A 144,179-nucleotide genomic window follows, 5' to 3' on the forward strand; every position below is an offset into this window, starting at 1 on the left:
CAATCCTAAATCTAACTTTCACTTTTTAATACTTTTTTTGCAAATCCTTTGCAGGCAATTACAGCCTGAAGTCTGGAATGCATAGACATCACCAGATTCTGGGTTTCATCCCTGGTGATGCTCTGCCAGGCCTCTACTGCACATGTCTTCAGTTCCTGCTTGTTCTTGGGGCATTTTCCCTTCAGTTTTGTCTTCATCAAGTGAAATGCATGCTCAATTGGATTCAGGTCAGGGGATTGACTTGGCCATTGCATAACATTCCACTTTTTAGCCTTAAAAAACTCTCTGGTTGCTTTTGCAGTATGCTTTGGGTCATTGTCCATCTGCACTGTGAAGCGGCGTCCAATAAGTTCTGAAGCATTTGACTGAATATGAGCATATAATATTGCCCGAAACACTTCAGAATTCATTCTGCTGCTTTTGTCAGCAGTCACATCATCAATAAATACAAGGGAACCAGTTCCATTGGCAGCCATACATGCCCACGCCATGACACTACCACCACCATGCTTCACTGATGAGGTGGTATGTTTTGGATCATGAGCAGTTACTTTCCTACTCCATACTCTTCTCTTCCCATTACTCTGTTACAAGTTGATATTTGTCTCATCTGTCCATAGGATGTTGTTCCAGAACTGTAATGGCTTTTTTAGATGTTGTTTGACAAACTCTAACCTGGTCTTCCTGTGTTTGAGGCTCACCAATGGTTTACATCTTGTGGTGAACCCTCTATATTCACTCTTGTGAAGTCTTCTCTTGATTGTTGACTCTGACACATATACACCTACCTCCTGGAGAGTGTTCTTGATTTGGTCAACTGTTGTGAAAGGGTTTTCCTTCACCAGGGAAATAATTCTTCTGTCATCCACCACAGTTGTTTTCCGGGTCTTTTGGTGTTGCTGAGCTCTCCGATGCGTTCTTTCTTTTTAAGAATGTTCCAAACAGCTGATTTGGCCACACCTAATGTTTTTGTTATCTCTATGATGGGTTTGTTTTGATTTTTCAGCCTAATGATGGCTTGCTTCACTTATAGTGACAGCTCTTTGGATCTCATATTGAGAGTCGACAGCAACTGATTCCAAATGCAAATGTCACACCTAGAATCAACTCCAGACCTTTTATCTGCTTAATTGATAATTAAATAACAAGGGAATAGCCCACACCTGTCCATGAAATAGCTTTTGAGTTGATAGTCCCATTACTTTTGGCCCCTTAAAAAGTGGGAGGCACATATAGAAACCGTTGTAATTCCTACACCGTTCACCTGATTTGGATGTAATTACCCTCAAATTAAATCTGAAAGTCTGCAGTTATAGCACATCTTGTTTGTTTCATTTCAAAGCCATTGTGATGGGGAATAGAGGCCAAAATATGAAAATTCTGTCAATGTCCCAATATTTATGCACCTGACTGTATATACTGTATATTGATTTACTGAAAGATTAAACATACTTTGTTAATTTTTGATGTAGACATTCTGCTGTTTTAATAGTAGTCACAAAACACATATGAAAGCAAACTACATTTTTGTAAACCTTGAGGGGCCTTGTATTGTTTACAGAGTGAGTTGTTAATAGAACATTTCCTGTGTTACATGTCAGAAATGTATAAAATAAGATATCTCTAGGCAATATATATCAGATTTCTAAGTAGTGGTTATTTATAGTATATGTTTGTTGCAGTGTTCTGTAGGCAAGTTACACCTGATACTTCATTGTTTGAATTTATTTTCTCAAAGAAGTATTTCATCCGGCTCAGGTTTTGCAATTGGAAAGTTCAGTAAGTGAGAAAAGGAGTGAATGACTCCCACCTTAGTGAGTGGCCCTACCCTTGTACCTCTAATCTGTCCTACCCAATCTGCGGCATGATGTTAGTGTTTGGTACTTATGGTATGTACTTATGATATGGTATGCCGTTTACACCTTATGGTGCTGCATACACTTTATGGTGCCTTATAAATAAATGTTCAGAATATTAATGATCGGAATAATAATGTTAATATGAAGAATAACATTGGCCAAGACATTCGTTCCAGATTTGGCCATATACAGTATAGGCACTTTTACAAATTCAGAACCATTATTGAAACAGTTAATTATGTGCAAATTAAAAGAAAAATACAAGATAAAAATACATCTCATTGAGTTGTAGTGTTTGTCCAAGGATCTGTCAGAGTGAAGTGAATATTATTCTCAGAGCCATAGCTAGACTTTTTGGTGCCCTGTGACAGAAAGAGCATTGGCGCCCCTCCTCATTTTTCAAAGGGACATGATGCACCCAAAAAAGGGGAATTGCCTCATGCGAAGGGGCCAGGGAAGAGATAGGAGAGGCCAGGAGATGCTGGGGAGGAAATAAGAGGAAGCTACAAGTGAGAATGATAATAAACGCCATTCTGAGATGGTGTTATATAAATTAAATATTTATTGAGTGATTTAACACTTTTTGCTTTGCTGAATAGCAAAAAGCGTTAAAGCACTGTAGAGGTCAATGGCCAGATCCCTACAGTGCGGTACTCAGCGAGATGGGAATTAGTGGATAAGATAATTGCGTTGTCTTCTCCATTAACCCATTGATGAATATGGGATTTACATAACAAAATACAGAAATCATAGTTTCCGTATTTTTTATGTAAAAAAAATCAATGCTGAATAAACCCCAATGTATGAGTATTTTCTGACTTGTATGCAGAGACTCTCTAGCACCCTGTGGTCCTCGATAAGATTTAAAATAGCAGTTGTGTATATGTCCTTTTACTTGTAATGATCCAATTGTAGTTTTAGCCTATCTTGTTTCCTGGGCGGTTCACGAGCTGTACAATACATCCAGCAGCTATAAACTTCTACACCTGCACTTCGCTGTGCCACTGTCACATCCTACATCACCTGGATCACACAGCAGCAGGTAAAGACTCGTCAGGCAGATAATCCTGCTAGAAACGTGCAGGATTAAACGACCATACTCTGACAATCATAGTAACTAAATCCAACTGACTCCCTGATGCAGTCACTAGGGCCTGTCTCTGCTTTCTCTCTAATGGGCTGCCACAACATAATCTTGCACGCAATAGCTGGCCTGGCCAGCTAGGTACCCCATGCAGCAGGCTTAGGCAACCGGCTGGTTTGCAGAGATGTCTCTAGGCACCGGGCTGCAATGCAAAATATTCCTTTTAATAATCCACCAATGAAATTATTTATTTTTCTTACTAAATTGTATAGCTGTTGATTTCAGGTGCTGAATATCCATACGACATGTACTATTGTTAAGCCATCAATAGATTCCTATCAGGAAGATATATTTGTTTTACGCCTCTGCTCCACCCGTCAGCTTCCTAAGCAAATGCTGAAGCATTTCATTTTATCTTGCAAGTGTATTATTCACAAAACAGTCATTTAAGGAAGGATTTGGGATGCTGTAATTAGATTGGTATATATTTTCTCTCACAACAGCTTCCTCGCATGGTGAATGGTAAAAGCTTCGCTGCTGACGTCTAGCAAAACTATTTAACAGGGATCCTGATTTGCAGTTACACAGGAGACTTAAACCAGATCTACTTCATCAGGATTTTTTGTGAGAAATTCTACAGTATTTATTCTCGGTAAGATTAATGGTGCGTCTTGTATTGTGCTGTGCTTTGTTGTTATTACCTAATAGTACAGTGTATATATTATTGACGGATTGTGATTATTACTGACTGTGTACTTGCCATTCAGGATGACGGACCTCTTTTTTTTTTTGCTGACTTTATAAAATGTGCTGATACTAAGATTTTACTGGCGCACTAATATTTTGGATTTGGATGTCCAGAACGGAATATACACACAGAATTAACTTTATATAAGTATAGTAATAGAGTAGACCAGTGGTTCTCAAACTCGGTCCTCGGGACCCCACACAGTTCACTTTTTGCAGGTCACCCAGTAGGTGCACAGGTGTATTCATTACTCACTGACACATTTTAAAAGATCTACAGGTGCAGCTCACTATTTCACCAGTAATTATGTGCAAAACATGCACTGTCTTGGGTCCTGAGGACCGAGCTTGAGAACCTGCGGAATAGACAGATAATGGCAGAAATCTGCACTGTCTCAAAAACTATTTCTTTAACATTTTTGGGGCCGATGAAAAAGTTGAATGCCAGTTATTTTGTCAAATGTGTTTTGCTCGTTTTTACACTGCGCACATTCCGGAGTTGACTGTAAGCACCTACTGGCGATGCAGAGTAGTACACAACTCAGCCGTACCGCAACTGTGTGAGGATGTGAGGATACGGGGTTCTCTCAACCACCCAGACACCGAGCAGATGAAACCAAAGTGATGGTTTATTTTTCCACAGCACACAGCAACAGATAAAAAGTACGGACAAGCGGTTATTACAGTGAACAGGCAATAAACAGGTAGCAGTCCAGATTGGGCCAGTCTCAGCAGTGTATAACGTCCCAGAACAATTCCACGAAATAGCTTGAGAATCACAGTCCCACAGGAGAAACTATCACTGATCACATAGCAGTGAGTAGCGTATATGTCCTTGCAGAATTTCCAAAGTATAACTCCACCCAGAACCATCCATCCATAGATTGTAAGCTCCTAGGAGCAGGGTCCTCCTCCCCACTGTCTCACAGCCTTCTTCTCTAGCACTTCTATGACAGCTTTCACCTTCAGAGCTGTATTGTGTATGGAGAATTGTGTTGCTATTTGTTACTTGTGTACTGTTTATATTTTGGTTACTGTATTGTAATGTAATGTTCTGTGTACACTTTACTGTATGTACGGCGCTACGGACCACTTGTGGTGCCGTATAAATAAAATGTAATAATAATAACTGAAGGGGCATAATCGGGTTATAATGGGGCGTTTGCACTCAGGCAAATTGCAGTGAGGATGTGTCGGCAGCGGGCTATGTGCAGTTGTGTGTGTAAACATAAATATGCATGTGTTCAGGTGCATCTTTAGCACCAAGGATAGCGATGGTGCAAATAAGCAAGGATAATGATGACAGCAATGAAACCAAGTGCATGGATAGGTAATGCTGTGGCTGCAAAGATGCGCACAACTCTGCATACAGTATGGGCAAAAATTGTTTTTTTTAGTTTTGCGCACGCTATCGGGAATTCATTGAGGCCGACGCTCATAGAATTCTTCATTTGCCACTTTGTGTATTATATTTAGTGTTAGGAGAGGGTCTGATTTTTATTGACCTCTACTTAGTTTTTTTTATGGGTAAAATAACTGACGGCAAAGAACATATTTTCTGTACAATCTTCAAGCAGCTCTGGTACGGTGTTGCAATTTGAAATGTGCAGCTTATGTTCACTGGAGCTCATTCAGACCCTCTCACTATGATGCCAACGCTCGTAGCTGACCGATAGTTGCAATCTGCGCATGCGTATGCTTCACAATGCGCATGCGCGAACCACAGCGAGAGATCGGGAAGCGTACGCTCGCCCAGCATAGACAGCCCAGCTGAATGAGTGAAAGGTCAAGCCGTATGTGGGGTGTGACAGGGGAAGGCCCCTAGAAACGGGGGAGTGGAGGTGCGAACGCAGGTGTGTCTGAGTGTCCCAACACCGTTACAGAGGCGTGCATAATTAACAGGCAGCATCATTGTACATGTCACCTGGTTGAAATACACACTGAAGTCATCGCAGTGCTTGCTGCAGGGTATGGCCAACCTTAAGCACTGCGATCGCATCCGATGGTGCTCGATGTACCAATGGTTTCAAGCACTTCCAGGAGATGACGTGCGCAAGTGGGCGTCTTATGAATGGCTGGTGGGCGTCTGCATACACATAGTAATCTCACGCCAAGACATAGTGGGTGTGCTAATGCCTTGCCGTGCGATCGCCTGCCTTGCTGGGCCTGCGCTGAATTTGCATATGCATCGAGTGAGCGTACGCATCTAGCGAGAGGGTCTGAAGAGCTCCACTGTTCCTTTATGTTAAAATTAAATGTATTTTTAAATATTTCTATTATTAAACCCTTCAAATAATATATTTCAGTGATAAAAAAAAGTAAATTTTTTATTTAAAATTTAAACAGCAAACATGAAAGTGGGCAGGATGTATACAGTTTTTGCAAAAAATATTTGGATGCGTCCCGTCCCTATGTACCTGCATAATAGCATTTTTTATCGCTGTTATGCAGGAATACATACCGTATGTGACAACTCCAATTAGAGCTGCTCTGGAGATTAGAAGACATCTGGGTACGATCCTGGATACTCACTTAAACAATGGATCCACCATCCAAGCGGCCGATTTGTAAGCTATACACACTTACTAATCGACTGCTCAATATGTCTGGATTGGCAACACTGCTGGGCAGGCATTTAAATTTGCCCGCCTAGTTGTGATATCAGTGTTGGCGGTCCCTGCAGCCCTTCTACAGGAGGGCAGTAGGTCGTCTGTACACACAGTCACATGTGCCGATATATTTGCAATATATATTGGCATCGGCTTTGCTGCAGGAACCACATAATTCACAGACATATTGGGTATACACACCCAGCGATGCACTCGTAATAAAGTATATCATTCATCGAACAAATGAACGATACTGTATATAAGCTTAAGACCCAGGAGTCTCTATTGCAGATCCTTCTCTGGGATCTTTTGCAAAATGGAGCCTATAGGATTCTATAGGCTACGCCATCTGTAGATGGCATTGCCTATTGCATTGATTCCCAACCTCAGTCCTCAAGGCACACTAACAGTCCTGGTTTTAGTGATATCCATGCTAAAGCACAGATAGTTCAATCAGAATAACTGAGGTACTAATTAAGGGCCTGATTCAGACCCACTTGCAAGCGGCTGTCCGCTCGCAAGTGGGTCGATGTTGTGCACTTCGCATGCGCACGACGGCGGGAGCTCCGTCGTGCGCATGCGCCAGACGCGACGAGCGAAGGACTTTCCTTCGCTCGTTGTGTCTGATCAAAGGGGGCGTGCTGTCGATGTTGATTGACAGCACGCCCCCTTTGGTGGGCGTGCCGGGGGCGTGCCTCCCTGACGGGGGCGTTCCCAAGGGAACGCCTACCGTCAGAAGCCGGCCCACTGACATCACTAGTGATGTCAGTGGGAGTGATTTTGGCTCTGATAGAGCCAAAATCACTACGGGCCTTGCGGTTGAAAAACTCAACCGCAGGCTCCGGCTCGCAGTGGCGATGGTCAAGACCATCGCGGCCATCAAACTGCACGCTCATATAGGCTGTGGGTGGTGACCCACAGCTATACGAGCGTCCAGGAGGACGCTCCATAATTATGGAGGGCGGCCTTCATTCAGAGCGTGCGCTCTGCTCAGAGCGTACGGCTCTGAATGAGGGCCTAAGTCACCTGTGCTCAAGTATGGCAAAACTTAAAACCTGGACTGTTAGTGTGCCTTGAGGACCGTGGTTGGGAACCCCTGGCCTATTGGGTGCAAGCTTTGGAAAGTAACACTTTACTACATACATGCACATCGCAGGCGGCAGCCCTATAGAATCCTATGGGGACTGGTGTGCCGTGGGTCCGCAGCTGATATCTGAGATATATGCTGCAGACCATTTTTGTTTCATAGGGAATCCATATATATTGCTGTAAAAATCCAGAAAATGTAAGCTTTCAGAGGTTGTACTGCAATTTTTACATTGATACATCCCAAACCAGTGTTCCAAGTTCAAGTTTCGCCATTCATGGTTGATGTTCACTGACATTCACCAATGGAAAAAAGTTTAAACAATTTGCGACCGGCTCGACCATTTCTTTTAGTGAAAATCTCTGTCGGTGAGAAAGGCACAGTAATAAAATACTTTCACAAGTATGAATGCAATAAATCGATTTATGAATGTAGTTATTTGCATATTAGTTATTTTGAGCTTTGATTGAATATATGTCAGATTAATATATCCTAATTTGGTGTGTTACAGGAATTGTCTTTAATTAAGGTGAATAATTTCACACAAAGAATATCCTCATAGAGCAGACATGGTAATCCATTATCATCATGAGACTGTGGACTCACAACTGAGCAATATACCTGAGGAAACACAGTATGTAACAGACCCTTATCCTAATTATATACTAGATAATACATTTTTTCCTCCCCCGTTTGTGGATGACCTCATCGTTGAAGCAGACGCACCAGCTAAACCTGTACAAAGCAAGCCGTGTAAAACTAGTGAAATTGCAAGCGTCCAATATGGAATAAATGTTTTTGTTGTTGGACTCTTCCTGATGCTCGCCACCTACCTGAATGTTATCGGATTGACTGAAAGTGATAGACTGACATTTTTGATCATCTTAATGCTAATACAAGTGGTGTGGATGATCTTTTATATTTCTATAAATGATAGAAAGAAATGGGCCTCTACAGAGAAGGACATGCATGCCGGGGCTCGGTGGCTGACATGTAAGTAACTATGTATTTCTTACTTATGGTACTTCGGTTACCTACAGTGGGAATAGCCATGTTGTTTGCTGCCGTCATACTCAGAAGAACGCAGCCAAATCAGAATTCTTTGTGAATATTCATTCTGCCTGTAAAATGACTTTTAATTAAAGATAGATAGATAGATAGATAGATAGATATGATAAGGATAGATAGATAGATAGATATGAGAAGGATGGATAGAAAGATAGATATGATAAGGATAGATAGATAGATACGAGACAGGTAGCTCAGGCTTGCCGACTTACTGGCTGCCCCTTCCGGGAGAAAGCAGCCAGATCTGCATTACAGGGGGGCGTGGCCATCATGAGGAGGTGGGGCCGGCCAGGTGATGCACGTTTGTGGGCGTGGCCACACGATCACGTCATTTTTGCCCCGCCCCCGCTACACAATGCCGATATTACCGGCATTGTGAAGCAGGGGGCGGAGCCAAAATGACGCGATTCGGTGTGAATCGCGTAACATCCCCCCTCGTTGCTGGAGTTTCTAATGTAAGTGCGGGGGGGGGGGGTTAAGAGGGGTGGGCGGCAGCCGGGGTGATTGCCTGCCTTCCCGGGAGGTCGGGAGTGGCACCCGATTTTCTGGAGGCTCCCGACCAAATCGGGAGGGTAGGCAAGTATGAGGTAGCTAGATATGATAAAGATACACTATGTAGACAAAAGTGATTGGACACTGACAGCAAATAGATCAATGAGATTTTATTGACGTCAGTGCTTTGTAGGTCCACCATTGTAGGTGCAGTGATTGTCACGCTGAGGACATACCCAGCACACACACACGCAACATAATTGGACAATGCTGATGTTTTTCATTGTCCAAGTTATGCTTACTGTTGGTAAAAGGAACCTATTATATGAACCAGGTATTTAGGTTTTGCAAACTGTGTGCAGTTGTCGGAAAACAGCCATGGTAAAAACACTACCATCGTAAGAAAAACAATGATGGTCAGCAAACATCGACCATCGATGTCTATCCCTAAGGGAGATACCAACTCTTTCGGGGAGTCTCCCTGACATTCAGTGAGAGTTGGCAAGTACAGTTAGTTATGTACCAATATTATTATTTATGCAGGCTTATCTTTATCCTCTCTCTTATTTCTTCTGGAAATCTTCTTGTGACCAGGGGAAACATGTAAAGCTATAAAATGCCACTACATAAACAACCTAAAGTAGAATTAGGGCTTTTTTTTCTATGGAAAAAAGTTGCCAGTTCTCACAGAAGCAAATAGAAAATCTTATCTTGTTGTAAACTCAAACAGAACTCTGGGCCTGATTCAGAGCCGGACGCTATTTGCGCTCGCTGGTTCAGACAAAGGGGCTGGCTATTTAAATTGAGCGCTCGCTCTTTGCGGTCTGTTGACGCCTCTATGTCTGAGCGAGCATCCGAAACATGCGCTCGCTATTTTGTAAAGACGCCCCTTGGCCGCTCGCATCATACGTCATCTCCGCTATTTATTTGATTAATCGAGTACATCGAAATGCGTCTGAACTGCTCGCTATTCTTGTGGTAGCATTTTCCTACCGCAATCATGCGAGCAGTTCAGGCTAAAAGACAACCAAGTGACGTGGTCGATGACGCTGCTTTGTTAATTATGCATACCCTTAAAACGCCCGTTTTGACCATTTGGCACGCCTGCGTTCGGATCTCCACTCCCCGTTTTCAAGCACCTTCCCCTGTTACCACCCACAAACGCCTCATCCTGTCACTGAAATTAGCAGGCACTCGCTATTTTGCTAGCACACGATTTCCGACCGCACTGACTGGTTGGTGCATGCGCATTACGACGCATGCGCAGATGTGCGAACATCGCTCGGAGCGAACGAGCGGCCGCTTACGAGCGGCTCTGAATCAGGCCCTCTGTCCATACAGCCATTATTATGACATTCAATGTCAATTCACATCTACCACAAGTATTTAATACATTAAAAGTATCCTGCAACCGGCAGTCACCGGCCCTTAGCTGCCTACTTACCGGGTGAAGAAGGTGGTCCGGCACGATACGTGTCACTGTAGCCACGCCCCCCGCTGTACAGTGTCGGAAATCTATGCATTGTATAGCGGGTGGCATGGAAATGATGATGCAACAGCGCCACCACGCCCTCCTCAGTCCATGCTATGCTGCACTACCTCCCCATACCACCCCCTAAGTAGCGCCACCCGCCAGCCTGTGCCACCCTTACGCTTTGTGCAGTGGCACCGGTCTCACACCCCTAGATACGACCCCGGTTCATCGGCTGTATGAACGTTGTATCGTTCAGTGTGTGCACCCAGCATTAGACATTTTATTAGACATCAAGGGAATCACCTCACACAAGAATTGCAACAAATAAATGAAAGGAAGATCAACATGTGGGGGGTGGATAGATCTCACCTTTTTTTTTAAATCTATTCTCCTTTTGTACCTGTTACCATCATCGGTACTTTGCAATTTTAGCACTTAAAGGTGGGTAATAAATTAGATTTTAGCTACAGTACTGTATATCTCCTATTCCTGTAGGACTAGTGTAAATCTACTGTGGAATGACGTTGATTTCTGTGCTTTCTATTTCATACTGTGAATACGTATATTGTTTTATTTTGTGTCTAGGGGGAATGGTCCTGTTCGCAGCGACAACATTGGCTATGCATGCTCTGAAGTTAGGCTACTACATTGGATACTCACAATGTATGTCAGTAATTGAAGGAATTTACCCAGTCACCCATATTGTTCACACGTGTTTCCAGGTATGAAACAAGAAAACAATCGTTGTGTTTTATATTTTCTGTTTTACTACTTAAATGGCAGTTGTGCTCCAGTGGGGGCCATGTATACGTTTCTACTGATACTTTGCAGTCTATACTAACTTTAAGCCAGTATAATTCATAAGGAAATCAGTAGACATTAGAATTAACCACATAAACAGACCAACAGACACCCTGGCGCCAGGGGCGTAACTAGGTATTTGAAGGCCCGATAGCAAAAGTTTGTAAGGGCCCCTATGTACCACCCAATGGTGAAAAATGTATATAACGTACGTAACTTTGAGAAGAAAGATGGACCCCTCTCAGCTCTGGACCCCATAGCAGCTGCACCCCTTGTACATATGGTAGTTACGCTCATGCCTGGTGCATTAGCGCAGTGGTTCTCAAACTCGGTCCTCAGGACCCCACACAGTTCACGTTTTCCAGGTCACCCAGCAGGTGCACAGGTGTATTCAGTACTCACTGACACATTTTAAAAGATTCACAGCTGGAGATAATTACTTCACTTGTGATTCTGTGAGGACACCTGGAAAACATGCACTGTTTGGGTTCCCGAGGACCGAGTTTGAGAACCTGTGCATTATCGGTTATTGAAAAAGAAAAACAACACTAAATAGACCTCAGTGAAACCGCAATGGGATATAACTACTTGAGGAACACAATTTGGGGGTGGTCTACATCCGTGAATCCTAAATGGATGTATTACAGTCAGTGAGTGCATAACCTTAAATTGGACAACCCCTCTTAATATATTTTTCATAAACCATCCATGTAGCAGATAGGACCACAAGGAATCAGGCCTGGATGGCTCCTCAGATCAAAGAGCTGAAGGACTTGAAATGTACAGTTTTATTCTATAGAGCTATACAGAGTTCAACAGCAACACGTGTGACCAATATTTAGTGGAAGAAATATTTATTAACAGTTGTTTATCTAGCGCACACATATTGTAGCACTTTATAGAGAATATTTATTCATTCACATCAGTGCATGCCCTGGTAGGGCTTACAATCTATATTCCTTACCACAGATACACACAAAGGTATTTTTTTTTATCTGTCAAAAACAGTATGTATTTAGAGTGGGGCAGGAAACCCATGCAAACATGGGGAGAACATACAAACTCTGCACAGATATTGAATTGGTTGGAATTGAACTCATTCCCATAGTACTGTGAACCAGCAATGCTAGTCATTGTGCCACTGTGCTGTTGTGATAACACATATCCAGTCATTCAGCTGTAAATCCTAAACGTAATACAGCCTTATATATTTTTGGGTCCGATGATGAGATCATCACCAGATTGGGACAGATTTTGATTGTACAGAATGCTATTTTTTTATTATCCATATTGATTTTGTTGGACAGCTTGGTATAGTTCCATCAAATTGGTAGAAATGACGTCAGGCAATCCAAATTCCAAATGTTTCTGAATGAAAATACATTTGACCATTGCTTAATGGGTTCAGTTACACTACAGGGGGCTTTAAAAACAAGCAACCAAGATCACCAACTACTATTGCCCCTTAATGTTTAAGACAGTAACATAGAAAAAGACAGTATCTAACTATTTATACAAGTGTCAAAGTACAAAATCCAAAAACTATAAGCCTGGTACTGGATATGAGTAAAACTGCATACACACACAACGATTTTTTGAACGATTATATCGTTTAACGATAATCGTTTGAAAAAATCGTTCAGTTTCTGAGTCAAACGATGAACGATTATCTTTCATGCGCGTTCACGTTTGTAGTTCAGTCAGATTTGTCAACTCAACGATTTTCATTAAGTTAATATGCAAAAATTGTTTGTAGTTCAAAAAAAATCGTTCATTACACTTTAAAAAAGACCCCTTCTTTGGGCTAGCACTCTTCCTGCCTGCCCCAGGTGATTTTAACTGGTATGGGTCCTTGCATTGTAGTACACACATCTAATGGGCTCTATGATAGGTAAGTCCTAGATAAATTAATTAGTGTGTCAGTATTAGAGATGTTAGGGACCCACCTGTATAAGGTTCACCGTGACGTGGTAGGTGGGCAAACATCTTTGGCCAAACATGTACTAAGAAACCTTACATTTAAAACCATGTTAATTATTGCAGTCTATTATAGATATTTTGATCATTTGTATTCTTAGTGCTTATAGTGTGCACCTGCTCCCCCCCCCCCTTTCTTTTTACGTTAAAAAATCTGACAGATTATCTGACAGAAAATCGTTCAGAAAATCGTTGGTAACAAAATCGTTGTGTGTGTATGCAGCTTTAACCATATCCAACAAAGTCAAATAAAAAGGTTATAGCTTAATTAAACAGTATATAAGATGTGTATCTACAATTTCACATGTTTGTACAGACCACATAGGCGCATGGCTAGGGTAATGGAATTGGTGTGTCAGTCTGTCCCTTGTTTCCTTATCTTAATTCATTTTCTCAGGGGTTTGGGTATGTTGAGGGTTTGTTTCAAACTACACATGGTATTATGCAGAATAAACCACCTTCAATCTATATTTGGCTCCACCATGCTTAGCCATACAACATAGGCTTGTTCCACCTTATACATGGTTTGTCCAGGGAAGCAATGTCTCTCATTACAAACAGAATGCAACGCAAGTAAGCTGCCGACAAAATAGCACCAATATGGTATAAATCCGAATGGCAGGAATGAAATTGGAGAAAAACACTACAGGAGGCCAGCAATTTGGCTGAATATTTTAGTGTTTGGATGATAAATGCTAGAAAACTGCAGCTGTTCCCAGTATACATAGAAATGATAAATGTAGAATTCTGATCATCGGACTACTAAATAAGGCCCATAATACTGAATATTTACCTTTTTTTTTTTAGGGCAATAATTTTTTTATTTTAATACCTCTTCTTGTTGAGTAAAATACGATTGCTTCCATACCGGCAGTTATTGCTTCCATACCGGCAGTTATTGCTTCCATACCGGCAGTTATTGCTCCCATACCGGCAGTTATTGCTCCCATACCGGCAGTTATTGCTCCCATACTGCAGTTATTGCTCCCATACCGGCAGTTATTGCTCCCATACCGGCAGTTATTGCTTCCATACCGGCTCCATACCGGCAGTTATTGCTCCCATACAGCAGTTATTGCTCCCATACCGGCAGTTATTGCTTCCATACCGGCAGTTATTGCTCCCATACCAGCAGTCAGTTATTGCTCCCATACAGCAGTTATTGCTCCCATACCATCAGTTATTGCTCCCATACCAGCAGTTATTGCTCCCATACAGCAGTTATTGCTCCCATACCAGCAGTTATTGCTCCCATACAGCAGTTATTGCTCCCATACCAGCAGTTATTGCTCCCATACCAGCAGTTATTGCTCCCATACCAGCAGTTATTGCTCCCATACCAGCAGTTATTGCTCCCATACCAGCAGTTATTGCTCCCATACCAGCAGTTATTGCTCCCATACAGCAGTTATTGCTCCCATACCAGCAGTTATTGCTCCCATACAGAAGTTATTTCTCCCATACCAGCAGTTATTGCTCCCATACAGCAGTTATTGCTCCCATACAGCAGTTATTGCTCCCATACCAGCAGTTATTGCTCCCATACCAGCAGTTATTGCTCCCATACAGCAGTTATTGCTCCCATACCAGCAGTTATTGCTCCCATACAGAAGTTATTTCTCCCATACCAGCAGTTATTGCTCCCATACAGCAGTTATTGCTCCCATACAGCAGTTATTGCTCCCATACAGCAGTTATTGCTCCCATACAGCAGTTATTGCTTCCATACCGGCAGTTATTGCTTCCATACCGGCAGTTATTGCTCCCATACCGGCAGTTATTGCTCCCATACCATCGGTTATTGCTCCCATACCATCGGTTATTGCTCCCATACCAGCGGTTATTGCTCCCATACAGCAGTTATTGCTCCCATACCGGCAGTTATTGCTCCCATACCGGCAGTCAGTTATTGCTCCCATACAGCAGTTATTGCTCCCATACCAGCAGTTATTGCTCCCATACAGCAGTTATTGCTCCCATACCAGCAGTTATTGCTCCCATACCAGCAGTTATTGCTCCCATACCAGCAGTTATTGCTCCCATACAGCAGTTATTGCTCCCATACAGCAGTTATTGCTCCCATACAGCAGTTATTGCTCCCATACCAGCAGTTATTGCTCCCATACAGCAGTTATTGCTCCCATACCATCGGTTATTGCTTCCATACCGGCAGTTATTGCTTCCATACCGGCAGTTATTGCTTACATACCGGCAGTTATTGCTCCCATACAGCAGTTAGTGCTCCCATACAGCAGTTATTGCTCCCATACCGGCAGTTATTGCTCCCATACCGGCAGTTATTGCTTCCATAACGGCAGTTATTGCTCTCATACCGGCAGTTATTGCTCCCATACCAGCAGTTATTGCTCCCATACAGCAGTTATTGCTCCCATACCATCGGTTATTGCTTCCATACCAGCAGTTATTGCTTCCATACCGGCAGTTATTGCTTCCATACCGGCAGTTATTGCTCCCATACAGCAGTTATTGCTCCCATGCAGCAGTTAGTGCTCCCATACAGCAGTTATTGCTCCCATACCGGCAGTTATTGCTCCCATACCGGCAGTTATTGCTTCCATAACGGCAGTTATTGCTCTCATACCGGCAGTTATTGCTCCCATACCGGCAGTTATTGCTCCCATACCATCAGTTATTGCTTAGTTCTGCTATGTAAGGGTTTCACCTGTTTTCCCATTACACCTCACCCCACCTGGGCAGTGCTTATGGCAGTGTATAGCTAAAGAATGCATTTAAATTTAGCTTTACAGGACAAAGGACAAATCTCACAATGAATGACATGCCCATGTGTCATGGAATATTTATTGTAAAAGAATTACAATATGCCCTATTCATACACTGGGGGTGATAGATCACTTTATGTTGTCTGTACATGATGGCTAAAACCATAAATCTGTATGAATACATATACAATATAAAAGTTTGCATCCTACGTGCCCCATTCCTGCTTACATTTATAGGCTTATATTGTCCATGCACAGGCAAATTTACTAAAGCTTCTAAAACAGACAAGTGGTGGTGTTGCCCATAGCAACCAATCAGATTCTAGCTAGAATTTCTCTATTGCATTCTATAAAATGATACACAGAATGGGGTAAAACCATGGGCGTTCCTGGGTGGTGACTGGGAGGTGGCCTGAAGTGAACGCAAAAAAAATGGTCACATTTGCGAGTTATGGGAGTGTAGCAGGTGGGTCAGCGAGAGTTGCCGCTGTTCAGACAGAGACACTGCACCTGCCATAGTAGATTGTTCAGGACTAACGGCAGTGTTGCAGCATGCACTGAAAGTGGGCGTCTCAGGGCTTGCACATTCCGGCACATGCTAGTACACAAGGGGGAGGCTGATACTAGCATCTGCATATTATTGCCTCAACGGTTCCACAAAAAGATTTTTAGCAACTGCGCATGTGTTGGCGCCATGCGTATGCAAATTTGAGCAACTATTGGTAATTCAGTGACCAGTTGCAGCTCAGTGGGTGTTGCTGGGTGCCAGGGCCGCCATCAGGGGGGGACTGCCGGGACTCTAGTCCCGGGCCCGGAGAGAGAGGGGGCCCGGCTGACAGCGACAAGGAATGCACCGGGCAGTGGCAGGCAGGGAGAAAGATCATCAGCGCTGTGACATTTCAACTATTGACTGGAGCCGGCCGTGAGCTGTGATTGGTTCGCGGAACGGCAGCCAATCAGGAGCAGCAGCTCCTGATCAGCCAATCAGGAGCGGCCGATCCTGATTGGCTGCCATTCCGTGAGCTGTGATTGGCTGACGGAACGGCAGCCAATGAGGGACAGCAGCTCCTGATCAGCCAATCGAATCCATAGTCGAATGCCACAGTGCTGTTGATCTTTCCTTCTCCCTGCCTGCCGCCCGGTGCATTCCTTGCCGCTGCCAGCCGGGCCCCCTTCTCTCAGGACAGGAGAACAGGTAAGCAGGTATGCTGACCCTGCCCTGTGCCCCCCCCCCCCGCTCTTGTCCAGCCAGGCTTCCCTGCACTGTTCCCCCCAGTTCAGCCAGCCTGCCTTCCCTGCCCTCCCCAGTCCAGCCAACCTTCCCTACGCCGCCCCCCAAGTCCAGCCAGTCTGCCTTCCCTGCCTTGCCACTCCCTCAGTCCAGTCAGTCTTCCCTGCGTCCCCCCTCATAGTCCAGCCAGCCAGTCTGTCTTCCCTGCCCCAGTCCAGCCAGCCTTCCCTTGGCCCCCCCATGTCCAGCCAGCCTGCCTGTCTTCTCTGCCCCTCCCCTACTGCCCTTTGCCCCTTCCTAGTCCAACCAACCTTCTCTGCCCTTTGCCACCCCAGTCCAGTCTTCCCTGCCCTGTGCCACCCCCCACCACCATGCCTAGCCATCCCTGGTTTATGCACCAATTAGGCAACACCCCTGATATAGCTCCACCCACATTATCCACAACTCCCACCAACTCTGCCCTATACCCAGGGGGGGGGCCCTGCCTATTTTGTTAGTACCGGGCCCCAGATTTCTGATGGCAGCCCTGCTGGGTGCAACGCATGTAGGATAAGTTTTCCATGGGCATATCGTGAGCATGTAGACGGAATTACGGGCTCTTCAGAGGTGAGCATATGCAGAGATCTTGCTGATTCCAGGTCTGGGTACACGTAAAGATTTTCTGTCCAACTATCCAACTAGTTGATTGGTTGGAATGAAAATCTGGTAACGTATGGGAGTAACTGATGATCAGCAATTTGCTCCTAATTGCCAGAAAACAGATGAAAATGGTCGTCAGACAAGTTTGTTAAATGTTTGATCTAAACAATTTGTTCAAACAACAGTTTTTGTAAATTTTCCGGCGTTTGGGAGCAAATTGCCGATTGTCATTAGCTGTCATACCTTACCAGATTTTCATTCCAACCAATCAACTAGTTGAATGGTTGGACAGCAAATCTTTACGTGTGTACCCAGCTTAACACCAAGGCTAGGGTTGGGGCAAATACTTGCTGATTGTGGTGACGGCTACTTACACAAACAGATGTAGGAGGGTAAGGTGGCCAACTCTCAATACAGGCGAAGATCACACTTACAGATGTGTCCTCATACATCTAGGCTCCTTGCATGTTAAATAGCCCTTCTTGTCGTGCCATGCCGTGGTGTGACTCTGTAGCACCGAGCGTCTTTTTGTGCGACTTTTTCTAGGTCACAGCCGCTGACCCTGCCGCATGCAGATACACCCACAGTCGCACACAGAATATAGGCATGCAGCATAAACTTTTAATCAGCAGGAGCTGCTTGTGCATCCTGTCCGCATCGCTGTGCGAATAAGGCATTTGAAATGAAAAAGTCGCACAATAGAGACTCTCACAGCTACCGTGTCACATGGCGCTCACGAGTTGTGTGTAACGCGACTTGTAGCGTATGGAGAATACTGTAGATGTATGTGGACACATCTGTTCCGAGCACCCAGTGAGGTCGCAGATGTGGCTGAATTGTGCGCTGCACTGAATCAGCCTCTAAATCTTCAGACTGTTAATCAGATCCTGCAGGATGTGTCCAGATTCGTGCTGTTGCACAATAGCAGATTGGGGTCATGACGGATTGTCCAACATTCCCAGCTATACCAGAATGATCCTGATCTTATATTATTGAGATTGTGCCTTGTTTACAGCCCACACACATACAGACTGTCCATCCGTAATGCTGCGCCTGTGGACAACTTTAGCCCTGAATTGAAAAGCACGATAGCACTGAGGGCCGTATTCAATTAGGTGCGAAAAGCCGTTTTCGGAGATAACGTTTCGCGAGTGATGTCATTTCGCCATGCGAAAAGTTTCCTCCATATTCAATTCTGGTGAATTTTCTCAATGGAACCGGCGAAAAACTTTCGCCTATGAATAGGTGTCGGAAAAAAGTGCAGAATTGGGGTTTTGTGGTGCAAACTTTGGTAAACCCCCCTGCACCCTTGGGACAATCCCCCAAAGGTAAACTGCATAGAAAAAAACAAAACACTTTAAATCAACCCCAAAAAAGTACTTTAATTTTGGGGGCGAAAAAGTCCAAAGTTGGGGGACAAATTTAAAAACTAGCGAAATAGACTCCAGGGGGGTCCCCAAGTATACCCCAGGTGTTTTTAAGGTGGTTGCGGCAGGTGGATTTTTAAAGTTTATTAAAACTTCACTTTAGCAACTTTAAAATAGTCTAGCACCCATTTTTATGTACCCCAAATTTGCTGGGACTATTCTCACAAAAAAACCTGCTAAATGCTGTTCTTCACCACTTATGCAAAGACACTAAATAGCAGCTATTGAGAGCATTTAAGTACCCGAAATACTTTCAGCAGGGCTATTCGGGGAGTATCTATAGTGATTCCCAATGTCAGTGCATCTTTTGGGGGGTGTCAGGCTGATTTCTCCAAATCTGACAGTACTTTTTCGCATGTTAGAGTTTCGCCGGGTCCCGTTTTTGCTGATTTCTAATTGAATACAGGGATAAGCGGGGACGAGCGCGATACTCTTTCGCATTGAAAACCAGCGATGTTGGCGAAAAGTCCAGCATGCGAAAAGTACGGGACTTTTCGCACCTAATTGAATATGGCCCTGAATAGGTTAAAGTCACTTAGGTCCAAGTAACACATGCAAAGGTATAGCTGACAGCACAGAGGTCCCAGACAGGCTGACATTATGGACAATGAAATGTAATTTCTCCCATATCAGACCTAACATATCTACGTCAGTAGCGTTAGACAAATAAATGGATTCTTTGAACACCTATAAAAGTAACATGTTACATTGTGCTGGGAGTGTAGGGCGGGCTGGTTTTGTGAAAGATACTTCGCTGACAAAAGAGATCTTTTATATGTGATTGTATTTCCCTTGAAACATAATTACAGTAGATTGGCCTAACAATGATGTTATGCCCCTTTCAATGCCTGCTCTATTATTAGATTCAGCTCTGCAACGGGAAGATGCCCGCAGCAAAGAGGTGTAACGCTAAGCCGTTGCAAAGGAAGGAATACGATGGACAAATGTATGTATATATATATATATATATATATATATGTGTATATATACACACATACTAGCTGTTGCCTGTGGCTTCAACCATGGTGAAATCACTTCTGACATATTTTTATTTGAGGTGTTCTAGTTGTATTGCTTTGTATAGGAGCCCTATTGCGGGAGCAGCCCATGTGACCAGCAGCACTATACACCTTCACCCACCACTCACACCAATGTCACTGTGTGCCCTGTGCACAGACTGCTATGTAGCCTATTCTATTCACCCAGCACTCGCACCAATGTCACTGTGTGCCCTGTGCACAGGCTGCTATGTAGCCTATTCTATTCACCCAGCACTCGCACCAATGTCACTGTGTGCCCTGTGCACAGGCTGCTATGTAGCCTATCCTATTCACCTACTACTCACACCAATGTCACTGTGTGACCTGTGCACAGACTGCTATGTAGCCTATCCTATTCACCCATCTCTCACACCAATGTCACTGTGTGCCCTGTGCACAGACTGCTATGTAGCCTATCCTATTCACCCACCACTCACACCAATGTCACTGTGTGCCCTGTGCACAGGCTGCTATGTAGCCTATCCTATTCACCCACCACTCACACCAATGTCACTGTGTGCCCTGTGCACAGGCTGCTATGTAGCCTATCCTATTCACCCACCACTCACACCAATGTCACTGTGTGCCCTGTGCACAGACTGCTATGTAGCCTATCCTATTCACCCACCACTCACACCAATGTCACTGTGTGCCCTGTGCACAGACTGCTATGTAGCCTATCCTATTCACCCACCACTCACACCAATGTCACTGTGTGCCCTGTGCACAGACTGCTATGTAGCCTATCCTATTCACCCACCACTCACACCAATGTCACTGTGTGCCCTGTGCACAGACTGCTATGTAGCCTATCCTATTCACCCACCACTCACACCAATGTCACTGTGTGCCCTGTGCACAAACTGCTATGTAGCCTATCCTATTCACCCACCACTCACACCAATGTCACTGTGTGCCCTGTGCACAGACTGCTATGTAGCCTATCCTATTCACCCACCACTCACACCAATGTCACTGTGTGCCCTGTGCACAGACTGCTATGTAGCCTATCCTATTCACCCACCACTCACACCAATGTCACTGTGTGCCCTGTGCACAGACTGCTATGTAGCCTATCCTATTCACCCACCACTCACACCAATGTCACTGTGTGCCCTGTGCACAGACTGCTATGTAGCCTATCCTATTCACCCACCGGTCACACCTATGTCACTGCGTGCCCTGTGCACAGACTGCTATGTAGCCTATCCTATTCACCCACCACTCACACCAATGTCACTGTGTGCCCTGTGCACAGACTGCTATGTAGCCTATCCTATTCACCCACCACTCACACCAATGTCACTGTGTGCCCTGTGCACAGACTGCTATGTAGCCTATCCTATTCACCCACCACTCACACCAATGTCACTGTGTGCCCTGTGCACAGACTGCTATGTAGCCTCTCCTATTCACCCACCACTCACACCAATGTCACTGTGTGCCCTGTGCACAGACTGCTATGTAGCCTATCCTATTCACCCAACACTCACACCAATGTCACTGTGTGCCCTGTGCACAGACTGCTATGTAGCCTATCCTATTCACCCACCACTCACACCAATGTCACTGTGTGCCCTGTGCACAGACTGCTATGTAGCCTTTCCTATTCAAGTGAACGTGGGCCCAAAGCACCTTTTCTCCCACCATCCCTTAGCAGCCGCATGCATGGTGTCACTCCTATCTCTTACATTGATGATGTCAATACAGTTTGTAATTTGCTCAACTTTAACTTGACGGATCGAGATGAAACAAAGTGCAGGTTATTTGTAGGAGTTTCCACAAAATGAGTCAGTTTTTGGTTCAGTAGTTTATGCGCTAACTTGGAACAAACAGACAGACACAACTTTCTTTTAATATTAATATATCTAGCAGATCTAAAAAACAGAAATTCCCCTTGTCCCAGATGCCTAATTCACTAAAAGTTTCTTCATATAAGGCTTACAGCAGCAAGAATATCTGCACACTAATACCATCATTCACCCAGTTGTTCTTTGGGAATGGCAGATTGTGGAACAGTCTAAACTTACTGAGCCCTGTTTTAGAGACCAGAAACTCTGGGGAGACACCCAGATCTCTCTTTACCCTGCACAATGCTTGTTTGCATTATACCTTCACCTCTCAGAGGTCTTTTCTTGGTCAGAGTTCTTACTTTGCAGCAGGGCCGGATTAACAATGGGGCGGGTGGAGCTACAGCTCCAGGCCTCCCATTGAAAATAGGCCCACAGCATACACAGGCTGCAGTGCAGACAGGAAAAATACTTTTTTTCTGTCATCACCAGCCCAGCGCTCCCTCACCCTCCCACAGCCACTTGTAGTAAAAGCTCTCCTAAGCTTAGCCCATTCAACCCCTTTGGCCACCTCCCCTCCCTTCCCCTCGGCGGGTGGACCGGCCGACCGAAGCCCCGCCCACATCAGAAGCTCCGCTCTGCCACATTCGAAGCTCCGCCCCCTGACCGTCCTGCTGTGCTCTAAAGACGTGACCAGTGTTCACCATCCTGTCGCTTTGCTCAGGAATCAGGAGGGAAGGCAGCCCAGCAGGTCCAGATTAACTTCCCAGAGGTCAGTGTGGCCCCTGAGTATTTATGTATGTGTATATATATATATATATTTGTCTAAGTATATGTATGTGTGTATATACATGTATATATGTGTGTGTGTATATATATATATGTGTGTATATATACACATGTATATATGTGTGTGTGTGTATATTTGTCTAAGTATATGTATGTGTGTATGTATACATGTATATATGTGTGTGTATATATATATATATATATATATATATATATGCAGCACTGGCTTGGCACTCTTCCACTTTCCTGTTATGATGGGTGCCCTCCGCAAATGACAGGTACAAAGCAATAGCGGTGGCAGCGGCACTCCCCCAATAAAAGATACTACAATCGTTACAAAGAGCCTTTTATGTTTACTTCAAAAGTAAATGTAAAAGGTTCTTTGTAACCTGATTGCAGTATCTTTTATTGGGGGAGTGCCGCTGCCACCGCTATTGCTTTGTGTATATATATATATATATATATATATATATATATAGATGCAGAGGACTTGCACTCACACCACTCTTAGCAAGTCAACAAAGGGGTGCCACAAGGATTTTTTAGGATCCAAAAATAGAAAAACGATTGTCATAGACAAGGGCACTCTCCATAAGAAAATTGTTGTGTATTAAGGCTATGTATAGCCGTGATACAAAAGAATGTCAATCTTCCAAAATATGAGTCTAAATAATTGTCGTCAACGTTTCGGTCCCTGACGGACCTTCCTCAGGACAATACATCATACATGATTCAAAAGATTATTGAGACATCAATCACAATAGTATCAACAAGGAACAAAGAAGGAACCTGCAACTGCTCAGTACACCTAAAACGCCTGCTTCCATGAGACGCTAGTGTGCACATTCTTTTGTATCACGGCTATACATAGCCTTAATAAACAACGATTTTCTTATGGAGAGTGCCCTTGTCTATGACAATCGTTTATATATATATATATATATATATTAAATACATATATCACTGCACTCCGCTGCTGAACTGCAAATCTTGCATCCGGTGCCCTCCTATTTACCCCCCAGGCAAGGATGATAAAATCAATATAACTGTGGCAGGTGGCACTCAGGACACCTAGTAATAATGATGCAAACGCAGCAATGGCTAGAAATCAACGTTTCAATGCTCACAGCATTTTCTTCAGAATAAAATGCTGTGAGCATTGAAATGTCGATTTCTAGCCATTGCGGCGTTTGCGTCATTATTACTAGGCGTCCTGAGTGCCACCTGCCACAGTTATATATATATATATACAGTATATATATATATATACATATATATATCTATCCGGCACTCAAAAGATGAAAAATAGGCAGCCTGCTCCGGTGCCTTTCCCATAGATAGATATATGAGAGTGAAAATATGGATGGCACTCGGAGTCTCCACAGCAGAAATAATGCACCAACGCAGTCTAATATAAAGACAACGTTTCAGGGGAATTAGCCCTTTTATCAAGACATAACAATACATAGAATACAAACAGATATATATACCTGAGTGATACACCTGACGTGCACAAAATGATCCACGCAGTCCCGACTGAGACCCGAGGATGTCATTGGCGTGTAAGGCGCCTGTGGTCTGGATCTCTCTGGGGGTGTGGTCTAGTGACATGAGCATAACCATGGTGATGAGGACGCTGTCTGACAATGTGAGCCTGTAACATAACAAATGTCAGCGAGATAATGTATAAGGAGCTGCCCCCAGAGAGATCCCGAAACTGCCGGCGTCTTGCACGCCAATGACATCATTGGGTCTCAGCCGGGACTGTGTGGATCATTTTGTGCATGTTGGGTGTATCACTCAGGTATATATATATCTGTTGTTTGTATTCTATATGTTGTTATGTCTTGATAAAAGGGCTAAGGGCCTCATTCAGAGGCGGTCGGAGGATGCAAGCGGTCGCTCAGAAACTGGGCGGCCGCTTGCATCCTGACCGCCCGCCTCTGTTTAGGTCGTTAGGCTGTGGGTTAACACCCACAGCTCTAACGACCGCTCGGGTGATGGTCGCGATGGTCGTAGACCATCGGGGCTTACGACGAGACCCTAGGGTAGGGTCTCACTTGTCGTAAGCCCCGGAGAGCTTCTGGCTCTGTCAGAGCCGGAAGCTCTCCACTGACATCACTAGTGATGTCAGTGGGGCCTCCTCCAAACGGTAGGCGTTCCCATGGGAACGCCTCAGTTTGGGCTGCCACCCCCCCGGCCCGCCTTCCAAACGGGGCGAGCTGTCAATCAACATCGACAGCTCGCCCCCTTTGGAAAGAGACCCGCTACGACCGGCGCTGTCGGTCGTAGCGGGTCTCACGCATGCGCACAAGGGAGCCGGCTCCCTCGTGCGCATGCGCACTGGACAAACATCGAGGCAGTCGTGCGGTCGTAGACCGTACGGCCGCCTCTGAATTAAGCCCAAATTCCCCTGAAACGTTGGATTTATTTTAGACTGCGTTGGTGCATTATTTCTGCTGTGGAGACTCCGAGTGCCATCCATATTTTCACGCTCATATATATTTTGAGGGTGGTGTTTTAAGGGAAGGACAGAGACTGGCGGATTTCCAGGTTGAAGGTAGGCGCCAGCAACACCTTCCATGGTACTAAACACACCCACAGCACAGGGCACACCCCTATGTAAACATCACCTACACAACACTGGTCACGAGCCTACATCACCAGTCACACTGCTACTGCACTTGTCACATCCCCAACAGCGACACACAATAGGCCCTTCATGAATTTCAGCTCCAGGCCCATGTGGACATTAATCTGGCACTGCTTTGCAGACATGTGTCATGTATCTGAATTAATTACAAAGAAGTCATACAACATATGTATTTCACGTGTGGATTAATGGCTGACCTATAAAACTTAAGATAGATGCACACTATAAGATTAGGAGGAGAGATGTACTAAGCTCTGGAAAGCTCCTAACTGTCATGTTACAGGCTGTGTTTGCAAAATGACAGGAGCTGATTGGTTGGTAGTTTATCACTCAGCAATTTCCAGATCTTAGTACATCTGCTCTGTTAAATCTGGCTGGATGGAAAAAAAAATCTGGTAATGTATGGGAGCAAATGACAATCGACCATTTGTTCCCAAACACTGGAAAACAAGACAAAAAATGGTCATTCAAACAAATTGGTTAAATCCGTTGGATTTAACAGATTTGTCTGTACTACCTTCGTTGTCAGTTTTCTGACGTTTGGGAGCAAATGGTTAATTGTCATTTGCTCCCATACAGTACAAGATTTTCCAACCAGCCAGATTGGACAGATAATCTTATAGTGTGTACCTACAGTAGCTTTAACTGCAATTTGCCAAAAATGTGTCGGTGGTGACAGGGGGTACTCTATCAGTTGGAGTCTATCTATCTATCTATCTATCTATCTATCTATCTATCTATCTATCTATCTGTCTGTCTGTCTGTCTGTCTATCTATCTATCTATGTGATATCTATCTATCTATCTATCTATCTATCTATCTATCTATCTATCTATCTATCTATCTGATATTATCTATCTATCTATCTATCTATCTATCTATCTATGTGATATCTATCTATCTATCTATCTATCTATCTATCTATCTATCTGTCTATCTATCTATGTGATTTATATCTATCTATATATGTGATATCTATCTATCTGTCTGTCTGTCTGTCTGTCTGTCTATCTATCTATGTGATATCTATCTATCTATCTATCTATCTATCTATCTATCTATCCATATATGTGATATTATCTATCTATCTATCTATCTATCTATCTATCTATCTATCTATCTATCTATCTATCTATCTATCTATCTATGTGATATCTATCTATCTATGTGATTTATATCTATCTATCTATATATGTGATATCTATCTATCTATCTATCTATCTATCTATCTATCTATCTATCGCTTTCAGTTCTACACACAGGTGCTGGATCCTCATGTAGAGTGGGATCCCCAGAGCAATAAATGCTTCTTGCTTTCAATAGTTTTTACCTTAATAACAAAGAGCTACTTAGCTGCCATGACAATCTTTTTACCCCATAGGAGCCATATTTTAAAATAGATTGGTGGATTCTCTCATTACCCCTCCCTACTACTGTATATGACTGAAACATCCTGTAGTTATTCGCAGTGGATGTGTAAATATGGGGGGTGCAGCAGGACACACAGAATGTTATTGGTACTGTATCTGGAGGAAAGAGGTTACTGCAATATGAGGCAATGTGATACATTTCTGCCTTATTGATAACATGTTTCATACTTTCTTTGGACCAAAGACCTTATAGTCACAGAAACTCAACGTTTGTTACTGTAATAAACTGCAGAGACTGTTCACAGATGTACTCCTTGTAGACTGTACTTCAAACACTAGCGACGTCCAGCTCTATCTGCTGAGTTGCAGTACTACCAACGCTAGAGATCTCCGTCTATACAGTTTTAATTTAATTAAGAGGTAAAGAAACATCCAATTTATTTTCAAGAAAAATGATTGCATGTCTGTTTCTATTCACATGCAAATTGAAGTTCTAGAACAAACGCTTACACATGCCTCTATATTACAGGTGTATTTTCTCAGTTATCATTCAAAAGATGTTATCAAGTCCTTTAAAATACTAGAAAGGTAAGAATGTTTTATTTTTTTATGTATTTTTTAAAATGTTTCACTCCTGCAAGACCAGAAGTGATTACTGTATAACTGTTTTGTGCTACATACATACATACTGTATTTGTTTTGCTGGGAATTATGTTTTTAGATTCTAAGAGGCTTACTGTATGTACATATCAAGCTAATTATTAAATAAAATTATGCAGAAACTGCTGTTGCCGCATAATATTATGTATTGCAGCTATGTACTAATAGTACAATGCAGACGATTTCTCAAAAATCTCCGACAAAGTGCTAATTAGTACTTCAGATCGCAGTCCCCTTATTGTCAATGGGGACTATGATCTGACCCCTACGTACTACATTCCAAAAAGCAAAGCTTTTCGGAGTTTAGCCCTGGTAGTTTACACCATCTTCAGATAAACTATTGTAAGCCTATGGGGGCTCCAGGTGTAGGAAAGAGATCTTTCGATCTCTCCCCCCGCAGCCCCCGGCCAGCCCCGGAAGCTGACGCTGTGCGCATTCGCAGCGTCGGCTTACCCCGGAGAAGTCTGTGAAAGACTTCTTCTAAATGCCGGGGTATAACTTTCAGGGACAGTGGTTACAGCAGCCGCTGTCCATGCGAGTTCCCCTTGGTACATAGCTGGGATATTTTCATTAAAAATGAGAATATTCCCAGCGAGGTGTATACATAATAATCGCGGCAGTGCCGTGATTATTAGTACATAGATCCCTTAATCTACCCAAGCATTTTTGATTATTTCCAGTCATCACAGGTCCATTTAATTTGGAATACATCCAATGCTAAACTATTTATTATTAGATGAACCCCAGCATGGATCTAGTAGACATGTTGATTGGTAACCATGCAAACTCACTAGAGCCTTTTAATTACAACGTCAATAACACTAGTGTTTCAGGGCTGCCTGATTATGTCTTATCTCTCTGATTATGACAACCCCACAGGGTTCATTAGAATTATACTCAGTATGAATACATTGCAGCATTTCATAACACGCGGCGTACATAATTTTAATGGTGGTGAATAATTGTTCTGTCTGATCTATACCGACTGTTTGTATTTTCCTGAGGTGTCATAACACTTTACCATTATCCACATTTGTTTTTACGACAGTTAATTGCAATTAATGCATCATTTGAAAATTGAAGGTTTCACAGAAGGTGGGTTGTGAAATCTCTGTACACAAGGAACAAGGAGAGTAAGGTGTTTTGTGTTTGTGACCAGATAATTGCAATTGAATTAACGAGTATAATCTCAAATTGAAGGTTCCTCGAATGACTGCATATTGTGAAATCTCTGGGTAGCTTGAATAAGGAGAATAGGGACAGGGAGGAGACCGAAACATGAAACTTTCACATAACATTTAGAATTGGACAAGCGACTATGCCAATGTAACTTGATATAATGCTCTATAGAGTGTGACATGAAAAACATTCTCCAGAAATAAGAAAATAATAGTAAATGAATTCTTTTGCGATTAAGTTTATTCCATGTTATCAGGTCCTGCTTTGAAAAGCTGGTATAGTCATTGTAAATGTCACAGTAAAATAGAATAAGCTGACTTATCAGGAAAGAATGCAGTGCTTAAACATAAACCCTAAGGGCGAGTATTTCATTTGCTTGGTTTAGCCTTATTTAATAACGATCGTGAGGGGACATTGTGACATGTGACATTTTTTGGGTGTTTGAAGCTTTATGTCATTATTGGGTCTATGGCCCTGATTCAGAGCTGAACGCTCTGAGCAGAACGCTCGCTCTGAATCAGGGCCCTCCTACATGAAAATGGAGCGGCCTCTTGGACGCTCGCATAGCTGTGGATGACCACCCACAGCTATAGCGAGCGTCCATGATGATGGTCGCGATGGTCAAAGACCATCGCGACCATCGGGCTTGCGACGAGACCCTGCGGTAGGGTCTCGCTTCCGCAAGCCCAGGAGTGATTTTGGCTCTATTAGAGCCAAAGTCACTCCCACTGACATCATTACTCATGTCAGTGGGGCCGGACTCAGACGGTAGGCGTTCCCATGGGAACGCCTCCGTCTGGCCGCCACGCCCCCGGCACGCCCACCAAAGGGGGCGTGCTGTCAGTCACCATCGACAGCACGCCCCCTTTGGTGCGAGACCCCGAGCGAAGTATTTCTCGTCGCTCGCCGGGTCTCGCGCATGCGCACGACGGAGCTCCCTCCGTCGTGCGCATGCGCAGTCTCAAAACATCGACCCGCTTGCGAGCTAACTTTGCTCGCGAGCGGGTCTGAATGAGCCCCTATGTACTAAGAGCCTGATTCAGAGCCGCTCGTAAGCGGACGCTCGTTCACACTGAGCGATGTTCGCACAACTGCGCATGCATACGGATTGTAATACGCATGCGCGAACCAGTCTGTGCGGCCGAAAATCGTTTGTTCGCTATATAGTGAATGCCTGCTACTTTGAGTGACAGGAGGAGGCGTATGTGGGTGGTAACAGGGGAAGGTGCTTGAAAACGGGGAGTGGAGATCAGAACGCAGGCGTGCTTAAAGGTCAAAACGGGCGTTTTAAGGGAGTGCATAATTAATACAGCAGCGTCATTGACCACGTCACTTGGTTATTTGATAGTCAGAACTGCTCGCAATATAGTGGTAGGAAAAACCAACCACAAGAATAGCGAGCAGTTCATACGCTGTTTGATGTACTCGATTAATCACATAAATAGCGGACATGACGTATGGTGCGAGCGGCCAGGGGGCGTATTTTTCAAAATTACAACCGCAAGTTTTGCTCGCTCGTTCAGACTTGGAGGAGTGAACAGACCGCAAAGTGCGAACGGTTCATTTGAATAGCCACCCCTTGATTTTGAACGAACGACCGCAAATAGCGAGCGGCTCTGAATCAGGCCCTAAGCCTTGGGGAGAGATAAAGTGGAGAGAGAGATAAAGTACCAACCAATCATCTCCTACCTGTCATTTTTCAAACACAACCTGTGAATTGACAGGAGCTGATTGGTTGGTACTTTACCTCTCTCTCCACTTTATCTCTCCCCAAGGCTTAGTACATCCAGTGTTGGACTGGGACACGAAGGGCCCACCAGGTAATGCAGTAATGCAGTGGTAGGGGCCCAAGCTTAAGGGGTGTGGCCATCCACCAGAGGGGGTGTGGCCAGTCACCACAGAGGGACTTGGCCAACCATTAGAGAGGACACGCAAACAACAGGGCCCCTTTATAAAGGAGAGGATAGGGGTGTGTCAGGACCACCCACATTGAAACACACCAAGCACCTAATTCAATCATGATCCTGATTTACCAAGTTACTCTACCCTAGAGGAGGGAGTGGGAGCATCGAGCAGCAGGGCCTAGGTGGCCCACAGGGATTTCCCCTGTACACCTGTGGGCCAGTCCGACCCTGAGTACATCTCCCTTTATCTCATTTCAATAATTTTGCTGTGCAAATTGAAATCTATTTTTGTTTCTCCACTCAGCAAAACCAGCCTGTACTCTCCCTCACTGTGCCCAACTCTACCCATCATTGGGTACCAAGATCTTCTGCTCCATAAATGATTGCCTTTGTCAAGTTAAACCAAAGAACTACTTGTAATCTAGGTGCACTTCACTAAAAATGACAGATTTGCGGTTTGGTTTTACTTATGTTCGGATAGCAAAAACGGCATCATATTGTCTATCCGGCTCTCACGTGTTTAGGAAAGCCAATAAGATAGACCCGAACTAATCTGACCATGCGCTAATTTGACGAAAATAACTGAGTCAAAACCGAACAGCTCATCTCTACTAAATTTGGGGACTTTGCACTGTGCCATATCCGTTTCACATTTTGCAAATAACTTCTGCTGCCTGTAGGAAATATGTGCTCTTTTAGGGAAATCTTGAAAAAAAGAATTCTTGGTTGTATACAGGGCCTGATTAAGGGTCCAAGTACCCCCCCCCCTTCCCCCTCCCCTTCCCCCTCCACAGATATTTTATCTGCCCGGACAAGAACATTTTTAGTTGAAGACTCTTAAGATGACCACATGCATCCCCCTAGCTGACCCAGGTGGTGCTGTAGCACTAAGGGGTAGATGTATGAAGTGGAGAAGTTGCCCATGGCAACCAATCAGCTTTGAGGGCAGTCAGATAACAAGCTGTGCTATAGCCAGCACTTTGGAATCTATTTTAATTATGCTCTGTGGCCACCACCAGTATGGATTTATTAAATAGGTCTCGTTTTTATTCCATAGCTGCTTCCTCAGTGTAACCCCACCCCAACAAACACCCCAAGTCCTGGTGCCCCCACTGCTTGTCAGTATTGTTTATTATATGGTAAGAGATCATTTTCTACTTCCAATTCAGATAAGCTCCATCTATTGGTGTTGTCACACCTTTTTGCCTGTGACATTCCAAACTGATGGAAAACTGTACTAATTCTGGCAGACTGAGTAGAAAACTTCCATCTTCTCGTATGGGGATTCCAAGGACATGTGTCAAATCTCGTGTTAAAGTGTGATTTTAGTGATTTCTACTTTTTCTTGCTGAACAATAATTAAATCAGTGTAATACCCCGCTATGCGATGTATTATGTCTGAAACTGTGCATCACTTCTACACCGCATGTGCATGTCATGTCATGCCATCAGCCTCTGCACCGCATGTGCATGTCATGCCATGCCATGCCATGCCATCAGCCTCTGCAATTGCTCATGAGGTCAGGAGCTGGTCACATGGGCAGTGTCAGGCGGTAGTGACAGTCAAAAGCGAGTGGCAGTTGGTTGGAGAAGAGAGTGATGCTGTAAGGTGGAGGACTGAGGACAACTCGGTCCAGAGCTACCTGAGGAGGAGGCACCTGTGTGCAGACGGCGCTCCTGTCACAGTGTCTTGTTGTGCTGTTCTAGAAAAAGAGTGACAGCAGGACCGGAGGCGGGGCCGCCAGCCGTAGAGACCAGGCTGGAGCTAACCAGACAGAGCAGCTGAGCTTAGAGCGCAAAGCTTGGTCCGTTGAATGAGACCAGCTGTGGAGAGTCTAACAGAGAGCATCAGGAGCCCTGAGGTATGAAACACACACACCCCAGGTAGCTCAACTAGTCTGTCAGCTGATTGCTTGCCCCACTACCACAGCCCTGACATCCAGTAAGCTAGTAGCAGGGAAGGGGTGCAACTGTCAAGGCCCCTACACACTAGATGTTTTTTTGAACTATATGGCCGATCCCAATGCATCAGAACGACAAATCGTCAAGTGTGTACGCACTGTGGGCCTGATTCAGACCCGCTCGTGAGCGCTATGCGCTCGCAAGCGGGTCGATGGTGGCCCAGTGCACATGTGCACGACGGAGCCGGCTCCATCGTGCGCATGTGCGAGACCCGGATAGCGACGGGCATTCTGTTGCACCGGGTTTTGTACCAAAGGGGGCGTGCTGTCGATGTTGAGTGACAGCACGCCCCCTTTGGTGGGCGGGCTGGGGGCGTGGCTGCCCAGACGGAGTTGTTCCCATGGGAACGCCTACCGTCTGGGGCCGGCCCCACTGACATCACAAGTGATATCAGTGGGAGTGCTTTCGGCTCTGTTAGAGCCGAAAGCACTCTGGGGCTTGCGGCAACGAGACCTTACCACAAGGGTCTCGTCGCCAGCCCGATGGTCGCGATGGTCTTGACCATCGCGACCATCTTCCTGGCCGCTCGCTATAGCTGTGGGTGGTCACCCACAGCTATGCGAGCGGCCAGGAGGCCGCTCTGAAAAGCAAGAAGGACGGCCCTGATTCAGAGCGAGAGCTCTGTCAGAGCATCCGGCTCTGAATCAGGGCCTATGCGCGCTCCCACGTCGTCGTCGTCTATTGCACCTTTCCTGCATGCAGTTCAATCTGTCAATCTCATTAACGATTCCCCTCAGATCGTGCAGGGTGTGTGCACTACCAGATGACTAGGCAACATTATATACAGTAGTTAACAATCTAACCACCAAACACTGCAAGATATATATCGTTTGGTCATTTGTTAGATTGCAGAGTCTGTATGCACTAGATCATTTGTCCGGGAGTTCAAGGGAAATCTAGACGACCATCGTATTGTTTGCAAGTTGTCTAGTGCACACTGCACAGGTTCTCAAACTCGGTCCTCAGGACCCCAAACAGTGCATGTTTTCCAGCTCTCCTCACAGAATCACAAGTGAAATAATTAGCTCTACCTGTGTATCTTTTAAAATGTGTCAGTGAGTAATGACTACGCCTGTGCACCTGCTGGGTGACCTGGAAAACGTGACCTGTGTGGGGTCCTGAGGGCCGAGTTTGAGAACCACTGGTCTACTGTATACCCAGCTTTACACAGTAGCTCTGGAGCATGCCCCACCATATACAGCCATAAACTAAGCAAATGACAAAGATTGATCTATGCTATTATAGAAATAAAGAAGTGAAAGAGAGGGAAATACTTCCTACCTGCTAATACAAGTTCTAGGACAGCAGCACCACTCACATCAGCCATACCAAATGTTAACACCACAGTACTCCTGAGAAAGTGACTTAAAAAAAAAATAGGAGTGTTACAAAAATTCAGCTTGTTTACTATTGATGCAGTCAGTCAGCAACCCAGTCAGGATTCATTGCAGACAACTCATAAGAGGAGCCTGTGCACCAATGTGGTTAACCCACACTTTTGCCCTTGAAAGACTGCTTATATACCAATAGAGTTCTATACTATAAATATACTATAAATAAGAGAAATTAGGTTATTCTGTTCTTGTTGAAGCATGTAATAAGTGTTATAATAGTATAAGTTGTGTTATTTATTCTTGAAATGAAATGTTAGTACTTTGCCATTAGTGATATCCAGAAGGAAACCGTTGTGTTCCTGAAAAATAAAGTTATTTACTATTTATGTCATTGGTGTTCAATGTACAGATGTGTCCTGCTACATCTTTGCTCCATACGCCAAATAGCGTGCCCTGCTATTCTCGCTGTGCCATGGTGTATTGAGTCGCATCGTAACATACTGAAGCCCTGGAAAAGCCAGAGAGTGTAATACAACTTTCTGTCCACAAGATGTCGCTTTTCATAAACTGCACTGCACATGCATAAAAAAATACAATGCAATGTCTGTAGTATCGCCGCTGATTGACTGACTGAACCTGTAAGTAGGTATGGTATAGTTGTCATCGATCGAGAACTGTAATTGAGTGTGTAATAAAGGATTAAATCATTCGGTGTGAGAGTCCTGAGTACACTTTTGAAAAACAATTTATAAATGTGTACAGATACAGTATCAGCAAGATACAGTAATACCTTATTTTAGAAAAGTCAGTGCCAGTCCATGCGACATTGTTCTGCAGTGATGTGCAGCACTCACACAGTGATAACATGCCTTAGAAATGAACAGTTAGGTTTGAAGGACACTGTATAAAACCATCACTGAACTACAAGTCTCAGCCCAGAAAGAGGTGTTGCTGGATTACAAGTCACTGTACGTTTTATGCCGCACACTTGCGGCAACATCAGCAATGCTGTACCGGTAGGAGCTTGACGCTAATCGTTACAAATCAGTAAGTGCCGGTCACTGCAGAAAGTGGTGTGCAGTGCTCACATAGTGATGGAATGTGATCTCAGAAAGAGGTGTCTCTGGATTACAAACTGTGCGTTTCATGCTGCACAGTTGCGGCAATGTCGGCACTGCTGTGTCACTAAGAGCTTGTACAACATGTCGCTACTTGACACATAGCCGTGAGTGCCGTTAATGAAAGGCTCTTGCTTGCTTTGGGGGAATAGACCTACAGTAGATGGCACACCAAGTTTGTAATGTGATCACAGCACCCACTCCAAAGATTTCAAAGTGCCGCAGTGACCGGCACTTACTGATGTGTACCGATTAGCAACATGTTGTACAAACTCCAAGTGACACAGCAGTGCCGACTTTTCAGCAAGTGTGCGGCTTAAAACGCACAGTCAGTTTGCAATCTAAAGACACCTCTTTCTGGCCTGAGATTTGTGGTTCATTGATAACTTAATAAAGTGCTGCTAAAACTCCATGACTAATTTCTAAGGCATGCCATCACTGTGTGAGTGCTGCACATCACTGGCGAAAATACAGCCTGCCGTGCAGAATTACTTCAGTACTATATACTGTATTAAAGACACTGATTACACTCTGCAATACTGTACAGTATGTGATTGGTCCACCTGTCAGGACTTACTGTTCTCTTGTATTCTGTAGTGCTATCCTGTATCCATCCACTGCTGTATTATTCATGGGATGTGGTTAATAGACCGGCGGACTACATACTGCCGGTCTATATCCTGACAACTAAAGCCCGACTGGGGACTTAAGATAGGCGTTGAAATATCGACGCGTATCTTAATCCGGCGGCCAGAGGTACTTACCAGCCCTAGTCAGAATCTTGTCCTGTCGGGCTTCTGTAGTGGAGATTTGAACTAAACAGCTGCCGGTATTTCATGCCCATTCCTTTATTCACCACTTATTCACATTTATTCAGTGGAGCACTGGCCACCCAGTGGTGAAGCTGTGTAATGCATGCTGTGGATATTGTCAAGTGCTCACTGCACCTTACCGCGTCATGCTGCTCTATTCTCATGCCTATGAGCAAAGATGTAGCCGGACACATCTGTATATGTGAAATGTGCTGAAAACTTTTATGTAGATAACAGTAATTTTCTATTGACAAAATTTAAGTTTAGCTTATCTAAATAAGACCTAAGCATAATAAACGCAGACAATAGGGTTTAGCTTAGGAGGGATACACATACACTTAAGGTTAACAGACACCTTTTCTTCATGAGAAGGAGTTGCAACAGCGGAACTTCCCACTCTGTCATGGGTAGAGAGCCGATGAGGAAGATATAAGTGATATAAAGAGGAGAGACGCAATAGTTCTACCACGTTCGGATAACTTGTTGCTACATCAGCCACATATAAAAGCTGAAACATCCATTTATCATTTTCAAACATTGAGTATAGGCACGGATCAGCTTTACTTTCACTGAACCTTTTTTTCAATAGAATTTATTTAATGTTACTATTCCATGCTCTTGCTGATTGTTCAGGACCATAGAGCGATTTTTGCAATTTGCAAACAAGTTTGTCTTTGTCCTTTTTTGACGTAACCTTCAGGCTTTGTCATGTACAATTCTTCTTCAGTATCACCATTAAGAAAAACAATTTTGATGTCATCGTGTCTCACTTACATATTTCTTAAGGCAGCGATTACGATCGAGGTTCTGCAGTGCTCTGTTTAGCAACTTGTGCAAAAGTGGAATCATAATCTTAACAATATTTTTGAAAATAGCCATTTTTTATTAATCTTGCCTTAAACCTGGACAGTTTACCTTCAAAGTCACATTTCTTTTTAGAACCTACTTGCATCCAATTGTATGTCTTACTGAAGGGAACGCTGTCTGGAGCGGTTTGAGAGATTCCATCTCTTCAGCAGCTTTAAAACACTTTTCCTTGTCATGTGTAGGCAGTTTCTGTATTTCTTTCCAGGATTCTGGCTCAGTTTGCGGTGCTGTCCGTGCAAGGTAAGATAACCGCTTAGGAGGGATATTCTTGTTCCACCTAGTAGATCTCCTTACTGAAGGCAACGGTTATCCTCTCTCTTCAGCAGCAACTGGATCATCCAAGGTCGTTTCAAGATCATTTTGATACACTGAGGTTGTGAGGTTCTGATTTTGTTCTCCCATGCCAACGGAACGGAAACACCGTCAGACCTCACCAGGCCTAGTGACAATGTGCCCACACAGAACCACGCGCAGCCAATGCCCCTCGCCAAACACCAGCACCGCTGCCAGAGACCCCCCCTCTACCATGCCAAAAAACCCTGGCTGTGACAGTACCCCCCCCCTTATGGGTGGCCTCAGGACACTCACCAGGCTTCTCCGGATGGGCACATTGGAACCTCTTGATGAGTGCAGGAGCATGGACATCTCTGGCATCGGTCCAACAATGTTCCTCTGGGACGTAGCCCCTCCAGTCCAGTAGGTACTGCAAATGCCCTCTGCGGAGATGGGAATCCAAGACCTTGGGGACCTAAAACTCCACGCCCATTTCAGTCTGGACACAGGGAGAAGCAGGCAGTACTCTGTCAAATTTGTTTAGCACCAGGGGTTTCAATAGGGAGACATGAAAAGAATTGGGAATTTTCAGATAAGGGGGTAGCTGAAGGCGATAAGCCACGGGGTTAATGATTTCTATAATGGAGAAGGGCCCAATGAAGCGTGGAGCAAATTTCATAGACAGTACTCTAAGTTGTAGGTTCCGGGTGGACAACCAGACCTGGTCTCCCACTTGCATACGTGGTACTTTCCTACGCTTATCAGCTTGAAAATTTGTAACGGGAGGATGCCTTCTCCAAGTCAGTACGAACTTGAGACCAGATTGATGCAAATTTCCGTACAGTGTCTTCTACAGCTGGGACATCAAAGACGGGCAGGCTTTGAAATTCAGGGACCCGAGGATGAAGGCCGTAGACCACTTGGACCACTTGGAATGGTGTTTGGTTCATGGAAGAGTGGTAGGAGGGGTTATGTGCAAATTCAGACCATGGCAGCAATACAGACCAATTGTCTTGGGAAGATGTCATAAAAATCCTCAGGAAGGTCTCAAGGTCTTGATTAACCCTCTCAGTGGAACCATTGCTTTGTGGGTGATAAGCCGTAGAACAATTTAGCTTTACTTGCAATACAGAACATAAGGCTCTCCAAAATTTTACTGTGAACTGAACACCACGGTCAGAGACTATCTCAGCAGGAAAATATGTTGAACGAACAAGTGAGCCAAGTCAAGAGCAGAAGGCAATTTCTTTAGTGGTATGTAATGGACCATTTTAGACAATCGGTCTACTACGACCCAGATGGTAGTAAACCCTTGAGAATTCGGCAGATCCGTGACGAAGTCCATGGAGAGATGTGTCCATGGACATGATGGAATAGGTAATGGCAACAACTCACCAGCAGGTGCCTGACGTGAAGATTTATGCTGGGCACATGAAGAACATGAAGAAATAAATTCTGACACGTCTGCTTTCATGGATGGCCACCAATAGCCTCTCTTTAAAAATTCCAAGGTCTTCCGGGTACTTGAGTGACCTGAAAAGCGAGAGGAATGAGCCCAGGTGAGGAGCTGCTTCCTTAACTTCGGGGCCACAAAGGACTTCCCAGTAGGGGGCTGTAACTGTAAGGTGGCAAAGACTCTTGACTCCAAAACAGGGGTATTTTGTTGATTCTCTGATTTGTCATCACAGCGGAAAGATCTGGACAGGGCATCTGCCTTTTGAGTAAGGGCTCCAGACTGGAAGGTCAGGGTGAACTGGAACTTGGCCCCTTCCAGCAGGTATCTCCATTCTTTTAATGCTAACTTTACTGCTAAAAGTTCTTGTTCACCAATGGCATAATTTATTTCGGCAGGAGTAAATTTCTTGGAGAAAAACCCACAGGGATGAACTTGATTATCGTCATAACGCTGGGAAAGAACTGCACCCACGGCCTCTGATGACGCATCCACTTCCACTAGAAACGGCCTAACCAGATCTGGTTGTCGTAAGACTAGAGCTGAAATAAATGCCTGTTTTAAAAGTTGGATGGCAGTCTCTGCCTCAGGTGACCATAGGGCAGGGTTAGTGTCTTTTCGGGTCAACGCGGTAATGGGAGCCAATAATGATGAAAATCCTTTAATAAAACGTCTATAGTAGTTGGCGAACCCAAGCAATCTCTGGATGGCTTTCAAAGTTTGAGGACGGGACCAATCCAAAATCGCCTGTACCTTCTTGGGGAACATTTCTAGACTGGAGCCAGAGATGGCGTAACCAAGGAATGGCACACTGGGAACCCCAAAGACACATTTCTCCAGTTTGCAGTAAAGGTGGTTCTTTCTCAGACGGTACAATACTTCCTTCACATGTTCATGATGTTTTGTTACAGAAGACGAAAAAAATCAATATATTGCCCAGGTAAACTACAACCGAGACGTACAACAGGTCACGGAAAATCTCATTAGCAAAGCCCTGAAACACGGTAGGGGCATTGCACAACCCAAAGGGCATCACAAGGTATTCAAAGTGTCCATCTCTAGTATTAAAGGCATGGCTTGTGTCTCAGGCACGGATAGAGGATAGGTGCGACCACGGGGTAGCATCTTGTCAGGCAGCAGCTCGATAGGACAGTCCCATTCTCTGTGGGGAGGTAAAACGTTCACCTGTTGCTCAGAAAAAAACATTAGAGAACATCTGGTACTCCTTGGGAATAGCTGGGGATGCTAACAAAGCTGTCTTTCTTATAGGTCGTATTTTGGGAAGACAGGATTTCTGACAGTCAGTTCCCCATGAAAGAATCTGCATGGAACACCAGTCTATCCTGGGATTATGCTGGCATAACCAGGGTAGTCCTAAAATGATTTCTTGAGAAGCCTCTGGTATCACTAAGAACTTTAAAGACTCGGAGTGGAGTGCCCAAACACGAACTAATACTGGTTGAGTCTCCTTGGTGACCACTCCTTTAGCTAGAGGACGTCCATCTACAGAAGTCAGGGAAATTGCTTGCTTGAGAGATGAACAAGGAATCTGTAGTTTATCGACTAGGCTGGAAGTCATGAAGTTTCCGGCTGCTCCACAGTCTAATAGAGCAGAGACGAAGACAGGGTTGGGCTTGAGATCCAAAGCTAAGGAAATCTTGAAATCTTTAGTATTTGGGGACGGGCACATAACCACTAACTTGATATCCCCAAGGTCAGTTAGGAACGGGCATTTCGCGACTTGCGGGAGCAGGAGGACACCAGGTGACCCGAATCTCCACAGTACAAACAGAGGTTTTTTAGCATCCTTCTCTGACGTTCCTCTTTGGAGAGATGGGTTTGGTTCACCTGCATAGGCTCCTCATCTATAGGAGGATGGGGTGGACGGTTAGGTAAGGGAGACGTAAATGACCTTTGCCGGTCAGTTCTGTGCTTTTCAGCCTAACGTTCTCTGAAGCGTAGGTCAATTTTGTTGCAGAGTGAGATCATATCATTTAAATTGGTGGGAAGCTCACGGGTAATCAGATCATCTTTTAATCGGTCGGAAAGGCCATGCCAAAAGGCTGAGGTGAGGGCCTCCTCATTCCACTTAAGCTCTGATGCTAAGATTTGAAACTGTATGGCATATTGGCTGACAGGACGGGTTCCTTGGTTCAGGGTCATGATGCTGGACGATGCTGACACTGTGCGTCCAGGTTAATCGAAAATCTTCCTGAATGAAGATACAAAGTCTGTATAGTTATCCAGCAGCGAGTCTGAACGCTCCCAGAGTGGGAAGGCCCAATCCAAAGCCGAGCCGGTCAACAACGACACGATATATGCCACTTTAGTTCTAGCGGTGGGGAAGTTATCAGGCTGTAATGTAAAGTGTATATCACACTGATTTAAAAAACCACGACAGAGTTTAAGATTGCCGTCAAATTAGCTTGGCATGGGAAGATGTAGACGAGTGGATACCCTGGTCCCTGTATTACCAGGCACAGGAGGAAGTGTAGTTGCTGATACCCCAGGGGTGATTAACGAGGTTTGCAGATAATCTTGGCATTTAGACATCTCCTGTAGGAACTGGGCCATCTGATGTTGCATAGCTTCCAGGTTTTCTAAACGACCAGCAATACAGCGAAATAAATCCACTCCAGACTCCTGTTCCATGGCCGGATCCATGGGGCCAGTGCAAACTGTGAGGTTCTGATTTTGTTGTGGACCCGTGGTGGTGATAGGAGCAGACACAGAAGCAGACTTAAATGAAAAAGTGGAGTTTTTAATAAGTGGCTTAGAATATAGGGGAATGGCAAATGACAAAGTCCAGGTATAGCACTAAAGTGCACTTGATAACTGTAGTGAGGGTTAATGGGAGAATGTCCAGGTAGTGACAGGCAGGAACAGTCCAGTATACAAGTATGGTGAGCTGTAACAGAATGCAGGTATGATGAGGTGTAACTGAATGCAGGTATGATGAGCTGTAACGAATGCAGGCAGAGGTAGTGAAGTCCAGCTGGGAGTGAATGGAGGCAAGGTGCAGGGAAACAACAGGTTCATGTACTCAGGCAGGTGGGAAGGTATATGGAGGGTGCAGGGTAAGTCCAGCAGGTTGGAGCAGGCAAGGTTCAGGCTAGGAGCATTTACAAGCAGGCAGGTAAGGCATAGGTACTCTCTCTCAGCCGCAGCTGAGAAACACGTTGCACTGGCAAAGGAAGGAAGGTTCTGGACCTTCCTAAATACTCAGTGCCGCGCTGTGACTGGCTGGAATGAGCACATGACCTACCAGGATTGGACAGCTGGAATCACATGGCCGCAGGCAAGATGGCGGCGCCCATGCCAACGGAACGGAAACACCGCCAGACCTCACCAGGCCTAGTGACAATGTGCCCGCACAGAACCACGTGCAGCCAATGCCCCTCGCCAAACACCAGCACTGCTGCCAGAGACCCCCCCGCCATAACGACCTCACAGGTAATACCCGGTGTCTACCATGCCGAGAAACCCTGGCCATGACAGAGGTTTCATCAGTCACAACACTTCTGCTTATTGTTACATGGTTGCACAGGTGCACTAGCCATCTGACAGTTCTGTCAAATGCCAGAAGGACCGATGGCCTGATGGGCTGGTCTGGCCATCTGGAGGCCTGGCCAAGCAGCCCCTCCTACCGTTGCTCTGCTCGATCGGTATGCTTAGCCTGGGCGAGACTCGTGGCCATGCCCTGTGGTATCTGCCAATTACCTGTGACGTATATGGCCAACACCCCCATTCTGTGGACGTGCACAAGTTTATGGCGCTCTAATGATAAGAATGCCAGGGTACATTTTTTGCCCTAGGTCATCCCATTCCGGTTGGTTTCTTTATAGAGAATTCTGTAACCGTTTTACAATTCAGTGTAGCCTGCAAGCACTCCATCCTTTGCACAAGCATCCCAAAACTTCTCCTAATTTGTCTCTATTAGGAGATCATCCCATTACTGTAAATCCTATACAGCTGAGTTTTGGGACATGTAAGCTGTATTTTGCAGCAGTAAATTTTATCATTTGGAAAAGCTCCTTAATATTAAATGGTTGTGACATGTTTCCCGGAATAGATATGTATACAGTACCCTTTTGTATACTAAAAGATTGATGGTTTTGGATGAAAGTGCTTAGAATTGTTACCCCAATTATTCATGACATTTGATTTATAGTACCATTAAAATAATTAATCTTAAAAAATTAGAAACACATTAATATTTTATAATATGTCATTGAATAACAGTGGGATGACCTTGTCTACATGATTGGATTGGATTGGAACACCCACTTCTCAGATTAATTATCAAAGTAATTTAGTCTGTAAGATCCAGTGGGGCAGTTACTGATGTGAATTACAAATATTCTCTGAATGGAGCTGTGTAATTGGTTGTGCTACATAAATAGAGATAAAGACTTTTGCTATTATTGTACAGCAACTCTGTGTGTATCTAGAAAATAAAGCATGGGGATTTTGTCCATATTTGATCAAAATATTTAGCCTATTGTCAAGGGATCCCTAATCTCTGCAAGTCCCTACAGTAGCATATATGCAGTGTTCTCCCCAGAATGTTTTTTCCAGCCGGGTGGGGGCCTTCGCAATAATAAAATGTTTTAAACCCTGACCTTATAATGATTTAAACTTGAAATAACATTTTATATATTAATTATCCTCCTCTTCTTAGAGGCCCAGTCATCTGCAGCTTTTTCATAAGCAAAGTGTGCAGGATCTGGTCCCTCAAGTGACATCAACATCACGTTATTTAGTGCTGGCACCACATAATTTTTTTTATACAGCTCCCAGATACAGGCCCCACTTGCTGGCACTACAGAATTTTTTTATACAGCTTCACAGATACTGTCCCCACTTGCAGGCTACTCAGATACTGTCCCCACTTGCAGGCTCACAGATACTGTCCCCACTTGCAGGCTACACAGATACTGTCCCCACTTGCAGGCTACACAGATACTGGCCCCACTTGCTGGCACTACAGAATTTTTATTATACAGCTTCACAGATACTGTCCCCACTTGCAGGCTACACAGATACTGTCCCCACTTGCAGGCTACACAGATACTGTCCCCATTTGTAGGCTACACAGATAATGTCCCCACTTGCAGGCTCACAGATATTGTCCCCACTTGCAGGCTACACAAATACTGTCCCACTTGCAGGCTACATAGATACTGTTCCCACTTGCAGGCTACACAGATACTGTCCCCACTTGCAGGCTACACAGATACTGTCCCCACTTGCAGGCTACACAGATACTGTCCCCATTTGTAGGTTACACAGATAATGTCCCCACTTGCAGGCTACACAGATACTGTCCCCACTTGCAGGCTACACAGATACTGTCCCCACTTCAGACTTGCCGACTTTCTGGCTGCCCCTTCCGGGAGGGAGCAGCCAGATCGGCATGACAGGGGTGTGTGGCCAGCACAAGGAGGCGGGGCTGGCCAGACTATGAACATTTGTGGGCAGGGCAGAAGGTGGGGCCATGCGATAGCGTAATTTTGGCCCTGCCCCGCTACACAATGCTGATATTACAGGCATTGTAAAGCAGGGGGCGGGGCCAAAATAATGCGATTCAGCATGCATCACATCACTGCCCCCCCCCCACTGCGGGGGTTTCAAAGGTAATTGCAGGGGGGATAGGAGGGGTGAGCGGAAGCCTGTAGGATTGCCTGCCTTCCTGGAGGTCAGGAGTGCTAACCGATTTTCAGGAGACTCCCATCCAATTCGGGAGGGTAGGCAAGTATGCCCCATTTGCAGGCTCACAGATACTGTGCCCACTTGTAGGCTACGCAGATACTGTCCCCACTTGCAGGCTCACAGATACTGTCCTCACTTGCAGGCTACTAAGATACTGTCCCAACTTGCAGGCTATGCAGATACTGTCCCCACTTGCAGGCTATGCAGATACTGTCCCCACCGCAGATACTGTCCCCACTTGCAGGCTATGCAGATACTGTCCCCACTTGCAGGCTACGCAGATACTGTCCCCACTTGCAGGCTACACAGATACTGTCCCCACTTGCAGGCTACACAGATACTGTCCCCACTTGCAGGCTACACAGATACTGTCCCCACTTGCAGGCTACGCAGATACTGTCCCCACTTGCAGGCTACGCAGATACTGTCCCCACTTGCAGGCTCACAGATACTGTCCCCACTTGCATGCTACACAGATACTGTCCCCACTTGCAGGCTACACAGATACTGTTCCCACTTGCAGGCTCACAGATATTGTCCCCACTTGCAGGCTACACAAATACTGTCCCCACTTGCAGGCTCACAGATACTGTCCCCACTTGCAGGCTACACAGATACTGTCCCCACTTGCAGGCTCACAGATACTGTCCCCACTTGCATGCTACACAGATACTGTCCCCACTTGCAGGCTACACAGATACTGTTCCCACTTGCAGGCTCACAGATATTGTCACCACTTGCAGGCTACACAAATACTGTCCCCACTTGCAGGCTCACAGATACTGTCCCCACTTGCAGGCTACACAGATACTGTCCCCACTTGCAGGCTACACAGATACTGTCCCCATTTGTAGGCTACACAGATAATGTCCCCACTTGCAGGCTCACAGATATTGTCCCCACGTGCATGCTATGCAGATACTGTCCCCACTTGCAGGCTACACAGATACTGTCCCCACTTGCAGGCTACACAGATACTGTCCCCACTTGCAGGCTACGCAGATACTGTCCCCACTGCAGATACTGTCCCCACTTGCAGCCTCCCAGATACTGCCCCCACTTGCAGGGACACAGATACTGTCCCCACTTGAGGCTACACAGATACTGTCCCCACTTGCAGGCTACACAGATACTGTCCCCACTTGCAGGCTACACAGATACTGTACCCACCAGCAGGCTATGCAGACACCGTCCCCACTTACAGGCTATGCAGACACTGTCCCCACTTGCAGGCACCGCAGATATTGTCCCCACTTGCAGGCTCACAGATACTGTCCCCACTTGTAGGCTACACAGATACTGTCCCCACTGCAGACATTGGCCCTCATTCAGAGGCGGTTGCAAGAAGCGATCGCTCTCTCTGAGGGCGGCCGCTTTTTTTTTATAGTGCGGCCTCCTGGTCGCTAGCTAAGCTGTAGGTTACCACCCACAGCTTAGTGACCGACCAGGTTGATGGTCGCGATGGTCAAGACCATCGCGACCATTGGGGCTTGCGACGAGACCCTAAGGTTGGGTCTCGGCAACCGCAAGCCCCAGGGAGGGCTGATCGAGCAGGAAGCTCCCCACTGACATCACTGCTGATGTCAGTGTGGCCGCCCACAAAACGGCAGACGTTCGCTTGGGAATGCCTCTGTTTGTGTAGCTACCCCCCTGCCCCGCCTAGGAAACAGGCCGAGCTGTCGATCAACATCGACAGCCGGCCCTTTTGTAGTGAGCTCCGGAGCGTGCGCAGGGCCTTAACATCGACCTGGTTGTGAGCGCTCAGCGCTTATGACCGGGTGTGAATGAGGTCCATTGTCCCCACTTGCAGGCTCCCAGATACTGGGTCTCATTCAGACCCTGTCACATGCGCCGATGCTCTTGCAACCGGGTCGATGGTCCCCACAGAGCATGCGCACGATGGAGCCGGCTCCGTCGTGCGCATATGCGAGAACCGGCTTCCGACGTGCGTTCCGTTGCTAGGGGTCTCGTAGCAGATGGGGCGAGCTGTCGATGTTGAGTGACACCTCGCCCCGTTTGCTGGGTGGGTCGGGGGCGTGCCCGGCCAAATGGAGGCATTCCAGTCAGAACGCTTGCCGTTTGGGGGCGGCCCCACTGACATCATTGATGATGTCAGTGGGGAACTTCCTGCTCAAACAGAGCAGGAAGTTCCCTGGGGCTTACGAGAGCCCAGACCCAACCTTAGGGTCTTGTCGTAAGCCCCGATGGTCGTGATGGTGATGACCATCGCGACCGTCACCCTGGTTGGTCGCTAGAGCTGTGGGTGGTAACCCACAGCCTAGCGATTGACCAGAAGGCGGCACTTAAAAAAGTAAGTGGCCGCCCTCATTCAGAGCGATCGCTTGCAGCAAGCAATCGACTCTGAATGAGGTCCACTGTCCCCACTTGCAGGCTACACAGATACTTTCCCCACTTGCAGGCTACACAGATACTGTACCCACCAGCAGGCTATGCAGACACCGTCCCCACTTGCAGGCAATTCAGACACTGTACCCACTTGCAGGCACCGCAGATATTGTCCCCACTTGCAGGCACACAGATACTGTCCCCACTTGCAGGCTATGCAGATACTGTCCCCACTTGTAGGCTACACAGATACTGTCCCCACTGCAGACATTGGCCCTCATTCAGAGGCAGTCGCAAGAAGCGATCGCTCTCTCTGAAGGCGGCCGCTTCTTTTTTATAGTGCGGCCTCCTGGTCGCTAGCTAAGCTGTGGGTTACCACCCACAGCTTAGCGACCGACCAGGTTGATGGTTGCGATGGTCAAGACCATCGCGACCATCAGGGCTTGCGACGAGACCCTAAGGTTGGGTCTTGGCAACCGCAAGCCCCAGGGAGCTTCCTGCTCTGATCGAGCAGGAAGCTCCCCACTGACATCACTGCTGATGTCAGTGTGGCCGCCCACAAAACGGCAGACGTTCCCTTGGGAATGCCTCCGTTTGTGTAGCCACCTCCCTGTCCCGTCTATAAAACGGGCCGTGCTGTCAATCAACATCGTCAGCCGGCCCTTTTGTAGTGAGCTCCAGAGCGTGCGCAGGGCCTTAACATCGACCCGGTTGCGAGCGCTCAGCGCTTGCGACTGGGTCTGAATGAGGTCCATTGTCCCCACTTGCAGGCTCCCAGATACTGGGTCTCATTCAGACCCTGTCACATGCGCCGATGCTCTCGCAACCGGGTCGATGGTCCCCACAGAGCATGCGCACGACGGAGCTGGCTCCATCGTGCGCATACGCGAGACCCGGCTAGCGACGGGCGCTCCGTCGCTAGGGGTCTCGTAGCAGACGGGGCGAGCTCTCGATGTTGAGTGACACCTCGCCCTGTTTGCTGGGCGGGTCGGGGGCGTGCCCGGCCAATTGGAGGCGTTCCAGTCGGAACGCTTGCCGTTTGGGGGCGGCCCCACTGACATCACTGATGATGTCAGTGGGGAACTTCCTGCTCAAACAGAGCAGGAAGTTCCCTGGGGCTTACAAGAGCCCAGACCCAACCTTAGAGTCTTGTCGTAAGCCCCGATGGTCGCGATGGTGATGACCATCGCGACCGTCACCCTGGTTGGTCGCTAGAGCTGTGGGTGGTAACCCACAGCCTAGCGATCGACCAGAAGGCGGCACTCAAAAAAGTAAGTGGCCGCCCTCATTCAGAGCGATCTCTTGCAGCAAGCGATCTACTCTGAATGAGGTCCACTGTCCCCACTTGCAGGCTACACAGATACTTTCCCCACTTGCAGGCTACACAGATACAGTCCCCACTTGCAGGCTACACAGATATTGTCCCCATTTGCTGGCTACACAGATACAGTCCCCACTTGCAGGCTACACAGATATTGTCCCCATTTGCTGGCTACACAGATACAGTCCCCACTTGCAGGCTACACAGATATTGTCCCCATTTGCAGGTACCGCAGATACTGTCCTCACTTGCAGGCACCGCAGATATTGTCCCCACTTGCAGGCACCGCAGATATTGTCCCCACTTGCAGGCTACACAGATACTGTCCCCACTTGCAGGCTACACAGATACTGTCCCCACTTGCAGGCACTGCAGATATTGTCCCCACTTGCAGGCTACACAGATATTGTCCCCACTTGCAGGCTACACAGATTTTGTTCCCACTTGCAGGCACCGCAGATATTGTCCCCATTTGCAGGCTACACAGAAATTGTCCCCACTTGCAGGCTACACAGATACAGTCCCCACTTGCAGGCTACACAGATACAGTCCACACTTGCAGGCTACACAGATACAGTCCCCACTTGCAGGCTACACAGATACTGTCCACACAGATTTTTTATTCCAGCTCCTACTTAGAGAGAGTGGATGCGGGACTACTTTCTTTAATGTGTTCAGGTGACTGTTCCCACCTGAACAGCGCACCCGTGCTTTTATAAAGTTGGAGGGATCTCTACCCTCCAGTCTGACACCGCCCCTGCACTGTGATGGACAACCCAACACTTCCCCCCACTGCAATATCGTGTCCCTAGCCTGGCACTCTCCACCGCTTCAATGCTGGGTCCCCTGCCCGTCACTTCTCCCCGCCCCAATGCCGCGTCCCCTTCTCAGCACTTACCCCCGCACCAATGCGCTGCTTCCCGTTGCCTGGAACCCTTACTAACGTGTGCTTATTGCCGGCAGACAAGGAGCCTCCAATGTGAAGAACATGTGGCGTCGGCGCAGCTCTACCTCACATCCTTGTTGACATGGTGAGGGTGACCGGGTGTAAGGAGACGCGGCGCATTCGGGCAGGGGGAAGTGCCGAGCGGTAGCTGTTTCTTGCCGGGCATTGCACCCTCAACAAACAGCCTGTTTAGGATATGACTAAAGCTGGATACACACTGACAGATATATTGGCCGATCAATTGATTTGCCATTATATCTGGTGCCTGTTGGGCAGTGTGTACCCGCGATATGTCTGTGAACAACATCGTTCACTGAAATAATGTGTCTGCTGTGCTGCAGAGCCGATGGCAGATCTATCTCCAGATATATCTGCCCATCGGCCAGTGTGTACAGGTGGTCTGCCTAAAGCCCGTACACATGCAGCAGAGGCCGCGGGGAGGGGGGCGCCCCCAACCCGCCCCCCGGCCGGGTTGGACCTGCGGCCAGAAGCAGATGATGGCTTTTCAGTGTGTATGAACGATAGGTGGGTTCTACCATATCCCTATTATACTTTTATATTTTTATATCTTATAAATATATATATATTATCAATTAGCACAAAACACATCTCTGTTTTGTGTATGAACGACCATCATCTGCAGATATATCTTTGCAATGTGTACCCAGCATTACACACCATTAAATTGTACTTTGATGCACTCATCCAGACAATAATAATAATAATAATAATAATAATAATAATAATAATAATAATAATAATAATAATAATAATAATAATATTTCTTCCATCACATTATAAATTACAAAATCTGCAGCTAAAATTACAATTAAAAGAATATGACACTAAGAACTCCTTTAAAAACAATGTTATATGTAAGTATACAGTACAGTACATATGTTTAAGGTAATTAAACAACTGGAAATATTTTTTAAGCATTTTCTATCCACTGTGTGCAATGCTAAACAAAATCCTAACCTGTTTCTTCTTAAAAATTTTAATGTGTGAAATATCATATGAGGGGCCAATTTATCATCGGGGGCGAGTTTCGGTGGTGGATACTTAATTAATATAGCAATTCAGTATTGCTTCAGTGCAGGGACAGCTTCTACAAAAAGCAGCTGTTCCAGCAATCAGTAACACTGCTACAGAAGTAGCAGTGATACTTACCGGTGCCCGTACTGCCACTAAGCACTCAGTGCTCGATTCAGACCCGGTCGCTAGATGTGTTCGCTCGTTTCCAGCGTATGCAAATTCGGCCAAGTGACGGCATGGCAGGCTAACGCACGGCAAGGCATAAGCACGCCCACTATGTCTTGGCGTGCAATCGCTTTGTGTATGCAGGCACCCACCAGCCTGTCTTACGCACGTCATCTCCAGGAAGTGTATTCAACCATCGGTACATTATGTACCATCGTAAGCGAATGCAGCGCTTTTGGTAGACTATACCCTGCCGCAAGCACTGCGATCACTTCAGTGTAAAATACAATCAGGTGACGTGTACTAGACGCTGCCTGTAAATTATGCACGCCATGGCTTCTCCTGTCACTCAGTCCGGTGGGCTGCGTATGCTGGGTGAGCGTACGCTTCCCGATCTTTAGCAGTGGTTCGCGCACGCGCACTGTGATGCGTGCGCACAATGCACACCATCAGCAGCTACGAGCGAACGCTACTTAGCGTCCTGGTCTAAACCGGGCCCTCAGTTTGGAGGCGGCGGAGGGTTCCTAATAATGAATGAGTCCGTTACAAAAAAGATGCTTAAACTAGTGTTTCCTCATGTGTAATGGGCCCATAAGTGATGATGATTAGCCACCGTATTAATATATTCTAGTAACAGTCATCAACCTGTTTCCTGATCACATTGCTGTTTCCTGATCACACTGCTGTTTCCTGATCACACTGATGTTTCCTGATCACACTGATGTTTCCTGATCACACTGCTGATGTTTCCTGATCATACTGCTGTTTCCTCATCACACTGCTGTTTCCTGATCACACTGCTGTTTCCTGATCACACTGCTGTTTCCTGATCACACTGATGTTTCCTGATCACACTGCTGTTTCCTGATCACACTGCTGTTTCCTGATCACACTGCTGTTTCCTGATCACACTGATGTTTCCTGATCACACTGCTGTTTCCTGATCACACTGCTGTTTCCTGATCACACTGCTGATGTTTCCTGATCACACTGCTGATGTTTCCTGATCACACTGCTGTTTCTTGATCACACTGATGTTTCTTGATCACACTGCTGTTTCCTGATCACACTGCTGTTTGAAATTGTTGTAGATATTGCAACATGTACAGTAACAGAGATTTTCAATGCAGGCTGTGTCACAGTAACATCCTGGAACTCATTAAATTTAACAACCCTCCATCAAGGGATTATTGTATCACCATCCATGAATCCTCAATCCTTAAAGGCTAATTACCTTAGGAATTATTTAATCAACTGTTTGACTCTTTTCCTTTCAAAACAATCCAGAGAAAGCTAGTTGTGACTGAGGATCTGATTCAGACCTGCTCGCTAAGAAGCGTTCGCCCGTTATTGGCAATGGTTCGCAATGTGCACATGCGTATGCATCCCAGTGTGCGTACGCGAACCAGTCCGAGCGATCTGGAAGCATATGCTCACTGCGCATAGACAGCCCGGCAGAATGAGTGACAGGAGAAGCCGTTTGTGGATGGTGACGGGCTGGCCACTAGAAACGGGAGTGGAGGTGCGAACGCAGGCGTGCCTGAGCGTCTTAACGCCGTTTCTGAGGTGTGCATAATTAACAGGCAGCGTCATAGTACACGTCACCTGGTTGAATTTTACACTGAAATGCTCGCACTGCTTGCGGTAGGGTATGGTCAGCCACAAGTGCTGCGAATGCATCCGATGGTACTCGATGGTACTGATGGTTGAATACACTTACTGGAGATGACGTGCGCAAGTGGGCGTCTTAAGACAAGCTGGTGGGCGTCTGCATACACAAAGCGAACGCACACCAAGACATAGTGGGCGTGCTTATGCCTTGCCATGCGATCGCCTGCCTTGCTGGGTGTGTGCCGGATTAGCATAAACTGGGTGCGTGCAAACGCATCTAGCGAGCGGGTCTGAATCAAGCCCAGAGTATTCTTTTTTATTTTAAGTGCACCAATACCATATATGACATGAATAGGAAGCGGCACTCCACTCTAAATAAAGGAAGCTTGAATCACAGTATAAATTTGCATGTTATTGTGTATATACAGTGTGTATATATATATATATATATATATATATAGTAGCAGGAAGGTCCACACTCACTTTTTGGTGTCGGTATTGCTGGGGTCGAATGCTCAGACAGGTTTAGTAGCTCAAAAAATATAAATACATATTGAGCGCACTCACCAGACTTGCAAGGGTAGAAAAAATTTTATTAGTGGAAAGCCAACATCAGTAATCAAAGTTTCAGTCCTTGCTAGGACTTTGTCAAGATAACAAATCCAGGTATCCCCGCCTCCCTAATATACCTCCCCAAACAATCAAGGAGGCAACTCCCGCATTAATCATTGAACATCTGTGTCATACAGAAAACAACAGACTATTGACATACTAAATACACAAAACATACAACACAAACAAACAAACAATACACAGCTATATGTCACTGTTCTGTCTTGTTAAAACAGCATCCACAGAGACTGACCTGCCATCCAGGAAGTTCACATCAGCCATAGACACACAGACCACCCGCGTGCGTACCACAGCGGGACGCAAATAAATCAGTAACCTAGCAACCGATCAGCTGCGATACCCAGCATCAGACATAGCTGACGGCCGACACATGTAATTACAATAAGAGATTAAAAACTATTGGGATCGGTCAGTATCCAATAGCATTAATGAAGGCATAATACCTTGCATAGTATAATATGGAGTAATACTCTGCATTAAATGTAAATCAGTGTTCCACATAGAAACAAAAATAGAAAAATGAAAAAGCAAATATAGTGACAAAAAAACAAATAACTCACTAAAACTCTTTAAACACACACAATGCATAGTATCTGATCAAACACAGTCTATTGTTGACTAGATTATCAATATTAAGATATGTTCATAGACTGCATATAGAGCCAAACCAAAAATAAAAACAAAAAAAGGAAAAAATAAATAAAATATTTTGCAAAAAATTTCTCAAAAGATTACGGTCATCCACGTACTACATAGGAAATAGATGCAAATTATTTCCAATTTCTGTACTTATAGGCAAAGTCACAAAAAGTCAAAGTTAGCATACACTGAAGAGAGTCCTCCGACCGCCCTCCAGATGAAAAAAATATTGTCGATAAAATGACGGTAATGTACAATACTACCTCCAAACCGCGGTACAATATATGTGTTCTCGTAGGCATCCATATACAAATTAGCATATGATGGTGCTATATTACTGCCCATTGCAGTTCCCGCTGTTTGGAGGTAGTATTGTGTTCCATACTTGTAAAAGTTGCATGTCAAGGTGAATTACAGGAGTTCAACCAAGAACTCTAATGGCGGACCCTGGAAGTCTGTGCGCATAAGTGTCCTTCTAACAGTATCTATCCCCTCACGGTGAGGTATCACCGTATACAGGGAAGAAACGTCCATAGTAACAAGCAATGTATCATGTAATCTGGATATTTTAACAATATCTTTAATGAAGTCGTTAGTGTCCTTCAAATAACTATTTATATCCCTCACACAGGGTTGTAAGAAATTATCTAAGTACTGTGTTATTGGGGCAAAAAGTGAATTGCAGGCCAATATTATCGGCCTACCAGGTGGATTATCTAAGGTCTTATGGATCTTCGGTAGTAGCTATAATATCGGACAAATAGGAAACTCACTCCTCAAGAAATCATTAGTAGTCCCATCAATCCAGCCGTTATCAACAGCTAGGTCCAACAATGTGTCTAGTTTATTCTTAAACCCTACTGTAGGATCTCCTTGTAATTTACAGTAGGTAGTTTCATCCGACAATTGTCTGTGGACCTCTTTATCATAGTTACATGTGTCAAGAAGGACCACTGCACCGCCTTTATTGGTGGGTCTAATAGTCACAGCCATATTTTTCCGCAGACCATTCAATGCAACTTTCTCAGCTGGAGTTAAATTATACCTGACTCTCTTCTGTTAATTAAGACACTTATGTAAATCTTGATCCAATAGTCGTGAAAATGTTTTGATACTTGGATTAACCGAGGGTGGATTGTATGTACTCCTTTTCTTAAACATACACGGTTGTAAAATATCTGAACTATCATTGAACTTCTCTTTGAGTCTCAATTTACGCATCAATTTATATTTATCAATAAACCATCTAAAGTCATCAAAACGTACTGTTGGTACAAAGGACAAATCCTTTGAAAGTACCCTCATCTCTGTTTCGTCCAGTTTATATGTAGATAGATTAATTATCATCCCCTCCCCGCTTTCGGGTCTTTCTTTCTGTTTTTTATATTTGCCCCGCCTGGGGTGTGGCCTTCTATGTTTAAAGACACATTTGGTGCTTGTGAGCGAGTAAAAGCTCGTGGTAATGATGGTTTAGAATTACTCTGGGTCTCAAAACTCTCCTGATCTGAGGAGGATGCTGTAGAGTAGTTGTCAAGATAGGGTTGATTAGAGCGGTACCAATTTTGCCTAAACCTTATAGTTTGAGTGTCATTGCCTGTCAACCACCTATACACTCGGTGGTCCTGGTAATCCCGTTTAACCTTCTCTAATTTGGCCCTCTTGAAAGTAATCAACTCTTTGCGATGTTTATCAATTTGTAAATTCAATTTCTCTATCCAAGTGTCAGATATATCATTTTGTAATTTAGTAATTGCCCCAGGATGAAAAGTAGCAATTTCAGAGCGTATTTTCTTAAGGTCAATGCCCACTTTCTCTATAACTAGTAGAAGGAGATTGAATGAACATTTGTTCAATATTGAACACCCATTTGCTACAAAATGTCGGATTGTTTCTCCCTATTGTAGGGATACTCTTTAATCTGAAACCCCTAGGTATTTGTTTGTTACGGAAGTAATCAGATAAAAATTTGCCATGTACCAATAAATCAATCTCCCTCTTCTCCAAATGTAAAAGTCTATGGTAAAGATCTAGAGAACTCTCAGCTGGCAAAGTATCAAAATCGTTAGTTTCAAATAAAACACGTGCTGCATCCTCATCAGTAAGAACAAACTGATCGTTTTCTGCACTGAATAATAATTCTACTGTTACTAGGTTATCCATTAATTATCCCCGGTATATATAGAGGTATCAAATACACTGCCGTTTTGCCGCCGATAGTTATAGCAAACAAAAACACATATAATTTTTGACTCAAAGAAAAACGCAGAAAAAATTCAAAATTATTCAGACAAAACCAAAAAATCAATCAACATATAATCTGTGTTCAAACATAGGGCCTGATTCAGAGCCGGACGCTCTGACCAGAGCACTCGCTCTGAATCAGGGCCCACCTCCGTTAATATGGAGCGTCCTCCTGGACGCTCGTATAGCTGTGGGTCACCACCCACAGCATATAGGAGTGTGCAAAAAGATGGTCGCGATGGTCTTGACCATCGCGACCATCGGAACTGCGAGTGAAAGCCTGCGGTTGGGTTTCTCAACCGCAAGGCCAGGAGTGATTTTCACTAGTGATGTCAGTGGGGCCGGCTTCAGACGGTAGGCGTTCCCTTGGGAACGCCTCCGTCTGGCAGGCACGCCCCCGGCACGCCCACCAAAGGGGGCGTGCTGTCAGTCACCATCGACAGCATGCCCCCTTTGATGAGACACTCCGAGCGAAGGAAAGTCCTTCGCTCGCCGGGTCTCGCGCATGCGCACGACGGAGCTCCCTCCGTCGTGCGCATGCGCAGTGGGGAACATCGACCCACTTGCAAGCGTACTGCTGCTCACGAGTGGGTCTCAATGACCCCCATAGTCCTCCAAACACTGTTTAGTGGAAAAACCAGTCTCCATAATAAGTCAATATATGAAATAAACAGACATCCAGTCTATATTATGAAAAAAACTCCAACGGGTGCCGGACATCAGAACAGTAGTTGTTCAAACATGTAGTAGCAGGAAGGTCCACACTCACATTTTGGTGTCAGTATTGCTGGGATCGCAGGCTCAGACAGGCTTAGTAGTTCCAAAAATATAAAAACATCCCATTTTGCCGGACTGTAGCCATGTCATAGCTCTCTGTGATGGGACAATTTCAGGTCGCAAGAGGAGATCTTTAGATTCGGACCTCTCTTATAGCTTATCAGCGGGGTTTTTGGAAGACTGCCCCTAAATGTCGGATGAGATGATGTTTAATGGCTTTCCTTATAAGAGGGCCCGCTGTATCAAATGTAGTAGTGATTACAAACGGATTCTTAGACATATTCTTCCTCCTTCCACTGTTTCCATTCAAAAAAATCTCATAAGCTTTATTATGACAAACATCAATCGTCTCAGCCGTGTAACCTCTCTCAAGAAATCGCATCTTCATATCTGCCAGTTGGAGTGTAGCAGTATCTGGGTCAGAATTGTTTCGCTAAACCCTAAGAAATTGTGATATAGGTAAATGCTGTTTTAGAGATTGTGGATGATGACTACTGAATGAAAGTAAAGTATTGCGATATGCGCTTTTCCTATACAGTCTATGACCATATCCACTACCGGTGGTAAAAACCGTCACATCTAAAAAGTTTATACATTGTGTATCCGATGTCAGAGTAAATCTGATCGGGGTGTCCCGTCCATTCAATTCAATTTCGGGTCGCAAGAGGAGATCTTTACGATTCAGACCTCTCCATGGGAACGCCTACCGTCTGGGGCCGGTCCCACTGACATCATAAGTGATGTCAGCGGGTGGACTTCTTGCTCTGTAAGAGCAAGAAGTCCACTGGAACTTGCGGCAATGAGACCCTACCACAAGGGTCTCTTCGCAAGTCTGATGGTCGCGATGGTCTTGACCATCGCGACCATCATCCTGGCCACTCGCACTAGCTGTGGGTGGTCACCCACAGCTATGCGAGCGGCCAGGAGGCCGCTCTGAAAAAACAATAGGCGGGCACTGATTCAGAGCGAGCGCACTGAAAGAGCGTCCGGCTCTGAATCAGGCCCTGAGTCTGGAATCACGTAGAAGTGTATTAATATTTCAAAGGATTTTTCTTATGTATGTGTGTTTTATCCATTATTAAAAATCCTTTTAAAAAACATACTGCGTTATTGTGGATCCCATACGTCTTACTTATTTCAGATATATTTATATATAATAGATTATCATGACAAATAACATATTTGTATGGTGGTCATTCATATGCTCTGTATTATATGGAGGCCACTCACATGCTGTTTGCATTATATGGTGTTCATTCACATGCACTCTGTATTATATGGCAGTCATTCACATGCTCTGTATTATATGGCAGTCATTCACATGCTCTCTGTATTATATGGCAGTCATTCACATGCTCTGTATTGTATGGCAGTCATTCACATGCTCTGTATTGTATGGCAGTCATTCACATGCTCTGTATTATATGGAGGCCATCACATGCTGTTTGCATTATATGGTGGTCATTCACATGCACTCTGTATTATATGGCAGTCATTCACATGTTCTGTATTATATGGCAGTCATTCACATGCGCTCTCTGTATTATATGGCAATCATTCACATGCTCTGTATTTTATGGCAGTCATTCACCTGCTCTCTGTATTATGTAGCAGTCATTCACATGCTCTGTATTATATGGCAGTCATTCACATGCTCTGTATTATATGGCAGTCATTCACATGTTCTATATTATATGGCAGTCATTCACATGTTCTATATTATATGGCATTCACATGCTTTTTGTATTATATAGCAGTCACAAAAAATGGTCTGTGAAGTGTAGTGTAAAGGCAGTCACAAAAATGCTCTATGTTTTTGTATGGTGGTCACAAAAATGAGAAGGGGTGGTGTGTACCCTATTAGAATCGTATGTATCCCAGCCCATCTCCACTTGCAACTGGGATGGTGTACTTGGGCTGCAATGGGAATAGTTTGCTATGATGTCCTGACGGAATTGCAGTCACTGTTGAATGGAAATTATACCTATCACTGCATATTGTTAAGTAAACCCTATATGTTTTATTTCTTTATGGATTAGTTTTCTTTGTAATTTATTATTTCCGTACTGGGGTGGAGGGGGTTCTTTCTAAGATTTTCCTTCAGTTCCAGTTTGTCTAATAAAGGTATTCATTGTATGAATTAGGATGGGGGTCTCAAACCAGTATCTTTTAGGATGGGGGCCTCAAACCAGTATCTTTCCTAGGGCCCTTAATCCGGCTTCGGCTACATCTATCTGCTGCCCTGAGGATATAGCCCAGGTTGGTCTGAGGCAGCCAGGCCAAAAAACTACTAGACATACAGTACCTGCAAGAAGCAGGCCGGACTTTGAGACTTTGTGATTGATTCTGAGTTGCAGACGCTGCATCTTATGCAATATATAGCACTTATACATACGTCCCTATAGAGTTAAAGCTTGTGAACAGGACCCACTTACCTCTTTGTCTGTCTGTTATTACCTAGACTTATTTTATTAATGTTTGTTCTCAATTGTAAAGCACAATGGAATATGCTGGCGCTATATAAGTAATGATTAATAAATAAGAATAAATAATGATAATGCTGCGGCTGATTTCAGTAATACTGAGACGCCCAGAATATTACATATTATAGATAGATAGTACCCTGGGTGTTGGAAGGGACACAGATGAGTTATGTGTAGATGGAAGCTCCAGCATATCTTCCTTCTTCTCTGGCAATGACTTCACAAGCTTTATCCACCTCAGACTGGAATAACATTGATTATTTCATTACAATGGCACCTGCCAAGATGTAGAAAAATGGGCAAGCATAAGGAACTGAACAACTTTAACAAGGCCAAATTGTGATGGCTAGGCCAGAAAATTTCCAAAATGGTAGTTCTTGTTGGTTGTTCCTGGTATGCAGTGGTTAGTACCTACCAAAGAAGGACACCCAAGGCTCATTGATACGTGTGGGGAACAAAGGCTAGCCCATCTGGTCCTACTGTATCCCACACAGGGCCGGACTGGCCATCGGTCACTTCTGGCAAATGCCAGAAGGGCCGATGACCTCAGGGCCGGCTCGAGGAGGGTGGATATGTACCCTGCCGTCCACCTCCTGATTCACTATGAGCTCAGGGAGATGGAAGGGGTGGCGGCAGTGATGGGCCAGTGCGCTGTGCTCGGTCGGGATGAGACGGGGCGTGCCGCCAGGCCCCCGTGACTCGCAGCACGCACCCTTGAAACAGCCATGCTCCCTTTGCGAGTGAGGGCACCTAAGACGCGCGCACAGGGTGGACTTCCAGGGCTGATCTACAGCCCCAGTCCGTCCCTGATCCCACAGAAGTCCTACTGTAGCACACATTACTGAAAAAGTTAATGCTGGCTATGATAGAAAGGTACAATAAGAGACCAAAGGAAAAAGAAGACTTATCGTTGGGGGCACTCATATAGAAATAGAGATAATTTAAAATATAACTTTTAATATAATGTTACTAAAACAAGGTAACCTACACAGACGGACATACATACAAACAACATATACTTTATATTTACCCTTATAATTAAGGGAGCCAGCTCATATAAGGAAAAAAAGAGGGGTTACCCTCTATAGATTCCAGAAATTTTTTTTTGGTTGAGCGACATCAAATTAACAGAGTAATCCCTCTGTGCAGTACAATAACGCACCGCTAAGATAACAGTAATATTTATCTAATAAGGATAATATCACCCTACGAGTAGCAGCAACTAATAGCTGTCACTCACAATTTAGTAACAGGCTCTGATCACAGAGCACAAGTGCATATGATTGGGATATGTACACACACAGCTGTGTATCACATATATAATTTGTCGCTATTCCTGATATATAATATTGTCAAAAGTATTCCCTGATGGCAATGGCCTGTTTCAGTAGAATAATGCTCCCTGCCACACTTCAGAAACTGTTCAGGAATGGTTTGAGGAACATGACAAACAGTTCAAGGTGTTGACTTTGCCTCCAAGTTCCCCCCAGATCTCAATCCGATCAAGCATCTGTGGGATGTGCTGTAAAAACATGTCCAAGCCACTGAGGCCCCACCTCGCAATTTACAGGACTTAAAGCATCTGCTCCTACTGTCCTAGCCTGGTTTTGTTTCCTTGATCTAGCATCCTGTACAGGTCTTGTGGAGTCAATGCCTTGACTGGTCAGATCTGTTTTGGTGTTGGTGGGGGGACATATACAATATAATACATACATACATACTGTAGGTTTCACATGGGTAGTTGTGGAGTCCAAAGTTTTTGTACATTGCAGAGATGTGAAGATCAGCTTCAGATAAATAGCAGGATGATACTTTAATATTTTTTTTAACTTATCAAGTTATTTATATAGCATCTACATATTATACAGCACTTTACAGAGAATACATTTAATCATTAGAGTTTGGAAGCACTCGGATGTAATTTATAAACACGGAGAGAACACGCAAACTCCACACATATAGGGCTCTAGTTGGAACTGAACTCATGACCCAAGCAAGACAAGTCTTACCTGATCATGCGTGACATGTTGGTGTGAAATTGTTAATAAAAACTAAACCACCTGAAATTATAAAATATTCTCACACTCACTATTAACTACCCAGGTGTGCTACCTTTAACGCGCAGAAACAATTACACACGCAGTGCGTCATTTGCTCATTTCTGCTTGCATTCAATGGACTTGCAAGCAGCAATGTCTCCTTAACTTATCCTACAATACACTTACACCCTTCCACACCCATAAGTCACTCATGGGAAATGTACGCAAACATCAGCCAGCACGCTACTGTTATAGCCAGCAACCGTAAGCAATGGTTGGAAGCTGGAAGCAACAGAATAGAATACCTGCATAAGGAACTTATACTACAAAGATTTTATTTATATATATGTGAATTTATTAATACACATATTATCATTGATGGTATTAATAGGCTGCACTATAGATTTCATTGTATTTTACAAACTAAAAAATTATACATTTGTATGATCTGAAATTATTATTATGGTCACTATACAGCATTTATAAAGCACCACAATATATAGCTGCACAATGTGTGAAACTACTTTGTAACACAAATTAATTTCATTTAAAAACCTACATTTAAGCGAGTGGCAAGGAAATACCCACCCACCAGTGGCGTATCTATAATGGGTGCAGGGTGTGCGTGGCAAACGGGCCCCCGGGTCCAGGGGGACCCTGCACTGCACACCCTGCACCCATATAATTTAAAACTCACCTGTCCGTGGTCCCGCATCGGGTGTCAGCACTGCACAGAACACCGGAAAATGGCCACAGCGGCTATCTTTCCTGCGTTCTGCGCATGCGCAGTAGACTCCGGGCACACTCTAGTACCCAGAGGCTACTGCTTCTGCGGTGGCTGGCCAGCCGCATTAGTCGGCTGCCGGCCGCCAAGGAGAGAGGAGGGGGCGCTGCATGGAGAATGCACACGGGTCCTCTCCTCTCTTAAGACGCTGCTGCCGCCTTCAGTTTTTAATATATTAAAATTTGTACAGGAAATGTTTTTTTTTTTTACTTATAATTATTATTGTTATTATTATTATTATTTTTTTTTTATAGGTTTGGCTTAATCCATTCTGTGTTTACAAATCTGCTCCTCTGGGCCAGTGCGGTAGCAACAGAATCAGACCACCAGCTGGAAGAGCACTTGGGCAGGCTGACGTCTCTTGGCTTTTCAAATATATCTTTGCGTAAGTTCCGTGTTGGAGTAAGCTAATATTTATTAATCATAATAGTGAATGCAACAATTGTGTGTCATCCAAAAGGAATAATGTAGTCTATCTACCATGTAGTCAAAAGTATCTTTTACAGTATTTAACCCCTTTTCACAGCCCTGTGCTGAGCCTATTTTCACGCTTCTTGAGCGGGTCCCATTCCAACACTACTGTTTGCGATTTTTTCCTGAAGTGATTTTTATGTATTTTTAAAAAATACCACTGATTTCTTTCTAAGAACTGACAAATGAATCTAAAATGTCCAAAAAAACATTCTTATAATAAAACTGCAAGAAAGTGACGTGTAAGTTACTGTGTCTAGGTAGTATATATATTTTTGCTCTGCTGTTCTTCAGTACTGTGTATGCAGATGCATCCAGTGACATCGTTGCTGATAGCACTACAAAAGTGCGCACGCTTAGTGCCATGCAATTACCCATTGTTGCATACGCTATGGCGCGCACTGCGATTGCACCATGCAATCCTATGGGGTCGCTGGTGTGAACGCAGTGCGCGTAACCGTTCATGGGCATCCGACTCGCGCCATGCGTGGTGCGATTGCCTATCAAGCGGCAATGATGTAACTGGGCATATCTGTATGTTTCTCCATACTATGCTGAGATGACTTGTCCCAGATTATCCTTGTGCCGTCTGTCTATTTTCTGGTCTGATCACTTACTTAACCTGTTTGGTCACCTTGATGGTTCTGCTCATATTCTAACCTGGAACTTGTGCTGCCTATCCTGACTGCTAGTCTGTTTGTGTATTGTCAGCCTAGTAGTTACAACAAACCGGTCATGACTGGTAGAGGCAGCAAAGCCCATTACCACTTTGCATGGTTCTCTAGTGAAGATTGATTAGCCATTAGACTCAGGGCCGGATTAAGGCTTGTGGGGCCCCGGGGCAACTAAGTTGTGGGGGCCCCATCGATAAAATAGCTACGGCCCCACACAACGACTACTATGCTCCTTGTCTCCGGACTCTCCACTGGCCGGCAAGGATTGCAGTATACTACTTCATGTCCGCAACATTGCTGGGAACCGACTCCCAGCAGCATAGCGTACATGATCTAGTACACTGCTAGGAGCAAACGCAGGATTTTGAGTGTCTTTGGGTACATACCGCAGTTGATTACCGCGATATGTACCTAGAATATTGCAAATGACAGTTCTTCTGATAAGAGCTGTCTTTTGCGATGGATCTGGACAGAGGAGCTTCTGGGTTTAACACCGTCCAGATAAGTAACCCAGAAGCTTCTATGGGGTAACGCCACCTGAATATGGCGTTACCCATTAAAACTAAGCATTCCAGTGCTTTGTACATATGGGGAATGCGGTAAAAACCCCGAAAACTGCATTTTCGGGGGTTTTACCTCATTTTCCCCTTTAGTACATGCCACTCATAGAGAGTGAGATAGAGGAAGGTAGAGATCGAGCTAAATAGACAGATTGAAGATATGAGATAGACAGACAGATAGATAGATAGATAGACAGATTGAAGATATGAGATAGATAGATATGACATAGATAGATAAATAGATGAGATAGATAGAATGATAGATATGAGATAATATCGATGAGATAGATAGCTAGATAGATATGAGATAGATGATAGATAGATAGATAGATATGAGAGATATATAGATAGATAGATAGATAGATATGAGATAGATAGATAGATATGAGATAGTTAGATATATAGATAGATAGATAGATAGATAGATAGATAGATAGATAGATAGATAGATATGAGATAGATAGATATGAGATAGATATGAGATAGATAGAGAGAGAGATAGAGATATATAGAGAGAGATAGACATATAGATAGATATGAGATAGATATGAGATAGATAGATAGATAGATAGAGAGAGAGATAGAGAGAAAGAGATAGAGAGATATATAGAGAGAGAGAGACCGATAGATAGATAGATAGATAGATAGATAGATAGATAGATAGATAGATATGAGATAGATAGAGAGATATAGATAGATAGGTAGGTAGATAGATAGATAGAGAGATATAGATAGGTAGGTAGATAGATAGATAGATAGATAGATGTAGGGATAGGGATGAAGCTAGAGAGAGAAGTCATCCTCTGCTGCTGTCACGCTGTGTGATGGAGTGTGCTGTCACTGCAGTGCAGTTTTTATGCTGCCGGCTGTGATTGGGAGTCGGCCACGGAGTGTCCACAGTGGCCAGGAATGTTTTTGGTAGTGTGGGGGCCCCTGGACGACTGCTCCGTCCGCCCCGCCTATAATCCGGCCCTGATTAGACTAAATACCCCAGTGGGCAAGTATCAACTGCTAGCACCCATGCAGGTACACCGGCGGGCAGTGAGTTTCATGCAGATAAATTTCCCTAAGATCATGATAAAGGAGCTTATGTCATATTCTCCTATCTAGCGTAGAATTTGCCTTGAACCCACGTGTGGGAAAGGAATGATGATCTTCTACATTGCTTCTGCTTTTATTGCAGCCTTTGATGAGTCTAGTTGGGTGTCCTTAATCCTCTGCTTATAACAGGTCACCATGTTCATTGTACAGTACACCATTTATTTTTGTACATTGGCTTTGCAGCTCACTGAGAATAAATAAGCATTGACAACCACCACCCGGCAATGTATCTCACCCATAATCCAATACAACGGGTTGGAAAATTCCATCATTCAGTTATGGTGAAATCACCCTCTGTGATAAAAGTAATATTCTCCAGTAGTCTCCAAGGGTCTTGTAAAAACAAAAAAAATGCTTTTTCCTGAGCCATCAGACATGTCTCTCTACCCCTGTCAATGACAGATACTGCGTGGTTTCTGTCATTAGCCGGGCCCGCCAGCCAATCAGAGGCCGCTCTACAGTTAGCGGTTGCAGAATGGCTGTGACCTTCGTGACTGTCAATCAACCGGGGCTGGTTATGCTCTGGATGGGGGGGGGGGGGGCACGTCATATATATATTTTTTTCATTAACCATACATTAACTAGCACACACACAAGCAGCCTGCACATATTTTACTGATATGTACAGGCTGCTTGTTCAGGAGGGAAACACGGGCAGGAAACACAGGTAGGAACGATCACATACACCATCTGAAAACATGATCCTGACAAACAAGGGAGCTTGGCAAATTCCTGAATGTATTTTAAAAAGTAACTCCCGATCCTAATCGTTCCTACCCGTGTTTAAAAACAGACAGACATGGGGCAAACACAGAGCTTAGTAAATTTACCCCTTGGTCTTTTTATGTACTGTGACCACAAGGGCTACTTTGTCAATCCTAGACAGTGTTATCCAGTCTCCATTTAGTTCAGACTCTTCTAACATGACTCTACAAAGTTTGACTTACTATTAGGAGTTATCCTTCAGTAGCATATTCTTCTTGGATGTTGGGACTACTGTTAACTTTATTAAACAAGTTCTGTTTCAAAATTATCTGATTTCATTAGTTCCTTATACTGTATATTTAGATTGTGGCCATTGCTGTAAGTAGCATTCCTGGAGAACATGATTCAAGACTGTTCAACTTAACATCCTGAAGAAAGAACAAACCTCTTTATATTTAATTCCAAAAGCTTTGGCATTGTGCATGATAGGTCTACTTTATCTGTAACAACACCTCCCACCAGGCATCGGCTGGTGGTACAGTCATGTCATGTCTTGGGGTTCTTTATGTTTTGATACCTGTAACAGCTACTTATTCTATTTATTCAGCATTCTTAGACACACAACCTTCTTTCCCTGCAGTATACTCAGAATCCAATTATATAAACTCTAAGATATTTTCTCATTGCCCTCATTGTCATTGGTTTAATGGGCAGGATGCATCAAGGCATATTCAGCAGAGGTTTGGCCGCTTACAGCATATGCACCAAGCTCTGGAATGTGATAGATTCCGGAGCTTGCATGTGGTGGGCAACGCGGGGGTCAGTTTCTCTGTCAGGGATAACTCTCCGTATGACCTGTGCTCTAGGCAACTCTTATATGTTCCCCAGGGAAACTGCTATGTAGCCTTCAGTGAGTACAAATAGGGGCACCTCCCTCCTAATTTCACTGTGGGGTGTCAGCGTCTCCTTCAGGGAGAGCTCTCCGTATGATTTAGGATCTAGTCCTCTACCATACGTCCCCCGGGGAAACTGCTGTGCAGCCGTCAGTGTAGGGTAGGGGGGTAAGAGGGAAGTGAGTAATACATGATAGGCAGCGTCCCGCACATATACTTACTGCTCTCCACTGTTGTCACCTATAGAGCCACTTGGTGGAGCATTTGGTTTTGCTCTTATTGTCCCGTGTATAGTTTGGGATTGCTGTTTCAAATAAAGTCCTTAATAGAGCATGTCTCTTTCAGTCTGTGCTTAAGCTACTGCGGCAATATTCACTGTAGCCTCTTGTTAACTACTTAGTATGTATCCAAATATGTCCAACTCCTATAGTTTCAGGTGCCTCCACAGTCTGTGGGAGTCTGAAGTCTCCGTTCTGCCTGGTTAGTTCTTCCGGGTGCAGTCATGTGACCCGCCTCCTTCCTACGGTTAGGGGATGCCGCGGTGCACTGACCAGAGTTTTTGTTGGGACTGCAGTGGTGGTGTTGTAGGTTACCACCGCTCACCCTCCGCCGGGTTAATGAAGGTCTCTGGCTCTGTCCCAGCGTGTGAGCCGCGTCTTTATCGTAGAGCCAGCACGCGCTGCTCCTCCGTGATGGGCAGCAATATTCACTGTAGCCTCTTGTTAACTACTTGGATAATTGTTTTGCATTTACATGGGTACATTGGATATAAGAGAAAATAGAGCCAAAAAGGCCGACATCATATTCTCACAGCGTGACAATACATCATCACTACATGACAGTGGAAATACATTCTGTGACACAGTTTTACAATTAGAAAAATTAATTGCAAACCTTTCAAAGATGAGACAGAATTTGGACAATTAGAAACCATAACAAAAAATAGACTCCAACATGACGAAGATAAAATAATAGCCACAAAACGCTCAAAAATCAAATTAGGTAAGAAACCCATAAACAAAATTAACTCCCAATCTAAAATTAGAGAGATCAATTAAGAGCAAAGTGTAGTACACCAAAATTAAGAACTTTTAGCAAAAAAGGGAATACTACACCAATATATACAAAACTTAATCTGATGTACCAACAGTATATGCTGAATTACATAAAGGACTTGCTACCATAAACAATAACGTGCAAAAAGTGAAATCACCGATCAACAACGACACCGAATCGGACATAGATCAGTCATTTTCTGTTTACAGTATAGACGAGGGGGAAGACAGCAATTATGAACAAACGGCCAGACTATGTTTAGGCACAGCAATCATAAATCCAGATTTTCAGGCAAAAGATACTTTGGAAGTAACAAACACACAGTCAGACAATCAACAATGGGCCAACTATTTTTTAGACTTGAAAACAGGGCTGGACACCTGTATACAAACACACAAGGCATCAAACAAAAGAAAACTGCATAGACTAGAAGAGGATGTAGAATAGGCATTAAAAGAGGGAAAAACAGAGGCTTACAAAACAGCAGGGACAGAACACGAAACACCGTAGAAAAAAACTTAGAAAAAGCTGGGGTATTCATGGTGAGCAACATTAATCTCACTGACAAACATATATCAGCCCTACAAAAAGGTCTGAAATTCACCCCAAATAGATCATTGAATAAATTTGACATGTATCTGGATTTACACAGATACACAAGGAATCTGACTCTTAAAAAATATTTTGCTAATAACCACCTCACAATTCTGTACAAATCATATGAAAGGTCACTTCATACACACATTTGAAATATTAGTAACCAACAAGCTTGAAAAACTTGAGTTAAAACACATAAAACACAACAATATAAGCAAAGCAGAATTGCGGGCACTTAAGGAACTTACGGAAAACAATAAGGTTATAGTGAAACCAGCTGACAAAGGGGGAGGGGATTGTAATTTTAAATATGACAGACTACAACAAAGAAGCTTAAAGGATATTAAACTATAAGAACTCCTATGAAACTCTTACAGGGGACCCGACTGAAACCTACCAAAAAGAACTTAGGAAACATTTAAATAAGAGTTTAGCATTAGGAATTCTAAATAAAAAAGAACACCAATTCCTTTACATCCCACATCCGCTTATACTGTTTTTTTACTATCTACCCAAGATGCACAAGGACACAAAAAATACCCCAAGCCGACCTATAGTGTCAGGCACTAACTCCCTGACAGCTAACCTTTCTCAGTATATAGACCAATTTCTGCAACCATATGTGAAACAACAGAAGTCGCATTTACTCGACACGACCCACACACTCAAAGCTCTAGAACAAGTAGAATGGAAGGACAATTATTGGCTTTGCTCAAGTGATGTAACATCTTTATATAGCGTCATAGATCACAAACAAGGAACAACAGCAATATGACACTTCTTGACACAAGATTCAAGAAAAACTCAATTCATTGCTGACAGTATAACATTCATACTGAAACACAACTACCTGTGGTTTGGTGGTAAGTATTACTGCCAAACTATGGGTACTGCTATGGGGCCAGATTTGCACCCAGCTATGCCAACCTCTTTATGAGTAGATGGGAGGATGTTAAGATCTGGTCCAAGCATAGCTGGTCGGCAAATCTGGTCCTATGGAAGCAATACATAGATGATGTAATTTATTTGGTGTGCTAATGAGACCTCGCTTATCGAATTTACCCAATCCATTAATGACAACGAGAACAAATTGCTTTTTACAACCACATACAGCCAAACTGAAATCAACTTTCTTGATTTGATAGTCTATATAGAACAGGGACAAATTCAGACAAAAACATCATAAAAAAGTATATGTAAATAGCTACATTCTATCAGAGAGTGGGCACCACCCAAACTGGCTCCGAAATATCCCTAGCAGCCAGTTCAAAAGAATAAGACAGAATTGCTCAGATATCAGCAAATACAAAGAACAAGGCAAGACATTGAAAGAGCAATTTATAGAAAAGAAATATGACTAAAAATTAGTAGAAACAGCATTCATAGAAACAGCCAAAATTGAAAGACACAAACTTCTTGAACACACAACCAGACACAAAAAAAACCATTACACAATATAACAGAGACAATAAAACACTTAAGAAAATAATGGAAAAACACTGGCACATCCTGTTACAGGAAGAACTACTTGCAGACCTCCTACTACCTAAACCAACGATTAAATACAGAAAAGCACCAGACATTAAAAACAAATTAATTTCTAGCTATGTAACACTATCTGTAAGAACACAGAGTACAATAGAGGGCAAGACATCACCGGTAGGTTTTTTCCAATGCGGAAAATGTCAAAGCTGTAGAATATTAACATACACAACCAAAGCGCAATACTCTTTTTCCTTACAGCAGACGAAAGAGACGTTTAAGATCAATGAACTTATAACATGCGACACAACTGGAGTAATATATCTAGCAGAATGCCCTTGTGGCCAACGATATGTGGGCAGGACTGTCCGCACACTTAAAGCTAAAGCCATGGAACATGTAAGAAACATCCGAAAGGGGTTAGAGACACCCAGCTTATCAAATCATTTTAGAGTGAAACACAACTGTAACCCAGCAGGACTCAAAATAATAGGAATCCAGGTAATCCCAAAAAACTGGAGAGGAGGCAACTTCATTAACAAAATCAACAGGGAGGAATTAAAGGGGATATATACACTAAAGACCATGACCCCCCGAGGTTTAAATATCGACAATGAAATAAATTCAGTCATCACTGCTTTAACACTCTGTACACACTACTACGTGACGTTCAAATTATACAGTGCTTAATTAATTTGTATATGCCTGTACTTTAACACGATATCTGAACTAAATAATAGGGGATAGTTCTGATTAAGGATAAAACTCTAATCCTAAAAATAGCAACTACAAACCCTATATATGCTTGCACTAGGGACCAAAATCATAATAGATATAAAAATCATAGCCACAAATTATTCAGTGGCTAATCATTTGAGCGCACTTTTCCTCTCTTTAACCAATTTTATAAACAGAGGTGGACCCCTCTATAGTAAGTGCTGCCACTGATTGTGGATCAAATCCAAATTCCCCAGAGCACAGTTTGTCAAAACTATGGGGTCTAGTTACTAAGCAGTGTTAGGAGACAGAGTGAAAAGTGATAAGAAAGTGATAAGGTGCCAGCCAATCAGCTCCCAACTGTCATTTTTCAAACACAGCCTGTGAGATGGCAGTTGGGAGCTGATTGGCTGGCACCTTATCACTTTCTTATCACTTTTCACTCTGTCTCCTAACACTGCTTAGTAAATAGACCCCTAAATCATATTGCCCAATAGAAGCCTTTTGGCTCCTATTCACATTTCCTCCTGAAAGGGATCCAATCGGATCTCTCCAAGCTCCCCCCGCGACGTATGTGTCACCTGACTTATATGCAGAAGGACTTCTGGGTTATAAACCCGGCAGTCCTTCTAATGCAAAGGGTTAACAAATGCTGTTATGCATGCAATGAGTGGCGGGATGCATAGCATTCAAAATGCGATGCGTCATACATCTGGTAACTTTCCCACCAGAGATCATGTTTATCTAATTTCAATTATAGAAACCAAAGTTCTGTCCAAATAAATAATTTATCTGAAAATCTGTTGTATACTTTCTTTGCTGAGAAAAAAAACATAACTGGGGCGTTTCTAGAGAGGAGGGGGCCCGTGTGCAGTCTCCGTCACAGGCCCCCTCCTCTCCGTCTGGCTGCCGGCAGCGCACTGCGCAGTGCGTGGCCAGCATCACACTTATAGACTCTAGGCCAGTGTTGGCTAACCTTGACACTCCAGCTGTTATGGAACTACATAACCCAGCATGCACTGCTACAGTTTTGCTATTAGGGCATGCTAAAACTGTGGCAGGGCATGCTGGGATATATAGTTCCACAACAGCTGGAGTGTCAAGGTTAGCCAACACTGCTCTAGGCACTAGAGTGTGACCAGAGTCTATAGCACATGCGCAGGTCACCGAGAAAATGGCAGCGGCGGGCATTTTCCCTGTACTGCGCAATGCGCAAACAATGGCAAAATGGCCGTGGCGCCCATTTTCCAGACTGTTTTTACAGGCGCAGACACCAGAGCCAACGTGGGACTCTGGAGAGGTAAGTATAATATGGGTGCAGGGTGTGCGGTGCGGGCCCCCCCTGGACCCAGGGGCCCGTGTGCACCGCACACCCTGCACCCATTATAAATACACCCCTGATTCTTTATGATTCTGTATTCAGTACAAGGATCTAAATAGAAATGCCATAAAAATGATCTTGGATCTCTTCAGCCAAATTTAAGGAGCCACATACTTCTCGTAATTAAATTTACAGGGCTCACAGTATCTCATCCATATCAAAGTAAGGAATGAGCCGAAAACTACAAACATACCTTGTCGTGCCTTTCAGGCTGTGCAATGCCCTGGTGCTCTTTCAAAATTTCACTGATGAATATTTAAGCTATTTCTCTATCAATTTGCTATGGTCTAACTAGACACATGTTAGATTTATTCTTCAGATCTAGTTTCACAATGTTACAATGTTAAATCTGCTCTTCAGCACCTTGGAGAAGTTAGGTTGTTGCCAAACTCTAGAAATTCTTGCTTGGGCTGTCCGAGGTTGGGATATTTCTGAAGCTGGAGTTTCACATGGATCCTGAGAAGTTAAACTGGTCTTCGCGCCAAAATCTATATTCTATTGTTGAAGTAGAACATTTTTTTTAGTCATTATTGTAATAAAAAGCAAAGCCTTTGTTTTTTTTTATGCACTAACTCGCGCAAGAAATTTTTTTTATTTTCTGTATTTTTTTTTACCATCACTCATTATTCTGTCCTTTCCAACTAACTGAAGCCCTTATTGAGAAGCTCCAGTATTTAAGTGCATCCTCAACCCAATGTTTCTTTTATAGACTTAAAAAACAATAGATGGTAAACAGTTGCACAATGCAAATAAATCTATATTTCTTCTTCAGGGTCCATAGGGATCCACAGGGATACCATGGGCGTTCCAGAGATCCAGGCACCAAACAGTTAAAGCTTTCAGCTCCCAGGATGCCTCCGGATATCCTCCATATATTCTCCACCGGAGATTAAGACGCACCTTTGTAACAGGGGACTGCTCAGGCAGTCCTAAGCTTTGATTTTATGCTTTATTTTATTTTTATGTTTTTGGGTTGGCAGTACTAAGCATCTGAATTAAGACGCATATACTGCGACTCCATCTATCTCCGCCGGGCTGCAACACCAGTAACAGGGCTGGTAATTCCGGCGGGTCATGGCTGAGCTTGCTAGTAGTGATGCTGGGATCTGGACTGCAACCGGACACACGGAGATGTCAGGTAAGGTGATTCCTTGCTTACGAAGAATCGCGCACGGCAGTCCTCCACGTGTATATGAGACGCTCACAGTCCACTATCGGTGCGCTGCTGTAGCTGTTGGTCTCAGGAGGGTTTGGGTCAGTCTCCCTGTATTCCTCTCCTTGGTTAAGGTATATAGTGCTCTATATCCTACCATTCCTGGTGTTTGTGTAGTTGATTTAGAGTATATTGTAATTATATTACATATGCATTGTATGTGACTGTTTGCTAGCTCCTGCATTGGTGTCTGTCAATTATAGCTATCACTGTTTTTTCTCTCCATCCCTGTGGGGTGGAGGTTTTCTTTGGGTACTTCACGTTCACTAAATAATTGTGAAGGCTGTCACATAACATTTCATTTATTGACTTTATTTTAAACATGTCAAAAGAGAAAGGTAAACAGGAGGGGGAGGCCCCTGTGCTGGTTTCATGTAAATCCTGTATGGCTTGTTTGTCCCCTCAGGGCGTAAAGGATGGTTTGTGTGTTGTCTGTTATAAAGAGCCTCCTCACCAGTCCAGTTTACCTGTTCTTGGACAAGAGCCATCTTGGATATCCTCTTTGTCCCAGGTAATGAAGCAGTTTGTGGATTGTATGGCTGCTCCCACAATGCCTCCTTCGATGGGGTGTCCACAGCATGCCATGTTTGCACCTCCTATGCATCCTTCCTGGAAGGATGTTTATGGCCATTGTAGTCAGAGTATGGCACCGTCTAATGTTGAAAGCAAACCGGTAGTTACTAAGGTGCCTAAGTGCAAGTTATCTTTTTATCAGTCTGCTCAACATATGGATTCAAACACATCATCAGAGTCAGATGATGCGCAGGGTTCCTCTCCTGGGTCTATCTCAGGGGAGGAGGACCATCCGTCCACTGTGGATGTTCCTTCTTTGGTGAGGGTGGTTTTATCAGTCCTAGATATTCAGGATGATGAACCAGCTCATAGGAAGAAGGCTCCAGTGTTTAAACACCACAGGATGGTGGCCAAAACAGAGTTTCCAATATCTGAACAGCTCACTGAGCTTATGGAAGAGGTATGGGGTAACCTGGACAAACGGTTTTATGTGAATAAAAGAATAACATCGTTGTATCCTTTCCCAGCTTCTGTATGTACTAAGTGGGAAGTACCTCCTACTGTTCAGGTACCTCCTACTGTACCTCCTGATGCTCATGTGATGCATTTAATCAGAAATGCTACATTGCCTATTCCGTGGGCATTTTATCTGAAGGATTCCACAGATAGAAAAATTGAAGCATGAAGCATGTCTTAAGGCAATATTTTCATCATCTGGAGCTGTTACTCGTCCAGCTATGGCTGGAGTTTGGGTAACCAAAGCTGTTGAAGAATGGATGAGAGCATTGGAAGACTCTCTACCAGATGCTACCAGAGAACAGATAATGTATATCTCCCATATACAGGAAGCAGCTTCCTATCTGGGAGGAGCTGCAGTAGATGCTGGAAGGTTAGCTTCTAAGGCATCAGCAGCTTCAATAGGGCCCTTTGGTTAAGATCCAAAGCTGATACAGAATCAAAGAAGGCTCTGGAAGTCTTATCTTTCTATAGAAAGGTACTTTTTGGAGCAGAGTTGAATAAATAGCTTTTCTGGCGGCTTCAAAGTCAGCAGGTCTGCCATCTATGGCTAGAATAAAGTGTAGGCAGGTTTCTTTTCGGTCCTTCCATCCTCAGGGACGAATATTTAAACAGAGAAAAAAGTAAGGCTATTCTTGGGGCACACTTATATAAGAATTCCTGAAATAAAATATAACTTTTATTAATGTAGTAAAAACATACCAGATACATACATAATTGTTGATGGCGAAAATATAGTAGACAATTTCTGCAAAATACCCCACACCGAATAAAGGGTACCAGTTAATATGCTTAATTGTGAAATGATATGATCAAGCCTCGATGCGGGCGAAACGCGCGTCCTTCTCTATTTTGCAGAAATTGTCTACTATATTTTCGCCATCAACAATTATGTATGTATCTGGTATGTTTTTACTACATTAATAAAAGTTATATTTTATTTCAGGAATTCTTATATAAGTGTGCCCCAAGAATAGCCTTACTTTTTTCTCTGTTTAAATATTCTGTTATATTTAGGCTGTGGGAGCACCACCAACATTTTTGGAATGTATAAATTATTCATAGACATAGATGGTTGGTTATAGCAATTCTAATTATGTTTCTGTGCGGAATCCTCCCTGTTTACCTTTGCATCCTCAGGGACGAGCAAGGGAACAGTCTTCCTCTAAGCCGTCTAGTTTTTTTGCAAGATAACAAGGCGACAAACTAAGAGGTCTGGGCCGGCAAGATGTCCAGCTTCTAAACCGGACGACAAACCTTCGGCCTGATGGGGCGGGCCTTCTCCTTGGGGATCCCAGGGTGGGAAGCCGACTTCTTCAGTTTGCGGATTACTGGTGTCAGACAATAACAGATGCCTGGGTCCAAGAAGTGGTCTCTTAGGGTTATGCTCTCACTTTCAGAAGACATCCTCCCCAGATGTTTTTTTGCACAGATCCTCCATCAGATGTGGTCAAGGCCTTGGCCCTTCAGGAAGCCATTAACACACTGCTGAAGGCGAGGGTAATAATCCTGGTTCCTGTGTCGCAACAAGGAAGGGGTTATTATTCCAATCTATTCTTGGTTCAGAAACCGAATGGGGCTCGTCGCCCTATTCTAAATCTAAAAACCCTCAACAGGTTTATCCATGTACCCAAGTTTCATTTGGAAACTCTCCAGTCAATTATTTTGGCAATGGAGCCTGGAGATTATATGGTTTCCCTGGACATTCAGGATGCATATCTGCATCTTCCTATTATGCCATCCCACCAACAAGTTTTACGGTTTGCTGTCCTTCAGCAACATTACCAATTTCAGGCACTACCCTTTGGCCTATCTACGGCTCCCCAGGGATTTACCAAAATAATGGCAGTCATGATGGCCTACTGTATCTCAGGCATCAGGGAGTCAGAATACTACCATATCTGGATGACCTTCTGATATTGGCGCAGAGTCTGGTTGTTTTACAAAACCATCTTCAACTGACCATAGCCAGCCTACAAAAGCATGGCTGGATCATCAATTGGAAGAAATCATCACTTTATCCAACACAGCAGATGGTACATCTGGGAGCTTTTCTGGATTCTCGGGCACAAAGGGTGTTTCTGTCAGAGGACAAGATTGTGGCCCTATTATTGCGAATACGCAAGCTGCTACACAAGGGAATGGTATCTATTCTGTTAGCGATGCTGGTCCTGGGATCAATGGTATCCACCTTTGATATGGTGGGGTATGCTCAGTTTCATTCCAGGCCTCTGCAAAAATTCATTCTCTCCAGGTGGAATGGACCGTATAATCTAATAAGGTCCCAGAGGATCCTTCTTACTCCAGAGGTTCATTACTCCCTCCTGTGGTGGATGAAAAAGAACCATCTGAACAAAAGGCACTCATTCTGGATTCCAAATTGGGTGCTTCTTACGACAGAGGCCAGTCTTTCGCGGATGGGGGCAGCGACAGGTGTTTGCACCTTTCAGGGAAGATGGACAAATCAGTAAAGTCATCTGCCAATAAAGCACTTATCATGGCACAGGACCTGCTCCAGGGCAGGCCGGTCCAGATCCAGTCCGACAACGCGACTACAGTGGCCTGTCGCAACCATCAGGGCATTTGGGCAGAACGTCATCTTCCGGCCATCTCGGCAATATTCATACTGGGAGTACTCAATTGGGAAGCAGACTTCCTAAGTCGCCAGGACATACCCGCCGGAGAGTGGTCGCTCCATTTGAGAGTGTTTCAGCTCCTGGTAAACAAATGGGGTCTACCGGAAACAGATCTCATGGCATCACATGACAACCACAGAGTCTCCAGGTATGGGTCCAGGTCCAGAGACCCATCAGCAGTCTTTGTGGATGCACTGGCAGTAAGATGGGACTTCAAGCTGGCGTATCTCTTTCCTCCGATTTCCCTCCTCCCAAGAGTTTTCAGGAAATTCAAGCAAGAAGGCGGAACAGTAAAACTGGTGGCTCCATCTTGGTCCAGACGTCATTGGTTCACCGACATACAGAATCTATCCATAGACAGTCCATATCCTCTTCCTCTATGGCAGGATCTGCTAACGCAGGGTCCTTGCCGGCATCCGGAGGTTTTTCCCATTCTGGAATTCAGATGATGCATAGGGCATGGAAGCATCTATTACAGGGTTTGGCATTATTTTGGTCAATGGTGTTCCCACAGAAAATATGATCCTAAGGTATTTAGGATTTCCAGGGTACTGGCTTTTCTCCAGGCCGGTTTAGACCAGGGTCTATGCCTGGCCACTTTGAGAGTTCAGGTTTCTGCACTAGCAGTCTGGTTTCAGAGGAAGATTGCCTCATTACCTGATGTGAGTTCTGAGACTTCAGCCTCCTTGTGTTCCACCAGTAGCACCATGGGATTTGTCTTTGATTCTTAAGGGGCTACAAACTCCCCCATTTGAACCTCTGGACTCTGTAGACTTGAAATGGTTGACAGCGAAGACACTTTTTTCTCCTCGCTATCTCTTCTGCATGCAGAGTCTCTGATTTGGCAGCGCTCTCTTGTAGCTCACTATTTTTTATTTTTCACCAGGATAGAGCTGTTCTTCATACAAGGGATGGTTACCTTCCTAATGTAGTGTCCCGTTTTCATGTAAATGAAGAAATTGTAGTTCTAGCTTTTCAGGCTCCAGATCTTTCTGTAGGTGAAGCCTCCCTGGATGTAGGTCGTGCTCTCCATATCTATGTGGAGCGTACAAACTCTGTTCGAAAATCAGATGCTCTTTTTGTATTATATGGTTTTCACAAACAAGGATGACCAGCTAACAAGCAGACTCTGGAGAGATGGCTGCGCATGACTATCTCTCAGGTGTACCCACAGGCTGATCTCCCTGTCCCAAACATGGTGACAGCACATTCTACTTGGTCTGTAGGGCATTAGTCGTGGTGCCTCTGCTGAACAGTTGTGTAAGGCAGCCATGTGGTCCTCTGTCCACACTTTTCTTAGGTTCTATGTCTTTGATACTTTTGCCTCTCAGGATGCTTCTGTTTGGCGACGAGTTCTCCTTTCTGCTCAGGAGCGTCCCCCACCCTTGGGAAACTGTTTTAGGACATCCCCATGGTATCCCTGTGGATCCCTATGGACCATGAAGAAGAAAATTAGAGTTAAGGTAGACTTACCTAGATAACTCTTTTCTTCGAGGTCCATACGGTCAACAGGGCACCCACCCTGACGCACCTGGTTGCATGGGTAATGTTTCATTTCGGTCACGGATTCCCTCATCTTGTGTAAGAGTGTTTCTGGTGTTCAATTGCTCTTCCTTCTCCTCTTTCCATCTCCGGCCATGAGGCTTGATAACAAAACTGAGGGCCTGTGGCTAGGGGTGGGGTATATATGGAAAAGGACCTCAGGCATCCTTGGAGCTGAAAGCTTTAACTGGTTGGTGCCTGGATCTTTCCAATCACATTATCCCCATGGTATCCCTGTGGACCTCGAAGAAATCAAGGTATGTCTACCATAACTCTAATTTTTCACATTTTGGACAATTCTGCACTACAAATATCAATTAACCTTATATTGGCCGTGATCTATCTCATCAGTTGAAAATGAATTGTGTTGACCTTACACCTATCCTCTGACAAAGTTATCTCTAGTGTAACGAAACACATCAGAAAAGGGTTACTTCTGGTGGTATACACACTGTTTTTCCCACTCTATACAGATTTGTGGGATTGTGCGCTACCTGTCACCTACACCGGAGCATAACTTATTATTATTATTATCCTTTATTTATATGGCGCCACAAGTGTTCCGTAGTGCCTTACAAAGTACTTAAAGAAATAATTTGACAACTGACATACAGTACAAAATAGGACAAGGACATGGATAATATACATTGATACATAAGTGACCATAACACCTAGATATGCAATAGAGCGTAAGCAACCAGGTGTTAGGTGCACTGGTGGGGGGTAAGAAGTAGGTGAAAGTAAAGTAAGGAGAAGCACAAGAGGGTAGAGGCCCTGCTCGTAAGAGCTTACATTCTAAAGGGGAGGGGCAGACAAGCAGGTGTGACACAGATGGGGTAAACGGACCTACTAGAACCACACCTGTATTCCTCCAGTATTTTGAGGATTCACATAGCCCTGCTCCATGTCGGACAATAGTGCAGATAGTGCCACCAGACTATCAGTATGAAGCCTTTCTCTCTTCCAGGATTACAGCCCACTGTCTCTAACCGGATCATCATGTGGGAATACTCCACGGACAGTTGTCAACTGCTTGTACATGGAGACTGTATAATTTGCTATTCAATTATGCACCTTGCAGGACTAATTTGGTTTCTAGCATACTGTAACATCATATCACTTTATTCCCAGTATTTTTTACATATTGGAAGTAACAGCTTTTAATCTACTATATAACCACTATTTATATTGATTTTATTTTTTATGTAAAAATTAGATTAAAATTGTTTATTGTTGACTCCACTCTTATTATCTAGAATTTTATCATAATACTGTATATTTAGGTGTAATCATAATGCCTGCATTTTTTACTGATTTTTTTCTTGTGTGTACTAATATGCTCACAGCAGCTGAGAGACACCTATTTGTTTTTACCCATTTATATTGAATTTATTATTTGTTTATACTAGCGCACAATTTGTTTATACAGTGCGTAATTCTCTTCTGATCTCAGTCCAGAGCCTGGTACACTTTTGGGCCACATAGGTACAAAGGGCTTAATCTGAAGCATAGACTGAAGACAAATCAATCACAACTCCAACTGGGGGGGATTTTGTTTGTCAGGCCTCTTACTAATAATTTTTTCTATTATGTCAATTCTCTCATACAGACTCCTGTTGTGTCTCTTCGGTCCAACATTAGACACATTAGACATTTTCTAAATGTAGTAATATCAATTATTTGGAAGTAGGATTACTTTTTTGAGAACTGTGATGTAGAATCACTGTACACTAATATCAATCAGGCATTTCTGCAGAATGGAAGAATCAACTTTGGATACGAATAGTGTAATAATGGCACAATATTGTATAAGCTTGCCTTAAAGTTGATTAATTTTATCTTACAGTATTATGTTTTCATTAATTTTATTAACTGCAGACACATGGGACTGCCATTAACATTATATTTTCTCCTAAATTTGATAACTTGCGCTTTAATTCCACAGATCAGCTTATAGCACCTGTGACCAATCCCAGCTACTCATTCAGATCCAATAATCACAATGAGAGGTATACAGCTGGACCTGGGAATGAGCTCATGATGGTTGTGATTGTATTATTATTATTATTATTATTAGGGGTGAGCGGGTTCGGATTTCTGAAATCCGAACCCCCCCGAGCACCCCCGATCCGAGTCCGATCCGAATCAGGCTCGACTTTTCCCGCCTGACTCGGATCTGAAATCGAGGCAAAACGTCATCATCCCGCCTTCCGAGTCTCGCGGGTTTTGGATCCTATATAAGGTACCCACGTCGGCGCCATTTTCTCACTCGGCTGTGGATAGTGAAGAGGGAGGGTGGGAGTTAGGGCTGTGTAGTGTAGTGTAGTGTAGTGTAGTGCTGCTGTTGTCCACTACTTCAAAGTCCATAGGGGCTGGCTGTGTTGTGCTGTGCTGCTGTTGTTAATAGGGGCTGTGTCCACTACTTCAAAGTCCATAGGGGCTGGCTGGACTGTGTTGTGCAGTCAGTTCTCCATAGGGGCTGTGTCCTCTCCAAAGTCCTGTGCAGTGTCCCAGTCCTAAAGGAGTGCTGCAGTGTTGTCCAGGGGGTGCTCTGTCCATCAGGGGTGCTCCCCCCAAGTGCTAAAAAAATAATATATTTTCTGTGTTTGTGAATTGTGTGCGCAGTAGCCGCACGTGCATCAACAAAGTAGTGCCAAGCGTGCGCCTGTGTCATAAGTAAAGGGCCGGCTGGCTTGACCGTTAAGGGTGCTGTAACCCCCGAAAGTACACTCCAGTCCAAACCAAAAAAAAAATTATTTTCTGTGTTTGTGAATTGTGTGCGCAGTAGCCGCACGTGCATCAACAAAGTAGTGCCAAGCGTGCGCCTGTGTCATAAGTAAAGGGCCGGCTGGCTTGACCGTTAAGGGTGCTGTAACCCCCGAAAGTACACTCCAGTCCAAACCAAAAAAAAAATTATTTTCTGTGTTTGTGAATTGTGTGCGCAGTAGCCGCACGTGCATCAACAAAGTAGTGCCAAGCGTGCGCCTGTGTCATAAGTAAAGGGCCGGCTGGCTTGACCGTTAAGGGTGCTGTAACCCCCGAAAGTACACTCCAGTCCAAACCAAAAAAAAAATTATTTTCTGTGTTTGTGAATTGTGTGCGCAGTAGCCGCACGTGCATCAACAAAGTAGTGCCAAGCGTGCGCCTGTGTCATAAGTAAAGGGCCGGCTGGCTTGACCGTTAAGGGTGCTGTAACCCCCGAAAGTACACTCCAGTCCAAACCAAAAAAAAAATTATTTTCTGTGTTTGTGAATTGTGTGCGCAGTAGCCGCACGTGCATCAACAAAGTAGTGCCAAGCGTGCGCCTGTGTCATAAGTAAAGGGCCGGCTGGCTTGACCGTTAAGGGTGCTGTAACCCCCGAAAGTACACTCCAGTCCAAACCAAAAAAAAAATTATTTTCTGTGTTTGTGAATTGTGTGCGCAGTAGCCGCACGTGCATCAACAAAGTAGTGCCAAGCGTGCGCCTGTGTCATAAGTAAAGGGCCGGCTGGCTTGACCGTTAAGGGTGCTGTAACCCCCGAAAGTACACTCCAGTCCAAACCAAAAAAAAAATTATTTTCTGTGTTTGTGAATTGTGTGCGCAGTAGCCGCACGTGCATCAACAAAGTAGTGCCAAGCGTGCGCCTGTGTCATAAGTAAAGGGCCGGCTGGCTTGACCGTTAAGGGTGCTGTAACCCCCGAAAGTACACTCCAGTCCAAACCAAAAAAAAAATTATTTTCTGTGTTTGTGAATTGTGTGCGCAGTAGCCGCACGTGCATCAACAAAGTAGTGCCAAGCGTGCGCCTGTGTCATAAGTAAAGGGCTGGCTGGCTTGACCGTTAAGGGTGCTGTAACCCCCGAAAGTACACTCCAGTCCAAACCAAAAAAAAAATTATTTTCTGTGTTTGTGAATTGTGTGCGCAGTAGCCGCACGTGCATCAACAAAGTAGTGCCAAGCGTGCGCCTGTGTCATAAGTAAAGGGCCGGCTGGCTTGACCGTTAAGGGTGCTGTAACCCCCGAAAGTACACTCCAGTCCAAACCAAAAAAAAAATTATTTTCTGTGTTTGTGAATTGTGTGCGCAGTAGCCGCACGTGCATCAACAAAGTAGTGCCAAGCGTGCGCCTGTGTCATAAGTAAAGGGCCGGCTGGCTTGACCGTTAAGGGTGCTGTAACCCCCGAAAGTACACTCCAGTCCAAACCAAAAAAAAAATTATTTTCTGTGTTTGTGAATTGTGTGCGCAGTAGCCGCACGTGCATCAACAAAGTAGTGCCAAGCGTGCGCCTGTGTCATAAGTAAAGGGCCGGATGGCTTGACCGTTAAGGGTGCTGTAACCCCCGAAAGTACACTCCAGTCCAAACCAAAAAAAAAATTATTTTCTGTGTTTGTGAATTGTGTGCGCAGTAGCCGCACGTGCATCAACAAAGTAGTGCCAAGCGTGCGCCTGTGTCATAAGTAAAGGGCCGGCTGGCTTGACCGTTAAGGGTGCTGTAACCCCCGAAAGTACACTCCAGTCCAAACCAAAAAAAAATTATTTTCTGTGTTTGTGAATTGTGTGCGCAGTAGCCGCACGTGCATCAACAAAGTAGTGCCAAGCGTGCGCCTGTGTCATAAGTAAAGGGCCGGCTGGCTTGACCGTTAAAGGGTGCTGTAACCCCCGAAAGTACACTCCAGTCCAAACCAAAAAAAAATTATTTTCTGTGTTTGTTGAATTGTGTGCGCAGTAGCCGCACGTGCATCAACAAAGTAGTGCCAAGCGTGCGCCTGTGTCATAAGTAAAGGGCCGGCTGGCTTGACCGTTAAAGGGTGCTGTAACCCCCAAAGTACACTCCAGTCCAAACCCAAAAAAAAATTATTTTCTGTGTTTGTGAATTGTGTGCGCAGTAGCCGCACGTGCATCAACAAAGTAGTGCCAAGCGTGCGCCTGTGTCATAAGTAAAGGGCCGGCTGGCTTGACCGTTAAAGGGTGCTGTAACCCCCGAAAGTACACTCCAGTCCAAACCAAAAAAAAATTATTTTCTGTGTTTGTGAATTGTGTGCGCAGTAGCCGCACGTGCATCAACAAAGTAGTGCGAAGCGTGCGCCTGTGTCATAAGTAAAGGGCCGGCTGGCTTGAACGTTAAAGGGTGCTGTAACCCCCGAAAGTACACTCCAGTCCAAACCAAAAAAAAATTATTTTCTGTGTTTGGGAATTGTGTGCGCAGTAGCCGCACGTGCATCAACAAAGTAGTGCCAAGCGTGCGCCTGTGTCATAAGTAAAGGGCCGGCTGGCTTGACCGTTAAGGGTGCTGTAACCCACGAAAGTACACTCCAGTCCAAACCAAAAAAAAATTATTTTCTGTGTTTGTGAATTGTGTGCGCAGTAGCCGCACGTGCATCAACAAAGTAGTGTCAAGCGTGCGCCTGTGTCATAAGTAAAGGGCCGGCTGGCTTGACCGTTAAAGGGTGCTGTAACCCCCGAAAGTACACTCCAGTCCAAACCAAAAAAAAAATTATTTTCTGTGTTTGTGAATTGTGTGCGCAGTAGCCGCACGTGCATCAACAAAGTAGTGCCAAGCGTGCGCCTGTGTCATAAGTAAAGGGCCGGCTGGCTTGACCTTTAAAGGGTGCTGTAACCCCCGAAAGTACACTCCAGTCCAAACCAAAAAAAAATTATTTTCTGTGTTTGTGAATTGTGTGCGCAGTAGCCGCACGTGCATCAACAAAGTAGTGCCAAGCGTGCGCCTGTGTCATAAGTAAAGGGCCGGCTGGCTTGACCGTTAAGGGTGCTGTAACCCCCGAAAGTACACTCCAGTCCAAACCAAAAAAAAATTATTTTCTGTGTTTGTGAATTGTGTGCGCAGTAGCCGCACGTGCATCAACAAAGTAGTGCCAAGCGTGCGCCTGTGTCATAAGTAAAGGGCCGGCTGGCTTGACCGTTAAAGGGTGCTGTAACCCCCGAAAGTACACTCCAGTCCAAACCAAAAAAAAAATTATTTTCTGTGTTTGTGAATTGTGTGCGCAGTAGCCGCACGTGCATCAACAAAGTAGTGCCAAGCGTGCACCTGTGTCATAAGTAAAGGGCCGGCTGGCTTGACCGTTAAGGGTGCTGTAACCCCCGAAAGTACACTCCAGTCCAAACCAAAAAAAAAATTATTTTCTGTGTTTGTGAATTGTGTGCGCAGTAGCCGCACGTGCATCAACAAAGTAGTGCCAAGCGTGCGCCTGTGTCATAAGTAAAGGGCTGGCTGGCTTGACCGTTAAAGGGTGCTGTAACCCCCGAAAGTACACTCCAGTCCAAACCAAAAAAAAATAATTTTCTGTGTTTGTGAATTGTGTGCGCAGTAGCCGCACGTGCATCAACAAAGTAGTGCCAAGTGTGCGCCTGTGTCATAAGTAAAGGGCCGGCTGGCTTGACCGTTAAAGGGTGCTGTAACCCACAAAGTACACTCCAGTCCAAACCAAAAAAAAAATTATTTTCTGTGTTTAGCCGCACGTATATATCAAATCGATATAACATAAATGGAGGACCAAACTTTCTCCGATAAAAATAAAATAGAGAAAGATCAAGAACCACTTCCTCCTAGTGCTGAAGCTGCTGCCACTAGTCATGACATAGACGATAACATGCCATCAACGTCGTCTGCCAAGGCCGATGCCCAATGTCATAGTCGAGGGCACATACAATCCCAAATGGCAAAGTTCAGGAAAATGACCTTGAAAAAGACATTTAAATCAGCTGAAGAGAAACGTAAACTTGCCAATATGCCATTTACGACACGGAGTGGCAAGGAACGGCTAAGGTCGATCCCTAGTATGTTCATGACTAGTGGTTCAGCTTCACATGACGATGGAAGCCCTCCTCCCACTAAAAAAATCAAAAGAGTTAAGCTGGCAAAAGCACAGCGAAGAACTGTGCTTTCTAAGAAGATATCACAAATCCCCAAGGAGAGTCCAAGTGTGGTGGTGGTTGCGATGCCTGACCTTCCCAGCACTGGACGGGAAGAGGTGGCTCTTTCCACCATTTGCACGCCCCCTGCAAGTGCTGAAAGGAGCACCCACAGTCCACTTGCTGATATGCAAATTGAAGATGTCACTGTTGAAGTACAACAGGATGAGGATACTGGTGTAGCTGGCGCTGAGGAGGAAGTTGGCGAGGAGGATTCTGATGGTGATGTGGTTTGTTTAAATCAGGCTCCGGGGGAGACAGTTGTTGTCCGTGGGATGAAAAAGCCCATCACGGTCATGCCTGGGCAGAAGACCAAACATTCCACCTCTTTGGTCTGGCAATATTTCTATCCAAATCCGAACAACTGTCTTGCCATATGTACCATATGTAAAGGTGAAATAAGTAGGGGTAGGGACGTCAACCACCTAGGAACATCCTCCCTTATACGGCACCTGCAGCGCGTTCATAAAAAGTTACTGTCAAGTTCAGAAACTTTGGCTAAGACCGTAAGCAGTCCAGGGACACCTAAATCCCGTTGTCCTGTTGTATCCAAGCGCCTGCAAACCACACCGTCAACTCCCTCCTCGTCAATTTCCTCCTTAGTCAGGATCGGAAGTAGTCCTGCAGGCCATGTCACTGGCATGACTGACTCTCCTATCCGGGATTCCTCTGGAGGATCCTGCATTGCTACGCCTACTGCTGCCGCTGCTGCTGTTGCTGCTGCTGGGAGTCGTTCATCATCCCAGAGAGGAAGTAGGAACACCACTACTTTTACTAAACAATTGACCCTCCAACAGTCCTTAGCGAGGAGGATGAAGTACGACAGCAGTCATCCTGAAGCAAAACGTATAACTGAGGCCTTGACTGCTATGTTGGTGTTAGACGTGCATCCGGTATCCGCCATTAGTGCAGTGGGATTTAGACAATTGATGGAGGTAGTGTGTCCCCGGTTCCAAATCCCGTCTAGATTCCACTTCACTAGGCAGGCGATACCGAGACTGTACAGAAACGTCAGAAAAAGTGTCCTCAGTGTCCTGAAAAATGCCGTTGTACACAATGTCCACTTAACCACGGACATGTGGACAAGTGGAACAGGGCAGACTAAGGACTATATGACTGTGACAGCCCACTGGGTAGATGTATCACCTTACGCAGCAACAGCAGCAGCGTCACCAGTAGCAGCATCTCAGAAATGCCAGCTCGTTACAAGGCAGGCTACGCTGTGTATCACCGGTTTCAGTAAGAGGCACACCGCCGACAACCTCTTAGAGAAACTGAGGGAAATCATCGCCCAGTGGCTTACCCCACTTAGACTCTCCTGGGGATTTGTGATATCTGACAACGCCACCAATATTGTGCGGGCATTACATCTGGGCAAATTCCAGCACGTCCCATGTTTTGCTCACACAATAAACTTGGTGGTGCAGAATTTTCTGAAAAGCGACAGGGGCGTGCAGGAGACGCTTTGGGTGGCCCGAAAAATTTCTGGCCACTTTCGCCATTCAGCGACTGCGTGCCGAAGACTGGAGCACCAGCAAACACTCTTGAACCTGCCCCGCCATCACCTGAAGCAAGAGGTTGTGACGCGGTGGAACTCAACCCTCTATATGCTTCAGAGGATGGAGGAGCAGCAAAAGGCCATACAAGCCTATACATCCACCTATGACATAGGCAAAGGAGGGGGTATGCACCTGACTCAAGCGCAGTGGAGAATGATTTCCGTGTTGTGCAAGGTTCTCCAGCCCTTCGAACTTGCCACACGTGAAGTCAGTTCAGACACTGCCAGCTTGAGTCAGGTCATTCCCCTCATCAGGCTTTTGCAGAAGCAGCTGGAGAAAGTGAAGGAGGAGCTAAGACGGAGCGATTCCGCTCGGCATGTGGGACTTGTGGATGAAGCCCTTCATTCGCTTTGCCAGGATTCCAGGGTGGTCAATCTGTTGAAATCAGACCACTACGTTTTGGCCACCGTGCTCGATCCTAGGTTTAAAGCCTATGTGGTGTCTCTCTTTCCGGCCGACACAAGCCTGCAGAGGTGCAAAGACCTGCTGGTGAACACACTGTCAGCTGAAGCGGAACGTGACACGTCAACGGCTCCTTCTTCATTTTCTCCTGCAACTGGGGCTGCCAGGAAAAAACTTAGGTATCCTAAGCAACCCGCTGGCGGTGATGCAGGGCAGGCAGGACCAAGTTTGGACATCTGGTCCGGACTGAAGGACCTGGCAACAATTTCTGACATGTCTACTGTCACTGCATATGATACTGTCACCATTGACAGAATGGTGGAGGATTACATCGGTGACAGCATCCAAGTAGGCATGGCAGACAGTCCATACCTGTACTGGCAGGAAAAAGAGGCAATTTGGAGGCCCCTGTACAAACTGGCTCTATTTTACCTGAGTTGCCCCCCCTCCAGTGTGTACTCCGAAAGAGTGTTTAGTGCAGCCGGGAACCTTGTCAGCGAAAGGCGTAGGAGGTTGCTTCCACAGAATGTGGAGAAGATGATGTTCATCAAAATGAATTATCAGCTCTTCCAGGGAGACCAGCCTCCAGAAGGTACAGAGGGACCTGTGGTGGTGGATTCAAGTGGGGACGAGTTAATACTTTGTGAGGATGAGGATGTACACACTGAAGAGGGTGAGGAATCGGTGGATGAGGAGGATGAGGATGACATCTTGCCTCCATAGAGCCAGTTTGTGCAGGGACACATTAATTGCCAGCTTGTTTTGTGGGGGCCCAAACGAACCAATCATTTCAGCCACAGTTGTGTGGCAGACCCTGGCGCTGAAATGATTGGTTTGTTAAAGTGTGCATGTCCTGTTTATACAACATAAGGGTGGGTGGGAGGGCCCAAGGACAATTCCATCTTGCACCTCTTTTTTTTCTTTGCATTATGTACAGTTTGGGGCCTAGTTTTTCAAACTGCCATCCTGTCTGCCACTGCAGTTTCACGCCTAGATGGGTCACGTGTTTGTGCCGCCCACTCGTGTCGCTTAGCATAGTCATCCAGCTACCTCGGTGCAACGTTTTGGACATAAAAACACTATTGTGAGGTGTGAGGTGTTCAGAATAGACTGGAAATGAGTGGAAATTAAGGTTATTGAGGTTAATAATAGCATAGGAGCAGAAAAACCTACAAATTCTGTGATTTTAGCTGTTTTTATGCTTTTTTAAAAAAAAATACAGATCCAAAACACAAAACCCAGAACCCAAAACATGGAAGGGTGGTTTTGGCAAAACCAATCCAGATCCAAAACACGAAGAAAGATCCAGATCCAAAACCAAAACACAAAACACGAAAAGTGGCCGGTGCACACCCCTAATTATTATTATTATTATTAATAATAATAATCCTTAATGTATATGGCTCCACAAGGAGTCTACAGTGCCTTACAAAGTACATTAACAAACAGTATGGACAAAATAAGAAATAAGTGACTTACAGTACAGAACAATGCAGGACATTGACAAGGTTTATAAACATTGCTGCAGCAGCAATCATAATACCCACATAAGCAGGTTAGGTGTCACTGTTAGCAGTGTGGAGGAGATGGTGGTATAAGTGAGGGTAGAGGGCCCTGCTCGTGAGAGCTTAAAGTCTAAATGGTAGAGGCAGACAGACAGGGGTGACAGAGATGGGAGAAACAGTGAGCAGGGAGCATGGAGCAGTGGGTTAGGATGAGAGCTGGAATGCTTTGATAAAGAAGTGGGTCTTGACAGTCTGTTTAAAGTTTTGTAGAGAGGTGGAGAGTCTGGATTCAATTTTAGATGTGTAGTGGGTGGCGAAGTCAAGGGGAGAGAGTGTGGAGGGGAGGCAAGGAGGGGGGACTATTGTTGTTCCTGTCTCTAAGTGTGGCACTACTCCTGACAGAGGAATAATTTTCGGATGGTATATTCGGGGCAAATCTAATTCTGTATAGCAGATATTGAATACAGAATAGATTAATTAATTTTTGTTTGGAAAGAGGATTGTGTTTCTATAAATAATTTTATTGGATACCTTAACACTAATCAACACAGCATTATATTTACAAGAAGATTTCTCCAGACGCTTATTCATTTCCATGTTCATTGTATTGCCTCTTGGTCAGTGAAGAATATATCCTTGCTAAGGTCTTATACTAAAACATGCATTCCAACTTTCTGATTTATCAGATAATATACCACATGGGCAACTGTTAAACCAGTTAAATGTTTCACAAGCAGGCTAAAGATTTACTTAAATCATTCAATGATAAAGCCTACTGTTCCATGCTTATGGGATCCACCCACGTTGAGGTTGAGCAGATGGACAAAAATTTTCTTTTAATATTTAAAATAATTATATTAAAATCACAAACTACTTTTATGAGTAATACCTGAAGAGAAGAGACAAGCCCTTTATAATTTTTAATAGAGTTCTTCAGCTATAGTAGTTGCCTTCCCCTTGATGCGGAACATGCTTACCAGTACATATATTTCTGTACAAAGATATTCCTAAGACTTCAGTTGTAGGTAATAGAGGCTTATCCCAATTAAAGTATTATCGAGGTTTATAGGTGCATAGGACAATAAACAAGTCTTAGTGGATTTCCCCAATGTATCCAATGTAAGTATAAATAATATGAGGATGACATTTCACCTTACCAAATTGTAAAGGTACTAAACTCACTGATGATGGTATTTAGTTGTGTATAATGATAATACAAAAGTCCACCAATAATATCTGAGTGCAGATAACATATAGCAAGTCCATCCAAATTATAACAAAACAGAAACCAAGGTATTGGTCATGCCAAGGTCAAAGGCTGGAGGTAGACAAAGGCTGAAGGTAGACAGTATAACAATCTGCCATCCTGAGGAAGCCTTCCAGGTGAAATGTGTCGATCGCAGTTACATCAATCCCGGCAGGAGCCGCACAGCAATAGAAGCGGCCATGGTGGGCAGTCTGCTGGCAGACCCCCAGCATCTCGGGACTCTTGTGGAGAATACCATAGTCCCACTGAGGGATTATACCTGAGAGAAAAAGGTAATTCACACCCCTGGACACTGCTATGAAGCACAAGGTGCGGACTTTACCACATACAATCGGAGTCAGTTCCCCTAAGCCCTAACGGACCGCGAGCCCCCTACTCAGGGCACGGTTTTTATTGGAGTGTGTGCTATAAGTCCTCGACAGCATTGACCGCAAGCCACTAATTTACTATGGATTTCTAAGGAACATTATCAATTGTACAATATATATATCTCTAGTACACTCTGCAGCGATACTCCAAATTTGCAACGCAAATTTGCACATATAGTATATGTTTTATGTTACATGTTGTATTTTATGTTGTGTACCGGTATTAGATCTTTTATATATTATATAGATTACTACCATCAATTTATCACTGATCCATATCGTAATATATATTTTAAATATTACTAATAGACTGATTATTTTTATTTCATTATATAAAAGGGCTATTGTATGAGCTGTGTGTTTACCCCCACTGTTTCTATAAGTATAACGAATAAACATTCCAAGGTCAGGGCAGGCAGCATACAAGTAAGGGTGTTAGTGAAGTTTCCTAAACAACCAGTGCTACAGACAGAACATAAATAATGTCTTTCCAAGCGCCTGTTGCCAAGCGCCAGCTGCTACAGCAGCCAGATGACTCGTAATTTCTAACAATGATAAGTATGGGGGATAAATTTACTAAGTGTCAAGTTTTGTGGATTTTGTTTCTAAAGAAAACAGCTTGATGTATAAAATTAAACCCATTTTGCCAGAGTCTCTTAAGTACAAACTTGACTCACATTTCTTTAAAAAATTAATACAAAGGATCTATTTAGTGGATGTAGTAATTAAAGCCAATTTTGTTTCATTATGGACATCAAATGCAGAAGAAATGGTGGTTTTTATTAAACATAAATAAAAAATACACCCATTAATCAGTCTTTGGTTTTGTGGAACAACGACGCAAAATTTTGAAAATACTTTAGATACTTAGAGCTTGATTAAATTGTGGGCAAAGCCGTCAAGACCCGCAATTCACTGCACGCATGTGCTACACTTGCAGCAGTCCCCAGATTGTGTATTTTTGTATGCACCCCTTTGGGGCTGCAAACAAAAATATGTGATTTTGATGAGAAATCAAGGCACGATGGGGTAATTTGGTGGGCCATTGTTGATATTTCTATGCCGTTACAATGGTACATCACAGGCATAACCTGCAATTGAATTGACCCCATGATACATTAATAAATTGCTTGAGCTTTCTTGATGGAGGCCTATGAAGTGTCTCCATTAAAGGAATATAACAGATTGAAATTACCGAGAGGGCAGGCGATAGATTTTGATTAGGAGAGAAGCCTTTTTAATATTTTTGTTGCAGTATATGTCTCCAGAGGGCTTGAGCTATAGCAGAGGTTCCCAAACTCTGCCACTACAGTCCAGGTTTTAAGGATAATCTTGCTTGAACCCAGTGGGTTAATTTAATTGGTTCTCATTAAATCAACTGTGTTCAAGCATGGATATCCTTAAAACCTGGACTGTAATGACGGAGTTTGGGGACCTCTGAGCTATAGTATTTATCATCTAATATACGGTATGAATTAGCTATCTAAAATATGAATTAGAATTTATCAGCTGACATATGAATTTGTTATTTGAATTTGTACAATTTGTTATTGTAATACTGTATATGAATTAGATGTTCACAAAAAATGTTTTTTTGTAGTTTTAAATAATGGAAGCTATTTTGCATTGTGCTTTTTCGCTTTTACCATTATAGATACTTGCCTACAATAGGTGTATTATTTATATTTCATTAACCTCATTTATTCTTTATTATTTTTTGCGTAAGATTATTTTATTTAGCAGTGTCATACATAGCTATATTCATTTGTCTTAAAATCATGCCTTTTTAATATACCTATACTGTGTTACTAGAAGTAAGTTTTATATGAATTATTTAGTTGTATCAATAGGTATATCTCTTCGATTAAATCCCTGTCTGTGTTTTTTCTGTCTTTGGGGTATATTCATCATCTCTTAATTTATACAAAAACTGGTGAAGATTAACATTTTTTCCTGCTTTTGTATAAATTAAGTGTCAGGGTCATTCATCATTCCTGTAATGCATGAGATATCACTCATATCTCCTGGGTACAAATCTGCCCCGATAATTTCCACAGTCTCCATACTTTAGTATGAGGATGTAGAAATTATGTGATTCATCAAGTTCCGAAATGCTTTTTTTTCCGGAACTTGACAGTGAAACTGTACACCACCCTGAGATGGCGTACAGCCCCCTGAAAGCAGTCACAAGCTGTCATTTGTAAATTACAGCTGATGGCTGTCTGTAGTTATGCCTAGAGAGAAATATTTGCATTACTTTAATCAGGCGATTAAATAACAGCTCTGGTGTTTTTTTTTTAGCTCTATAATAAAAAGTATTATTTTTATAACAGTCATTATAAAGTTTTCGTGTAGTTAATGCAACCCCACAAATATAACCCCTAACTTATCCTGACACTTAGGACTTCCAGTGGCAGTCGCTCTGTGGGGGATGCAGCGTAGACCAAAAATAGCAGAGGAGGGGCCGGATCAGCAAAGTATATCACACCCGCTGCAGCCGGAACACATTGATCTGCACCTCCCTTCTGCATCTGCCCTCCCCTCAGACTCCCATTGGCTAGTTACACAGGAAACTGGGGGGCGGACAGATACAGGTGGGAGTCGCTGATTGCTGTGTCCTTGCTGCAGCGGATGTGATAACATATGACTCAAAGTAAGGTGTTATTATCATGTAGCGTAGGACCACCAAAACAGAGACACCTTGCCGTGACTGGTGGCTTACCATATGTTGCAAATGTATATAACTGAGATCTCTGCATTTCTATTATCATAAATCTCTTTTGCTGGCCTATCCAGTTTGCCAGGGAGAATTTTTTCTTGCCCAGTTCACATTATGCCACACAGTCAGTTCATATTATGCCAGCACCCTAGCCCACTCTCCTCAGTCGGAATGGTGGGATCCTGCTTGCCATTCTTCTGGACTCCACTGCATGTGCCATCTTCAAGTTCTTCTCCATCTAAGTGGTCTGTGCTCAGTGGGCCTGATTCAGCAAGGAACGCAGTTGCTTATACACACACAATCGGCCGATTGTTGCGTTCTGAGAATGCATATGCATCACAGTGCGTGAACTAGCCACTGCGATTGGGACTGCGATTGCAGAGGCTACGCAGAGCCATGGCAGAGTGATTGACAGGAAGTGCCATTTGTGGCAGGAAGTGCCATCGGCTCCTTCGGTCTCCAATACCACCTCTATGCCGATGACACGCAACTATACCTCTCCTCTCCTGAGCTCTCCCCTTCTGTCCTCTCTCAGGTATCCAGCTGCGTCTACGCCATCTCTTCCTGGATGTCTGAGCACTCTCTGAAGCTCAACATGGACAAAACCGAACTCATCATCTTTCCCCCTAATAGAGTCTCAACTCCAACCAATCTCGCTATCACTGTTGACAACACCATCATCTCCCCTGTCCCCCAACTTCGCTGTTTGGGTGTCACCCTTGACTCCACACTCTCCTTTACCCCCTACATTCAATCTCTGGCTCAATCCTGTCAGTTCCAGCTACGCAACATAGCTCGCATTAGGCCTTTCCTCTCCCAGAATGCTACCAAACTGATTATTCATTCATTAATCATTTCACGGCTTGACTAATGCAACCTTCTCCTTACTGGCCTCCCACATTGCCATCTTACCCCCCTCCAGTCTGTTCTCAATGCTGCAGCTAGACTTATCTTCCTCTCCCGCCGTTCCACTTCTGCTGTTCCCCTCTGCCAAAACCTGCCCTGGCTCCCATTCCCCTACAGAATCCTCTTCAAACTCCTCACCTTCACATACAAGGCCCTCTCTAACTTTACTGCTCCCTACATCTCCAACCTCATCTCCTTTTATATTGCCTCCCGCTCACTTCGGTCTGCCAATGACTGTTACCTCTCCTCCACCCTGGTTACTTCATCTCATGCTCATGTCCAAGATTTTGCCCGTGGAGCCCCCCTCCACTGGAATGAGCTTCCTCGCTCGATCAGGCTCTCCCCGACCTTGCAGAGCTTCAAACCTGCACTGAAAACCCACCTGTTCATCAAAGCATACCCTTCCACCACATAACCATGTTACCAGGTCTCTGTCCCTCCCACCTCAGCCATCTCTACCTTGCTTACTTCCTGCACTCAGGTCCCCCTCTACACACTCATGCCTGATGTCATCTGTCCGTCTTCCCTCTCCCCTAGATTGTAAGCTCCTAGGAGCAGGGTCCTCCTCCCTACTGTCTCACAGCCTTCTTCTCTAACACTTCTATAACAGCCTTCACCTTCAGAGCTGTACTGTGTATGGAGAATTGTGTTGCTAATTGTTACCTGTGTTCTGTTTATATTTTGGTTACTGTATTGTAATGTAATGTTCTGTGTACACTTTACTGTATGTACAGCGCTGCGGAACACTTGTGGCGCCCTATAAATAAAATGTAATAATAATAATAATTTGTGGGTGGTGACGGGGGGTGGTTGGGCGAACGCAGACATGCCAGCGCGCTGGGACGGCATTGCAAGGGCATGCATGAATTATCCACAGTGATACCAGATGCAGCCTGAGGCCTTATAGCGTGCGCTGAAGTTAGCAATTTATGAGTGAGGTCTGACCTGCCTTAACTGTGCGTATGGGTCCGATGTTACTCGATGTTACCGATTATTTTACTATGTTGCCCAAGTGTACGGATGTGAGTAAGGGGAAGTGGGCGTCCTTATGTTAGGCTGCGATCGCAATGCGAATGCAAACATTTACATCTCACCGCTGATATTAGCAACTGCGTTGCATGCATATAAGCAGAATAGCGATCCTTGCTGAATCAGGCCCAGTGTGTGGCCAGTGTGCACTGGTAGGGAAGATGTTTATGGTCAGGCCGGCTGTTATGTGAGGCTTAGATGCGGTTGAAAATCGCTGCTATATACAATATCCAAAATGAATCTATATTTTTTTAAGTCCAGTATATGGGTTTAAAAAATAAATGTAAGGAATAAGTTAAAAATAAAATAATACACACACAAATATATATAAATGGATGCTTATTGAGATCAACCCTTAGATAATATACACATATATACAGTATTATCCTTTATGTACTAAGGGCCTCATTCAGACCCGCTCGCAAGCGCTGAGCGCTCGCAAGCGGGTCGATGTTGAGGCCCTGTGCACGCGCAGCTGCGTGTGCGCAAGCCCCGGAGCGAGAGAGAAATTCTCTCACTCCGGGGCCCACTACAAAAGGGGCGGCTGTCGATGGTGATCGACAGCTCGCACCGTTTTGTAGGCGGGGTGGGGGGGTGGCTGGCCAAACGGAGGCGTTCCCGAAGGAATGCCTGCCGTTTGGGGGCGGCCCCACTGACATCACGAGTGATGTCAGTGGTGAGCTTCCGGCTCTATTAGAGCCGAACGCTCACTGGGGCTTGCGGCAGATGAGACCCTACCACAAGGGTCTCGTCGCAATCCCCGATCGTCGCGATGGTCAAGACCATCGCGACCATCAACCTGGCCGCTCGCTAAAGCTGTGGGTGGTCACCCACAGCTTAGCGAGCGGCCAGGAGGCCTGGCGCTTTACAGAGAAGCGGCCGCCCTCATTCAGAGCGAGCACTCGCATTTTGCGAGCGGCTCTGAATGAGGTCCTAAGTGTCAGGATAAGTTAGGGGTTATATTTGTGGGGTTGCATTAACTACATGAAAATTAATAGCTGGTTGTATTTCTTTATACTCTTTCTATTTTCATATACTGTATATTCCACTAAAAATATTTATAGAAAATGCTATCAAGAAAAAGTCTAGGTTAAACCATTGAAGCTTTAAAAGTGAATTATTTTCTGATCACCAGAGTTCTAAAATGAGCAGTTTAAAGGTTAATATAGTGTTACTTATATAACGTATTGTTACTAATCGTGTCACTAATTATAAATATAATGTGAAATGATCTTTTACCAGTTTACTTTAGAATTCTCTTATTTTATCTTATAGATAGAGAAAACCTACAATGTAACTGCACAACTGGACTGTGTGAAGATTTTAAGAAAGGAATTTACTATATTTATCCATTCAACATCGAATATCAAGTTTTGGCCTCGGCTATGTTATACGTCCTGTGGAAAAATATCGGGAATAACGTTGGACACAAAGAACATAACTTGAAGTTTAAGTTGCAAGGGGTGGTTCCTGGTTCTATTTTGGGATTCATTGTTGTGACTGCAACAATTGGCATAGTCGTAACATACCTATTAAACATTGGGGTCTCAAAAAGCAACAGCGAGTCTGCTCTGAGTGTTTACTATTTCTATTCCATAACGGTACTGAGCTTCATGTGTTTAACATCACTCCTTGGTCTTTCTATTTATAAAATGGAGAAAAGAGTAATAACTGAAGCTAAAAGTCCTGCTTTAACATTGGATGCTGATCTGCTTGTGGGGTCTGCCATTGGCTCTTGGATTATATCATGGGGTTCCATCCTGGCAGTAATATTAGCTCAAAGTCACACAATGTACACTTGGTACAATCTACCCTACTGCATTCTGGTTATCATAGAGAAATACATACAAAACCTTTTCATAATTAAATACATCAATCGAAACGGTGACCACAGTAGTGAAGTTACACATATTGAAATACCTGGGGTTGCTGGTGAAATCACGGTACCTGCTGAAAGTACAGACTTCAAAGCTTGCAATGGGAATTCTGCAATGGAAAATCAACCCGTGGAAGAAAAAAGAGACAAGAGACAAGAAACAGATGCCGACAAGTCACAAAAATCTAGAACGTCCTCTAAATTCCAGAGATTCAAGAAAGCATTGCTGAAAAACATTACAGTTGCCTTGTTTCTTTGTAATATTTCGGTAAGTATGGGTAAATGAATATACTTACTCTTTTTATTCCCTGGTCATAGTGATATTGTGACAAAACGCATAATAATATAAATATGACTAGGTTGTATGACTGATCCCAAAAGTAGTTTTCCAGTGAATTCACTCATTCTGTGGAGAAGTTACACATTTCTTTGGTAGTACATAAATTGGCGAAACTGAGCATTTGCATAATGCTTACATTGTTGTGAATATATTAACACATAAGGAGTTAAATTGAAATGTGGGAGCAAAGGCAAAAAGTATAGTTTAAGTGTAGTCTAGTACTGCTCAGAATCATTTACACAGGGAGGTCGTGCAGAGAGATAGTGTTTGGTTACGAGGGGTCAGGGAGGTAGTGCAGATAGGTAGAGGTGAGTATGGAGGAGTCATGGAGGTAGTGCAGATAGGTAGTGGTGAGTATGGAGAGGTCAGGGAGGTAGTGCAGATAGGTAGAGGTGAGTATGGAGGGGTCAGGGAGGTAGTGCAGATAGGTAGTGGTGAGTATGGAGGGGTCAGGGAGGTAGTGCAGATAGGTAGTGGTGAGTATGGAGGGGTGAGGACGGTAGTGCAGATAAGTAGTGCTGAGTATGGAGGGGTCAGGGAGGTAGTGCAGATAGGTAGTGGTGAGTATGGAGGGGTCAGGGAGGTCGTGCAGAGAGATAGTGTTTGGTAAGGAGGGGTCAGGGGGTAGTGCAGATAGGTAGAGGTGAGTATGGAGGGGTCAGGGAGGTAGTGCAGAGAGATAGTGTTTGGTAAGGAGGGGTCAGGGAGGTAGTGCAGATAGGTAAAGGTGAGTAGACATGGGTCCGGAAGGTAGTGCAGAGAGATAATGTTTGGCAACGAGGGGTCAGGGAGGTAGTGCAGATAGGTAGAGGTGAGTATGGAGGAGTCATGGAGGTAGTGCAGATAGGTAGTGGTGAGTATGGAGAGGTCAGGGAGGTAGTGCAGATAGGTAGAGGTGAGTATGGAGGGGTCAGGGAGGTAGTGCAGATAGGTAGTGGTGAGTATGGAGGGGTCAGGGAGGTAGTGCAGATAGGTAGTGGTGAGTATGGAGGGGTGAGGACGGTAGTGCAGATAAGTAGTGCTGAGTATGGAGGGGTCAGGGAGGTAGTGCAGATAGGTAGTGGTGAGTATGGAGGGGTCAGGGAGGTCGTGCAGAGAGATAGTGTTTGGTAAGGAGGGGTCAGGGGGTAGTGCAGATAGGTAGAGGTGAGTATGGAGGGGTCAGGGAGGTAGTGCAGAGAGATAGTGTTTGGTAAGGAGGGGTCAGGGAGGTAGTGCAGATAGGTAAAGGTGAGTAGACATGGGTCCGGAAGGTAGTGCAGAGAGATAATGTTTGGCAACGAGGGGTCAGGGCGGTTGTGCAGATAGGTAGTGGTGTGTATGGAGTAGTCAGGGAGGTAGTGCAGATAGGTAGAGGTGAGTATGGAGTGGTCAGGGAGGTAGTGCAGATAGGTAGAGGTTAGTATGGAGGGGTCAGGGAGGTAGTGCAGATAGGTAGCGGTGAGTATGGAGTGGTCAGGGAGGTAATGCAGACAGGTAGAGGTGAGTATGGAGTAGTCAGGGAGGTAGTGCAGATAGGTAGAGGTTAGTATGGAGGTGTCAGGGAGGTAGTGCAGATAGGTAGAGGAAAGTATGGAGGGGTCAGGGAGGTAGTGCAGATAGGTAGTGGTGAGTATGGAGGGGTCAGGGAGGTAGAGGTGAGTATGGATTGGTCAGGGAGGTAGTGCAGATAGGTAGAATGTGAGTATGGAGGGGTCAGGGCGGTAGTGCAGAAAGGTAGTGGTGAGTATGGAGGGGTCAGGGAGGTAGTGCAGATAGGTAGAGGTGTGTATGGAGGGGTCAGGGAGGTAGTGAAGATAGGTAGAGGTGAGTATAGAGGGGTCAGGGAGGTAGTGCAGATAGGTAGTGGTGAGTATGGAGTGGTCAGGGAGGTAATGCAGATAGGTAGAGGTGAGTATGGAGTAGTCAGGGAGGTAGTGCAGATAGGTAGAGGTTAGTATGGAGGGGTCAGGGAGGTAGTGCAGATAGGTAGAGGTTAGTATGGAGGGGTCAGGGAGGTAGTGCAGATAGGTATCGGTGAGTATGGAGTGGTCAGGGAGGTAATGCAGATAGGTAGAGGTGAGTATGGAGTAGTCAGGGAGGTAGTGCAGATAGGTAGAGGTTGATATGGAGGGGTCAGGGAGGTAGTGCAGATAGGTAGAGGAAAGTATGGAGGGGTCAGGGAGGTAGTGCAGATAGGTAGTGGTGAGTATGGAGGGGTCAGGGAGGTAGAGGTGAGTATGGATTGGTCAGGGAGGTAGTGCAGATAGTTAAAGGTGAGTAGACATGGGTCAGGAAGGTAGTGCAGAGAGATAATGTTTGGCAACGAGGGGTCAGGGCGGTTGTGCAGATAGGTAGTGGTGTGTATGGAGTAGTCAGGGAGGTAGTGCAGATAGGTAGAGGTGAGTATGGAGTGGTCAGGGAGGTAGTGCAGATAGGTAGAGGTTAGTATGGAGGGGTCAGGGAGGTAGTGCAGATAGGTAGTGGTGAGTATGGAGTGGTCAGGGAGGTAATGCAGACAGGTAGAGGTGAGTATGGAGTAGTCAGGGAGGTAGTGCAGATAGGTAGAGGTTAGTATGGAGGGGTCAGGGAGATAGTGCAGATTGGTAGAGGAAAGTATGGAGGGGTCAGGGAGGTAGTGCAGATAGGTAGTGGTGAGTATGGAGGGGTCAGGGAGGTAGAGGTGAGTATGGAGTGGTCAGGGAGGTAGTGCAGATAGGTAAAGGTGAGTAGACATGGGTCAGGAAGGTAGTGCAGAGAGATAATGTTTGGTAACGAGGGGTCAAGGCGGTAGTGCAGATAGGTAGTGGTGAGTATGGAGTATTCAGGGAGGTAGTGCAGATAGGTAGTGGTGAGTATGGAGTAGTCTGGGAGGTAGTGCAGATAGGTAGAGGTGAGTATGGAGTGGTTAGGGAGGTAGTGCAGATAGGTAGAGGTGAGTATGGAGTGGTCAGGGAGGTAGTGCAGATAGGTAGAGGTGAGTATGGAGTGGTCAGGGAGGTAGTGCAGATAGGTAGAGTTTAGTATGGAGGGGTCAGGGAGGTAGAGGTGAGTATGGAGGGGTCAGGGAGGTAGTGCAGATAGGTAAAGGTGAGTAGACATGGGTCAGGAAGGTAATGCAGAGAGATAATGTTTGGTAACGAGGGGTCAGGGCGGTAGTGCAGATAGGTAGAATGTGAGTATGGAGGGGTCAGGGCGGTAGTGCAGAAAGGTAGTGGTGAGTATGGAGGGGTCAGGGAGGTAGTGCAGATAGGTAGAGGTGTGTATGGAGGGGTCAGGGACGTAGTGAAGATAGGTAGAGGTGAGTATAGAGGGGTCAGGGAGGTAGTGCAGATAGGTAGAGGTGAGTATGGAGTGGTCAGAGAGGTAGTGCAGATAGGTAGAGGTGAGTATGGAGTGGTCAGGGAGGTAGTGCAGATAGGTAGAGGGAAGTATGGAGGGGTCAGGGAGGTAGTGCAGATAGGTAGAGGTGAGTATGGAGGGGTCAGTGAGGTAGAGGTGAGTATGGAATGGTCAGGGAGGTAGTGCAGATAGGTAAAGGTGAGTAGACATGGGTCAGGAAGGTAGTGCAGAGAGATAATGTTTGGTAACGAGGGGTCAGGGCGGTAGTGCAGATAGGTAGTGGTGAGTATGGAGGGGTCAGGGAGGTAGTGCAGATAGGTAGTGGTGAGTATGGAGGGGTCAGGGAGTAGTGCAGATAGGTAGAGGTGAGTATGGAGGGGTCAGGGCGGTAGTGCAGAAAGGTAGTGGTGAGTATGGAGGGGTCAGGGAGGTAGTGCAGATAGGTTGAGGTGAGTATGGAGGGGTCAGGGAGGTAGTGCAGATAGGTAGAGGGAAGTATGGAGGGGTCAGGGAGGTAGTGCAGATAGGTAGAGGTGAGTATGGAGGGGTCAGTGAGGTAGAGGTGAGTATGGAATGGTCAGGGAGGTAGTGCAGATAGGTAAAGGTGAGTAGACATGGGTCAGGAAGGTAGTGCAGAGAGATAATGTTTGGTAACGAGGGGTCAGGGCGGTAGTGCAGATAGGTAGTGGTGAGTATGGAGGGGTCAGGGAGGTAGTGCAGATAGGTAGTGGTGAGTATGGAGGGGTCAGGGAGTAGTGCAGATAGGTAGAGGTGAGTATGGAGGGGTCAGGGCGGTAGTGCAGAAAGGTAGTGGTGAGTATGGAGTAGGGGTGTGCACCGGCCACTTTTCGTGTTTTGTGTTTTGGTTTTGGATCTGGATCTTTCTTCGTGTTTTGGATCTGGATTGGTTTTGCCAAAACCACCCTTCCGTGTTTTGGGTTCTGGGTTTTGTGTTTTGGATCTGTATTTTTTTTTTAAAAAGCATAAAAACAGCTAAAATCACAGAATTTGTTGGTTTCTCTGCTCCTATGCTATTATTAACCTCAATAACCTTAATTTCCACTCATTTCCAGTCTATTCTGAACACCTCACACCTCACAATAGTGTTTTCATGTCCAAAAGGTTGCACCGAGGTAGCTGGATGACTATGCTAAGCGACACGAGTGGGCGGCACAAACACGTGACCCATCTAGGAGTGACACTGCAGTGGCAGACAGGATGGCAGTTAGAAAAACTAGGCCCCAAACTGTACATAATGCAAAGAAAAAAAAGAAGTGCAAGATGGAATTGTCCTTGGGCCCTCCCACCCACCCTTATGTTGTATAAACAGGACATGCACACTTTAACAAATCAATCATTTCAGCGCCAGGGTCTGCCACACAACTGTGGCTGAAATGATTGGTTCGTTTGGGCCCCCACAAAACAAGCTGGAAATTAATGTGTCCCTGCACAAACTGGCTCTACGGAGGCAAGATGTCATCCTCATCCTCCTCATCCACCGATTCCTCACCCTCTTCAGTGTGTACATCCTCATCCTCACAAAGTATTAACTCGTCCCCACTTGAATCCACCACCACAGGTCCCTCTGTACCTTCTGGAGGCTGGTCTCCCTGGAAGAGCTGATAATTCATTTTGATGAACATCATCTTCTCCACATTCTGTGGAAGCAACCTCCTACGCCTTTCGCTGACAAGGTTCCCGGCTGCACTAAACACTCTTTCGGAGTACACACTGGAGGGGGGGCAACTCAGGTAAAATAGAGCCAGCTTGTACAGGGGCCTCCAAATTGCCTCTTTTTCCTGCCAGTACAGGTATGGACTGTCTGACATGCCTACTTGGATGCTGTCACCGATGTAATCCTCCACCATTCTGTCAATGGTGACAGTATCATATGCAGTGACAGTAGACATGTCAGAAATTGTTGCCAGGTCCTTCAGTCCAGACCAGATGTCCAAACTTGGTCCTGCCTGCCCTGCATCACCGCCAGTGGGTTGCTTAGGATACCTAAGTTTTTTCCTGGCAGCCCCAGTTGCGGGAGAAAATGAAGAAGGAGCCGTTGACGTGTCACGTTCCGCTTCAGCTGACAGTGTGTTCACCAGCAGGTCTTTGCACCTCTGCAGGCTTGTGTCGGCCGGAAAGAGAGACACCACATAGGCTTTAAACCTAGGATCAAGCACGGTGGCCAAAATGTAGTGGTCTGATTTCAACAGATTGACCACCCTGGAATCCTGGCAAAGCGAATGAAGGGCTTCATCCACAAGTCCCACATGCTGAGCGGAATCGCTCCGTCTTAGCTCCTCCTTCACTTTCTCCAGCTGCTTCTGCAAAAGCCTGATGAGGGGAATGACCTGACTCAAGCTGGCTGTGTCTGAACTGACTTCACGTGTGGCAAGTTCGAAGGGCTGGAGAACCTTGCACAACACGGAAATCATTCTCCACTGCGCTTGAGTCAGGTGCATACCCCCTCCTTTGCCTATGTCATAGGTGGATGTATAGGCTTGTATGGCCTTTTGCTGCTCCTCCATCCTCTGAAGCATATAGAGGGTTGAGTTCCACCGCGTCACAACCTCTTGCTTCAGGTGATGGCGGGGCAGGTTCAAGAGTGTTTGCTGGCGCTCCAGTCTTCGGCACGCAGTCGCTGAATGGCGAAAGTGGCCAGAAATTTTTCGGGCCACCCAAAGCGTCTCCTGCACGCCCCTGTCGCTTTTCAGAAAATTCTGCACCACCAAGTTTATTGTGTGAGCAAAACATGGGACGTGCTGGAATTTGCCCAGATGTAATGCCCGCACAATATTGGTGGCGTTGTCAGATATCACAAATCCCCAGGAGAGTCTAAGTGGGGTAAGCCACTGGGCGATGATTTCCCTCAGTTTCTCTAAGAGGTTGTCGGCGGTGTGCCTCTTACTGAAACCGGTGATACACAGCGTAGCCTGCCTTGTAACGAGCTGGCGTTTCTGAGATGCTGCTACTGGTGACGCTGCTGCTGTTGCTGCGTAAGGTGATACATCTACCCAGTGGGCTGTCACAGTCATATAGTCCTTAGTCTGCCCTGTTCCACTTGTCCACATGTCCGTGGTTAAGTGGACATTGTGTACAACGGCATTTTTCAGGACACTGAGGACACTTTTTCTGACGTTTCTGTACAGTCTCGGTATCGCCTGCCTAGTGAAGTGGAATCTAGACGGGATTTGGAACCGGGGACACACTACCTCCATCAATTGTCTAAATCCCACTGCACTAATGGCGGATACCGGACGCACGTCTAACACCAACATAGCAGTCAAGGCCTCAGTTATACGTTTTGCTTCAGGATGACTGCTGTCGTACTTCATCCTCCTCGCTAAGGACTGTTGGAGGGTCAATTGTTTAGTAAAAGTAGTGGTGTTCCTACTTCCTCTCTGGGATGATGAACGACTCCCAGCAGCAGCAACAGCAGCAGCGGCAGCAGTAGGCGTAGCAATGCAGGATCCTCCAGAGGAATCCCGGATAGGAGAGTCAGTCATGCCAGTGACATGGCCTGCAGGACTACTTCCGATCCTGACTAAGGAGGAAATTGACGAGGAGGGAGTTGATGGTGTGGTTTGCAGGCGCTTGGATACAACAGGACAACGGGATTTAGGTGTCCCTGGACTGCTTACGGTCTTAGCCAAAGTTTCTGAACTTGACAGTAACTTTTTATGAACGCGCTGCAGGTGCTGTATAAGGGAGGATGTTCCTAGGTGGTTGACGTCCCTACCCCTACTTATTTCACCTTTACATATGGTACATATGGCAAGACAGTTGTTGTCCGGATTTGGATAGAAATATTGCCAGACCAAAGAGGTGGAATGTTTGGTCTTCTGCCCAGGCATGACCGTGATGGGCTTTTTCATCCCACGGACAACAACTGTCTCCCCCGGAGCCTGATTTAAACAAACCACATCACCATCAGAATCCTCCTCGCCAACTTCCTCCTCAGCGCCAGCTACACCAGTATCCTCATCCTGTTGTACTTCAACAGTGACATCTTCAATTTGCATATCAGCAAGTGGACTGTGGGTGCTCCTTTCAGCACTTGCAGGGGGCGTGCAAATGGTGGAAAGAGCCACCTCTTCCCGTCCAGTGCTGGGAAGGTCAGGCATCGCAACCACCACCACACTTGGACTCTCCTTGGGGATTTGTGATATCTTCTTAGAAAGCACAGTTCTTCGCTGTGCTTTTGCCAGCTTAACTCTTTTGATTTTTTTAGTGGGAGGAGGGCTTCCATCGTCATGTGAAGCTGAACCACTAGTCATGAACATACTAGGGATCGACCTTAGCCGTTCCTTGCCACTCCGTGTCGTAAATGGCATATTGGCAAGTTTACGTTTCTCTTCAGCTGATTTAAATGTCTTTTTCAAGGTCATTTTCCTGAACTTTGCCATTTGGGATTGTATGTGCCCTCTACTATGACATTGGGCATCGGCCTTGGCAGACGACGTTGATGGCATGTTATCGTCTATGTCATGACTAGTGGCAGCAGCTTCAGCACTAGGAGGAAGTGGTTCTTGATCTTTCTCTATTTTATTTTTATCGGAGAAAGTTTGGTCCTCCATTTATGTTATATCGATTTGATATATACGTGCGGCTAAACACAGAAAATAATTTTTTTTTTGGTTTGGACTGGAGTGTACTTTGTGGGTTACAGCACCCTTTAACGGTCAAGCCAGCCGGCCCTTTACTTATGACACAGGCGCACTCTTGGCACTACTTTGTTGATGCACGTGCGGCTACTGCGCACACAATTCACAAACACAGAAAATAATTTTTTTTTGGTTTGGACTGGAGTGTACTTTCGGGGGTTACAGCACCCTTAACGGTCAAGCCAGCCGGCCCTTTACTTATGACACAGGCGCACGCTTGGCACTACTTTGTTGATGCACGTGCGGCTACTGCGCACACAATTCACAAACACAGAAAATAATTTTTTTTTGGTTTGGACTGGAGTGTACTTTCGGGGGTTACAGCACCCTTTAACGGTCAAGCCAGCCGGCCCTTTACTTATGACACAGGCGCACGCTTGGCACTACTTTGTTGATGCACGTGCGGCTACTGCGCACACAATTCACAAACACAGAAAATAATTTTTTTTTGGTTTGGACTGGAGTGTACTTTCGGGGGTTACAGCACCCTTTAACGGTCAAGCCAGCCGGCCCTTTACTTATGACACGGGCGCACGCTTGGCACTACTTTGTTGATGCACGTGCGGCTACTGCGCACACAATTCACAAACACAGAAAATAATTTTTTTTTGGTTTGGACTGGAGTGTACTTTCGGGGGTTACAGCACCCTTTAACGGTCAAGCCAGCCGGCCCTTTACTTATGACACAGGCGCACGCTTGGCACTACTTTGTTGATGCACGTGCGGCTACTGCGCACACAATTCACAAACACAGAAAATAATTTTTTTTTGGTTTGGACTGGAGTGTACTTTCGGGGGTTACAGCACCCTTTAACGGTCAAGCCAGCCGGCCCTTTACTTATGACACAGGCGCACGCTTGGCACTACTTTGTTGATGCACGTGCGGCTACTGCGCACACAATTCACAAACACAGAAAATAATTTTTTTTTGGTTTGGACTGGAGTGTACTTTCGGGGGTTACAGCACCCTTTAACGGTCAAGCCAGCCGGCCCTTTACTTATGACACAGGCGCACGCTTGGCACTACTTTGTTGATGCACGTGCGGCTACTGCGCACACAATTCACAAACACAGAAAATAATTTTTTTTTTGGTTTGGACTGGAGTGTACTTAGGGGGTTACAGCACCCTTTAACGGTCAAGCCAGCCGGCCCTTTACTTATGACACAGGCGCACGCTTGGCACTACTTTGTTGATGCACGTGCGGCTACTGCGCACACAATTCACAAACACAGAAAATAATTTTTTTTTGGTTTGGACTGGAGTGTACTTTCGGGGGTTACAGCACCCTTTAACGGTCAAGCCAGCCGGCCCTTTACTTATGACACAGGCGCACGCTTGGCACTACTTTGTTGATGCACGTGCGGCTACTGCGCACACAATTCACAAACACAGAAAATAATTTTTTTTTTGGTTTGGACTGGAGTGTACTTAGGGGGTTACAGCACCCTTTAACGGTCAAGCCAGCTGGCCCTTTACTTATGACACAGGCGCACGCTTGGCACTACTTTGTTGATGCACGTGCGGCTACTGCGCACACAATTCACAAACACAGAAAATAATTTTTTTTGGGTTTGGACTGGAGTGTACTTTCGGGGGTTACAGCACCCTTTAACGGTCAAGCCAGCCGGCCCTTTACTTATGACACAGGCGCACGCTTGGCACTACTTTGTTGATGCACGTGCGGCTACTGCGCACACAATTCACAAACACAGAAAATAATTTTTTTTTGGTTTGGACTGGAGTGTACTTTCGGGGGTTACAGCACCCTTTAACGGTCAAGCCAGCCGGCCCTTTACTTATGACACAGGCGCACGCTTGGCACTACTTTGTTGATGCACGTGCGGCTACTGCGCACACAATTCACAAACACAGAAAATAATTTTTTTTTGGTTTGGACTGGAGTGTACTTTCGGGGGTTACAGCACCCTTTAACGGTCAAGCCAGCCGGCCCTTTACTTATGACACAGGCGCACGCTTGGCACTACTTTGTTGATGCACGTGCGGCTACTGCGCACACAATTCACAAACACAGAAAATAATTTTTTTTTTGGTTTGGACTGGAGTGTACTTTGGGGGTTACAGCACCCTTTAATGGTCAAGCCAGCCGGCCCTTTACTTATGACACAGGCGCACGCTTGGCACTACTTTGTTGATGCACGTGCGGCTACTGCGCACACAATTCACAAACACAGAAAATAATTTTTTTTTTGGTTTGGACTGGAGTGTACTTTCGGGGGTTACAGCACCCTTAACGGTCAAGCCAGCCGGCCCTTTACTTATGACACAGGCGCACGCTTGGCACTACTTTGTTGATGCACGTGCGGCTACTGCGCACACAATTCACAAACACAGAAAATAATTTTTTTTTGGTTTGGACTGGAGTGTACTTTCGGGGGTTACAGCACCCTTTAACGGTCCAGCCAGCCGGCCCTTTATTTATGACACAGGCGCACGCTTGGCACTACTTTGTTGATGCACGTGCGGCTACTGCGCACACAATTCACAAACACAGAAAATAATTTTTTTTTTGGTTTGGACTGGAGTGTACTTTCGGGGGTTACAGCACCCTTAACGGTCAAGCCAGCCGGCCCTTTACTTATGACACAGGCGCACGCTTGGCACTACTTTGTTGATGCACGTGCGGCTACTGCGCACACAATTCACAAACACAGAAAATAATTTTTTTTTTGGTTTGGACTGGAGTGTACTTTCGGGGGTTACAGCACCCTTAACAGTCAAGCCAGCCGGCCCTTTACTTATGACACAGGCGCACGCTTGGCACTACTTTGTTGATGCACGTGCGGCTACTGCGCACACAATTCACAAACACAGAAAATAATTTTTTTTTGGTTTGGACTGGAGTGTACTTTCGGGGGTTACAGCACCCTTTAACGGTCAAGCCAGCCGGCCCTTTACTTATGACACAGGCGCACGCTTGGCACTACTTTGTTGATGCACGTGCGGCTACTGCGCACACAATTCACAAACACAGAAAATATATTATTTTTTTAGCACTTGGGGGGAGCACCCCTGATGGACAGAGCACCCCCTGGACAACACTACAGCACTCCTTTAGGACTGGGACACTGCACAGGACTTTGGAGTGGACACAGCCCCTATGGAGAACTGACTGCACAACACAGTCCAGCCAGCCCCTATGGACTTTGAAGTAGTGGACACAGCCCCTATTAACAACAGCAGCACAACACAGCCAGCCCCTATGGACTTTGAAGTAGTGGACAACAGCAGCACTACACTACACTACACTACACAGCCCTAACTCCCACCCTCCCTCTTCACTGTCCACAGCCGAGTGAGAAAATGGCGCCGACGCGGGTACCTTATATAGGATCCAAAACCCGCGAGACTCGGAAGGCGGGATGATGACGTTTTGCCTCGATTTCAGATCCGAGTCAGGCGGGAAAAGTCGAGCCTGACTCGGATCGGACTCGGATCGGGGGGGCTCGGGGGGGTTCGGATTTCAGAAATCCGAACCCGCTCACCCCTAGTATGGAGGGGTCAGGGAGGTAGTGCAGATAGGTTGAGGTGAGTATGGAGGGGTCAGGGAGGTAGTGCAGATAGGTAGAGGTGAGTATGGAGGCGTCAGGGAGGTAGTGCAGATAGGTAGAGGTGAGTAAGGAGGGTTCAGGGGGTAGTGCAGATAGGTAGTGGTGATTATGCAGGGGTCAGGGAGGTAGTGCAGAGAGATAGAGGTGAATTCAATTAGAGGCGAAAAGACATATTCGCCTGTTTTTTTGTGAAAAATTTGCCTAAAAAAATTCGCCAAATTCAATTCCAGGACAATTTCGCCTAAGTTGAAACAATTCTCTAAAAATGATTCTCCAATCAATAGCTGGTGAAAAGAAAAGCAAAATCTTTATTTTGGGGTGCAAACGTGGGAAAACAACTCAGACCCCTTGGGACAGCCCCCCAAAGGACAAATCTGCAAAAAAACAGAAACAAAAACCTAAGAACACCCCAAAAAAGATATGTCATTTTTGGGGTAAATATTTAAAAGTGGGGGGATAAACATTAAAAGTATCGAAATAGACTTCTTGGGGGTCCCCAAGTATGGGTCAGGTGTTTTTGGGATTGCAGGTGCATGCAGCAGGTGGACTTTTCAAGTTTTTTAAAAGTTCACTTTAGAGACATAAAAACATGCTAGCGCCCATTTTCAAGCACCCCAAATTTGACAGGAATACTTATATTCACCAAAAAATACAGCTTTATGCCATTCTTCACCACTTTCACAAAGACGCTAATAGCAAGCAATTTACACAACTTAAGTACCCAAAATAGTTTTATTAGGGCTATTAGTACACATCTATATTGATTCCCTATGTTAATGTATCTTTTTCTGGGGTACAGACTGATTTCCCCAATTCTTTCAGTACTTTTCGCCTGTTCTGCATTCGCCTATTTCTGTTTTCGCCTGTTTTGCAATTTAATTAGGCGAAAAGCGGGGACGAGCACGGAATAAATTTGCCTCTGAAACAGGCGAATGAAGCGAACAATCGGACAGATGAAAACTTTGCCTCTAATTGAATATAGCTCATAGTGTTTGGTAAGGAGTACCATGGGGTAGTGCACATAGGGAGGGGTGAGTATGGAGGGGTCAGGGAGGTAGTGCACATAGGTAGTGGTGAGTATGGAGAGGTCAGTGAGACAGTGCCGAGAGATAGTGTTTGGTAAGGAGGGGTCATGGGATAGTATATTACACATGTACTAACATTATATCACACTGTAGTGCCCCACATATTATACCCTACTGTAGTGCCCACACATTATGCCACACTATAGTGCCCACAGATTATGCTACACTGTGATACATCCACATTTTCCTACACTGTAGTGCCCATACATTATGCCACACTGTAGTGCCCACACACATCATACAACACTGTAGTGTCCAGTGGGCACACATACCCACAGTGTACTCACTAGAAGCATCAGCACCTGGCAGAGCAGCAGTCACAGGCAGCTTCAATGATTCACTCCCATAAGGTTGCAGCTGCTGATCTTCATGGGTCAGAGGAGCATGTGATGGGCTCCTCCAATCAGAGCTCAGCACATGCTCCTCTGACCCCTCTTTAGAGACTACTGGGATTTATTACCCAGTAGTGCGCTGCTGACTGCACTGTGGCCCTGTCCTCAGTGCTGACAAAAGCTCCGCCGGGCTGCGGTACTGGGAGGGGGTGTGGCCAACTCATGGAAGAGTGGCCAGGCCCCCTCCTTAGAAAGCATAGGTAATCAACCTGGGCGCGCCGTACAGGAGTGGGGGTCGCCGATGTCAGAGACCCGATTGGGGTGAGAGGTGGGGTGGAGGGCGCGAGTGTGAGTGCTCCATCCCTGCACATTACTGTGTCAAAAGGAGAGTGCACTGACTGCTGCTGCAGCCTCTATCCCCAGCCCAGCGCACAGCAGCGTATGCTGGGCTGGGGAGAGAGGCTGCTGCAGCAGCAACAGTCAGTGCTCTCTCCCTGCCCTGACTGCTACATTTGTTACGTGGGCGGGGGACAGGGCACGTCTAATAAGGCACACTGAGGGTAAGACCTACTATATATATGCTGTGTGTTAGATTTGGGACTGGTATTGGGGTGCGGGGCTCTCTGTGCTGGTGTGACTGGAGTGTTTTATGGCATCATAATGTACACTTTTTCACTTCTTTAGTTTGTTTCTTATATATATGTAGCACTTCTTACACTTTTAAATATAACCTCTTACTTATGTAAGACTTAACACATAGGAGTTTCTTTATAATTCTTTAACTATCACTTGTAATCTCGCACTAGTGTGAAGCCATAGGGCGGTTCTGCTGGTTTGCCCTGTATTTGTTCCATAGGAGTGTTAGGGACCTGGCTGATGGAGGTCACTTGGATGCATTGGGGATTTCACAGAATCTCCGGTGGCCCAGACTGTGCCTGGAGGATTCCTGACTCCCATCTATCCTGCTCATAGGCAGGGCTGCCATCACGGGGGGACTGCCGGTACTGGAGTTTCGAGCCCAGATCCTGGCAGAACAGTGCGGGGGGGGGGGCTCGCCCACCTCTACCGCCACTGCACAGCCTGCAGTCCGCACTACCCACTTAAACAAAAGAAAGGGAGCCCCACTGCTGCTATTGCCCACCCGCCGCCTCCGGCCCTGTCCCCATTAAGTAAGTAGAGTCCTGCTCGGGCCGCTCCACCAACTTAAAGGAGTCAGGACACTCGCCAGCCCCTATGTTTAATAAGTTTGTATTGGAGTCGGCGCGCGTGATGTCATGCCGCACCACTGGAGGGAGAGGTCGGAGGTGCCGCAGCGCATAAAGTGCAGCATCTGTTGGGAAAGAAGCAAAGAGGAAGCCAGAAGGAAGGACGCGGAGCCTTCTTCAAGGAAACAAGGTAAGTAAGCTGGGCAGGGCGTCAGAACAGGGGGGGCGCTTGCCCTGGTTACGGCACTTGATTTCACAGGCACTGGGGCCCGGCCAGCTTGTGACTGTCTCCTCCTCTCTGGACTGCAGTGCAACATGTGCTGCGGTGGCTCCCCTCATCCAAGAGGGTAGGGGCCGCTGCTGATAATAATGTAAAGCATGACCTGAGCTGGTGAGGTGGATGGGTGCAGTGGGAGCCGGGGTTGGCCAAAAGCTCTCACTGCCATGACAGAAATGAACCAGGAGAGGGGAGTACTCTGCACAAGGTAAATACAGCGTGATGGGAGCAGGGGCATGCTGAGGTGATTGGTAATACTAATAATAGTACATTACTTCTAGTTATTAAAAAATAGAAAATAGTCAAAATATAAATAACAAAAACTCATATAACTTCTTCAAGTGATAAAACTCCCAAATGTTGACATTGAACCTAATTTTGTGAAATGTGTAATTAAGTTAAACAGTGTAAATCCCTTTATGTCAACTCCACTAAGCTAATTGTTACCTCTATTGGCATTGAGAGAATGTATCTGGCTTGTCCTCAGGAATAATTATTTTATCAAAGGAAAACAGTGTTTTCTTTATAATGTTAAACTTCCTACAAATGAAATGGTACAGCAATCACTTTAATTCAATATTATTGCATGAATTATTTTCATACTGTTCACACTTTGCTAAATGCAACATCTCCCATACTGACAGAATCAGCAAACTGTTTTTAAAATATGTTTGGCCAAATCTAAAATGTAAATTTGTAGTTATTGCCAAATGCTGAGTCTTCCATGTCACATAATAAGTGGTTATTTGTAAACAATGATAACTCTCTGAATTGAATGATTAGTTACCAGGGGCTGAAATGCTAAACATTTTATACTTCCATCTCCCATACTGTATATTTATAAAATAGAATCAAAGCAACCATATAATGTGAAGTTTGCACAATCCAAGGCCATAGCATTTTTAATGTTAGGTTTAAATTGCAATTAAACAATAGTAAGAAACGAATGCAGCCCCGTAACTGGGTATTATGGCACCCTGTGCCGGTCATGCCCCCGAGCACATGACATCATGCCGAGGGGGGTGCGGCCACCAGTGCCCAGAATTACAGCACTGCCCCCAATGAGACAAGGGGGCTGGCTCTGAGTTGGGAGCAAAGCAAATAAATAAGTTTTAACTGGATCAAACCATGCTGCAATGCCAGGGATGTATATACATTTATCTTTTTTTGCATGCAGGGTAAATACTGGCTGCTTTTGCATGTAACCCACAAATGCTGGACAGCTTTATTTTTACACTACAATTTAGATCAGAGTTTGGAAACTCCCCTCCCAACTCTGAATCTCTCTGCACATTTTACATGTCCACCACCCACAGTGCAACATGGTTTTACCAAAGCGCACAGTTACTTGCTCCCAGAGCTGGCCCTAGGCATAAGTAAACTAAGTAAATGTCTAGGGCATTTGGAATGCCTAGGGGGGCATCCAAGCCCACCTAGGTCTGGCGGTCGCCAGAGGTTTGGCTGGGGAGGCTGCCACTGCCGCTGTGCAGCGTCCACTGTGTGCTGCTGCCGGGCCCTTTCAGAGCTGTGAGCTTAGCTCCAATCGAGCCCAGCAGCAGCAAACAGTGAGCAGGTATGGAGCGGGGCCAGGGCACCTGGATGACGGGGCTCTGCTACTTGTTAGGCGACTGCGATCGGAGCTCTTAGCTTCGATCGGGCTGCAGCAGGCAGCTCAGCCAGCAACAGTGGGCTGCCGCTGTGGGAGCAAGCAGGTCCAGGGAGGCTGGAGCAGGGTAGCAGACTCTGCACAATGGGGGCAGTGGGCATCAACAAAAATGGCCGCTGGTCTATGGAGGAGGGCTGCTGCGCATGACCAGCTGCAGCAGCTCCTCCTCCCATGGACCTTTGCGCAGTCCAGCAGGCTGAGCCTGCAATGACTCCCTGCAGCCTGCCAGCGCCACCCCCACAAAGCACAGTGAGGAGGATTCACCAGGAGCTGCAAAACAGCAGGGGTGGACGCACAGCCAGCCAGCAAGCCAGTTTTAAAAAGTAAGTGACAGTGTTATAAAAATGTTTTGATTAAAGTCAACATGTACAGTAGTGAGTGGTGCTGGTGCTGTGTGCTGGCCGGGTGAGGGGTGATTGGTGTTGGGTGTGATCTGTGCTGCTGGGTGAAGGGTGCTGTGCTGGGAAAGGGCAGAGGGGTTCTGTATGAGGTTCTGTATGAGGGGATCTGTGCTGGTGGAGGGGTGCTGGATGAGGATTGCTGTGTGGGAGAGGGGAGATGGGTGTTGTTGGCTGCCTCTGTGATCTGTGCTGCTAGATGATGGGTGCTGCGCTGGGAGACAGGAAGAGGGGTGCTGGGTAAGAGGCGGAACAAGCGGCGGTGCAGCCGTTACATTGCACCGACCTGGGCCCGCCACACCTCTGTGCCGCGGGCTGTAACAAAGGAGGATGCCTGGATAGTTGGATATTTTGGGTGCTTAGCACGTGTTTCTTTTAACAATAAAAAAGAATCCATAAACCAATGTGTTGGTGGTGAGATTATCTGTAAGGGGGCACCAACAAAAATCTTGCCCAGGGCATCAAATTACACAGGGCCGGCGCAGCTTGCTCCTTTTTGCTCTGCTCCCAATTCAGAATCAGCCCAAATGTATTGTGATTTGTGTTAACCATAATTTATGTTAGGAAATTTTCACCATACTGGTGAATAGATATGCCCAGCATAACAACGAGGGGATTCACAAAAGGAAAACAGTGCAGTGCGAACTTTGCTTTATATAAAGGGGCATTTCATATCATTTCCCAACACCAGTTTGACAAGAGCCTCACATACACCTACCAGGGCTAGGGGTGTGCGACCGGTGCCATCACCCAGGGAAGAAGGCAGAGGGGGCGACACTTGCGTCCATGTTGTGAGCTGCCTGGAGAGGCACCCAGTGCTTCCTGCTCTAACCCCCTATGACTTCATATGGTGGGGCGGGCGTCCCAGGGCACAGAAGTACCCTGGTTCCCCTATGATCACTACCACAATGTAAATATAGGGTGGCGGAAGGGAAAGTCAAAATTAATAACTAGTTACTCAAAACATAAATAAAAAAACTCGTATAACTTCTTCAAATCCTAAAACTCCCAAATTTTGGCATTTAACCTAATTTTGTGAAATGTGTAATTAAGTTAAACAGTGTAAATCCCTTTATGCCAACTCAGCTATGTTAATTGTTAAATCTGTTGGCATTGCGGGAATGTATCTGGCTTGTCTGCTCTCAGGAATAATTCATTTATCAAATGGAAACAGTGTTTGCTTTATAACGTTAAACATCCTACAAATTCAGCGGTACAGTAATCACTTTAATGCAATATTACTGCAAGCATTCTTATCATATTGTTCACAGTTTGATAAATACAGATATGCACGGTACTGTGGCTCTGATCACTACTATGTGATGTCTGGGGACCCTGGACCTCATTCAGAGTCGGTCGTTGCGGCCGCTCGGTTGTAAGGGAAAAGGGTCCGGATATGCAAATGAAGCGCTCGCAAGTTGCGTCGTTAAGATGGGATCGTTAGCTGGACGAGCGAGGGGAGGATGCGGCCGTAAGACTAAAAACACGCCCACTTCTCGATCGCAAAACACGTCATCTCCGGGCATATAAGGATTAATCGAGACCATCGGGAACCATCGGAGCTGATCGCAGAGCTTAAGGCTGACCATACCCTCTCTTAAGCACTACGATCTAGTCAGTGTAAAAACCTCCATGTCAATGTGCCATGACACTACTTTGTTAATTATGCACTTCCATAAAACGCTGTTTGCATAGTCAGGCACGCCTGCGTTCGGATCTCCACTCCCCCGTTCACAAGCACCTTCCCCTGTTACAACCCACAAACACCTCATCCTGTCACTCAAACTAACGACCTGGCCGAGTTCAAGGAGAGAGAAATTTCCGATCGTAACAGCTAGTTTGCGCATGCGCATTGTGAAACTGACGCCTGCGCAGTTCAGCGAACATCACTGGGTACGACCGAGCGGCCGCATACGACTGACTCTGAATGAGGTCCCCTGCTTCTTCCACTATCACATTCTTAGGCCCAAATCTAAGAGGCCATAGACACTGGGGCTATTCGGGTGAGATAGCCATTAGATTTAAAGCTCCAATCCATTTTAATGCTAAATCCATGTTTTTTTGACTGGCACCTTATCACAGACTTATCACTATTCACTCTGGCCCTGATTCAGAGCCGGTCGCTCTGGCAGAGCACTCGCTCTGAATCAGGGCCGTCCTAGTGACCACCCACAGCTATAGTGAGCGGCCATGATGATGGTCGCGATGGTCTAGACCATCGCGACCATCGGGCTTGCGGCGAGACCCTTATGGAAGGGTTTTGTTGCCGCAAGCCCCAGAGAGATTTCGGCTCTAACAGAGCCGGAATCTCTCCACTGACATCACTTGTGATGTCAGTGGGGCCGGCCCCAAACGGTAGGCGTTCTCATGAAAGCGCCTCCGTTTAGGCAGCCACCCCCCCAGCCCGCCCACCAAAGGGGGCGTGCTGTCACTCAACATCGCCCCCTGTGGTGCGAGACCCAGAGCGACGGATTGCCCGTCGCTATCCGAGTCTCGTGCATGCGCACGACGGAGTCGGCTCCGTTGTGCGCATGCGCTCTGGGCTACCATCGACCCAGTTGCGAGCGCTCGGCGCTCGCGACCGGGTCAGAATCAGGCCCCTTGTCTCATAATACTGCTTAGTAAATAGACCCCTTAACTTGCAAATTTTCTCCCCCAAATTTTCAGTTTTTTTATGATAGAATTGGGTCAAGAACATCTATTTAAAACCTATCCAACACGATTGATTTTATAAAAAAAAAAGAAAAAAATGTTTTTCAAACACATAACATTAAAATCGATTTTTATAATATCGGTCATCGATTTACTGGATCATCGATGTTTGGAACATCGTGACTATCTCAACTTTGATTTCCCCAGTTTCTACTGCTCTAAGCAGCCGCCAGGTATGAGGGGTGGTTAATTTACATTTCTTTGGTGGCTGCTCATCTCTGCAGCTGAAGGGTGGGGGGTCCAGCCGTGCCGACCGATTAGCAGTGATCGGCAGCTCGGCAGGCACCGGGGGAGGGGTGCAGGGATGCAGAAGGGCCAGGAGGTCCCACTACTATTGGTGGCTGCTGGAAAATTATCTTCTGGCAGTCGCCCACTGTGTGTTTCTGACAGGTTGTTTGCGACGGCTTGTAGTCGGCATCCCAGCGTGCGAGATGCTGACGGACTAAATACCGGCACTGAAATCCTGACAGCGTCGGGATCCTGGCACCAGTATCCCGACCGCCGGCATCCCGAAGGTAAGTATCGGCAGTTAGGGGAGGGTTAGGGTGCGGGGTTAGGCACTAGAGGGAGGATTAGGGTTAGGCGCAGGGTTTGGAGTGTTAGGTTTAGGGTCAGGGGAGGTTAGGTTTAGGCACTAGGGGGGGCTTATGGGTTTAGGCACCGGGGAGATAGGGTTAGGGTAGGGGTTAGTGCTAGCATACTTACCTATAGATGTCGGGATTCTGGCTCTCGGGACCCCATTGTTGATATTCTGACCTGCGGCATCCTGACCGCCGGCAATCCATACCCAACCCGTTTGCGACTATATGTCAGTTAACGCACAGCCTTATGTGGTCGCAAATGATGCAACCATGCCAGGCAAGTGGTTAAGTTTCCGAAGCTTGGCCCCAATAACTAACAACACTTTTAGATTTCTAACCCCATATGGAGGGCATCGCCGTGTCCTCCCATCCCGGCTATTGTATTTTAGTTGTGCGAATGGTCAGAGCAAGCAGTAAAGTGATAGTGTTAACTGCAGACATCTTCACCAAGAAGTCTCCTATTGGAGCCTCTGTCCCTGCAATAAGTTTTTTTGATAAATTGTCCAGAAAAATAATTTTTCATCAATGCAATATGCAGCGATAAGATATTGCAGTTTACGGGCTGGCATCACATTTTATGATAAATAGGGCCCTAATTAAGGGTAGATTTATGAAACCTTGAAAGTGGAGGTGTTGGCTATAGCAACCAATCAGATGCTGCCTATCGTTTATCTAGTACATTCTATATAATGATATCTAAAAGCTGATTGGTTACTATGGGCAGCATCTTCATTTTTGCTCTTTAGAAAGTTTGATAAATCTACCTCTCTCAAGTGACTGTGCTACATAACCACTTACCTGGCTAATAGTTTTTCCAAAAACTGCTCAGAAATTGTTGTTTTTATTATTGAATGAGGTCAAGAACATCTAATTATAACTTATCCAACGCGATTTTATAAAAAATAAAAAAAAAATTAAAACACATAACATTAATAACAATTTTAAAAAAAAATATCAATATGTGATACATCAGAATAATGATCAGCAGACCATCGTGACTTAACATTTCTCCTCTCTGCAGCTGCAAGGTGGGGGGTATTGCCGGGCTGCCCGATCAGCAGCACGGCAGGCACTGGGGTAGGGTGAAGGGATCCAGATGGGCCTTGGATAGACACAATGCATTTCCTCAGAGACTCCTTGGGAACTTCAGACATCAGCCAATAGGAGTTGGGACAGGGAGCACAGAGGAACCAAGCAAGGGGTGGGCCGCAAAAAAGTGGTGGGTAGCACTCTGTCTCATCTTGCTTCACCTGGCATCAACACAGGCCGCAAGGAGACAAAGCCAAGTGACTAGTGTTCTGTGCGGCTGGAGAGTTGGATGAAACAGGTTGGTGGAGCATCAGGAGAGCAGCACTGCTACCCCATTACTGACCCCATTCCATCCACAAACTTCTCCGTTATGGTCCTGAATCTACCATCTAAAATCTATCCACCACATCTTAAGCTGGGAAAACACTATACAATATATCGTACAAAATATCGGTCCAACGTGGATCGGAACAATATATCATATGGATCCTGCAGTGTGTATGCCTGATTGTGCGTTCGCAAGGGTTGTTCACCGTATCGTCTCATCTGCTGTCTGCGACACTGTGCCGTTACATGCAGCATGTAATGATACATTGCACCGTCGTACCCTGGATGGTGTACTGTGTGTTTGACGCACACGATGTATCGTTACATCACATCGTTCCATCACTGGGTACACACATCGTGTGTACCCAGCATTAAGTGATCTATACCTATAATCCAAAATGTCTTCCCCCTAACTAAATACTGTGTTTGCCAAAAGTGTTGGGCAGAGAGGCGGGGATTGAGTGTCTGGGGTATGGGAAGAGGTGTTGTTTTTTTTTTTATTTTGGCGGAGGGGGGGGAGAAAGGGCAGCTTATTACAGTCTTACCCTGGGCACCATGCCTCCTTGCTATACAACGCCGGGCATTCATCTGTGCTGGTGAGATTTTTCTATAGGCTGAGCTAGTCCATTATTTGTACATTGTAGGAGTTATCTGAGAAGAGGTTATTTGAAATGTGATATTAATTGGTGAAGAATAAGACAAGTAATATAATACGGTTGTTTTTTTTTCCAGCTCTGGATCCCCCCAGCCTTCGGATGTCGTCCACAATATGATAATGGAATGGAAGCCGTTGTGTTTGGATTTTTACCCTGGATTATTGTTATTGATATTTCTCTTCCCTTTTCCATTTTCTATAGAATGCATTCAATGTATTCATTGTTTGACGTGTACTGTAAAATATGAGTGTTCATAAGAATTTCCGTGGAATCCTGAGTTCACAGTGGTTCAATTACACACAGAGGGGGTGATTTAGAGGTGGACGCAGGGAAGCCATCGGGCATAAGTGGCCAAAGGTTTCCCTCTGCGCATGCATCCGAGCCGCACTGTGCATGTGTTCCGATGGTTACCACACACAGACGCATGACTACCAGACGAGGGCATATTGCAGGCGTTTCGGTGTCAGCGACAAAAGAAGCCGTTTATACCACCACTGGTGGCCATGTTCAGTTGGACATTCTGTGCCAGCCATAGGGCAGGTGCAATGTCCGATGGTGCGACCAATTGTGCGCCGATAGAGCGCCTTTCTAGGCACTTTGTCTAATTGTGGCTACGGCTCGCCGGGTGTTGCCATAGGATTTCCATCAGCCGCGGCGTTAGAATAAAGAATCTGCATTGGCTAGGACACGCCGCCATTACTGCAATAGCGTCCACCTCTGAATCACCCCCACAATGTGTAATGCATCTTTGTGCCTCAATGATATCACAATATTCTAGTTAACTGTATATTGATTTACAAAATAACGGTATCCACTGTGTCCTGGTGATGTGCTCATGTTACAGGAGACTTAGGCCCTCATTCAGAGCCGTACGCTCTGAGCAGAGCGCACGCTCTGAATGAGGGCCGGGCTCCATTTTCATGGAGCGTCCTCCTGGACGCTCGTATAGCTGTGGGTCACCACCCACAGGCTACACGAGCGTGCATTGTGATGGTCGCGATGGTCGAGACCATCGCGACCATCGAATTTGCGAGCCGGAGCCTGCGGTTGAGGTTTTCAACCGCAAGCTCCGGAGTGATTTTGGCTCTATCAGAGCCAAAATCACTCCCACTGACATCACTAGTGATGTCAGTGGGCCGGCTTCTGACGGGAGGCGTTCCCGTGGGAACGCCCCCGTCAGGGAGGCACGCCCCCGGCACGCCCACCAAAGGGGGCGTGCTGTCAATCAACATTGACAGCACGCCCCCTTTGATCGGACACAACGAGCGAAGGACTTTCCTTCGCTCGTCGCGTCTGGCGCATGCGCACGACGGAGCTCCCTCCGTCGTGCGCATGCTCAGTCCATAACATCGACCCACTTGCGAGCGGACAGCCGCTCGCGAGTGGGTCTGAATCAGGCCCTAAATCCAAGATGTATTCATGGCCCGAGCCAACATCAGGTAACACCTGTGTCCTGTTTTGGCATTTCAAAATGATTAGGGCCCTGCCTATGTTAGATCTGAGGGCCTAATTCAGACCCGCTTGCGAGCGCTGAGCGCCCACAAGCGGGTCGATGTTAGCCCAGTGCGCATGCACACGACGGAGGGGGCTCCGTCGTGCGCATGCGCGAGTCCCGAATAGCGATGGCCAAACCGTCGCTATGGGTCTCGCAGCAAAGGGGGCGTGCTGTCGATGGTGAGTGACAGTACGCCCCCTTTGGTGGGCGTGCCGGGGGCGTTGCTGCCCAGACGGAGGCGTTCCCATGGAAACGCCTACAGTCTGGGGCCGGCCCCACTGACATCACAAGTGATGTCAGTGGGAGTGCTTTTGGCTCTGAAAGAGCCAAAAGCACTCCAGGGCTTGCGGCCACGAGACCCTACCGCAAGGGTCTCGTCGCAAGCCCGATGGTCGCGATGGTCTTGACCATCGCGACCATCTTTTTGGCCGCTCGCATAAGCTGTGGGTGGTCATCCACAGCTATGCGAGCGGCCAGGAGGCCGCTCCAATATTAGGAAGGATGGCCCTGATTCAGAGCGAGCGCTCTGTCAGAGTGTCTGGCTCTGAATCAGGGCCTGAGTCCCTACCTCCCAACCATCTTGATTTTACTGAGACAGTCACAATCTCATGGGACTGAAACACTGTAAGGACTTGGTCCCGATTTTCGGAGCAGGTGGGATTGTGAGGTATGCCTCTGTTGCTCAGGTGTCTCCAAGGCATGCAATTTAAGAAATAATATTTTGGTGGGAAAAAAAATGGCTGCAGGGGAAATGGCTGCAGCCACCAGAGAATGGTCATGCCCCCAGAGTGATGCAGTCACGCCCCGCAGATTGATGTAGCCATGCCCCCATCCTGATTTTGCAACCTCCCAATGTACGGGTATGGGGCTGGTATATACCCCTACTAGCGCTTACTTATCATTGTGGTGACAGACAAAGTGGGCAAAACATAACTACATTAAAAGCTCAAAACATAAATACATTTGGACTGATGCTAGAGTTGAATTTTATGCTTACACGGCAATAGCCCCTACCAGCACCATCACTACCTTGGAAACATGAGACAAGTGGATTTATGGGGTAGATGTTCCAAGCTTTGGAGAGAGATAAAGTGCAGAGAGATAAAATAACCAACCAATCAGCTCCTGTCACATTACAGGCTTTATTTGAAAAATGACTGTTAGGAGCTGATTGGTTGGTACTTTATCTCTCTCCACTTTATCTCTCTCCAAGGCTTAGTACATCTCCCCCACACGTTAAGTTGCCGTGGTTGGACTCTATACCCGCTGTGAAAAATAAATGACAAATATTTTTTAGATTGCAAGGCAAAATGAAGTCACCAGGAGGCCTCCGGCGGCCCCATATGGCCAGTGGCCTACCGGGAACACTGCTAGTAAGCCCGTTGGCAAGTCTGCTCCTGGCTGTGCGGATCCAATGACCAATGATGTACTTGGAATGAATAAGTACAAATGATTGCAATTGTGAGCAGCTGTTTAAAGTTTCCTTATTAAAAATATCTACACAGCATTGTGATTTATTTTATACATTCCATTCAAGTGCTTCATCCATGAAATATATTGTTTAAAAGTACGTGACAGTACGATATATATTTATATACAGATATTTTACCATTGAAAATACAATTTACCTTGTTTATATGCCTTGTACTGTATGTGTGTAATATATCCTGTATGTGTAACTACTATAGCTAGTTTTTTAAAAGGGGATGTAGCGCAAGGCAGCTGGTCTCAATACCAACATCGGAATACTGACGCCTATCTTAATCTGGATGACAAGGTAAGTCTGGGGCGCCCTTAGAGTCAGCCGTAGTGGGGGGGGGGGTAGGTTTAGGGAGTGTAGCGGGGTTAAGCTTGGGGGGAGTGGTCAGGGTTAGGCACCCTTAGGGGGGAGGTCTGGGGTTGGGCACCCCCGGGGGGGGAGTTTAGGGTTAGGCACCTATGGGGAGTGTTAGGTTTAGGGTGCGGTAAGGGGGGGTTAGGGTTAGGGACCCCCGGGGTGGAGGTTAGGGTTAGGCACCACTAAGGGAGGGTTAGGGGGGAGAGGGGTAGGGATAGAGTACTTACTTGCCCTGTTGGGATATTCTCCCCTCTGGCTGCCGGCATCGGGATATGAACCAGCTATTCAGCCGCCGGGACTGCATACCCATTCCGTTTAAAAGTTATTGTTTTCTCTAACCTATATAATAAGCAAGAAAGCGTGTCTGTTTATTCTTTATGCACAACTAGACTTTTGGACCTAGCTCCATCAAATTTGGCATGGTGGTGTAGTTTGACCAGGATTAGATTTTTGCTTAAGTTTAAACTTCGGCAGGGCCACACATTCTCGCACAATCCCTAAAAATGAGGACACTCTTAAATTACACATGTTCCAGTGGAAGTTAGCAGCCTGCCAAAAACCTGTGTGAAAGCTAGAAATGTCTATTTTTAACCTCGCATTCTGAGCAAGTGTCAAACTTTATGACTCATGCAAGTTCATTTTAAATCCTGAGTTAGTTCTTTATAAAGTGATCATTTATATTAGTCAGCTCTCTGTGTTTGCATGCAAGGCCATAAATAGAACATTGTGGGCCACATAACAAGATCTTAAAAGCCCCCCTCAGAGTTAAAAAACAACAAATACATTTGCCCCCACAAAGAGCCCATTCATGTTATGCCACATGGGGCCCATTCAGGTTATGCCACACAGTAATATCCCTTATACACATTATACCATGCAGTAGTAGTACCATAGCAGCCGCACCCCTTGCACCCACGGTAGTTACGCCACTGTTTGCTTGCATGTTCTCAAACAGTAGGGTCCTTTTCAGGATCAATGGAATGGGGTTATAGGCAAGGACAATGTAAACAAAAGCTGCAGGTGTACTTCAGGGTCCAGTCTGCAACACGGCAATGCCGGGAATCCCAGCTAATTTGTTATAAAAGATTAATGATGCAGAGTTGGATGTAGATGCAGAGTCATTATGCCACATAGTAATGCCCCTTACACTACACAGTAATGCCCCTTACACTTTATACCACACAGTAATGATATTTACAGATTATGCCACATAGGAGTAGTGCCCCACATAACACATTATTCCACACAATAGTGGTGCCCCTTACACATTATGCCACACAGTAATGCCCACAGAGACAGCTCGGGCACCATAGCAGCCGCATCCCTTGCACCCACGGTAGTTACGCCACTGTTTGTATGCGTGTTCTCAAACAGTAGGGTCCATTTCAGGATCAATGGAATGGGGTTATAGGCAAGGACAATGTAAACAAATAAAAGCTGCAGGTGTACTTCAGGGTCCAGTCTTCAACACGGCAATGCCGGGAATCCCAGCTAATTTGTTATAAAGGATTAATGATGCAGAGTTGGACGTAGATGCAGAGTCAGACGTAATTACCACCATATTGTGTGCATAGAAGTGAGGGCCTGATTCTGAGGTGGATGGATTTTCACAACTTGTGTCTACTAAGATGCCCACTGGCTGCAGTTGTAATCCACTGTGGTGCGCAAAAAGTTGCACCATCGGTTGGACATTGGCCACTCCATCGGACTTCCGAGCAAGCCTATGGTTGGTCAGAATGTCAGACATTATTTGGCCGCCAGTGTCATTGGAACTGCATTTTCGTTGCAGTCTCTGACAACTGCATGCCCCTGACATGCCCGCCCACACCTGCCACCACGCTGTCACCACAGAGGAATGCCTATCGGAATTTCATGGCTCTCCATGCAATTCCGATCTGTGTCCCCCCAACAGTAACCAGCGGGACATGCAGATGTAGATCAATAGGCTTTAATTTGGTAGCGTATTGGATTCATTATTATGTTTTAACTTTATGGACAGTAGACAAGGAAGAGCAGGAAAACAATATAAATTCTTAAATATTTTGTTTCATTTATCGCTACCAGCTTTTCAATGTAAATCCTGCGCATCTCCACCAAGATGTTGTCGCTGAACTTGGTTAGTATAACTAGAGATGTGCGCTGACCCCCATGGTTTGGGATCTGTATTAACTTTGTGCTTTGGTTTTGGTTCTGGTTTTGCCAAAACTGCCCTTGCATGTTTTGGTTTTAGTTTTGGATCTGTATTTTTTTTTTTTTAAATAGCAGCTAAAATCAATAATTTGGCCTGTTTTTGTTTCTGCAATATTATTAGTCATTTCCTGTCAATGTTGACCACCTCTCAGCATACAATATTGTTTTTATCCAGTTTAGGCCATAAGGTTGTACTGAGCTAGCTGGCTGACTAAGCTAAGCGACAGCAGTGGGTGGCACAAACGTGGCAGTTCAACTTCCAACATGGGACATCTACAGTAGGAAACAGAGTGGCACTGCAGTGTCAAGCAGGATGGCAGTTTAATATTAACAATACAATGTTACAAAATGTTTTCACTAATTAAGAGCTAGATCAGAGGCCCGAGAGCAGTACAGGGAAATAAAGGTGTAGTATGCAGTGGAAGAGAGATTGATTGGTTGATTAATCTTTATTTTATTACTGCTATAAAAAAACTCAAAGCAGAAAAGTGGAAAATGCTATTAAAAAAAGAGTGGTGCTGTAAAGGGTTTCTTTCTTTTTCCCTCTTTTCTTTTTGTGCTTCTTCTGCTTTGTTTAGTACACACAAGCAATTGCCATCTTAAACCCAACATATCTGAAGCAAATATTCTATAATTCATTAAATAACTAAAATCAGGTATACGTAATATATATATATATATATATATATATATGAACTCGCAAAAGTGTTAACCAGAATTATATACCTTTTAAATCATTTGGATAATACCTGTCACGATCCGGGCTGTCAGGCTGCCAGGATCGCGACTCTTACCTCGCCGGGCGCTCTGGCGCGGTCCCTCCGGCACTGAGCACAGGGGGTCCCCACAGACTAAGGGGGCTCATCTGGAGGGAGGTGTGAGCAGGTGAAACTGACAGCTCTATCGCGCTGGAGACTACTGGGCGCGGCCATGTTGGATTTTGGTCAGGTGTCTGGTGGGAGCCAATCAGGTCTCAGCTGTCCTGGTGCTTTGCAGCCAATCCTGCACTACCTGAGGGTACTAAAGGGCTGTCAAGAGGTCCTTTAGTTGCCAGTGCAACGTTTATCACAGCATAGCTGTGAGCTAGTTCCTGTGCTCCCTTGCCCCATACTTGCTGCAGTTCCAGAGTGTCTCAGTGTTACCACCTCATAGCTTTGTACCTCGCCTGCCTCTGCGTTCCAGCTTGCCACCTGTACCCGCTACCCGCTGTGGACCAACCGACCCCGGTCGCTGAGTATAGTCCGCATCCCTTTAGGGGCACCTCGCCCTCCGAGTACCCACTCACCTCATGAGTCATACTCCGTTAAGACCAGTTGCCTTTCAGTACCAACAGACAAGCCTCCATTCCGCATCCGATTCCACTCCGGGTCCAAGCCCACGCCATATCGTGACATTTTATATTCATCAAATCAATCCTCATAAAACAGTATTAATTTAATCAATGCTTGTTAAAATACAATATAAATGATACAAAGATGAGAGAGAAATAGGGGAGAGAGAATAAGAGAGAGAAGGGGAAATGTAAAATGGCTGCTGAGAAGGCATGGTGAGAGTGTGTGTTGAGGCAGGGCCGAAACTAAGATATCCCTTCCCGTACCTGGATTTTGTCCTTACTCCTCCATAAGTCAGTGCACTAGTCAAAAGTCCCTGGTATAGTGACTTACATTATTCCACACACAATAATGCCCATTACACATTATGCCACACACTGTAATGCCTATTACCAAAGTGCCACTTACATATTTGCCCGACACCATTGTATGCCCCATAGTAAGGTTTCTAATTACTTTAAAATTACCTGCCCATTGTCGGGGGTTTCATGCTCGTTGCCATGGGGTTTCATGCTCGTTGCCAGGGGTTACATGCTCATTGCCATGGGGTTTATGCTCATTGCCAGGAGGTTTCATGCTCATTGCCAGGGGTTTCATGCTCATTGCCAGGGATTACATGCTCGTTGCCAGGGGTTACATGCTCATTGCCATGGGGTTTATGCTCACTGCCAGGGGGTTTCATGCTCATTGCCAGGGGGTTTCACGGGAGAAGATGTAGCTTTCAGAATCTTCTCCCAGCGCTTGTGCTGGCCTAACACACTAGAGGTCCAGTAAGGACCTCTAGCATCTGTCTCCTCCTTGGCAGTGGCCATTTTTGGATGGCCATTTTCTGACTCTCCAGCCCCCAAGCCACCGTGAGTCATCCCTTTTTCACCCCCTGCATTCCGGCACCCGGTGCATGTGCACCTCTAGCCCCCCCTAGTTGCGGCCCTGGTTGAGGTTGTTATGGCCCATGTCCTATTGTCTAAACCGAATGGTGCCTAGACAAACTCCATTTTGAAAACTCACATAATGTTGTAACTGTAAATCATATATCCATTAGTGATCATAATTATAATAACTATGACAACACTGGGTAGAATTATAGCTATGATCACAAGACTAGTAATTCACAACTTCCATGATATAACACTGATACCAGCCTATGATTACATCCATGATACTATACAAACTTATTCAGATACTATAACATTGTAAAAATATATATGAGCTGATTCCGCTGTCCTCTATTATGTCCAACTATTCCATTTCCATTAAATCTCTCTAGTGAGCACCATATAATAGCTTAAATACCAGTATACAACACATAGTACACAATTCTATCATAACACTGAAAGCATCCACCAAGCATTTCAAAGGGATGCAATTGGGAAACCGGCTGTCTTAATCCCGACAGCCGGCTTCTCGACTGCTTTATCCCGGGGAGGGTTAAATGACAGACGTCTAAATTTAGACGCCTGTCATTTTTCCAATGCTGGGAGACCGGCGGCCGGCATCCCGGTCGAAGAGATGCCGGGCGCCGCGAGCGGACAGTCGCGGGGGGGAGGGTTAGGTTTAGGGCACCCGGGGGGGACTTAGGGTTAGGCATTCCCCCGGGAGAGTTAGGGTTAGGCTATGGGGAGGGAGGGTTATGCACCCCTGGGGGGGACAGGGCTAGGCACCCCCCCGGGGGACTTAGGTTTAGGCAGCGGGGAAGGGGGGGTTAGGGTTAGGCACTTAGAGGGGGGATTAGGTTTAGGCACTTGGGAGAAGTTGGGGTTAAGCACCCCTAAGGAGAGTTAGGGTTAGGGGGTTAGGTTAGTTTTCACTTACCTTTAGGGCGATCGGGATTTCCAGCACTGTCGGGCTTCCGCTGCCGGGAACTCTGCTTCTGTCGGCCTGCCGCTGCCAGGATGCAATCTCAAACCATGCTATTGTTTAAACCACATGTATAAATGGCAGTCTCCATTCAACACATGGTTCAATGGGGGGAGGGAGGAGCAAGACCCATATCACAAAAGGGAATAGCACATGGCAGTCACTATTTTCCTTTAATAAATCACCAGCTGACATCAATTATATATTCAGAAGATTGCGAAATTTCTGCAGATTGCAATATTTCACCCAATTTCCTTCTTAATCCTAACTACACAATCATTACAAATACCATAGTTCTGTTTCACATATTATAAAAACTCCATTACAAATCTCTTTCCTGCATGTTGATATCCCTAAACTACACAGACTTACACATATATCTAACTACAGTTTAACACAAACTTGCTACAGACACTACTTGAACAGACATTATTAACACAGACTTACACTAATTATCCAAGGCATAACCAAAGCATTACAGCTTGTTAACCTTGCTGTTATAACCATCACCATGTTACTAACTACAGTAGGCATTATTACCCAATATCATTATGCCATTAATCCATTAACTTATTTCTATCTAGTCAAAAACTTAGCATGTTTCCAGGAGTACTTAGGCCCATTTTGGTCGTCTTGTGAGAGAGTACGACCTCTCTCTTCAATGTCTCTCTGCCAGTGTTCCTGCTCCAAGTGTCTGCTCTGCAAGTATCTGTGTGTGAATGCCAGCCTGTGTCTCTGTGAAAAGCTATTGTCCCAGCATTCAACCTCACCTGTGTGGTCTTGCCCATAAAAAGACATTTCAAACCTTCACCTTGAAACTCCTGTCCGAACAGTGTTAGAGCAGGCCACTGGTATACAAATGCTAATTGGGTTGTAGTTTTAGTTGGCCATGTCTATTCATATGCTGGTGTGGCCTGGAATAACCAGTTCTCTGGGTTCTGGGATGAGTGATTACATTAATATATATATTGATTCTAGTTGTATAAGGAATTAATATTATTATTGATTTTAATATATACTACATGTTGATTTTAATATACACTGTAACATTTCCCCCTGTGTAAGTTAAATGACATCTGACAGCTGAACTGACATAAGCTTGTGTATTATCACTATTTTAGTGTATGTCTTATGTGTATGTTAGTTGATCGTACAGATGGTGAAAAGAGAGAAAATTCAGTTTGGAGAGAATCATAACAATGTAATTTTCACAATTCAAAGTAAAAAGTAATGAAAGGGCAGAGAAGTAATGGTCCTCTCCTGCTTCTCATATCTAGATGGAAAAAACCTTGTTTGTATGTATGTAAGGATAAAAAATCTTTCATATGTGAACCAAACCCTTTCCCTAATTTTAATTAACATTTGGAATCAAAAGCCTATAGTTGTTCCTATGATGTAATGTTCCCAAATGGGGTGAGGGTGCACTTCTGGAGTGTTATCATCTTGGACATCTGTTTTGGATGATCTGTATCCTGGTCCTTCCGATCTGTGCTCCATCTGATCATCTTAGGGTTCATGCATCATCTGCCAGGAATATCATCTGCCTGCAGCTGGGCCTCATCAGCACCTAAGTAAGAAATTGAGATATCAGTATTTTTGAATGTCTCCACCTTTAATACCAAATCTTATGTCTTGTCTTCCATCCGATCCATCTGCAGTCTTCAGATATCCTGTTGTTGACTTGATTTCCCTACATGGATGAAAAACAGATTCTCCGAGCATTAGCGGTCCCTCCCCACCCACTGTGATAATTTAGAATTTTGTCTGCTCCATATTGGAGTTTTCAAATATCACATATCATTAACATTGACGAGTGTTACAGACTCAACTTTACATTGTTTTCTCCACTAGATGGCATTCAAGTTCTTACAATGCCTTTGCTTTTTTCATTTTCGATAAAAACAGGTGTTTTGGAGAAAAAAACGTACATTCCGCTGAGTTATTGTCAATGCAACAATTTAAAACAGTATGATCATATCCATATTTTATGATCTATGGCAATCCCCCGATTCTGGTGAATGAAACTTCCACCATAGGGTTATCCTTTAGTACTTACATCACAATTTAACTAGATTTTACAGGGATTTATGAACACAAAAATATCATATTTGTGTCTGCTCCTATCAATCACTTGGGATCTCTAAAAACTATTCCTTATGAACCGTTAGCACTTACAACAGTTCCGATGTCATTTCACATACGTCACTTCATGAGATATACAGAGTATTTTCAACTATTAATATATTTCCAAGATCCTACAAAAAAGACCTTGCTCACCCATCTTCCAATTCCTATGAATTTGGTCAGGGGCTGCAATTCTTACTTATTACCACTAGGGGATTTTAGAATCCTTTACTCCGATATACATATTTATACCATTATACTACCTGTATACACCTGGGATTTTAAAATGAGCAGGATTTTATACCACCTGTCTGTTTTTAACCTAATTTATAGCATATACAGTCTTAAGAACAATTGCGTATACCGTAAACATTACTATAAGCATAAAGGTTAAATCCATTATCACCTGTAATCAATATCATAAGGACGTCTACTTATTTACTGCAGTAATGACAAATCCAGATTTCCTTATTCCTGCTTTTCATATGATATCCCCTACTTGTAAGGAATATCTCATGTCCAAGGTTCTGAGTATTACGCATATCACATTGTTCATCAAAATCTATAATGTTACATATATCGCTGTCTAAAAATCATATTTTCTGCAGTCATATATACTTACCACATGTCCTGTTTACCTAAAGGAAAACAATTATTTAGACATCCTAACATCTGTGGCATCTTAAATGAAATGATCCATTTTTACCTTTTTTACAGACTTCACTGACCTGCAGTTCAGTCTCTTTAACCATATTCTGCTTACCAGTATATATAGGACGATTATTACAGGAGCCATTGCAAACCTGCTATATGATCCAATTAATCATACCCTGCTTAGCAATACATCACCTGATTCTAAGCTTCACACCGGTGTTACCTATATATATTTGTCACAGAATTGAATAAATGGGTTAAACACATACCTCCCTTTGTGAGTTCCTTAATCTATTTACAGAAATCCATATCTATCTGAGTTATGACTAGTATACAGGGTCAGACTGAGCCATAGGGGTACAGGAAACCTCCGGTGGGCCCCACTGTTCCAGTCTGACACTGCTGGTGTATTACTTTTTCCTGTCTGTATTGGTGGAAATGAAGTCCTCAATCCTTACAAGATTGGATCATTTATCTTACAGATCTGAGATCACCCAGAGAGAGTAGCTAACTCATGCCCTTCAGGTTCTCAGTGCTCAAAATTCTTACCGCGTCGCCAAATGCAGTACCCGCGCAGGCAACTATTAAAGACATGCCTCTGTAGGAAATAAGGGTTAGAATTAAAATAACAGAATGCCTTACATAAAACAAAAATAATAATTGCTAATTACCGCAATTATGGGTCATGTCAAAAAATACCTGTGACAGATCAGATATCCATAAGCATCTTATATCTCTTTGAACATTGCTAACCTTTCCATACAGTATTCTTACGTTTCCTGTCCTGTACCACTACAGACCCCAGACACCGGGTCGTCATCGCTATTCTATATATGTATAGTGACCAAAGCTTCATGTGAGCTAAACATGCAAGCTTTCACAGGGCCCATAACCGCCCTTATATTCCTTGACAAAATACATCAAATAACCTGATCATCTTAAACATAATGTATTATGCATTTTACACAAACCTTCAAATCATACTCTGTTATAACTGCAAGATTATATGTTGTTTACATGCAATCTAAATACACAGATAATACAGTATAACATACCACATGTCATAACTTACTCAGAAGTGAATTTCTTAACCTAGAATAAATCTATCAACTGCTGTATTGCAAGTATTTTTCAGACGTACATACAAACTGCACATAGATGAGTACATACAAACTCGACACAGAAAATTTTCATATGCGGCACGTACAAACTGCACAGAGATGATTTGTGTGTACAGCGCAAATAAACCTCAAAACTTTTGTATTGCAGCCATGTGTGTGTTTAGTAATGTCATATATTACACAGATCCCTGTTTTCCGAGATTGTGTATAAACCCCCCCCTTTTGTTCACAATCAGACATTGAGAACAACAGAGGGTAATAAATGCAAATCATGGTTCACATTGGTGCTTGATTCCAGCTCATGTATAAATCATGATTATTACAAACATCATAACATTTGCCAATTGTAATGTTTGTGACATTCTCAGAACACACCACATTGGAAAACACCTGCAATACATTGCAGTTCACCAAATGAATTTGTAATTTACATTCATTTGCTTAAAATATATGAAAAATTTATATTTTATAAAAAAAAATTATTATTCATATTTCTGTTTGCTGCGTTTAATTATGAATTATCTAGTACTTTAAAATATGCACTGTACATGTGCCAATATGTAATATGTCACCTTAATGTACAAGTTTCACTGCAGATATGCTGCAGGGTGAATTAAACAGAATAAATGGAGTGATATACCGTGAATGTATGTGTGAGAAGTGTACATGTGTGTGTGTATGGGGGGATATATGATATACTGTATGTATATTTTAAGGGATTGTTAATTATTCACCTGCGCTTCCGGCCCGACTAATAGTCTAGAGATAAATTGTGGGGAGCAATCTATCAGAGAAAATAATTAGTTGTGTATGTATATGTATTTGTGCTTTGTGTTGCTATGAATGGGATGGTGGAGCCTCATGGTAATGCAGCCATGATATTATGGAGATCTATTTTACCAAGTGTGAGTGTGTTTATTTTTTTATGGTTATGTAGTGTGTTATTGCAGATATGATATAGGCAGCGCAGGAAGGGTTAATAAAGGGTACCTTGAATAACCAGGAGCCGCTATTTCATCAATAATAGAGCCTGCTGTTCAGTGTGACTTCAGTCCTGTAAAAAACTCTTTTTGGAAAGAAAACTGTTAAATATCTTGTGCAACCATTCAAAAATGAACACAAACAAGTACTGTGAGAATTCATTGCTGGATTGCCATTCTACAAGTGGCATCCTGTGTACAAACAGAAGAAATCAAACACAAACAAACATGTGGGTTCTCTCTGCTTTTTTAATAGTGATAATCACAATTCTAAGCAACCTTTTGTTCTGGGCGCCATTAATTGGGTTGTAGTTTTAGTTGGCCATGTCTATTCATATGCTGGTGTGAAATGGAATAACCAGTTCTCTTGGCTCTGGAATGAGTGATTACATTAATATATATATTGATTCTAGTTGTATAAGGAATTAATATTATTATTGATTTTAATATATACTACATGTTGATTTTAATATGCACACTGTGACAGGTGCAATAATTAATTCAATGATTTATTAGTATTTGATTGATTTATTGAGTAAGAAAATTTAAGTTAAGGTCATACTACACCCCCAATTTATGTAACACGTCCCTATAGTGCATTTTAAAAACTTAAGAAGGCCATAAAAGATTACATTGTCAGCAGCCAAGCATTCCTCACAAGGCATAGGCAAACCCAGGGGGGGTTCCAGTTGCCTGGAAACCCCCCTCCCCAGCCCACACCATGACCACAATAGAAATAGTAATATAGTAGAATATTACTAATGCTGCATGATCTTCTATGTATCACAAATTAAATAATTAGCACAACCTGTGGATCTTTTAACATGTGTCAGCCAGTAATAAATATACCTGTGCACCAACTAGGAGATCTAGAAAACATGTACTATTAGGGGTGCACTGCTATAGACCATCAATAGGGTTAATTATTAATACCATATAATAATACACTATCCAGTGCATAGCGAAACCAATATGTACATATATGTCCAGGGCAGTGCTAGGTTCTTCTGCTGCTCCCCCAGATTCCAGTATTTGCTCTCATACTCTGGAATGGAGCCCACATATGAAACAAAAACATTCAGCTCAGGCAGGATGGCCCTACTGCTGCATTTATTGGCTTAGTGTGATCACTGATCCTGTATATGCTGGAATTATGACACTCAAAAGTTCAAAACACTTTGTATGACGCATATTAAAGCTGGATAAGTGCTAATTATGCCCTCTTCGTGGACTGACCACACTCGTAAAATCAAGCATTTGGAAACCCCCCTTTAGAAATAGAGATGTGCACTGACCCTCGTGTTTTGATTTTGGTCTTGGATCTGGATCTCCCCTGGTTTTGGATCTGAATCTGGTTTTGGATTTTTTTCCTTGGTGTTTTGTTTTTCGGTTTTGATTTTGGATGTGGATTTTTTCTTAAAATATCATAAAAGCAGCTAAAATCACATAAAATGGGCCTGTTTTTGTTACTATAGTATTATTAACCTCAATAACATTTATTTCCAGTCATTTCCAATCAATTTTGACCACCTCACAATATTATTTTTTTCATCTAGTTAAGGCTAAAAGGTTGCATCCAGCAAGCTGGCTGACTAAGCTAAGCGACACAGTGGGTGGCACTAACATGTGGCAGTTCAGCTTCCAATTTCCAACACGGATACAGTGTATTATACAGTGTGGGTTGGATACACCAATAGTGCACTTACTGTGACAGCAGTGTCGGCAGTGCGGGGTTGCTGAGGGTCTCCTCAGTACATGGAATGGCAGCGCTGCGGTGCTGGCAGTGTCCTCAGTGAAGGGTACGGGCGATGTTGGCAGTGCCAGCAGTGTCTTTAGTGCAGGTTTGCTGACTGTGTCGGCAGTGTGGGGGTTGCTGATGGTGTCCTCAGTACATGGGATGGCAGTGCTGCAGTGCTGGCAGTGTCCTCAGTGAAGGGTACCGGCGATGTCGGCAGTGCCATCGGTGTCTTTAGTGTAGGTTTGCTGACTGTGTCGGTAGTGTGGGGGTTGCTGATGGTGTCCTCAGTTCATGGGATGGCAGTGCTGTGGTGCTGGCAGTGTCCTCAGTGCAGGGTACCGGCGGTGTCAGCAGAGCGGGGGTGCCAGCGGTGTCTTCAGTGCAGGTTTGCTGGCTGTTTCGGCAGTGTGGAGGTTGCTGACGGTGTCCTCAGTACATTGAATGACAGTGTGGGAGTGCTGGCAGTGTCCTCAGTGCATGGTACCAGCGGTGTCGGCAGAGCGGGGGTGCCAGTGGTATCCTCAGTGCAGGTTTGCTGACTGTGTCGGCAGTGCAGGGGTGTCCTCAGTGAAGGGTACCGGCGATGTCGGCAGTGCCAGCGGTGTGTCTTTAGTGCAGGTTTGCTGACTGTGTCGGCAGTGTGGGGGTTGCTGATGGTGTCCTCAGTTCATGGGATGGCAGTGCTGCGGTGCTGGCAGTGTCCTCAGTGCAGGGTACTGGCGGTGTCAGCAGATTGGGGGTGCCAGCGGTGTCTTCAGTGCAGGTTTTTCTGGCTGTGTCGGCAGTGTGGGGGTTGCTGACGGTGTCCTCAGTACTTTGAATGACAGTGTGGGAGTGCTGGCAGTGTCCTCAGTGCAGGGTACCGGCGGTGTCAGCAGAGTGGGGGTGCCAGTGATGTCCTCAGTGCAGGTTTGCTGACTGTGTCGGCAGTGCAGGGGTGTTCTCAGTGCAGGGTGTTGGCGGTGTCGGCAGCATGGGGGAGCCAGTGGTGTCAGCAGCGGGTCTTCTGGCGGTGTCAGCAGTGGGGGTGCCGACAGCGGGTGTGTCGGCAGCGGGGGGTGCCAGCAGCGGGGGTTGCTGGCAGCAGGTGTGTTGGCAGCGGGGGACCAGCGCCATCTTTTTTCCCTGCATTCAATGGGCTTAACGCTGATTGGTTGAGAGCCGTGACAAAACCTCGAGATCCAACAGTGGTTCGCAAGGTTTTGCCTCAATTAGGGATCCGGGGCAGGAGGAGAGATCCAAGGGGCGCCTCGGATCACCCCGGCTCCCCAAAGTTTGGGTGGGTTCGGTTCTCAGGGAACCATACCCTTTCATCTCTATTTAGAAGTCCTGCATTTGCCACTGCAAGGGTTGAAAGAGAAGCCAAGAATCTAAATATTTGCACTGCAGAGCAGCGGACTCCAAATCAGCCTGTCGTATACTAAAAGAGGAGACTAACCTGCTGGCCATACTACCCCCCAATTGGGTAACACACCCCTGTAGTACATTTATGAGCACCAGATAGTCTGAGTATGAGGGATAATACACACAATAAAATTTGATTTTGATAAAAGACAAAATATTGGCCACCAACTGCAACACATTCAGGAGCTCATTTAGAGCCGCTCGCAAGCGGTCACTCGCTCGTTCGCGGCCGATGGTAAGCGACCGTGCATGTGTACTCTTCATTCTGCGCGTGCGCGAACTACTCGGAGCAATCGGAATCCGCTTGCTCGCCCAGCAAAGACAGCCCAGTGTAATGAGTGACAGGAGAGCACGTTTGTGGGTGGTAACAGGGGCAGGACTCTAATAACGGGGGAGTGGAGGTGCGAATGCAGGCGTGTTTCAATGGCATTTCAGAGGCATACATAATTAATATCCAGTGTCATAGTACACGTCACGTGCCTGTTTTTTACACTGAAGTCCTCGCAGTGCTTGTGGGTGGGTAAGGCAACCTCAAGCGCTGCGATCGCCTCCGATTGTCCTCTATGTGCCAATGTTTTACATGTTTAATACACTTCCTGGAGATGACATGCACTAATGGGCGTCTCTACATAAGCTAAAGGGCATCTATAGAGACAAAGTGATCAGTCGCCAAAACAAAGTGGGTGTGCTTTTGTCTTTCCGAGCGAGCGCCTGACATGCCGTCACTTAGCCGAATTTGCATACGCTGGGTGCGAGCGATCGCATCTAGCAAGTGGGTCTGAATCAGGTCCTCAGCTCACACTGCGTGAAGACACAGCTCTTATTCATACACAAAACACACTGGGGGACAGCGCACAGACGTAGTACAAACAATAGAAGAAGTTTTTTTTTCCATTTTTTAAATTAGCAGCTCAGCTGACACTGGGCCTGATTCAGACCCGCTCACGAGCGCTATGCGCTCGCAAGTGGGTCGATGGTGGCCCAGTGCGTATGCGCATGACGGAGCCGGCTCTGTCATGCGCATGCGCGTGACCCGGATAGCGACGGGCAATCCGTCGCTCCAGGTCTCGTACCAAAAGGGGCGTGCTGTCGATGTTGAGTGACAGCATGCCCCCTTTGGTGGGTGGGCCAGGGGCGTGGCTGCCCAGACGGAGGCGTTCCCATGGGAATGCCTACCGTCTGGGGCCGGCCCCACTGACATCACAAGTGATGTTAGTGGGACTGCTTTCGGCTCTGTTAGAGCACTCTGGGGCTTGCGGCAACGAGACCCTACTACAAGGGTCTCATCGCAAGCCCGATGGTCGCGATGGTCTTGACCATCGCGACCATCTTCCTGGCCGCTCGCTATAGCTGTGGGTGGTAACCCACAGCTATGCGAGCGGCCAGGAGGCCGCTCTAAAAATCAAGGCCAGCCCTGATTCAGAGCGAGCGCTCTGTCAGAGCGTCCGGCTCTGAATCAGGGCCACTGTGTGCAGTCACAGCGATTATATGTACGTGAACAAAACACACTGGGGGGCAGTGCACACAGATTGTATAAACAAAAATATATATTTTTTACTTATTGTTTCTTTAACTTTTTCTGCAAATGACAACTGCGTATATCGCAGTGGGGTATAGACTGTTGAGTCACAGTGCAGCACCACCGTGTGGCAGTTAAGGTGCCCATCAACTAGCTGATTACACTGTACGATTGCACGATTATGACATAATAATCGTGCTATCGCTCAGTAATCGGCTGCAAATCGTGTACAAATCGTGCATTAAAATGTTGGAAACGACCAGCGATGCGCGCTTCCGCTGGTTGTTTCCGACATCAATCATCGTCCGAACATGCAGGCCAATCTGCTGATAACGACAGATTGGCCATGTTCGGGGATGATTGATGTGCCTACACTGAACGATCAATCGTTCAGTGTAGGCACTGCACCCCCTAGGGGAACGACGGTATGATTATGATGTCGTAATCGTACCATCTTTCCCTGATCTACTAGTGGATGGGCACCTTTAGACTAGTAATAATAATAATAATAATAATAATAATAATAATAAATAATACTATATATAATTCCTGCAATATAAAATTTCATAAACAATGTTAACAGTGTTTAACACTAAGGGGACTAGAGTAGGCACAGCACAGCAGCAGCCACTGCAGGTGGAGAGGATGGACACAGCAGCACCGCAGACACTGGACACAGGGAGTGGATGGACACAGCACAGCAGCAGCCACTGGAGGTGGAGAGGATGGACACAGCACAGCAGCCACTGGACACATCAGCTTAGACTGGAGTCAGTGTGAAATGATGCCCGAATCACCGCAGGAGGGACTTATATAGAATCCAAAACCGGTGAGAATCTGACTCCGGTATGATGGTGCTTTGCCTCGATTTGGAATCCGAGCAAGGCGGGAACACAAGGCATTACACGCCCTAATAAAGTTTACGCCTCTCCCTGGGCACTGAACGAACGTTCCCAGGTGTACAGTTTCGCCCAGTTAGCTTTTAGAAGTGCACTCATAAAAAAGGATGAAATGGTTCTGGGTAATCATACAGGGATTCCAAATATTTCTGCTCTTTTTGCCCTCAAAATTGACACAGCACTGTCCTCACTCATTGGTGACAAAACCCAGAGTGACACTATTGACAATTTACTCAAGAAAAATCTAGCTTAAAATATCTGATGCTGCAGGCTCTCTGCTGTTCGTACTGGATAAAGTAGAGAAAGATGGATCTGCTAGCGGATCCTTAAACTCTTTGGTAGCTTCTAAGACAGCTCTCCTAAAAGCTGTAAGCAGAGCAACCCTAATGATAGGACAGACGTTTGATTTCATATCGAATACAGTACTCATAGAACCCGCTGGCTAGAGCTGGTCTAACTGATTTTGCTCCCAAACCAGAGGATGTTCCTAACCTTGTATACTCATAGACCAAGTTAAAATTCTTTACAAGCACCGCAAATCTTTTGCAGACCTTAAAGACCACCAGTCCCCCAAAACGGGATGTAGTGAAGATTCCTACGAGCCGGCGTTGGGATTTTGATCTGTCAGGCTTCTCTCGTCGGGATTTCATACCCAACCTTTCCAAACGGCCCTTTCGCCAGCAGGGTCATTCTGCAGGATCCAACGGTTCGACCCGAGATCAGTGATGTGCCCCCCGAGGACAAAGAGGAGGCTTCTACAGGACTCGAGGTGCCAGAGTTACGACACCCATGTCACATCTGAAGCTGAGGTATTGGAAGCAGTGGGCTTAGGTTGCGGGAGGAAATGGAGACGGGGGCCTGGATATATGTTCTGCTCATCCACAAATCTTGGGTGTTGACGAGACCTGGGCAAAGGTGCGGAGTCTAACCTACAGGGTGGTGTTCACCAGTCACCCCTCCAAGCGGGATATGGGCTTAGCTGCACCCTGCAAGCAGTTTGCGGTCTTTTGACCAGGTACCCAAGCCCCATGGGAATGGAGACACAAATAACAGTGGCCCTGGAAGGAGTGCCTAATCCGAGGCACTTATAATACCTCCCCAACAGTAGCATGACGATGCTCTGTAGCACAGGAAGCACACTGGTAGTCGTGCACTCAGGTTGAGGTGTACACACACTGTAGCACGGGTAATCACTGAAGATGTGGCACACAGGCAGTGATGTTAGCACACTGTTGCATGGGAGATCACTAGAGACATAGGCACACAGGCAGAGATGGTAACGCACTGTTGCACGGGAGATCAATGAAGACGTTGGCACACAGGCAGAGATGGTAATGCACTGTAGCACGGGAGATCACTGAAGACGTTGGCACACATGCAGAGATGGTAACGCAGTGTAGCATGGGAGATCACAGAAGACGTTGGCACACAGGCAGAGATGGTAACGCACTGTAGCACGGGAGATCACTGAAGACGTTGGCACACAGGCAGAGATGGTAACACACTGTAGTTGACACAAGGAGCAAGGCTGGGCCCTGACAGACCACCATCATTAACCCCTCCAGAAGAGACAGAGGGCATGGTAAGTTGTTTATAAAAACCCTCACATCTTGGCCTCTCTCATACGATAGATTTGTTGAAAGAGATTACCACAGACAAGTGGCTGCTAAATATTATATAGAGAGGCTTATTCCTTTCGCTATTGAGATTCCCTTGCCAGACATTCTCCTGCTCCATAAATGCCAGTTCTTGACTGAACGACATTTTGACCCTAGCATTCTCTCAGGGCAAAGATAGAATTGGCAGACACTTCCAAGAAAGGTTGGACCAGTCACCTCTTCCCCATAAGGAAGCAGGATGGTTCTTACAGACCCGTATTGAACGTCAAATCCCTAAATCGGTACATAAGACATCGTACATTCAGAATGGAGGGTCTGGCTGAAGTTCCTTTCCTTCTTACTCAAAACGACTATTGTATAAAGATAGACCTCAAGGAGGCCTTCCATGCAATGCAGGTCCATCCAAACCACAGAAAGCTTCTAAGATGTCTTTGGAAAGATATCCTCTACCAATGGACGGTGATGGTCTTCGGGTTGTCCAATGCCCCCTACACATTCACCCGGCTTATGAAAGTGGCTGTGACACATTTCCGGCAAAAACAGACACACTGCATACTTTATTTAGACAATCTCCATAGTTCATCCACAATCTTAGAACCAGGAAACAAAAAGTAGATCTCAAGCAGACTTTAGGCAATCAAAGAACAAAGAATTGGAGTTAGTTCTGTTATTTAGGTGGTTGCGCTTGCTGTTTCTTTTAACCCTTTGGAGTGCCTGTAACCAAAGGAGAGAAGAGCCATTAGCAGTATTAGAGATAAAAGGAGAAACCAACAGATCTAGCAAGGTATGGGGTGGGTAGGGTGGGTGCTGTTGCTAGTGGCAATCCTATTCCCTAGAACAAAGAAAGTGAACAGGTCATAGATTCCTGCAAACTACTGTTTCCTTTTATACATACTGTACATAGCACAGTGTGCTGGGTTCCTGGTTCCGGCAGTAGACCCCTGGCTTTCAATGGCAGTGGGCACCAGGCTTCCTAGTGTATTTATAGGCTGAAAAAGATTGCTGTCTGCTGTCATTTACAAAACAACCTGACTGCAAAACAAAATGCGCTATTTGTTTTGTGCAAGTGCATCTTGATCTTTTGTAAAGGTCATGGTTTTAGGCAGCAACATGGCGACACTTGCAGAGAAACGGTAGTGTGCAGAGGCCAACAGAAGGAGTTGGGAGGAGCATGAGCATGTGGTAGGCACATTGTCACTGCTATTTTTTTGGGTCACTGGAAAAATAAAATAAAATGTAATATTGTAGAGTGATATAATGGTAAAGAAAGGGGTAATTTTTTGAGTAATTTTTTCTGGATTAGGTTTTTAAAGCTTTCCTGGCTGAGATCAGGTTCATCCTATACCTTTAGTGGGACATAGGGCCTGATTCAGCAGATTCCCGATGTTTGTGAATCTGCGCAGGTGCAGGACCCATTCTGCGAGCGTGCAGAATGGGTCCTGCAGACTCGCTTGCAGACTGTCAGTGATTGACAGTCTGCTGCCATTTGTGGGCAGGGAGGAGGCGGTGATGATCTCCATTTCCCAAAACAGAGGCATGCCTCCGCTGTTGCGGGGGAGGGAAGAAGCCAGGATCTCCGTCAGCTGCATCGTTAGGTTGACCCTACATACAGCTCAACCCGATGATACGGCTGACAACCTCATGCAGCGGGAAGCAGCAGGGGCCGACATTTTGGGCAGTCGGGCACTGCATCAGTGTGCACTGCCCACCCGATATGTTGGCCCGTCGGCGGGGGTCGCCAGTTGCATCGCTGAGTACACACATCGTTTGCTGTGTACACAGCTTTACTGTAAGCTATAACTTACTAAAGTTGGAGAGAGATAAAATTGAAGATAAATAACACCAACCAATCAGCTCCCAACTGTCATTTTTCAAACACAGCCTGTAAAGTGACAGTTAGGAGCTGATTGGTTGGTGCTATTTATCTCCAATTTGATCTCTCTCCAAGCTTTATTAAATCTCCCCCTATAAGTCAAGCAGTCTGTCAGGATGCAGCCTGGGATTGGCCGTTGCTCTTACCTTTGCCGGCATCTTCGAGCTCCCAGGCATTCGGACGTCAGGCCTAGTACACCGGTAGCGGCTGCGTATTCTCCCCAGGGTCTGCTAGAACCCTCATGTGCCTATCTTGGTTGCCACGAGTGTTCACTTGGGCGCCGCCATGTTAGTTTGTGTCATCTGATCGGTATCCTCCACTGGTAGCCTGCGGTTGGTCAGCTGCTTTCTTCAGCCTATGACCAGCTACCTAGGGGTATTTCAGATCGACTCTTGGAACAGGAAGTTGCCTGTGCAACTTCGCTTCTCTAGTGTTCATTTGCTGAGACTGCATCCTAGGCTCCACACTATTCTCTAGTGTTCCCTTTCTAGTTGGGATTCCATGTGTTACCCATTCCCATTCAGTGTCTGGATACCCAGCCACCTAAACCTTCACTATACAGTGTCAAGATCACCAAGAGCTGTACCCATTGCTATTCAGCTTCTGAATACTCAGCCACCTAAACCTTCACTATACAGCATCAGGATCACCAGAGCTGTACCCATCGCTATTCAGCATCTGGATACTCAGCCACCTATCCTCACTATGCTGCATCAGGATCACCAGAGCTGTACCCATCACCATTCAGCATCTGGATACTGGGCCACCTATCCTTGTTATACATCACCGGAGCTGTACCCATCACTATTCAGCATCTGGATACCCAGCCACAGCATATGCGAGCGGCCAAAAAGATGCTCGCGATGGTCAAGACCATCGCGACCATCGGACTTGCAACGGAGACCCTGTGGTAGGGTCTCGCTGCCGCAAGCCCAGGAGTGATTTTGGCTCTATCAGAGCCAAAATCACTCCCACTGACATCACTAGTGATGTCAGTGGGGCCGGCTTCAGACGGTAGGCGTTCCCATGTGAACGCCTCTGTCTGGCAGGCACGCCCACCAAAGGGGGCGTGCTGTCAATCAACAGTGACTGCACGCCCCCTTTGGTGCGAGACCCGGAGCGATGGTGAGCCCGTCGCTCGCCGGGTCTCGCGCATGCGCAGTGGGGAACATCGACCCACTTGCGAGCGTACTGCCGCTCGCGAGTGGGTCTGAATGACCCCCATAGACTCTCTATGAGTCTGTGAATATAAATCAATAAATCACTCTAAGAATATGGATAAGTTATAGCCAGGATAAAGATTTTTATCATACTTGTAACCATATTCATACATGGAGCATATCATCTTCAATATTAAGCAGATGAAAATATTTTGTCTCTTTTTTCTCTGTATGTAATAAGGCTATTTCACAATTCATTATAATGAATTATTTCAATCACGGAGTAGTATATGTAAATTATTGCATGTCAGGTATTTCCATTTATCAGCAAGTAAAAGTATATTATTTTCGTTTAAGAGTAATTTATATCTCAGTACATCCAATGTATATTGATCCCAGTCTACTTTGTCAGCAGCATGGATGACATGATAAATCCTAGTAGTCTTATTAGCAGGTTCCTCTCTCCTTCATAATTGCATGCAGTATAACACTTAAAAATGCATTCTAAACCAAAAGACTGAGGCCCTCATTCAGAGCCGCTCGTTAACAGCAGTACGCTCGTTGCGTTCCGATGTTGTGACACCGCGCATGCGCCGGTGTAACACTGCGCATGTGCGTACGGCAGATTGCGAGTTTTTTTTCACTCGTTCGGCAAATTGCGAACAGGAAGTGACATGTGAAATGTGATTGACAGAACAGGCCGTTTTTGGGCGGTGACGGGGGTGGAGATGGGAAAACGCAGGCGTGGCGAGGTGTTTTTGGGTCGTACATAAATTAGCTCATGCGAACGTCCAATGTGTTCGTACCAACTCATACCTCACTGGCTGATCCTCTTTCCGTTCAAACTGCTCGCACAGCTTGGGGTCTGGATTACTCGACCACAATGGCGATGGCCTTGTCCTTTTGCCCGGGCCTCCACGATGTTTCATCGATTTATCACGGCTTGTCAGATAAACAATCAACTTTGGATTGAAAACCAGCTTGTTTTTTTTTTTTTTTTTTCACTTTGTAATAGCACAAAACCGTACGCAGCTGAAATTCTCGGCTGCTAATTTCTGGATTACACAATCAATTAGCGTTTTTTGGTACTAATGTATTTTACAATTTGGTTAGTATTTTTGCATTTTGTAACAATATTGTATTCATCTTTGTGTGTATTGTAACCTTTTGCATTGGTCTGTTTTTTTTTTTAACATTTATGCCAAAGTGTTTTTTAAAGTGACATTTTGTTTTAACCCTTGATTTTTTGAAAGTCCCAAACTCAGATTTCGTTTTTCCCTTGTGGGACAGAATTAAATATAAAACAATTGTCAATTAATGTCACAATACAGTTGAGAACAATTTGTAGGTTTTATTTGCAAAACACATTTTTAAACAAATCATGTGCATTGTCACGTACATTTTTGGGGTCCTTGTTACCCACTAATATTTGACACATATTTTTGGTTTAAATTATATTTTTGGCACAAAAATGAAAAAAATATTAAAAACAATTCACAAGAAAGGAGAGGGAAGTTTTGGCCAGAAAGGAATATGGGGCAAGCACAGAAGGGGTGTGGGCAAAGTAGCCAGTGCTCATCGTTTCTTTCCCCGTTTGGCTGGGGTAGGGTGGGCGCCAGACCAGCTCCGGGATGTCCTCTGGCTGGCCTGTCCAGAGGCAGATGTTGTGGCCTCTGGACTAGGCACAGGGCTAGGCACATTTGGAGGAATGGCTGTTGTTGTGCCAGAGGTGGAGGATCCTGATGTTCCGGCAGGAAGGGAGGTCGGCTCCACCATGTGCTGGCGAACGAGCTGCTCCAGGGCATTGGCAATTCGGATGTTGGCCCTGGTATTTTCAGCCAGGGCCTGACCAATGGTCACGTTGGCCGCCGCATTTTGCTCCAGGGCCTCAGCCACCCGTAGCAGACTGGCGTCCAACCTCTGCAGAATCTCCGTATGGGAATCCGGTTTTAAATTGAGTTCTGTGAGGAGTGCCACTGCCTGCGAGGGGGATTGCCCAGGACTGGCTTCTGCAGGGTCCTCAGCCGGATGTACTGGTTCCTCCCCTGCAGAGCCAGCAGAAATTCTGCGGCCAAGGCTCCCCTCTGGAGCAGACTCATCCGCCTGTGTCTCTGTGCGAAAAAAGAGAAAAGAGGAACATTACAATCTACATATTGTCACATTAACATTTCAGAGTTGGTTACATCACAACATTTACCTGGGACAACATGAGGAGCCGCAAAGTCTGGCATGTCCGTATCCATGTTGGACACGCCAAACACCTCCACATCCTGCACACACCCCTGTGCCAGCTCTTCCAAATCATTAAACTCCAATGACACAGGGGTGGGACCCCCACCTGTCCCCCTTGCATACCTAGCCCTGTCCGCCAGTTTTTGCTTCAGGCGATATTTGAAGTCTTGCCATCTGTGGGTGAAAAAGTAGCCATTATTCCTGCATTATTTCAAT

The 144,179-nt window shown here is 45.2% G+C and overlaps 1 protein-coding gene across 1 annotated transcript; it reads left to right on the top strand.

Annotated features, from left to right (window-relative positions):
- The first annotated feature begins 2,870 nt into the window (after positions 1 to 2,870).
- LOC148442733 (proton channel OTOP1-like) lies at positions 2,871 to 118,977 on the top strand. Its single transcript, XM_088463555.1, has 8 exons — positions 2,871 to 2,901; positions 3,447 to 3,595; positions 7,898 to 8,379; positions 11,006 to 11,142; positions 27,408 to 27,466; positions 61,427 to 61,557; positions 95,169 to 96,037; positions 118,007 to 118,977. The coding sequence occupies exons 3-8, from the start codon at positions 7,956 to 7,958 to the stop codon at positions 118,175 to 118,177; spliced, it is 1,791 nt and encodes a 596-aa protein (XP_088319681.1). The 5' UTR covers positions 2,871 to 2,901; positions 3,447 to 3,595; positions 7,898 to 7,955; the 3' UTR covers positions 118,178 to 118,977.
- Positions 118,978 to 144,179: the final 25,202 nt, after the last annotated feature.

Source organism: Taudactylus pleione, unplaced genomic scaffold (genome assembly GCF_031769625.1).
Source record: "Taudactylus pleione unplaced genomic scaffold, aTauple2 ptg001408l, whole genome shotgun sequence".
Taxonomy (NCBI): domain Eukaryota; kingdom Metazoa; phylum Chordata; class Amphibia; order Anura; family Myobatrachidae; genus Taudactylus; species Taudactylus pleione.

Excerpts from the sequence above, each read along its gene's own strand:
- LOC148442733 (XM_088463555.1), top strand. The coding sequence starts at position 7,956 with ATGGTAATCCATTATCATCATGAGACTGTGGACTCACAACTGAGCAAT. Across the intron at positions 11,143-27,407 it reads TTGTTCACACGTGTTTCCAG|GTGTATTTTCTCAGTTATCA; the intron begins GTATGAAACAAG and ends TCTATATTACAG. Across the intron at positions 27,467-61,426 it reads TCCTTTAAAATACTAGAAAG|GTTTGGCTTAATCCATTCTG; the intron begins GTAAGAATGTTT and ends TTTTTTTTATAG.